Source organism: Metopolophium dirhodum, chromosome 7, assembly GCF_019925205.1.
Source record: "Metopolophium dirhodum isolate CAU chromosome 7, ASM1992520v1, whole genome shotgun sequence".
Taxonomy (NCBI): Eukaryota; Metazoa; Arthropoda; class Insecta; order Hemiptera; family Aphididae; genus Metopolophium; species Metopolophium dirhodum.
In genome coordinates, this window is record NC_083566.1 from 22,671,185 (window position 1) to 22,815,363 (window position 144,179).

Here is a 144,179-nt window from a genome sequence, read left to right on the forward strand (position 1 = left end):
TGTAAAAATGTATAAAAAAAATCAACAAGTGGCTCCATTTACAGCAAAAATTCTATAACTCAATGTAGGTAATAATATTATAATAATATAATAATCGTTGCCGAACGATAATTCAATAATTTAATACAACGACGTGCATTCACCGGGCATTTTATCAGTATATTTACCGTCGCTAGATCCACCCGAATTGTGTACGCCGACACCTTTGCCGGCCACTCTTCCTCCGACCGGCATTATCGATTTCCAGAGGATGACCGCTGGCGCGTAACTTTTGAAAATCCCTACTGCGACCTTCCCCAGCCGCCGCCGCCACCGCCGAATGATTAATCCGTTATCTGAGGAAGAAATAATAACAACAATAATTACGATCCCGAACGTTTCTAACATTAAAAAAATATATGATATTAAAATAATGCGTATTACAACGACGTGTAATTAATTATTTTGTATTATAAATAGTATAATATTATGCATATTCCGAGCACCGCCGAACCGCATAATGTTTCATAAACCGAAATTTGGCTGTGATAATAATATACCTATACACCTACCACATCCGACGTCTCAATATGGTATATGTTATAATATATATTAGGTGTATTATATTAGTAACACACCTCGCACGACCAGGGTCAGATTATTTTCCAATTTTACTATAATAGTAGTAAGGTCGTAGGAATGTTGTACAGTAATATTCAACTAACTTACTATTTGTCAGTTATATACTACGAAATATTTAAACTTGGCTTTGAGAATGTGTCGGTATTATAATGTTGTATACTTGTGTATTGACTATATGATTTTGTTGAATTTGTCTTATATAAGAAATAGTGATGACAATTATAATTTTATTTTATTTTTCCAGACTCTAAGAGAGCAAATAAGATATTTCAAGATGTGGTACAAAATGATGAATTACCGAATAAAACTGTATGTACTGAACAGGTTAGAAAAATGCAAAGAGAATATCAAAATGCAATTACTAAATAATAATAAATGCAAAAGGCTTCAACAATTAGAAACAAACAAATTAAATGTTTTATCGAAGAGGTACAACAATTTTCTTAAAATAACTTTTATTTATTAACTTACTAACTATCTGCGTGCTTAATAACATATTACTATATTAGTATTATTCAATGTTTTTTATATTGAAAAGAACTATTTATTGATAAATTATGGAAATTATATTATTTTAGTTAGCTCATTGGTTTGTGTTATACTTTACTTAAAAAAAAAAAAAAAACCATAAAACGCAAGAATAGTTAAACAATAGGCACTAAACAAAAAAAAAAACGATGCATTATTGTAAACTCAATTACACAGTTAGTTTTATTTTGTAATTCATCATTTTTTTTGTCTCTCATCTTGAAATATCTTATATTTTGCTCTCATAGAGTCTTTGGTGTTGAGCGTGGTGGTGCACTATCTGTACGATGTCGCGTGAAGTATTTCCATCACTGGTGATTCGTGTGTACAATCGAACAGAGAGCGCTTTTCACGCTGGAATTTAGTATTTTATTTATACTCACATCCATTATTATCACCGCTGAGAGTATTATAGGTAATACAATATTTTAATGATTTTTTTTCACATTTTACTAGGTATACTTAATCACTACAATTTGCAATAACGGCCTCAGTGGACGTCCCTCGGATGCTTGAATAATAAATGTATTAACGGAGATACATTTTTATGCCTATAATTTTTATAATTATTTCAACGTTAAGGTCTTCGAGATATAAATTGTTTTGAGAAGTTTAAAAATCTATAATTGATACCCATAATCACCAGTATTTAAATACTCATTTTGTAATAATTCATTTTTCACATTGACCTGCTGGGTATATTATTCGCGGTAGGTTTCCGAGTAAACATAATGTATATAGCATAATGTACACATAATGTTATCACACTGCAGCAACTATTTTTGTTTTAGTAAATCCATATACAAACTACAAAGTATAGTCTTAAATATTGAAAGTTTGCAGTACGGATTTGAGAAATCCCGAGTGACTGCTAAGTTGTGACCCTCCAACCATAATAGTTAATACATTTGCTAAAGGGAAAGCGAGAAAAAAATTGTTATAATTTGTTTATGTAATGCAATTTTATTGAATAAAACTAAATTAAATTTAGAAAAAGTTTTCGACATTATAACTATATGATAGCTTAATAAACTTATTACCCACTAAATCTATGTTAAAGTATTGTAATGCACATTTAAAATTGACCAAATTAGCCATTTCAGTTCTATTTGTTTTGTGTCAACACAACATCAGGCATCAGGATCATCAGACAATTAAAAATATAGATGATAATCTTTTGGAGTCTCCAAAAAAAAGTCATTCTATACTTCTTCACATACCTGAAATACTAAATAACGTGCGAGGTAGTCAATAAATGGATGATATAAAGAAGAGAGGGGGGCTGGGGGGGCTTAAAAATGAGTGCCCCTGGGCGCCAAAAAGCTTAACACGACCTTGTATATTTGTAATACATACCCGGTCGTTGATAGTATTATCTACTAATGCATTGTGTTGATACTAAAATTGTGGACATTTTGTGTTTGAGCGAAAACTGAAACTATATCTCAATATCTCACATATAATATCCAAACACGTCTATAAGTATATATATATATATTATAATATTATATATTATATATATATAATACTGTATCCACATGGCTTATACATCATTTACGTCACTAATTTTCCAACCTGGGAGTATATTATACATATTATATTAGCATACGTATTATACTACTATACAAACTACTGATGTATAATTAATTCCTTAAGGCTTAAACTGAGCTAATGGATTTCCGGGAAGGTGGCTTTTTGTCATGTACGTGAAATCGCATAAAACACCTTTGGCGTGTGGAGAATTTCAATTAACACTATTATTATATTATCATTTAAAAACACTACAGAAAGAAAAAATATCGTTCTACCAATATAGATTAGATGAAAAATTCAAATAATATTGTTATCCGCAATTATCTCGATCAACAATATTTATGAATTGATATAAAAAAAATGATTGCTGAAATCCAACACATTAATTAAAAACAATTTGCTATAAGACATTTACTTACTTCGGATTTGATGGATCTATAGTTAATATATTTTAATATATGATATTTCTATATAACCTTTAAAGTAGGTCGGTAAAAATTGTTACTTAAATTCATCATTGGTGACTTAAAATTATTTTTCCCATATTATTTTTTAATCTCATATTTGTTTGAAATTTAAATGTACGAGCACCTAAACTGTTCATTGTATACACTACAATACACATTATAAGGGGATGGAGTGGCCGTTCGAACTCGGCCACGGGTGGCATTTTTCTTCGGGCAGTCACGGTGTCCGGAGAGAGAGGCCGCCATCCCCCACCCGGGCATGGCAGATACCTACCGGTGCCCACTTAAACATTCTGCCAAAATTAACACATACGTGTTCAAAACCTACAGTACCCTCCCCCACCGTTCCACAGGCTAATGACCTCAGTTCTCAAAGCCTCAACCCCTAAAAAAAATACACATTATAATTATGGTGACCAGACGTACTCTTTTTCGTAGGACAGTACTCTTTTTTTGAAAATATTATGAGCTAATACAATAATACATGTTTATGATTATTATAATTTGGTTATTAATTTATATTTTGACCTAAAGCATTCTGATCAGTTGGTAACATAGTTAATTCAATTTGTCAGGTACTGTGATAGTGATTCATATAATTCATAGATTAACATATAATTAAAGTTTTGTGTTTATTTATTTAAATTATACACTTGGTATATTACCATTAAAAATTAATTTATACTTAAATTTTAAAGTATTTTCATCATAAAGACTAAATGAGTTGACATTATAATTTCTAATAATAGGCTTTTATAGTTGATAATAATAATAAAAAAAATAGAGTAATCAGATGAAAGAAAACAATTTTTATAGAAGGAGATGACCAATGGTCAATGGACTATGGTTTATGGGCTATGAAATGGGTAAAATGGGTAGAATAGTGAATAGACAAAGAAGGATCTAAGTTTTAATATGTACTTTTAAAAAAAATGTATACCTGGTCACCATAATTATAATACGATTATTTTTTAATTTATGAATTATGAAATGAGAAAATTATTTTTTAAATAATAGTTTATTTTGGCTGTTATAATAACACGATTTAATTTGTTCACAGTTACCGTTGAGTTTTTATTAATGTTTGAAAGTTATAAATATACATGCATTAGGTACAATATTAAATAGTTGCAGGGATGGGCAGTACTCCGATTAAATTAATTTAAAATAAATAATGTACATTTTGTAATTTGGAGACAGAAAAAATAAATAAAATAATTTCAGTAACTTATAATACATAAGATTAGAAAGCATTTTAAATTTTGATTATTTTTTGAAAAATGTAAATATTTTGCAGTTAGTATTTTTCTCAGAAGTTAAATGTATTTTGTATTTACAGTAGGTATCTAGGTGACTTATTTTGTATTATGTATTTTGTCCATCCCTGAATAGTTGAATTATTTTGTCCTTGAGACGAAATTTGTACGTATGTATTATACGCACATAATACCCAACTATTGAATAGGTCCATCTCGTCGTTAACCATCCCAAAGGAGTTCGATATTATAAATATTATGTACCCTACGTCGTTTGAGTTCAAGGCGATCCTGAGAATCGCATATAATATTATATACTTACTTAGAAATAAATCGTGTAAATCTATACGCACCCCGCGTGACCGCGTTTCAAGTAGCATAGTATATATTATAATGGAAGTTAATATAGAAATATTATCAATTCGCGGACTGCGGTGCATCTAATAATATATTTTATCAACCGTCGCCACCATGGCACCGAGAAAATGCCAAAAACACAAAATCACTTATATTCTCAAATGATCTATTTAGATTGAACGACCACTATTAAATTCACCCAGATGGTCAATATATAATGTACGTTATGTCATTAGGTAAACAGTATCACGTTCGCTAGTTCGGACGACGTCCTTTCGTATCGAGTGGCTACATAAATATTGAATGTTCTGCAAGTCTTAAACGTCTCAATAGCAGCCTGCTTAGCCTGGGTTTCGATTACGTAGATTATCCACGGTACCAATAAAATATATACAGAGGACCACGACAATAATTATTTGTAATGCTATATATTAGTGTGTCAGTGTGATTGCGGCATATGTACCAAGTTTGAGACTCCACTCACAATAGAGTAAACTTACCAGTGGCGTGTTCGACTTTTTTGAAAGGTGGGTTATGCGTCTTTGACTATTCTCAGACCACGTTGTATAGAGGTTAGCTACTTTCATTGCTTTTCATTGTTCTATCGTATATTATACCAAATGGTGATATGACACCCTCATACCCCCCCCCCCCCCCCCCCCCGTGAGCAAGCCCCTGGAAACTAACCATTGACATTGGCGGTATATTGCGGGAACTAGGCTATATGAAATAATATTATGTTAAAAAACGATTGTACTATACGGGTAGAGGTACCTGTATGTCCTATATATCATACACGAAATATACGTCTACTAACTGGTATTTCGACGATTCTGCTGCAAGTTGTTGTAGTTGTTAGTTTTTACAACCGTCTGATCTTTTTATCCGTTTGTTTATGAACGACATTTTTTCGTAGGTAGGTACAACTCATCGATCGTATAAATCGCGCGTAATACAGTGTGGGTTATTTACTAAACTTTTGAATATTCGATATGAATATATATACAAATATATACATAAATAATGTGTTGTGTACATAAAAACGATGGAACCGAGAAAATTTCAGAACACCCATTGAAAATATACTATCTCAGAGTAAATAATATATATAAAGTATAGGGACGTCCGGATAAGTCACGATTTTCAGAAGGATTTACGCGCACAACACGAAGATGATAAATGCATATATTATATATACGTATAGGTATCCACGTATCCAATTGAATTCGTTTCCTGAGGTGCACTGTAAAATGTAAATACTAAATAGTCGAGTACCTATATAGTACATAATATTATACTATAATTTATCGCCCAATTTTTCAACAAACCGACGGGAAAAATAATTTTCATCGCCTCGCATTTTGAGTAATGGCCGACAGGTATTGGGATTCCGCCGTGCGTAACGTTATGCGTATAAAATATATATAAAAAAATAATAAAATACGTTTTATGGTCAATGGTGCTGTAGAATATGCTGTATCGCGTCGTTGATCGGACCCCCTTTTAATATTATGCTGTTAGCGCGGAATGCGATATTTGTGAAAAATATGTAATATCCGCACGTGATATCATACGTATTGTCGTATTATTTATCCTCTCAATAATGCCCAATCTCCAGCCAGAACCGTTCTACCGCTAATGTTTGACTGCACATATTTTATAATTTAATCCCTTCGCCCAAGCTGCAATCGTAATCTAGTCGTGTAATGCACTGTTTGTAGCCTATACATACCCGTGGTATGGTGGTAGCAAATCTAGCGATTTAAATCAGATAAGCAGAAATTGATAGTCTATGATCACACACACTGGATCAACTAGGTTTTTTTCATGGTGTCAGTTACATATTATTGTGCCTTTGAATTGTGGTCGAAATTATTGTCCGTGCAAATAGTTTTCTATTTTTAAAAAAGAAAACCACTAAATTATACTAAATTTGCGAATGGTGTAAAAATGAATGAATTTCTGCTATGTTATAATATTATAAGTAATATTATTATGTATACTAAAATATATATTTATATATATAAATACATACATTACAGAAGGGATTATTAAATGTTAATACAACACAGAAAACCGATAAATGTATAATGTAACTTATTGTCAACGACGGGGTTCGGATATACATAATATATAGTAGTTACATAGGTAGGCGGTATATAACGTAATATTGATTTCTCGGTCTTGTTGTTTATCGCTTTCCACCGTTTTTTTTTTTGTCACTATTTAAGTTTTTGTTCGAAGCTCACACAAACTTTAACCCCTGTGGCCCTGTACAATGTCCACTTTTACAGTTAACCATTAAATAATCGCGCCGGAAATGTCTCCGCAGGTTCTCATCCTTACATTCATCGTGGTCCACCGGTTATCGGTGTCTGATCTAAATTGTATTTTCATTCGGACGACTTGCTTTTCTTCCATCCTGATCGTAGTTATATCATTAAAAAGGCATTGGATATTACTACTTACGTATTCTTCCAGATACCATTCTATCCATATTATCAACTACGTTCAGGAAAAGGTGGACATTTACGCGTGGTTTTTTTTATACATACAGAATGTCTCGTGAGGATATACCCATTACCCGTAGGAAGGACTAGCCGGTTTTTTACTGTTTTACCTAAAAAACTAAAAAAAAATATTAAAAACCGTGAGGTTAATGAAAATAAAATGTTGAAAAGTCAAAATTTTCAAAAAATTAAACTCTATAAAATGGCTATCTTAAATTGTTTCAAAAACAAACAATAAAAATTGCATTTCTAAAATTTTTTACCAATAAATGAAATTAAGACGTTAATGAAGTCCTTGTCTCTGTGAGTCTAATGAAAAACAGATTTATGATAAACATATTATCTCAGGAGATATCTTAATGAGTAAATCCTCTCGGGGCACCCTGTATATTACATATTACATACATAATATATAATATAGTATAATATAAGATAGATGCCGTCCGTCTAAGATTTCCTTTAACTAGGTACTTTTTTTCATTTTATCTGCACCGCTTTCTCGTATGGGTGATATTCGATATATTGAATATATTATGAACAAAGCAATATTTTAAAGATATCGTTTAATACATATAGCTATAATTTTACCGCGTGATATCAAAAACAAATTTTAAAAACCAATTTTTTAACACATAATATTTTGTATTAGTATTAACATTTTTTTAAACGATATAAGTACCTACCAAACTTAAAAATTGTTAGGTAACTAATAAAAATAATCTACGATATTAACTGTGTTCTCAGATACACACAGCACAATTTATTATTTTATTTTATTATTATTTATTACTAGGTAGGTATATTTTCCCAAAGTAATTTTAATGAGATGATAATAATTTTAGGAAGAAATATTGAACATTTGTAAAATTAACAGATGATGATAAAATATGATGACATGCCATGAGATGTGTGTGTGTGTGTTGTAAATCAGGACATCTGGTTATGACCGTAGCGATCTAGTCGCTATTATAATTCAACATAATATCTAACTTTGTAAAACTTATAGTTTAATTGTTTGTCAAAAACATAGTGTAACTTACAGCTTGAACAACTAAATTATTAAGTTACATGACGCAATCGTCGGTGAGTGTGTTCATCGTATTTGATAGACCGATCAAATACGTACATTTTCCATTTTATGTTTATTACGATCATCAACATACTATAATATATTATGTTTTATGTTTTATGACAGTTTAAATTGAATTTACTAGGACGCTATATTAAATTCTCAGAATGTCAAAATCACATCGTACAATACAATACTACCTATATCAAATTGATAATGATGAACGACGAAGATGCATGAGTGTACACCTATCTAACTTTAATATATTTTCTCAAAATGTATAATCATCGTATAGAACTAAAATGTGTACAGTGTTGATGATATTATAAATATTAGGTATGTAATTATTAATAACACAGTACCTATGTTGAATTGTAGACATATAGCATACCTATAGTATGGTTTGCGTAAGGTGGTTATATGTTCTCAGTAGACAAAATATTATTATGATTTGGTAATTTTGGCACTGATTTAAAATACAACGAATGTAAATACTAGTTTAAGTATTTTTATGCAATTAAATATTAAAATTTATACGCCAAATGCTGTAGTGCTGATGGTTGCTAAAAAACCTGTTACCTACTAACGTTAAATTTATTTTACAAAACACTGTAATTTGTGACTGTTAATTGTTATACATAAGTATAATAATACATACATAATATATGCAAAAGAAACAGTACATTTTTATGAATGATCAAGACTCGAGAGCAGTATTTTTGAACATTTTGATTCACCTCATTAGTTATTTGACTATAGGTAGCATAAGTAGGGCTTGTCGTAAAACTTTAATTTTGTGAGCGTTTCATGACCTATATTGGTCAGTATACGATCTGATACGAATATTTATTGCGTAATATAACCTATGGCGGTATTATATATTATAGTTTCTAGGTGAACTAATAAGAAGCACAAAAGAATCGCGGTTTGTTACCGTTTGAAAATTGAGATCATAAGTATATTGTAAAATTAATGATATCATTAAAGGCTTTTAAAGTATTTCGTTTGAACAATGACAATTTTAAATGATAATTATATATTAAGCCAACGCATCATGCTTTGATATTACAGTAACAAAATCTGATTCAAAAGAACATAGTATTTATTGATGCATTTTAACAATTAACTAAACAAATTAGTTGAACTAAAAATCAAAAATTACTTATAGAAGTAGGTGTTTAAAAATGTACAGTCTACGCAAAGTCGCAAAAGGTTATAGAATCTAAAACAAAATATCTACTATAAGATGAGAACACCCAGCAACATAATAGTTAATCAAATTTTATTTTATTTTTCAACAAATTATAATAATCAAATTGTATCATAATGTATTTACAATTGCAGGCCGAATACCTACTTAATTTTTGTAATTTAATATACATTAAGGGATTACAACGAAGAATTAAGTAGAAATAATAATTATTTTCCTTATTTTGTTTTCAAGCACTTAAATCGTGTATTTTATTATATTAAAATATTGTGTTATACTATTTGCCATCAACCGTTATACTGCTCATTTCTATACACCACCGTATACTTTGTATAATATAATTTAATATTAAAATTTACGACCCAGACAATACATTTTATTCGTTAAACTATTTTAACTTTTAGTAACATAAGCTATGCACCAATGGACCGTTACTCTATAGACATACTGCTTTTACAAACATTATTATGGTCGTTTACCATAAGATATGAAATTACTTTTGTCATCAGTTTTCTCCATTTAAATAATTGCATCTGAAATATAATTTTTAAATTTTATCTGTTAGTGGTTCGATATTGACCTTGTTCAATTTATTCAAATGTTCACAACATTATTTCACCTATCGTTTAAATCTGTATAATGCACACATAATATAGGCAATGGATACATTGTCAATACATTTTACATCTGTCATATTTTATGAGTAATATTCACGCTTAATTTTCAGTATTTTTTCTTTTTTTCTTTAGCACTCACGTTATATATTATACCATCGTGTTATATTATACTACCTACGCATGATTGATTATTTTATTTTACTGTGATACGTAGCCCGTCTGGGGACTGGTCCTTTCGTACTTATACCTATACGTAAACGGGGCACGTTTGTTTTCTTTAATAATTTTAATAAATTCAGTTTGAAGAGAAAAAAACCTTTTGTAAAATATATAAAATGTTCACACCCTGGGATCGAAAGGTATCCAATCTGCCGATCCTAACACATGCAGAGCGATTCGTTGCTACGCGTAGGTTTACAGTTTTCAACATGATAAACTATGACAATCCTCGATGCATCGGCACAACAATATATACTATAATAGGACGACTAGGCCATTACCAATAGCTGATAACGTACACATTTTATCGTCCCGATTTACATTGATTAGAAAAGTCCAATTTTGTAAAAGGAATATATTAATATAATAATAGTATTTTATCTTAAAAAAAGTTTTTTTTTTTTTTGATAAAAATTTAATGCTGTGACCATTTAATCACGGTTCTAAACTAAAATATCATAAATAAGCAAGTGTTTTAGTCTTAAGTATATGGGGTTTGATATAATATAAATTGGGAAATATCTCAGTTTGTCACTTTTGCATAATCAAATATTTTGTTGTACTTATATAAATATCAAATATTGCATTTTATTATAGTAGTAAAATGTTGTACACATTTGCGGGATACCAAACTTAAAATGCCTTTTATAATAAATAATAACTGACAGTTAACATTAAATATGATCAATTAGATTTCTTTTGAACGTGTAAGCGTTCAGAAAAACATCATGAGTCGTTGGCAGTCGTTCTAATATTGTGTAGTTAAAAATAAGTATTGCCATGAAAAAAAAGTAAGAAAATGTTAGGTAAATTACAATTTAAATTATTGCCGTCATACGTTTTTCAAATTATATGAGAAAATAAAAACAATGAAAAAAAATACAAAAATTAAGCAAAAAAACAAGTGTGATGAAAGCCAATCATAATATTATAAAATCCATGGTAATAATATCATTATGCTTAAGCTTAAGTATGAAAATTATAGTTTTCTCTGCGATAATATAAATATTGTCTTCGTCGAAAACTGCACTTTGCAGACATAGTGGCGGATCCAAGGCTTCATTTTTTTGTGGGGGGGGGGGGGGGGCAAAAGTACAAAAAGTACAAAAATTGGCTAAACATGGTAGGAAACTACTGCGATTGGGGGGGGGAACAATATCCGTTTTGCCCCCTCTGGAACGGCCACTGTGCAGACACGACGGCCAAGTAATATACAAGTATCTATGATTATACTACAAGAATAGTGAATACACAATATTTTATAGGTCATCGCATATCATTATTGAGATAAATTTATTGTAACAGTCTTCTATAGTTTTGATATCGTACGAACTGCATTCGTTATTTGCTTTTCTCGAACGAATAGCATAATATAGATATTATGGGGGTTGTTTAGATATTTTCTGACATTTTTCTCCGTTCTAGATTTTTGCGACATGCGCGTGTTTGTTTCTATAGACCGAAATGGAAAACGATAAAAAAAAATACGTTATTACGAGATGCTCATGTTTTTATTTTAACCGAACACATTGTTTTTATAACAACAGAGATTATTTTGTAAATGGAGTTTTTCCGTCAATAAATAAAAAATTAAAAAAAAAAAAAACCAACTCACACCTAATGGCCGAACGCGATGTTTGATAAAAATGTCAACGACAGTTTAATATTTTTCATAGTACAGAATATTATGATACATAATAAAATATTTAAATAATGTTAGATAAAAATATGTTTGTGCGATAATGGCCTATTTTGTTTTTGTTTCTTTACATTTGAAAGTGAAATCAAATTAGATTGTATTCTTGATTCATACACTATATCGAGTTGTGGTTGATATCAAAAAACGTCTTGATTTTGTCAAAAAGATCCACAGTTTTATTTTTTTCTGTTTTAAATTTCTTTTGTAAACTATTAGGTAATTTGAATGATTTAAAATGTACGTAAAAATGAAGCTGAAGTTTAAATGTCCTGAAACGTTTTATTTTATGCTGAAAAGTACATTTACCTGATATGTAGGTACCAATATTCCAAAAATTAGATATTTGTTATTTTATTTAAAGGCAAAAATCCGTTTTATACTTTTATAGAGTGGAATTCAATTTAATTTCAATATATAACTAATTGCACTATGAAACATTGTTTACCATATTTCCAGCTAAACGTGAATTTTCATCACTCGATTTCATTTTAAATAATTTGATTTCAGAATCGATTGGTAAAACGATTTTGAGCGGAAATGGCGCATGAGCATCATATTATCTAAGAATATTTTGTATAATTTATTTATATTAGGTAATCATTTTATTTTTCTACTATAGCATTATATTATGTTCCAATACTTTTTGCATATACTATATAATAATTGCTATCATATAAGTTATAATATCGTATATAGACCTATATTATTATTTATTTTTATCAAATTATAACTTGTAAATCGATACCCTACCTTAGAGCTTTGTGGTTAGGATCATGGAATAAATAACTTAAAATTGGTCTAAATAGGTTGAAAAGAATTTAGTAATATATTCGTTATGGTGAATATTATCAAGTCCCTACAGTATATGGTTCTTAAATTTCAACAAAATAACTAAAACCATTATTTTTCATTTAGATATCTAATTTTGTTAACATTTAAACTTGTGCATTTGATAAAAAATAATTTAAATAGTTGAGACTGTATTTTTTATATATTTTAATTGAAATATAAATAACATAAGAAGAAGACCTTGTATTCAATCATCAAGCATGTTACCAAAGAATACAATTATTAACATAACCGAAAAAAAAAGTCAAAATTGTTAAAAAAAAAAAAAACATTGAATATTTCAAGAAAAAAAAAAAATATCATATCTATTAAATGTTAAAATTAAATACATTTTGTAAACAATTCAGCTATTTTTGATTTACAAATCGATTTAGTCACAAACTTGCATTGCCTAAATTTTCCCGTTATCTGTATTTTATTTTTTATTGTTTTGAAAACTACTGCTCCAAAAGGTGATTGACACAAAAGGACACATCATCACTGTTAATCAATACATTCATCTTTATCTAAAATGAGTGTTTTACGGTTTTTTATTATATTTTTTTTTTTAATCAATGGCGTTCTTCTTATAACGATATGCCCTTGGAGATCAAAAATTATTTTGATTAAAATAACTCACACATACGTAGGTGCTTTGCGAAAAATTACCTTAATTGTTTTGTGGGACACAAATAATTTTTACAAGTTTTTTATTACAAGTTTTATTTTTAGGTATAGGTACAACTGAATGGGTTCTGTAGGAGAGGACTGACATAGTTTTGAAAATCGATTCGATCAAGTGAATACTTGTAATTGGCTACAAATGTAGCTTCATCAGGTCTATTTTACCATACTGTTCACCACTACAATGTTTATTATTGCTAGCTATGCAAAAAAACTCTAATCATCAATAGCTGCACCATCGCATATTGTTATTTCGAGGCAATACAACCTCTCCAGGGAAATACTCAAAGTGTTGACTTTTGCTTTTGAGAATGGATCGTTTGTCACATGGCATTTCCCGTCGGGACACTCGAAACGAATAATTACATTTTTATCGACTCGTCCAAAACAGGGACGGTTAACGATGTTTTTACGAGAGAACACAATGGCAGTTCTTCTCACTTTAATTGTCCAAAGGCTTTTGCACATCTGACCTAGATGTGGAACATACATAAGACCAGCGCGTTTGGGGGTGATTAATGGCTATATGTACATACGAAAGAAAAAACAACATTTGACATGTTTATATCGTCAAGTGCTTTTATAGAAATTGTGGGAAAAAAATAAATGCAGTATAAAATGTTGATATATACATTGGTTACACTCATAAATCCCATCGATCAATGAACTTATATATTCTACGCTTGAAAATACACATAATACCAATATTTTATAAAATATAGGTTTTTTATAATTTTAGATTCTGAGCGGATTTGAATTTTTTTTCTGACATTTTTTCTAGTTGAAAAAAAAAATTTTGAGGGTGAATTTCTGTAAAATATTACTCTAAGTGCATACTTTAGGGGGAAGGATGAAAGTAAAATTACCAGTATTTTTAAAAATAATTGGTTGAAACAAAAAAAATTAAGGGAAAATTGTAATTTTTTTAAGCAATTGATTTTGTTTTTTTTTTTTGGTACAACTAAATACTACATATTTTCACCAAATGCTTGTGTATTATATTATAATATTCTATGCATAGTAAAATGTTTAAAATATTTTGACTATATTTGAGCTATACCTACATAAACATTTTTATTTTCGATTTTTTTTTAGTTTTCTATAAATGTTGATGAAAAATGTTTCGCTAGGTAAGTACCTACGTCAAAAATACTATAACATATGATCCCTCATAAGTTTTTGTAATTTACGGGCTGCCATTGGGTGACTTCCCCCTCCTGTCAATCAAACCTCATCAAATTTACTTATTGTAATAACGTGTAAATTCAGATTGTAAATATAAATTTTTGTTCAATAATAAAAAAAAAAAACCTGCGTATTTAATTTTTTGTAATAACCATTTAACAACTACCTATGTTAAAATCAAAATTTGTCTTCGTGAAAACTTGTAAGTTATTTTATAGTTTAAAATGCATGTATTTATTAATTTTGTTAGCCGAGGCTTAACAATTTAATAGTAGGTAGTAATATAATACCTACATAAGTACATAAGTATAGTTCATACTGAAACCTAAATGATTTTAGTTATTTTATTGTAATTAAAAGTATTATTCATGGGTAGGTACTTGACACTTTTAACGTATATACTTAATATTATGTTTTATACACAAAATTACATTTCCATATGGAATTAATTCAACATTCCGTATTACAAGAAAAATAAATTACTATGGTCGCAATTTAAATCAAAATATAGTGCTGGGTGATGGCTATTTCTTCTCTCATGTTTTTCATGTTAATAACTCATATCACATATTCTTATTGTGCCCTACGGCACAGATTGTATATTTATTTGAAAAATTAAATTCAAAAAAAAACTATAGTACCTAGGTACCTCCCTTATAATATAATTATAATATTATAAATTATACTTAGTAATATTGAACGCGGACAGACAGCTTTCGACCAGAATCGTTTTTCGTATGCAACGATTTATTATTGAATTCGAATTTAACACATTTATTACAATGATTTACACAATGAACTATGAAGATACCTATATTACCTACTTCACAGCAGAGTGGTTCCTTACATTCCCTTTTTTTTATTTTACAAGTAGTTGTGTATTAATATTGTACACGAAATCGCTATTACGATTCAATAATCACTGTAATAAATTATTACCTACCGTATATCGTATACGAGCATATAATATTTTAAGTAGCTATATAATAGCATCCAAATTCTTATTTTTACAACAGTATATCTATATTTTGTATATTCATTGTATGTAATTATTTGTTTAGCTAAATCAATTTTATATTATTATTAGCCAATGCGTTATTATTATTATTTTTATTGTTATTAATTAAGATCAGCTACAATGGCCATTAGTTACAATTTACAATTACAATTTTTTTTTAAATTTTATTATACAGTTTGATTTTGTGTAAGAATGTAAGAATTTGTGTGGTGGTGTCTGCGTCTGGTCCGAGTGCTGCGTCTGTAATTATTATTGTCTGTTAGTATATTGCAATAGATGTTCGTCACAATACTTTCAGGACTGCCTAATTTTATTATATTATTAGTCACCGGAACAAATTTAACCGGAAACCTAAAATCTAATAAATTCATCTGGTCATAGGTTTATAAAATATAATATGAAGAATATGAAGAATAAATATCTCATGGAATTATTGAACTATTCCAAGTTAAGATAATAGATAAACGATGACAGGTAGGTAAAAATAAATTTCAATATAGATCTCTCAATGGACTCCGACTAAATACAAGTGTCAGAAATCACCCTTGTCCCTTAGAATAAATTGAAGATTGAATCATTTTTTTACTATAAAACTTGTAAGCATACACAAAAAACCACACACCATTGTAAAATCAATACATGAAGACGGACTCGGCTGCTTCGGTCACACCAGGAGCGGTGGACGACGACGACGACGGCTAGCTGTACCGGCGCGGGCAACGATACCGCCCCGACGGTACCACGACGATGGCAGAGTGCATGAAGACGACTCGCAAAGGCGGTGGTGGCGGAGACTGCAAAACACACAACGGGTGAGCGATACAGCTGAGCTAGGAACAAGGACGTCAGCATCGCCGGACTCGTGGAAACGGATAACGTTTCAGGGTACGGCGATGCGCGACCCCAGGACAGCCACCGGATGGTGACTCGGTCGAGTCAGGGCGAAAATCACGTGGAGAGAATCAGGACCTTTGCAGCGCAATCCGACGATCCTCTCCCATTTTTGCCCAGTGGCAATCGGTCGAGTCACGTCTCCGGTCGCCGACGGTTCCGTAGCACCAACAGCTGCCTTTGCTCGCTCAGTGTTTTAGGTCACCGTCGCCGCCGTCACGCATCAGTCGTCCTTCAGCACCTGCACATCGTCGATGCGCACAACATCGCGCACTAGCCGCTCGCCGTCAAATCGTCTCATCGCTCCCGTGGCCGTCGCTGTCGGGATTTCGCCCGCCGTCATGATATGGTCGTCACCCGCGAGCAAACGCAGTGGCGATTGCACTCGTCGTCCGCCTACGGGATGTGCCGCGATAACGTATAGAGGTGACCAGTAGCCTTATTATTGCTTTATGTAAGCACCTCGCCATCACGTACCACTCCTCCTGCTTATTGTGTCTTATCTGGTGTTTTTTTTTCCCCAATTAGGCCACTTTGAGCCATTTATTATATTTCAAAAATGATAAAAAATTATGAAATAAATGATAAAAATAATAAAATAAAAAAATGATAAAAATGTAAAAAAAAAATGGCCACTTTGAGCCATTTATATATTAAATATTGTTCAAAATTAGGCCACTTTGAGCCGTCAATCTATTTACTTTTTTGATTGTACTTAATATAATAAATGTATTCCAAAATTACATTTGTTGTTTGTTAATACACAATAAAATTGTCTTTACTAAAACAAAATATTGTTTCTTTTTTACGTATTAAAATGTATTTGTATGTTTATTTATTTCAACAGAATAATGGGCTCCACTGAACATGCCCCTGTGAAGGCCCATGCAAATTATTAACTACTTACTAACAATGTTTTTGTCACGCATCAAATATATTGATAAAATATTATAATAATGATAGGTATTTTTAGTCAGGTGAATGTATAATAATTAATATAAGACCGACTTTCAGCCTATAATATTACTAAGTAGGTATATTTTATGATATAATTGTGATTTATTTTAGTATTAGACGTTAGTATATATCTACTAAAGTAGGTTAAATTCATTTATGCTAAAAAATCACATTTAAAAAAGTTATTGTGTAGACTTATAAAATATAATAATATACTCTAAAAGTTTCATATACCCACAAATAATATTTTTAAATCACAACAAAATAACTAAAACGTTATTTTTGGTTTTAATACCTATGAAATTCACTAAAAGGATGAATAAACGATGTCGATGACGACAATCGTTACAACCAGGGGCGGATTTACCCATAGGCCACCAAGGCACGTGCCTAAGGCGCAATATTTTTTGGGGCGCATTTTTTTAGTTAATTTTACTTTTTAGTTTTTCATAATTATATTTACCTAAATTTATATTTTTTATTAATTTCTTTTTGTATACAACTTACATGAAACTGGAGAATGGCTCACGTAGTCACGTCACAGTAACGTTTTAATTTATATAAGCTATAATAATTAATAACCTTGCCGTTTGAGTCTAACCCTGCGACCGACATGTTACATTGAATAAAACCTATAGATTTTACATTAAGTATACTTGATATTGGTTACACAAAATCTAATTGTAATTGGTGAATACAAGTTATTTGTTCTTTATTATTTTATTCGTGTTTTCGCTTATAAATATATATGCATAGGTTTGTATTGTAATTTATATGAGAAATGCAAACTGCCTAATGGCAATTACGCAAGGAAAACTTCGAAGTAATAATAAATTCGTAATCAACGAAGTGTAAAAAACACAACTACAAACATAATGAACCTTCGTATGTGCGATAACTGCACAGTAAACAGTGTATTTGTAGGGACTTGACGAACTGCAAAAACAAAACGAGTAAACATAAACGAATTTAAAAGTAAAATTCGTTGTAATAGCAGTTATAGAGAAGCAAACCATAAATCGTGAAATCAACGAACCAAAAAAAAAAACACATTTGAATTTTAAACTATATATATGGGTAGATACGTTACACCCTAATGGACGTTAAAATATTATAGACTCATATAATATTATAAAACGTAAAATATTATGTATTATCAGATACTGGGATACATAACAAAACCATAAACACTGAAAATACAAATAATCAAATATAAGGCGACCGTCGACCAGGAAAATCTGAAAATTGGCACTAAAAACCTTTACATTTCATAATATTTGTAATAATAGAATTGAAAAAATGCCTTTAACTAAGTTGTATAAGGTAAAATCAATGTAGTTATGTATACACATATATATTATAATATATACTTTGTAATGTTTTCAATATTCTAAAATATTAGGGTTAAAGTCATTATTTTTTTTGTGGTTCAGATATTGTAAGTATAGTAGTTGTTTCAATATGAAAAACAAGGTATTGATTTTATCATCAATTAAAATCGCTACTGACATTACAAAAATTTTTGGTATTTTATACATTTTTATGGATAGTAATTACAAAAGAAGTTGATGATAATTAAAAAATAAAAAAGAAAGAAATGTCATTCTTATTGGTCGTGTTTTAAAAATTATTTCAGTTATAAAAATGTGAAGTATAATATAATTTTAAGGTTGTTATAAAAATAGAATTTAATAATAACACATATTATTATTATAAGGTATTATTATCATGAACGTACATAATGTTATTTATTTATTGCTAACTGTTTAGCTTTAAATATTATTGTAAGAGAAAATCGTAAGGTCAATAATAAACTAACTACAATGATAAAATATATTTTAATCCGCAATAATTTATTATAATTATTTTAGAATAGGTAGACCGTACACGTCTATGCATAAGTCCGTAAAATTCATCAAATATTTATAATTCTATACTATGATGTTTTTATAATAAAGTGTGCTGGGTCTATAATATACTTATCGAATTCCATTGATCAATAGTTACCATTTATGAATCCGACAAGTAGACGGTAATAATAAGAACATATTATAGAATCTCCAAAATAATGTAGTTTTCGCATAAACACCGCAACTTATTATATCCTCGTCGTTAATATACAGTGCTTGATATACCACTGACTCTATAACATTATGTATAATATAGTACATTGACATTCGGCACATAAAGCTCATTAATGTAACATTGGCATTTGGCTATACCTAGATACAGTACCTATGTATAGAGATATAAAGTGACTATAACATTTACACGATTAATAGTACTTTATCATAATATCACGCATTGACACCTATTATAATACCTCAACGTCGTCGAGATCGAAACATGAAATTGATGTACATTCAAAAGCACGGCACACGCATCCTAAATCAATTTACATCGCTTGTCAAATCGGGTTGACATCATAATATTATTATTATTATTATCATTACTTTGCTGCAGGTACACTCGACGCTCCTCCGCAGTTAGTTTCAGACGGTCGTGATTACAACTACCGTACTTAACGTCTTACAACATACAATAAAAAGCTGGAGGGCAATAATTTAAATTTCAAATGTCACGAAAGATATTATTATTCCTACTGAAATGGAAACACGAGCAATATTGTATTATAATAATAAATAGGTACTCAATATTCGTATACGGGCGGCGGTAATAGTACCTATATCATTTCTCAAGCTGCGGTTAATGTAAATACAGTTTACTATCAATTATTATCTTTATGTGTCTAGTCTCTACGTCGCGCGTCGTCGTAACCGAGATCATTGTTTTCATCTTTTATTTTTGCTTATAATGTCGTTTTTACTTGCACTTAATGTTCAGTTGATAAATTTATTATTCCATTTTCATTGCGGCAAGAACAATACAACAAATGAAATACCCCCAAATGTGTAGGTATGTTACAAGATTATTATTATTATTATTATTATTATTATTATATCTTTGACAAAGATGAAAATTCGATATTACCCATAGTATTTAGATAATTTGAAATGTATGGCAAGTGATAGGCTATTTGTATGAAACCCCATATTGTCTAGACGACTAGACTCGTAGACGTAATTATTATAATAGAATGGTATAAAAGTAATGTTTGCTATATTATGATAATAATGATAGTATAATAATATCAATATATTATTAGTTTGAAGATACCAATTGATTGACTCGAACATTCAATTTGCAGACTCCAATTTATACACATTTTCTTATCAGGCTCTATACTTTAAAGAAATGGAATTTCCAACTTGTATTAAAAATCATCAAATATTATAATATACATATTATAGTCGTTAAATTTATTTTAAACCAAAAATGGTGATAATTATTAATTATACCTAACTTAATTTTGTCATAGTTGTTACTAACAATATAGTTTAATATGTACTGTAATAATCTAATTAACAATGTTCGACATTAACCTTCATCTGTGATTTTATTGTTAAGCTCAAACGGTATGGATTTAAATTTTAAAGTCATACTTAAAAGCACATTGATTTAAAAACAATTTCTGTAAAATTGGAGAATAATTTCCGTTTTTATCAATGTGACTGAAATAAATAAGAGAGATTTCACTGACACAACTAGGATAAATAAAAAAGAAAAAACGTATAGTGAAAGTGGAAATACATACTATTAATATTAATCTATATTAGTTGTCTAGTTATTATGGATGTTAATTTAAACTATTCTAAGATCTGATACACTTATTATCCTCAATGCACACAAATGAATTGAACAATATTATAATAATGTGGTCGTTAAAAGTATTATTATCGTGCAATCGAAAGCGATATATTTAGCACGAGACTCATATGTTTTCTGTTGCATTCAGTGCATTATTTTATGATAAAATAAGTGAGTAATACATAAATTGAAACCACACCTGGGTATAATTTGAATGGGTTCGGAAAAACGTTTGCTGCATGAATGTATTTAATAATATATTTTTTATAACTCTACGTGGTGACATAATCAACATATTTTATGGTATTCTTCAAAGGTCCAATATTGTCGTGAATTTACGAGGAAGGTACAACTGTGAAAAACATACGTATAGAAAAATGTATTTCGTTCATACTTATATGGTTTACAACTCCTTTATGTAATCAGGTTTTCCGGGAAAACGCATATATCGAAATACTGCGATCGTCGGAGTTGACACGCCAGAAAGACGAGGCCGAGAAAAGAATTCACTCGAAAACTACTCTGCACGGTATTCCCATAGAAAACACGCGCCTCGGGCGGATGTTACGTCGTACGTATAAAACGTAATGGGTAATATTATGTATTTTGCCGCGCGAGAACAGATTTTCATCGATCTGGTAAAATAACGATTTCGACAAAATAAAACAGTCTTTCGCGAGTGTGGAAGCGTGTTCGGCGATCATCGCAACGACGTACAATAGTGCATATAATATATATATATATAATATTACATACACCCATTATAAACCCACATGGAAACTCCGAGTAAATGAGCCGTGTCACGCTGCGTACGTATTGCAGCGCACATACGTACGCGAGTATATATAAGTATGTAGTTTATATATAGTTATGGTATAGGTATGGTATATACCATATTGTTTTCCGACGGTTATTTATTTTTCCTTTCAGATTTCCCGTGCCGCGGGCGTTCGGACGTTTCACGAGATTATATCGCCGACAGCGGGGCGGACTGTGTATACACAGCCACACAAAAACCCCGCCAAAGGCCGCCTTTATTGCTGCGGTCCGTATATTGTTATACTTTATCGGTACCGCTTTGTTTTGGCCAAGGCACAGTTGTACGCGTATAATAATATAAGTGTAACGGTCGTACAAATCCGTTCCAATCAATTTGGCGGGCCCACGTCACTGCAGCGCGTACAGAAGGACTTCATAAAATAAAATGTCATTTGAGAATGGCGAGCCGAAAAAATCACGAGCCATACGTAAAAAGGATAATAATATAATATTATTATTGTTCTGCAGCCGTCGGGTGAACGGATTACTCGGGTGAGCGTATTAATATGCGCGGTCCTAGTTGTAAAGTGTACACAGATAATGAGAATAATACGGACGAAATATTATACGATGCTATATAATGCAGCTATATAGGCAAAATTTAAAAACTAAAACATTTTCGTCCAAGTATCGCCAGTGAATAATATAGGTACTCGCAGCTTGTGGTTGGTGTGATGCACGCGTTCATTCATTAATCACTACAGCTGAGTGCTGAATATCAGTCTATCGTAAAAATATCACGTGTTCATATAAATGTCAACATAATATATTATTATTATTATATATAGTGACGATGTTGTGAAAATTTGCACGTAAGGCACATATTATTATCTGTAAGTGATTAATAAATTTTCGTTTTCAATTTAAAAATAAATAAAACCATACAAATTAATTAACAATTTTTAATTTAAAATGTTCGCCTTATTACTATATATTATTATACAACTATATGAAATTCAACTTTCCTGTGGCCCACAAACGACAAACGTGTATAAATGCGCAAAAATAAGTACAAACAGTTGGTTATAAATGTTTACGAAAAAATACCTATTACACCGGTTGGATTACAATAAAGGTTATGCATTTGGGGTTGGACATTTATATAATCTGGCACTCTAGTGCGACTGCAGTGTAAATATCAATAAAGACTATACTATATGTTGTAGTTTACTTTAAAAATAACGTACAAGTTAAATTGTGCAGCAACCTTTTTTTTATGTAGGTATACTATAAGGTATAGGTACTGAATACTGATTTACAGCATATTACGGTATATGTATAACAGTGTAGCAGCTGATTCTGGCTGAATACAAAAAGCGTGCAGCCTTAAAATATGCGTCAAATTTTCCCAATAAATGATTATAATTTTACCACCTCCCTTCCCAAGAGTCACGAAAGTTTGACAAGTATGCAGAAAATAATAAGGATAAGATTTTATTTTTGTTTAGAGCTATTGTGAAGCAATTGAATCGATATTGTATCAAGTCTGAAACGTCTTCTCCGACAACCTATAGTGATATGATTACAATATTATAAATGAATGATATTGTGTATATTTTTCTGGGGAAAAACTGACGAATAATATGGTAGTTTAATATTTTGGTTCGCCCAATAGACGTTATGTTGGATCAAAATATATTATTTTCTGAAATATCAATACATTTTATGGGGACAAAAATGTACATAGGTACTATATTATTATAGTCATGGCAGGCTAAATGTAATCCGTAGAAACTAATTTAATATTCCTTTATGATGATGTTTCGTTTTCGTTTAAGCGTCTGAATCTGAAATATGTCGAAGTGAAGTTCTTGAAAACTTTGTATAGGTTACAGCAGCTAGTAAAGCGAATAATATATAACGTTTATATTATAATATAATATTGACGGGGAAAATATTATTTTTTACGTGTACTTTGTGACTTGGGTCGTACAAGAGATGTTATTTGTCATTAAATATTGTTGACGTCAACGGCAAAATATAAACGTATACAATTCTATAAAAAAATCAATAGCAATTATTGTAGTGGTTTTTTCTATAATGTAAGTATATTTTTCATCATCAAATGATGGATATAGTAAACCTATTTAATTTACTGTGATTCAGTATAAGATATTAAAATCAGAATATTATTCAGAACTATAATTTATATTGTTTATACTTTAAACTATTTATTTTTTAATAGATAACCATAAATATAGATATCTCTTTTTTGACAGCTTCAATCGCTCTTTTTTTGTTTCATCAAAACAAGGAAAAAACCTTTTGAATTAACAACATTTAATGGGATTTTAAATTGAATTCCTAAAAGAAAATTTCAACGTCAGTTTTGACGATAACGAACTTTTTGAGAGATGAAATATTATGATTTTTGAAATGAATAATACGTATAATAGTACCGTAATTGAATATTTCACTGTTATTCTGTACAAAGGGCTTTTAATTAAGTATATAATTCGTAAACAAAGTGAAGATAAATTCGTTAGAGTACAATTTCATTACAATAAAATGATTAATTGTGTTTACGAATACTTTGTTCTTGCAAATGCGAATGTTTAGTATTCGTTTTATATTATGATTATTATAACTGTATTCGTAGACAATGTGTTTTCATGAGTTTACAATTAATAAGTTAGTTATTACGGATAATAATGTCTTGTTTTTTAACTGTTTACCGTCTACCCGTGTTTAGGTACTAATGTAGGTGCTAGGGTTTGTTGATTTTATTCCTCCGATGGCCAAATAATTAATTCGACCAAAGTTGTTGAGCACACTGCAAAATATACTGTTCGGTATTCATATGATTATTTAGTGTTTACTGGGAAAAAATCATGATACGTGCGTACTAAAGCCGTTAATGTAGATCACGTAAAAATTAAAAATAAAACATTGTCAAAACCTTCAGTTTTGTTACTTGTTAGATCCTTTATTGAGGTCATGGACAGACCCATTTAATGTGATTTACGTTTCCCAAAAATGTATAGTTAACGTTGTCTTAGATTCCGAGCGGAAATTGATTATATATATAAAATGATGTGTGTGGCATATAAAATTGAAACCAAAACCGAAACTTTTTCAATAGGTTTCAAGCCCTGCATTTTTGAGAGAAAAAAATGAGAATTTTCAAGCAAAGCCGGATTTTACGAATTTCAATTTTTTTTTTTTTGTATTTCATAATAATTTTGTGCTATTTGAAGACATTTTAAATGTTTGACTGTTTTCCGATTTATCATTTATGATTGAGGCAATTTAGTTTGTTAGTAATAAAACGTTGACATTTAATATTAGGTTCATCATACAGTTATACTTACAGCAAATACAAATTATCAAAAATACGTAGTTAAATTTTTTTTATTTTGAATTGTTCACGAAATTTTACAAAATCATGAATTATTTTGGCATTAAAAATTCATAAAATGTTTAATTTTTATACCTAAGGCTTGAAAATATAGTTCAAGATTCTTCAAAATTTTTTTTTGAACTGCAATTAAAAATAAAAATTTAGCGTAAAGCCACATATTATATATTTTTTATGAATGATTAAAGTTAAAACGTTGACAACATTGGATTTTCAAACGTATAATAACGATTAATGTGTTTATTTAATATAATATTATTCATAAAAATAATTTGAAATTTGAAACAATACACTATTGCATAGTTTATACATTATATTATAATAATATTTTTTGTATACACAAATTTCAATTACACAATGTAATTTTGATGGTACAATTATCAATTTTGGTTCACTAGTTTATTATCACTACAGACGGTCCTCTAAAGTTTAGTAAATGTATTAATAGTTTTAATTAAAAATGATAACTAGTATACATTTAATTTGCTATAAAGCTAAACATTTTTGTTTAAAACTATTTTTTTATTCACCTACATCGTAACCAAAAATACCATATCAGAAATTCATTTTTGAGGATCATTGAATATGTCCTGACATGACATGACATGAGGATTAGAGTCGGACCAATAACAACAGTTTTGAAAATTCACTTTTGCAGAAAAGGAAAATTACTATTCATTGTCCCTAACACCGTGTGCTTTATTAAATATGCATTATCCCTTATTTTTTCCGAAATTTTCTCACATTATTCTTACCGTCCATCTTTGTCACCTTTCCGAACTGTTGGACAATATTCATTTATAATGAATTATATTTTTGATTATTTAATATACGGCGAACACTTTGCTCTGTAATTCCTAATTCATCTGATACGCGTGGTTTTTAAGAACTGCGTAGGATCATCGGAAACTTACACGCTTAACTTAACCATGGTTTGCGTCTTGAAATAGGTCAGTGATTCAACTGTTTTTTTTTTGTCGTTTTGTCAAATTTTTTTCGCGAAACTTATCAACAAGATGTTTGACGTATGATTATGAACATTATTTTCTACACTAGAAACAAATAGTAAATTAACTATAGGTAATATAATCATGATTATGTAAAGTTTTATTTACATTTTTTAGCATTTAAATAACTAAATGTGTATAATTTAATTTTTACCTAGATGATTTTTTTTTCGTATGGTTAGACCAATAAATATTATCTCAACATTCCCTTTAATTGAATGCATTCCATTATTAATTTATTTAAAAATAACCCACACAAAAAGTACTATTGAACGAAAATGCTGAACACTTATTAAAAGCACAGTTTAATTACAACTTTAAACCGATTTGTACAATTTTGGAAAGTAAAAACAAGTTAGATAACAATAGTCTTTTAACAATCATTATTTAAAATAATAATAATTATTTGCAAGATATTTACATGAATAGTCAATATCGATATATATAGGTACCTCAATTCGGTAGGTATCTTTAATCTGAGTTAATTACAGATTTTCAATAAATGTTATTATAATCGCAATCGTATACCATTACCACCTTGCCCATCTATTTAAGGATTTCAATTAAAGTTATTGTAAGTGATGTATCTGTGAAGAAAAAATATAAAGTAAACAATTAATCCGATTTAAGTGTATAAAAATTAAAAATATATGAAATCGAATTAAAAGAAAGCTATAAAAAAATTATAAAAAAAGTAGTAAATTAAATGTATACTAATTATTTTAATAGCAACTATTAATTAATTTACTAAACTTAAGAGAACCGTAGTTAATAAACCATCAAACCAAAATTATTGATAATTTGTCCATCAAAATGTTAAAAAAAAAATGATCTACTAAAATATATTATGAAATATATTAATATAATTTATGTTACCATTTAAGATAATAAGTTGGTTTTTTTGTTGGTACAAGTTAAAAGTGTTAAAATAAATTGTGATATAAAAATTGCCAGGTCAGAATAAAGAAATATGTCTTTTTAATTTTTTTGAAATTCCATAGTATTGATCCATATTCATTCAACAATCACGCGTACAACGACATAAGATACACTCTATAATTTATAGAATCAAATATCCTTAGAAATATCTGTTGACAGACTGTTCCCAATCATAGTCGTTTTTCACGTACCTATATAATGATTTATCATTGAATTCAAGTTTAAAAATCCATTACTGTAACCTACTTTATGACTAGGTACACTTTATACATATTATGCATCAGAACGACTTCCCTGGTTTTGAATAGGTATTAAACTAATATGAGGACACATATAAATGATTTAGTTTTTTTTACGAGTCTGTTGAATATCGTATTAACGAAATAATTAAAAAACAAAATGTACGTTGTAATTTTCACATTGAATGGATACACGCATTTACTTTAATTAAAAGCATCCGCAGTAGCTGCTGTGACGAGTGAGACCATTTTTATTTTCCAAAAAAAGAACAATTGTTTTCCTGTAATAATCAGGTTAGTAATAAGTTATTTCTAATAACCTTACACATTTCAATAAACATACAGTATTATTTCATTTTTAGTTTTTTTTTTTACTTAAGTTTTCACGATAGTAATATAGGTATTTGATAAAATATCTAATTTCTTACAAAAAAGAATACAATATGTCAATATCTATGGACTATATGACGGTATAACATAGGAAGAGTTACAATAACAACAAAATTAAGTACCTAGCCTAATATTGAAATGTTATCAAAAATTATATTTTAATAAAAATTATTTTTGGGTATATATTGTTTTCGTAAAAAAATGGTATACAAGGGTAATGGGTGTGTATTGCGTTATTCGTGACTAAAGAAATGAGGACCAAAGATTTTTTTATACACAATAGCTAGGTACGTACAACAATATAGTATAATAATATTGCATATTATTCGGGAAATCTGGAAACGAACGCATGATATTACGTTGTCTATGACATGTAAGTACCTACAACAGTCTATAACCATTTTTCGTATCATAGTGATGAACATGTCTTATCTTATAGAAACGTGTACACATTAACGCTAAAGCGATATGCCGAGGCACACGATGGACTTGCAACAGTTTAACACAATATAATGTAATGTTTTATAGTAAGTTGAATAACTTACTATAAAACATTAAAACTTCAAACGAGGCATAATAATATTAGTCGTCACACAACGCGCGGCACGTTGTCCCAGGAAATTTTTACGACGGCGACGGCGACAAATTTGAATAAAACTTTAAAACCGAAAACTATTCAATCTTTATTTTAGAATGTCTAAGAATAATGTTGCCTAGCCACATGAATATTTATGAACGACTGGAAATTGATGTAGGTATAGTCTTCGTTATCCTTATCGCCGTCGAATAGGTATTACAATGTTAAGGTATGCATATAGGTTAATACCTATCAATTATAATAGGTATACGCTAAACGAATACCGTCGTAGTCTCTCGTGACAATCTTGAGGTCACGTCCTGTATATAATATATACAGAGTCATTGTAATTTAGAGTATTTTAGAGACTTAGAGTATAGACTTAAAGTCACATTGTTACGCTTTATGTGAGTACGATGCTCCCTAATCACTCGAACTTGGATTTTAATACATATTTTTATCGTGACTTGATAAATAGGTACCTTTACTACTCACGATATATATATTATATATTTTTATAGTATATGGCTATACTTTATTTTATATATTTTGTTATATTTATTTAGATATTTGAATATTTCACAATAACTCCATTTCCACCCAAATGTTTGGATAATTTTGTTAATGTAGGTACCTATACCTATGTATATGTTGATGGCTGATAGGCCAAAAGTTGTATGTCCCAAACATTAAATTTTACAGGACAGCAGTTTTAAGATTTTAAATTATTCTACACCAAAACATTTGTGTTGTAGATTTTTGTTTTTCAGTGTTGCAACTGATTTATTTGTAAAATATTCTGTAGATTACATAAATTATTACTTTTAGGTTTCTTTTAAATTTAAATGGGACTTGTTATGAATGGCAATTGTAATATATTTTTACCGTGGACATATAAGGTTTTATTGGACATATTAAAAGTTGTTAATTTAATATAAACTCTAATTTATTTATTATATAAATAGTTGAAATGTACGTATGACTAATTTTTTTGATATAAAAATTCAATTCGCTTATATAATTGCAGTAAAAAAGTAAAAAATATAAAAAATATTGCAATTTTTTATTGAATGTAAAAATAATAAAGTAGTATTTTTCATCAAATTTTTAGTCAAATAAAACCCGTGTTTAATGATATTTTATGCTAATTGAAGATATCACATTATTTAGTGTAATAAAATGTGTATTTAAATAAGTGTATTTAAAATTAAAAACTTTTATTATTTAAAATAATACGTCCGGACATATTCATTTTTTATAAATAGATAAGCAAATTCAATATTATCTAAAACATTACACGTCCAAAATTGAATGTATTGTTTTTGACAAAAGTAACAAGTCCGGACTTGTTATATTTGTCCACTTGATATTTAGATCATGTTAAAATATTTATTGTATGTCTCATTAAATTAGGACTTGTTATATGTGTGCAATAAAAAAACCTATCTTGCACTAAAAACACAACAATTTTAAGCATTAATAAAACATGTTTTAATTATGATATTGACTTGTAATGTTTTACCGAATCAAAAAGATGACCCAGATATGGACTAATAAAACGATTTTGAGAAAAATTGGACTTACAACTTTTGGCCTCTTAGCCATCGATGTATTTGTAAACTTATTATTAGATAACAATTTATTACTTATTAGCTGGAGTATTGGAAGTATTATTTGTTTTTTGTGTAATTTATATGTCTGATAGAGATATCCAAAATGATAACATACTGTGACGAGCAGTAATGCGTATTTTGTAATTTGGTATGTCATAAACAGTAGGTATTATATTTTATTTATATGATATTGTCTCAACTCTTTATCTATTAAGTCTTAATCATCTCGAAAGTTTGAATTTTCATCTATAATACATATTTTATAGTTAAAAATAAATCAAATAACATATAATATTGTTTTGACCTTTTTATCACAATATAATATTTTATACCTAAGTCTATGTACCTCCTACATAACTTGAAGTGATAAATACATTTTTTGGTTCTATAATTAATACATTAAAATACGAGCCCTGTGACATGGTACTACAGATAGTGTTGTGTTGTAAAAGTTACACAGTATATGGCTGACTGTAGGTGACACACAAACACACACAAAGTGGAAAATAATATACAATAAAAGGATGAAATGAGGACTAGCGGTCGGTTAAGCGTTTCGTCGCGTCAAACCTTTTGTCATTAAAATATTATATCGCTCATGCGCGTGTTTGTGTGTATGTCTCGTACGACCTACGTATAAATGTACACTTAAACAATAATAACAATAAAGAAGAAACAAATACCTTCACAGAAGACCGTCTGGTATGCGTGTAAACATACTTAAGACGGTCGACTGAACATTATTTTGTGTACTGACTACTGGCGGCGGCGATGTTTTCGTAGAAGTGATTTTGAAGGAATAAAACGATCCCAGTGTCTCGAGTGCGTAGGTAACTTAAAAACAAAAGACTCGTAAACATGTTTTAAGTTCGAAATATTATTCCCTCTAATGACGTGATTTATATTTTAAGCTAAACCCGTTAAAAGTATATACCTCACGTCTATACCCTTTGTTCGTATGGTAGGTATAATAAATATCCGAAGGACGGTTTATAATTATTAATACTACTGAAAAGTACACGTGCTACTTGTTATGGCTGCTCGTCAAAGTGGAAATAAAATAATTAATGAATTCGGTGCACCCATATAGGCTCTATTTTATAATAATTATTATGTGTACAAATTACGATAGTTTTCCGATACTAAGCTTTATTTCCGAATTCAATATTGTAGGTCGTACGTGAAGTACATAATCATTGTAAATGGGATATTATCCTTCCACTATTCCAGTCTATACAGCAATTACTGAGGCGAACGCCAGATAAACCTATCCAAATTCAAATTTGCATATTGCAGCAGTAGCTGATATAATATATAATATTATATGAAGTCGATATGTAGTGTAGGTATTATAACGTTCCATATTTTAAGCTTGGCGGTCAATAATATTATTAATGTCTCTGCACATTGCGAACTGAATTAATTAATTGGGTCAAGGCATTCGAAGTAAAAATATATTCCAACAGCTAATATTATTGAGAATAATTTTTCAAGTTACCTAAAAACATTGTTGTTCGATATAGGTATGGTCTGATGCCAGCCTATAATTGTATAGATAGATTGCGTGATAATATAGTCTACAAAATATGTAGGTACGCGATAATACTGTATAGACGTGTCCACAATAACTATAATTTCGTGTACTTATTATTATACTTCCTATCCGTTAAATTGTCTTGTTCCATTTTTCCGGATGGCAAACTATGATGTTGTAGATGCGTGCCCATATAATTTTCAAACGCTCAGTTTGAATCAGACCTCGCCTGAACAAAATGTATGTGACCGAAGATAATCTGTATATTATAGATACCTATAATTTTATAATAATGATAATATCTTATTTATGCATACATAAATATGTCATCGAAACAACATCACTTCGTATCAAAGCCATAGCAAGGTTTATCAGCGCTTCTGGTCATTTAACATATTTCTGCTCTTGTAAAAAAATGTTTAACCTCTCCCCCCCCCACACATACAAACGCACGCATGAAAGATTTATAATTTAATTATTTTGTTTAATTTTTAAAAATGTAATAATAATAATATTGCACCCAATGGCCTAAGTTGCCACGGGTTAACTAATAATAAAATAATAATAATAATAATAATAATAATAATATTAATAGGAAAATAATTAAATACATTGATAAATACTAACATAAATTAACATAATTGTCAATAATTGTTTTTAATAAAATATAAGGTAAGTACCAACAAAGTTATGGATGTATTATATTTTCTATAAATCAACTAAATAAATACGATATTTGTTTATTTGTTTTGTTTTTTTTTAGAAATATTTGTATTCATGTTAGATATAATCATCTTGTTAACAACAATTAACTTCAGCTACTTTTGTTCAAAAAATTACTATTTTATTAAACTAAAATAAATTACAAATGACATACAAATTCATAAATATTTAAAATAATAAAACATTTGAAAAAAATAAACGAAAACAATTATTTGACCTTTGAAGTACATATATTTTACTTTAATTGAACTCTACTTTAAATTATTGATATTATTTCACTAACAAATATCATATAATAAAATAATAAATGCTTAAAATGTAATTTAAGAAATAAATTTACATTTAAATATCGTCGGTCTAAGTTGATAAGGTCGTAATTTAAATTTTTCGATTTTGGGATTATTTGTGATTAAAATGTAAAATTAAGGAAAAAAGTGTGTGTGTGTCAGTAACCACGATATAGAAGTGAATACAGAAATGTTTTAATTGATCAATAAAATTCAAAATTAACAAATTATATAAAATTTAATAAATACATATTTAAAATTTTAATGATGTATGGTAACAACGTTGCTACCGTGTGTACAGTATAATTACTGGCCCAACTTCTTGCCAGATCCACAGAAATACAGAATAGAATAATCCAATAATATTAGATATAGTCCAGTACTCCAGTGTCCAGTCTAGTCATCTATAGCATCAGACGAGACCATAAGGTGAAACCTATTTCCGAACCCTAACTGTGCTGGGGCACTAGTTTTCGTATCTGATTGGAATCCGTAGGCTTCTCTACTTTTCCTAACTGACTTAGTAGCCAGAGCACACTATTAATGATTCGTGTAGGTGTAGCAAGCATATTTCAAGTAACTATATTAATTATATTTACATTATTATATATGATTTTTTAAATTATGAAGCATACATTTTAGAGCGGTGTACCCCGCTACAATTTTCACCGTATTCCTGGCTACACTAAACAATATTTGAAAACAAATTTTACATTTTTTTTATATAAATCCAATCAATGTTAAATATTAGTTTAAGTATTCACTCTTGCAGTGTGTACTAGTGTATTGACACACATAGGTACATGCATTTTTTATTCACCCAAAAACAATTTTTTTCACAAAATGTTAATTAATGTTTGTATTTTGGTTTCGCTTATCATGGTTTGTTAGTTTGTTATGATACCACACTTTAATTATATGTGACCACTTTGATAACTAGTATGCTCTACGATCACACTTCAATACATGCAACGATTGTCAACGTAATTTAAAAATAAATAACGCGAGTATGATGCGGCCCAGTGGAAAAGTCGTATCTCCATATTATTATCGTAATAAATTATGGAGATACGATGTTTGTGAATTAGGGAATGACACCGACAAAATGTTCGAAACGCTTTTTTCCTCTCCTATAAAATTTACTGTTTTGAACTTCCGACCGTTACGACTTAGGCCGACGATATAATAAAATATTTTTTAGAAAATAAAATTTCCTCGACTGATTAAATTTATGTTAAAGTATTTACCGACTTGAAATATCATATCAGTGTCTATCCAGTTGTCCATATTACTCTACTGTTAAATACTTAAATATCTGATGAACACATTACTTTTGATTATTAAACAAGACCGTTTAAAATAACTAAGAAATTAAATGAAATAAAAACGATATATTTTGGTGTGAGGATTATTTAGACTAATATTATTTCTTTTTACTAACTCCAAATAAGATTTTAGTATTAATGATTTTGATTTTGATTTAATTTTTTTTTTTTTTGTGGTGCTTTTATAATATTATAACTATTTTGCGAATAATCTAAATAAAATGTATATTACCAATAATAACAATAGGTACCTATATTTTGTTCTGACTTTTTTTCTGATGGCTCTGCTTCGTATAATATAATAATTTGTCTCGTTCAGCAAACGAGTGAAAATTAATAATTTCTGAGAATTTTTTTAAATCTCTTTATAGCATGTCATTAATAATAAAGTTATCACTTCGAACGTATCGACAAATCAAAAGACGAAAATATATTATATCAATATCACTTCGAAAGTTTTTGATCAAATTATGACAGTGATGTACCGATATTATAACAACGTATTAAATACGAATTAAAAATAATAATAAAAAAAATGTAAAAAAAAACGAACAAAGAATAAATAAGTTTTACGAACAACAATGATGGAGGAGTGAGTTTGATCGTTTTCGATGAATCGAGGTGATTTACAAAAATTAATAATATTAATATTAGCGTTGTCGTTTGCCCGTCGTTTCTGCGCATTACATCGTATAAATTATACTGCAAATTACGATTACCATCGTTATGCACACAGAAACTGATGAATTTATATTCCTATCGTAAAAGAGTGCCTGCCATTGTTACTGTCATTTTGAAGATGTACCCACCCGCCTTGGTACCTACGCGTGAAAACGATAACGGAGCTATATATTTTTGAAGAAAGCCACTGCGTCAGCGACAAGACAATAACGTCCACGAGTTTAACATTAATTATTATGAAAAGTACAATCGTTGTAATAGCAACGCCTACCATAATAGTTTCCAACATTTAGAGACCGTAGCTTAACGTCTTGTTTCTATTATATGTGATCCGTTATTGAAGTAGTAAAGGAAAACTTGTAATGTGTATATTATAATGAAACATAACAATATTATAATGTATAATATTATTGTACATCGTACATGTTAGTTCGGATTAAAGTGCATAGTTGGATACGTTTCCATAAGATAATAATAATAATAATAATAATAATAATAATAATAATATTATATATTCTCGAGATTGTTATAATATAGACAATAGACAGATTAATATTAATCTCAGTGATTTATGTTAAAGCCAAATTCACTCAAAATAATACACGACTCAGATTTACTAATTGAAATATAAATAGGATTAGTGTTTAAATTTAATGTATCTTTCGGTTATAAAAAAAAAAAAAACATTCTTAAAATATAATTATTCAGTGTATTATAATTGCCAAAATAGCAACTAAAAATTATTTAATAAAGTATTTTCGAATGTTTTATTAATATTTTATTTGGTACATTAATTGTTCTTACTAACTTACTTAAATGTCAGTATTCTAGGAATTATTACTTGAAAAGTTGGAAAAATCTAGGAGTTTTGCCAAGCGTATAATATATTGATCAAGGGCCGATGTTCCACTTATGTATAATTTATTATATTTAAATTAGGTATGTACCTATAATTTACATTTTTTATTGTAATAATTTAAATTTAATTATGATGTGCGTTATAGACTTTGATTGGGATGATGTACTTATATTATATTATTATCTTCATTCATTTTTTACTAAACTAAGTATTTACCTCTATACTAATATTAAGAGAACATACAAAATAAGCAAAGTTAAAAAAAATTAGAAAAAATCACCCCAAATTGAAGCTTGGAATAAAAGTTTATTTCTTAATTTTTCATTAAAATAAAAAAATACACTCTGTATGGTTTTTAGCCAAATTTGACCACAGCAATAAGTATAATATTTCTTAGCTTACTGTCATATAGAATCGCAAGGTTATTTGTACAAAACCTAAGCATAAAATATATTATGACGTATCCATACAATTGTATCTATATTATAATAATAATAAGAACTTTGTGAATCTATGGGAATTTAGAGGCCAATAAATTTAAACTTGAACAAAGGCTGTTTTCGTTAATAAATCGTATCACGTCTAAAGCGCAAGTAATAATATTAATTTCATACAAACCGAGCCCAAACAAAGACAGAAAACAAATATAATTTATACCACAAAATATTCACAAAGAATTATTGAAACATTCATCGTCTACGCATTTATATTCAATAATTAATCTTCTCAAGGAATTTAAAAATAAATATAATTTTACTAGCCCTTTTAGTTATAGACAGTGTCTAACTGCCCAAGTCAAATTTGTAAACCAGCTTTACCTCAATTAATAATATTAATAATTAATAATTTACTAGTTTTTATATTTAATGATAATACTGAAAATCTATAACTATAATTATTTCCGCTATCATAATATATAGTAAACATTTTTCATAATTTAATATTGTCTGAAATTTATCGGAAATATTAATACGATATAATTGCAGATTAACTGGAACTGCTTAAATTTTTTTGATATTTATTATTTATTTTAGTTTTACTCATTCGTGTATACTTACTTTATAATACAATTATTTTGAAACCATAATTTATATTATTTTTTCATGTGCGCTGAACTCACACACGTCGAAAAAGCTGAATCTAGAATAACGTACATCCACCCAGCTATATATTTTGTACTTTCCACGAGTATAAAAACTATGAACAGTAAATAGGAATTTTATTTTTCATTCTCATTCAAGTCCAAATTATTTGTAGAAATTTGTATAACTTGCTTTGGACCAGAGCTGCAACTACTAGCTATTTACTTCAATGTATTCTTGTTATATTTACGCAAAGTCGTAAAAATATTCGTCGTTATCAAATATTCCCAGTTTTCTATCAGCTAGAAACCATATAAAATTAATCTATCACGTCCTAGTGGTGTCGTTCTATTTATTTTATTTGCCAAAATGATATTCAGTACCCAACTGATCACCAAGCAAGTACCGTCAAATCGGTCTAAACAAGAATGAATATTCAGTGTGTTATGATTTAATGTTGTACATAAGTGGATCTTAACCTTATTTTCCTAACACCACCCTTCAACGCTATGGTATTTTTTTACCTTACAGTTTAATAAAATAATATACGCGTGTGGAGGGAATTACAGCCACCAACGTCGTGGCACACACTTAGCAAACTTACTACACGTATGTAGTGTGCCACAAAACATTGGTTTGGCAATCACTGTTTATATCGCAACATTGTTTTTCTCATAAGACCCAAACAAAAGATACAAAAATCCATTAATATTAACAATTATTAATTTATTGACTTTTTTTCAACAGTACCTATATGATTATTATAATTATTATTGAATGTATCATTAGTATACGTTTATATTGGTTGCAACCCAAAATACCTATGGCCTATCTAACTCTTCCGAGATTATAATAATTGAGATTTTAGTAATTTATACTGAAATGGCACTTGAGATTCTCAGATAAAGTTCTTGGCGCATAACATTCGCATTATTTACATCGAATCAAGTGTTGAAATTAATCGACCACTTAATATTCTAAAATTGAAAAGTTCTTTTGTGTTTATTTAAGTGCTAATTTAATTTTCATTACTTTATTTAGAACGTATAATACTGTAGAATTTCTTGATAGTTAAATACTAACATAGTAACATTTTATTAAAAAGTTTATATTCCAGAGTCGGTTGTATGCCTATATAGTAGTCTATATACCTACCTACTCGGAAGTTGATGTAAACCATTTTATCTCACGTTTTGACCTAATTTGTAAATAGTTTTTACATTGCACTTTTTGGTTTTTATTGTGCTTTTGGTTGTTTTTTCAGACATAGTTTGTCTAGGTATAATAAACCTTTTTTTATATTTTTTTAGTCGGTAATAAAAATAATAAATTGGGATTGTAGTTTTTCTTACTATACATTGTATTAATTTTCCGGAAATATGTGGTACCTTGAAATTATTTTAATCATCAACACAATCGTCTTGGTAATTGTGTCCGATCCAATAATTCAAATGTTATTGTTCGATAACAACGATTTTACACTTATATAATAATAACAAAGAAGTAGGATAAAAAAATAAAATATGAATTATAACACATACATTTTTTTTAAGCCATAGATCAGTTAATCAAATTTCAAGTAGAAATAGATCATCAGATGAAAGAACATATTTTGTATTTTTATTTTATTCTCCTGGAAAAATAAAAAAATACTATGCATTTCATTTTTAAGATTTATAAATAGGATGTGACCTGGTGCGTTTTTTGTGAATTTAAATTAAGTACCTAATTATTTTTATACATTTAAAACAGTATGGTTTTTTTTTCATATTTTTTGTAAACAATTAGTTAGATACTTTCACTAAACTATACGTGTTTTAGAAATTATTGTAATTAACATGTATTTAGAAAGTAAGTTTAAGTGTTTTAGTCTCATTACAATATAAATAACATAGATAATGAATATGTGCAAAGCTGTGGTCATAAGGACATAGGCACATTTTTAAATTTTTACTATGTCTTAGTTATTATATAAATATAATATCGCATTGTCGTACATCAGTGTAATAACTCAAAATATATTATGGTTTTACAAACTAAAAAAAAATAATATATAAACGTGATTTCTCATTGTAAAAATTATGTTTTTGACTTTTATGCACTTTTGAAATATTTTACTAATTTTAAATACCTATTAATATGGAATATAATATCCAAATTGTAAGATTCGATGCAAATGTTATGAGCTTTTTATCACTGAGCGAAATCGTTTTTTTATGTTCCGAGTTACTATAGTACTAATATAATATAATATGTATATATCTAGTACCTATATTTTAATTTAATATTGATTTGTGTGATATATGACGTATTATACTAATACTGAAATTCCTAGGTTTAGTATATTTTCACTATTTTAACAAATCATCTCAAATACTTCTATATAAAACGTAATTAAGGGTAATGGATATTTAAAACAGTTTTGTCACTTGGATATAGCTAGTAAAGTAGATAGCTAAGTGTGGGTAAAATAAATGTTTGGGTGATTTAGCTGCCAGGATTATCTTCAAGCTTGTGATGGATTGTCTTTCTCAGTCGTCACTGCATTATATTATACAAGTACATTATTCTCACAATTACTAGTTACAACATATTTTGCTATTATTGTCATTTAATTTACTATAATAATAGTATAAAATATAACGAATTACAATAAATCGTAGTTATAATACATTTTAGTTCGTGTTTCTATAATTCTTCTATTTTACATGTTATTGTATGAAGTATATCATATACAATTTACATAAATATGAGATTAAACTACAAAATTACAAACAATTTAGATGTAATTATAATATCTAGTTTTTAATTAACTAAATATTAACTTAATACATTTTTTCATATTGTTATTTTACCGAGATTGAGAGTCAAGACATAATTTGTTATATTTGATGATAAAATTAAATCTATGAAGATATCTTGAAAATAAATGTGTATATTCCGGGGATTTACTGACGACTAACTTTGGGTCACCAAAATGAGTTATTTACAACGACAGCGATGGACCATAAACCATATTACTTATGACAAGTGAAGTACAATAATCATTTAACTTAGTTACACAGGGCAGTGCTAAATGTGTTTTGTTCAGTAGGGATAAAGTTTTTGTATTATTGTGTCTATCAAGGAGTTTTTGAGATCATTGGATTTACAGGAAGAGTAATAAGGACATAAAATGACATTTTTTTATTATTAAATTTACTACAATAATTGAATTTTATAACGAATACAGTTTTATAATAAAAAGGACATTACTCAAAGAATATTTTATTTATTTAGGAATGCATTGTAAATAATTAATGCTCTCCCTTCAATTGTATTTTCATCAGTGAAAAAATAAAATTAAGTGCGATTTACGTTTGGATAGAATAAATAAAATTGGAAAGTGGATACAGCTTAAAATATGTCATTTAATAATAAATATAATAATAACAACACGAATAAATTAAATAACATTACATTTTTCAAATATGTGTACATCATATAATTTATTATTATGGTATATTTAAATGTATTGAATTTATGGTTTATTAATTATTGTAATATACGTAGGTAGGTACCTTGACTATTATATATTTATATACTTCTGCTATTTATAATAATTATGAAGTGTTAGTAATTGTACAGTATAAAATATAGATATTCTAATAAACCATCCATTTAAGTATCAATGATATCTTTAACGAATCTTAAGATAATATATCGATTAATTAACAGGTTGTCTCATTTCCTCATGGTAATTACTAAGTTAAAGTACCGCAGAATAATGAATGTTTCAGTACTTCATCATGCATTATGAATTACCTATCCAGTGTAAATATACACTGGACTTACCGTAAGAGCAATATGATTAATTTATCGAAGGCTGAGAGTTGGTTAGTAAAATAATATTATGTCGGCCATATACTTCCGTTTTAGATACCTTCTATCTGCCTAATGGTTATGAAGTTTTGATTATACACCGAATCTTATTTTATACTTTGTAGTATGCAAATGACGTACACACTGTATCTTATTTCTTAATTATAGATATTGTAAAAGTAATATAATCGTTCGCTCTCATAAAGTATAATAATTTATACATTTAAAAACTAAAATATATTTTAAGATGGATTATTATAATTGATATTATATTAACGTTACCTACACATATTATAGGTATACGCTTTCTTGCAAGACATCTATTACGTGTTATTAGGTTTATTTTATTTTCTTTATGTGATTCGATGGACAACAAAATAATTCTATAGCGATATTAAGGGAATGGTGTAGGTAGGTGCTCTATTGATTTTCCGCTATAATAAAGGTGTACAATATAAAATGTGTATCTTCTTATGTAATGCTATATTGGCCATCTCTAGTGTTTTATTGCGTTGTACTTCTACCACGGTATAAAATATTTATTAATGCTTTTTATGTACACTTATTATATATTTTACTGTCACAATGGTCATAGCACTAAAATCAATGGATTAATTTTTCTTGTATTTTATTTCAAATGTATAAGGTATAACATTTTAAATGTATAAAATCACTGAAAAGTTTATTGTTGTTTGTAATATAAATACAGGTCGGTGTAGTGGAACATATTGTTACGGTAATGACTCTATACATTCAAAAGCTTTTATATCTTAATAATATTAAATCCAAATATTTAAGACGTAAGAATTGAATTAAAATGTTGAGTAACTATATTATATTAACATAATATTTTCTTTGTATTAGGGTGAATAATAATATGGAAAAATTATGCGGAAATTAATGAATTAAATTTTAACCAAACTTTCAAAAAATCGTATAATAAATTAATGTATTTACTGTTGCTTTCTCAAGATAACTGGTAATAGTTTTGAAGTTATGCCCGACTTTTAATCGATATATTGCAGCTGGTACCTATATTAAAAAAAATCTTTATTTAAAGATATTTTACTCTCTAAAAATATTATACATATAGTTACCAGGTACGCCGTATAAAAATAACACCGATTTAAATCCCTATAAATGACCTACTAACAATTCTCATAATATCATTACCATTATTGCCTTAACTCATATCAAATTTGGTCACAAACCACTCATTGAAATAATTCAGGTGGATATATTATAATATTATATATAAAAAATAGTTTTTAATTTTAATATTGATTCGACAATTTGTACGGTTGGTATTTTTGTTTTTGATTAATATTTTATAAGTATTATTTTTTTCCGTGATTAATACTTACCATTAATTACTTTTGTTGATTTTGTATAAATATATGAATGTTGAAGTCTACTGAAATATAGAAGGATCCACGAATGCAGGGTCACAGAGACACGAAACAAAAAAAAATAACAAATGAAATAAAAACACTTTTAACATACAATACGCATGAAACAATATTATAATTAATGGAACATTTTCATTTGAAATTTAATCCAAGTATTGATCAATTTTAGTTTTAAACCATAAGCATAATATTATTATTTATTTCGTTCTCAATTCCGATGTTTTAATTAATACAAATATTATAGTATTATATAAAATACATTATAGTATTTTATTTATGTAACTATATTTGATGATCGTCCATAGAAGACGATCGGACACCTATGCTTTTAATTCCTACGCGACTATGCTGAAAAAAAAAATAATAATTGTACTATTTTAGTAGTTTTAGATTATAATTAATAGGTAATTTAGGTACCACTGCAGTAAAATTATACAAGAATTATTTGGAAATTGAATTTTTAGATTCTGAGAGGTGGTAAGTAACCTGAAAAAAACAAAAAAAAAATTAGGGAAGAAAAGAGTTTTCACCAATTATATATATTAGCTTTTTCAAGACATGATATATAATTTTCAAAATGTTCGCCTTTTTTAATTAATTTTTTTTATACATGATAAAATGTTCATTTGATAATTGAATACAATAGAATATAAGTTGTTCTTACAGGAATTAATATTGAAAATACAGTCATACTTTTTTTATAAGTTTTTAAACTAAATTTGTCAAAAATCCGAAAATTTGTAAATTATTTTGTAGTTCAAAATGCATACTTTCTTTATTTTAATACCTTACAGTCTTAAAAAATTAACATACGATTCCTCATAAGTTTATAAAAATTAATCAAAAAGTGTAGTAAAAGCCATGTATAATTTTTTTTTGCGATTAGAAGTTTTTGATTTTGATAACATTTTCTGCAAAGCGTGAATATTCTAATGTAAAATAACGATTTATGATCAAACTATATTTTGTTATTTTGGTGTTATTAAAAAAAAATAATAATCATGGGAAAATAGAACATTTTTTATTATTCCTTAAATTATAATCTCCAATTCACTGAGATATCAAAGTGTTAAGAATAATTTGAATCTATTTGGACATTTTAAATGATTGAATTTTTTTTATAGATGTTGATAAAACAAAATATAAAAATCAAAAACCAAATTCTAGGCAAGCAAAAGATATCATACATATTATTAAGTTGTTCTTATAGTAATTTAAAAATATTGAAAATACACCCACACATTTTTTTTTATGAGAATTTTTTCAAATGTTGACAACATTTGTAAAAACCATGACAATTCCCAAATTATTTTGTAGATAAATATTTATAAAATGTAATGCAAGGTTCCTACAAAGTTAGGAATACTTATTACTTACAGAAACTTAAACATTTTAAAACTATGCATGCACATTTTTTGTTTAAAGACATTTTAAGTATTTTGGTTTGATTAAATAAATATTATTATACACTTTTTGTTTCAATACAATTTTTAGAATATTTAGAATCTAAATACATATTTATACCATGAACCTATTCACACCGTTCTTTGGCACGTTATATTTGATTTATATGTTACGTGATATCAAATTGCAATATTATATAAAAATAAGATTTTTGTCACGCATGCACCGAAAGTTTAGTTTTTGATGCCAGTTGAAGCGTTGGAAAATTACATTTTTCCATCCAGTGGGTAAGTGCTTTTTCTGCCCAGTGGATGGAAAAATAGCAATCACCCATTACGCAGTGGTCGGAAAATTCACTGTCCAAATCGGATTAATATATTATAATATGTATCAATACATTCTGTTTAATTCAACATTATCAAATACTAGCTGGTAGGTGTGTTACTTCGTAGTGCCGTGGTATACCTCAAATTAAAATATGTGTCTATACTATGTGTCTGTATATTATTTAGAACGGAAAAACAGTTAATCATGGATAATCGTAATATTGATAGAGGTGAGAAAAAAATTGTCGTGGCTCGTGTGGAAAGGCAATTTTTTGTTTTGAAAGAATTTTAGACCTCGCCTGTGGCAGATCGTGCCGTATAACATCACCCGCAGCTGAAATAGCTCACTTCGCAACCAATATTATATTAAATTAGCAATAATTTTATAATAATATATGCCATTGTTGTTGGAAAAAATTAGTTATACCTACTGTTTTAAGAGAAAGATAAAACAACTAATAACAATATAAATAGGTAATTGGTAAATATAATAAAATATATTCTTAAAATATGTGCTGACATATACAATATACAATATACAATAATGATTTATTATCGAATTCAAATTTTACTCCATAAATAGCAATGATATACTCAATGACGAGGCACCAACACTTTTTTGACCGTAATAATTACTAAATTATTTATAATAATTTTACTTTATCCAATTCAAAAATATATAATACAAATTGAATATCCCTTTTATCGAATAGGCTGTTCAGGTGGACTTGTGGATCGTGGCAGAGCAGCGACTATTACTGACCATCTGTTGCCGGAGCATCCAGTGATGATATGGGACGTGCTCTCACCCGTGGAAGGCCCAAGTGAGGTTCTGGTTCGATCGCTAATACATGACGAGCTAGCTGACGCGTTTACTGATAAGTGGCAAGCTTCATTGATCGGACGGCGGATTACGTGATGCGTAATCTCGGCAGAGGGTTCGTTAGCTTGGCACTAGGTGGTGCATTGGCCAATTCAAGACCGGCACTATAGAGCAGTTAAGTTGCAAATGCAGACCTGGGGATGTCCAGGAAAGGAATCTTCGTGGGCACCTGGCCGACGATCTGACCCAGAAAAGGAGTGATCTAGAAGAAGAACTGCGAGTAAGGATGGAGATCCACACGGTGATGGGGTTCATCCTGCTGGATGTCGAAGAGAGTGCAAGGGAGTGAAAAGCAGAATCACAAAATTAGAATATGAAACACTAAAACTATATCTATCTTATGTTACTGTATAATAGTATTTACTATTTTCATATTATTGATATTATTTAACTAATTGTATGAAATATTTAAATATTTATTATGGATTATTTATTAGAAATTGTTTTTTTTATTTTTGAAACTAAAAACAATTAATATTAGTAACTAATTTCCTACCTATGGTTGCATTTTTTTAATGTAATATTGTGTTTATTTTTATTTTTGGGATGTACGGTCGGAGTTTAGTATGTTTAGCTTCATAATCACTTCTTATACCAAAATGAACAAATAGTTTTAATGTTCTTAAAATATTGCCAAGACGTGAGTTCAATAACAATTTATATTGACGCGTTGTAATTATTTTAGTTATAGTGTATTTTAACGTAATTGTAGGTTTCTAAATTGTTTTGGTCATTAATTGCTTTTTCTTGTAGTGAGTAAGGGATCAATAAAGAAAAAAGAACGAATAAGAAATGTAAGAAGAATTTAACGGATAGTTGACATTACACCTAACATAATAAAGATAAACCATCGTGGCCCATTGGGTTTTATTTTCAGTCAGTTACGATGGGAATTGGCCGTAACACGTTTGGAACAAACTATTATAATATCGCAGCGCGTACGGAACAGTTATTTTACATAGCCACAATATTTTTCAATTATTTACCCCATGTGGTGGATAATTCAGGTTTAAAATGTAAGCTATCCGAGCGAGTGACCCTTATCAGCCCTTGTACGCTGTGAAAAACCGAAAAAACCGTCTTCTTCCCTTCAGTCTAATGTTTTCTAAAAACCCTGCCAGAAACAGTCATAAACCTACATAAATGGGGGGTACAACAACACTATTGCCAGTCCAAATTGGTTGCATTTAAGATAAAATGGAGCAAGCGCGGGACCGTTTAAATGCTAACGAGCATTTTGCATGTTACTGTCATTGCTTTAATTTTGTCCAGTAATATAATGATATAATAAAATAGAATTTGTAATAAAGGGATACAAGTAAAAACATGTCGCTACGAGTTAGTGATATTAAAACAATAATTTCTGGCTGTGCTTTATTGTCTCGCCATTTTGATGCAGACGAAACAATATAAGTATAATAGGAGTTAGGAGACGTTGAAAATGCTAATAATAAACTATATTATATGTACGGCCGTACAGATTTAACCTGTTCGGCGGTGAGTTCTTTGTAGCTCTTGGAATCTTAACGTTGAAAACTATGGATAGGACCTCTATGGGAAGTTTCTGACATTTTAGTGTCAAGTCGTATTAATTGTACATAGTATTATGCAGTAACTATAATATACATAATATTTATATGATATATAAATTTACATTGCTCCGAGGACAGTATATTTTTTAACCATGTGCCCATGTCATTCTATAAAATGCTTAGACTTTGATGATACTAACTAGGTATATAATAGCACAAATTGTATTACCTTATTATATTATATAGCATAACATAAACAGAGTTTAGTAAGTACATGATACATTAATAATTTATGTAAAATATGCTGTTATGTTAATAGTTTATAACAAATTATTTGCGTTATTCTGTGATATAACTACCTACTATTATATTTTGATTTTTTAGTGGGGTATACTATTTTTTTGTGATTAGATTTGTCTTAGTAAAAGTATCCAGACTCTAAGTTATAGTTTTGTGAGTTGTTAAAGATTCTAAAAACACGTATGAGCAGCATACATTTAATTTTAATTTATTAGGATAATATACCTAATAGTGACATTCAAAAAGTTATAATGGTATTTTCCAAACTGTTATTATTAGATTTTTAGATTTTAAGAGTGTCAATTATTTTTTCAAGGCATTTGATAAACTGGAAAAGACTAATGGATATAGTAATATAACATAATGTTGGGGTTCCAGGCGTTTTACCAGGTTAAAAATCAATTTTATATTATTGGAAATGGCCATTGTTGAGGTTAAGTTGGGTGGAAAATATAAAATATGGACTATGTCAGTATATATATATATAATATATAAATGAAAAATATAAACGATAGCTACTCGAAGATTTCTTACTGTGTGATTCTTACATTTCTTATACTAGAGAATGTGAATATGCATTGTTGCATCTGTTGTATGTATAGGTATTGTTAACGTTGTTTTAGTTTTATTGCATCATTTTGAAATTTGAATAGATTTATCACTATAATAAGAGATTGTATACGTCATAGTGAGTGAGAGATAAACGCTTTAAAATGTTGTCTATATTTATTAAAAAGTGACTGTATATTTAATGCTGTGCTATTTTTCTTGAAATATCAAAATGTTAATAGAATGACGAATTAATAAAAAATATTCATAAACACGTATTATATGAGTACGTAGTTCCAAAATGTGTAGTTACAATGTACATAATAACATGATTATGACTCTAATGAATTGGAAACGATGAATGTTAACAATTACTGATAATTTTGTATTCGTAACACAGGGGAAACTAGATAGTATTACTAAAAGCGGATATTACTCATTAAAATAGTTTTCTAGGAAGCTATTGTGTTATAATCGTAGATATTCTGTCATCCATTGTAGCATCAACGATCTCGGTGTTAACGCCTTGGGTTACTCTCAGATTTCAGTTTCTATGACCTAGAAGTAGTAGAGGTACAACTGGTATTAAGCTGCGTCCAAATCCATTGTTTCGTTTCATTGTTGTCAAGTCAATTATGACAATTTCAAATCGTTGAACTCGTTTTACGAATGTCATGGACGTTTTGACGACTGTATCAGCGGCGGGCCTAGATCTCATTGCTAAATATAATTACAATAATATGTGCCACGGTTAGGTTAGGTATATATAAAGTAATATATGCATATATCTGAGCACGTAAAGGCGATTCAACTTGAGTCTCGCCCAAACATTCGATAAATTTATTTCTGGTCGGTGAATCGGCACTCTCTTACATAGGTAGAGTAGGTACCTACTCAGGTACATCGAATATCGGTCATTGTTCCGTGCACATTAATATTTTAGAGATTACGGTGTTGTTTACGGGTACTCCTCTTTAACAAATTAAATGTATGATAAAATGTTAACTTTTCACCAAAGTCGAGTCCATATGGATCCATAGCTATATAGCAGGGAATGCGATTAAACTTTATCGGGCACTCAATTAACGCCCCGTTGTTAAAGTGAAATACCAAAATAGCGTTTAATAAAAATAAAGTACTGACACGTTTTTATAGTTCAAATAATATGTTTTTTTTAGTACATTGAAAAGTATGGCTGTAGATTTTTAATAACAATTTAAAACGGCATGGAGAGTTCATAGGCGCAATTTGGACAGTTTTACATTTATAAAATCAATACAGACCCGCATAATTTTTTTATAGGTAGATTTAAGAATGAATATATTTAAAAACTTAGGGAGGGCTTAAATAAAACTAGGGGGCTAAGCCCCCCTAGACCCCCCAAATTGCACCTATGGGAGGGTTTACCTAGTCGTAACACACTTTAAGTATTTGAGATTTGAATTAGATTTCAACCTTTATATGTACAGTTTTATTATAAACCAAATAACTATAAATATATGTATAGTAGACAAGTTTTGTATATAGTATACTTTACAATATATCCCGAATAAACATTATACAAACACGTGATATTTGTACTATTTGTTGACAATGTCTGAATAATGTTCGATTAGAATTTCGAAAGGTGCATTATTATTTAAGCATATAATATGCCATTACGGCGTTTTGTGGGTGCACTAAATAGGTACCTACTCTAAACAAGAACACAAAATGGTCTCACTGAGGTGTCGTAGAAATATCTTTCCGCGTACCGCTACTTTTTCATTAATCGCCATGAAACACTATGTAATTTGTTTAAAACGACCTCATCCTCATTCCAAACACGTTTCGGGTACTACCCTAAAACATCGTTATCGAGTTCTAAAATGTTGACGTTCCAAACTTCAAAACATGAACTTGTTTGTGCGCGTGTTTTAACTACATCCGACAAATAGCTCGATTGACCGACAACTAAAATAAAAGCGATACCGTAGCTCGTAATTCTATAGCGTACCTACTATTATTTACAGTTTTCATTAAATTTAATTAAAATTTGGGATCCTTAATTATTTACGTATAAGAGCTTCAGAATAATACCATTTTTGATTAAATAGTTAGGTCAGATTGAATTGTTCAAAAATCGAGTGGGTCGACGTATCATCTCTCATATAATGCGTGTGTGTAAAATATAATCATCGTGTTTGTTTAGTATCGTATTATATTCCTACACACAGGTAAATATTGCCACATAATATAATTAATATTCCGCTGCCTATAACTGTCGTTATACTTTAAACAATAGTTTAGTATACTATTATGCACTCATTGACGGTCATAATAATATGTATTAATTATCAGAATAATGGGTTTAAATTTATTTTATCGTGTTTTTATGATACTCTGTAGTCGTCAGTCGACGTTGCAGTTTTTGCATCTTCAAGTTCAAACCCGTTAATGTCAACAGTGTAAATATGAATAAATTTATCATAAAAATGTATTTTTATTAATACGTATAACGATTTAATTTATATTAATTCATACGGTTATATTGGTGTACTTAATACTTGGTATATGAAATATTTTGTAAATAAATACTTTTTTTCATATTTTATATAAATAAAAAAGAAGGGGACCCTATACAATCGTCAGTATACAAATGTCAGATGTTATTCAGGCCTTCTGCGTTATATTTGAAACGAAGCCATATATTAATATATTATTATTATTATGGTTCAATCACCGTCTTTATATTATTGTCATATAATATAAGGGCTATAATAATTATGTAAATAATTATAAATAATTACATAGGTAGAGCCCATATTATAATATTTTTCGTTGAACATGCCTATTTATTCGCATTAACTAGGTAACTAAAAGACTCATTTTTCTAAAAGTACTTAATATGTAAAACAGTTTTATTTGTTGTGAATGAAGAACATACATTTTTAATTTATAACTGGCATATTTTACGTATTTTCTCTGGGAAAATATAGTGTTGTAATAATAATTAATTATATAATAAACAATATTTGAATTTAATTATTCAGTTAACTGATATTATTACATTCAAAATATACAAATAAACTTTCTCCTTAAATAACAATTTATTATATTTATTATTTTGTTTTGGTTTTACGCTTATTTTATAAATAATTTTAAAAAAATTGTCTGCATATTTAGCACAGACGATATATCCAATGCATAGGAAAGTTTTAAACGACGATGTCATATTATATTATTTCAAAGTTTGGTAATTTAATAATAAAAAAAAAAAACAAAACGAAAATCTGTACTATATTAGTTATGACATTATGTTAATTGGAAATAAGAGTTAATATATTTCGGGAAGGTGTCCAAAACGTAAAAATATGCAGCGTTGAGCCAAAACCTTAAAAGTTAACTAGGCATTGTGAATATGAAACTCTTCGTCATAACCAAAAAAACTGTTTATAATAGATTAATAATTTTCAATTTTCAATGTATAACTATACAAATACATATACAATAATATCTAAATTCCCCGAAAAATGTAATTTGTTAATAATAGTATGTACATTATATCTATTTATTTCTGTGAAATGTAATAAAAATATATAATCCAATAAATTGAACAAATTAAAAATTGTTATACATTAATAATTCAATAGATATTGAGTATGTCGATAAAAAATAGTAATATAATATATAATTTTGAAAACAAATGTTAATATATATTTTTAAAATAATATCGTAAAGACAATTCAATTATTTAATTTTTACACAATTTTACGCAATATTCTTTTTACAATAATTATACACCTATATAATGTTTTATGTATTTTATTAAAATAAAGTTTTTTGTCACTCATTAAAATGTATCTATTTACCTGAAATCTGTTTTAATGAAATCTAGTGCCTACATACTAATATACTATATACGTAAATCATCTAAAACTAAAACTAAATTTAACACTAATCTTTTAAATAAATCTCAAGTTTAAAACTGTACTAAAAATATATTAAACATATAAAAAGTACCCACATTTTTATATACCTAATTGTCTAATTTTGATGCACTACAAATATACAATTGCATTATCAGCTTGGTAGTTGTACATTATAATATTAAATTTATCTGTGCAGTAATGCACAAGCGTGACCCGCTTAAATTGTTTGTGTCCCTTCGAAATATACGTTTCATAATTTAAAAATGTTGTTTAGTTTTAAATAATTGTTCAATAATTGAAATAGGAGGGGGTTAAGTATACATTAAACTAAGTTTTTACTGTTTTCGTATGTAAATAATATAATCCAGTTACGTTACAGCCTGCGCATGTACACCAGATCGATAATATTACCTATGGCTCGTAATCTTGTAATAATAATAAAAAAAAAATAATCTAATTTTTAAATTATATTAGGTCTGCTTGTATTTATGATCACGTGTGAAAATATTTTTACCTAAATTTGTAGAACTTATTTTTCCATGTCGATACCTACTCAAATTCTACAAAAGAATATTTCGTTAGATGGCCTATTTAAGTATCGATGAAGTAAAAACCGTGCAGAAAATTGTGTGGTGGACAATGTCATGAAACCGTTTTATCGATTGTAATGTGCAAATCCTACAGTTGCTTTGGTGTTGGTAAACGGCACAAGAATTCATCATAACAATAATAAATGTAAAATGAAGTCTAGGTATAGGTATACTATACTATACATTTAGTTATGTATAATATTTAGCATCATAACTAAATTCCAGAAATAATTACGTGCTTACCGCTTAGCACAATATATAGGTATAATAGAAAATATTCCATACATTTCGACTCAATATTTCGGACGTTGTATTATTATAATATTACTGTAGTACCTGTCGGTTATGTTTTTTTAATATAGTCAATACCAGCCGCATACTCGACTTTTTTTTCGCTTGGGCCACATACATAATATTTTTGTTACGTTACTCTCGCTATAAATTGCGTCCTGTTTTTAATTTTTCGTATAAATTCTAGTCCGTGTATATTTTATACATAATATGTAAATTTTGGCTGGGGTGTATTTTGTACAGGTATATGTAAATTGCGTCTAGGAATATTTTAGAAAAATCAATATTTCCACTTCAATTTTTCAGGGATAGACTAGCAATCTACTTGCATTAATATCGCAGTATGGTTAAAATATTTGTTTTTGCTGTTTATTGTTTATGATTAAAAAATATATTATTACAAATTAGTAAACAAGCTTAAGCTTTTGTATGATATAATTTATTCCCGCACAATAAGTCTAAACGAGTAGTTCTTTTTTGTTTGTAATTTTTACATTTTTTTCTTGTACCTACCTATATTAGGTATATGTTTCCATTTCCATCGTTAATTCTTATTTGTCTTTCAATTATTTTGCCGACTGGACATAAACAGAATATACCGTGACGCAATATTAACGTAAGCTTAAAAAATACCCTGACTGCAATAATTTAAGTAGAATTATATGACTGTGACTTTTTTTTTGAGGACGCAATTCACCTACTCCAACAACGTAATTAAGGTACTAAGTAAGGGGTGGGAGGATTAAAAAAAGAATAAAAATAAATGTATGATGTATTGTATAATTACAAATTAAAAATATATTTTTTTTTCGTGTTGCATTAAAACGTCTGGCAGGCCACAATGCCACATGTGGTCCAGGCCTCAGGTCGAGTACAAATGGTCTATACAATAATGGTCTTAAAAGATTAAAAAGATTGATGCACATAAACAAATTCAGTAGAACATAACAATATAGTACTTTGTTCAATGATTATTTGCGTGTGCGGCATGCCGGCACACGTCTGTTAATTTTCACCAAATATATTTTATATCATAATTTTCTATGTATGATAAAATGTTTAAAATATTTTAACTAGTTTTAATCCTTTTAATGCAATTTGAAATTTGAATTTTTTTTAGCGTTTTTTTTTATGAATGTCGTTAAAAATGTTTTTGCTGGGTCAAAAGACTTGAAAATGTAATACTAGGTTCATTATATATTTTTCATTTACCAATATACAAATAATAATAAATAACTAGTTACAATATTTTTTTAATGTCCAACTATTTGAAGTTCAAATGTTGACAAAATTTGCCAAAATCATGAAATAAATTTCTTTTGTAGTTATAACAACTATTATGAGAAACAACTCGAATTTTAATGATCTCGCTTTTATGAATATTTATTTTATTATTATATTTCACTGAATATATTAATTTGAATTAAACATTCAGTTTATTTGTCATAATATTATGAAGATAATTTTGTTTGATGACGTTTATTTAAAAAATAAAACTCAATTCAATTATTCGACGATTGATTTTATAAATATTTTATTTATCATTTAAAATTTAACTGGTATAATTTCATGAGATTATTTTGAGTATTTTCATTCTATGAAAACTTTTTATTTGGAAATTAAAATTCAAAAGTCATAAATTAATATATACAAAGTTATTTCATACATTTGGGATATGAACGTGTTAATCAATTTACTGTAAGAACTTTCGATGCTTTAGAACTATCCATAAAATTATCTTTTAACATATTATCTTATTTTTATTCTAAGTATTAGTCATTTATTGGCAACACAATTTCTATTCATAAATCATTATTCATAAATTGTAACTATAAGGCAAATTATTTTGTTTGTCTAATGGTTGCTTATATTTTTGAAGATATAAAAACTATTTTTAAGGATTTTATCAAATATTAGTAATAACGATAATACTAGAAACATTATATATGTATATTGTATATATAATGTATATATAATATAATATATTATATACCTAAATATTACATTGTACATTATAAGTTATTATTAAAAACAAATAATCTACGAGCTTAGTATAACTAATATTTGTACTTCTATATTTATTGGTTAAGCTATCTTCGTTACTTGTTAGTATTACAAAAGTAAATACAGAATAATATCTAATACTCTATTTAAACAAAATTATGTTATGTTTTAAAAAAAATTGTTATTAGGATTATCTAAAAAACAAAATAATCTTCTCTTTTTATGTTTTGATGTTTAAAATATGTATTAAGTAAAATGATTTAATTTTAGTTTGTAGACGAAATTTAAAGGTTTTTATAACTGTGAGTTATGCATGTTTCAAATTTTTAACACTTTAAAAACATTTTGTTTGTGGGATTTTATCTATAAACTTTAAATATTTTATTTGGAAAACTATTCGACTGAACCTTAACATGTATATTATTATGTAGATAATACATTAAAAGTTGAAAATAATTATCTTATATATTTACATAAAAAATACTGCAATCTAATTTCATTTTTTCTATTTTAGTTATACATTGTTAATAATATATAACACATTAATTAATATCTACTTATAATAATTAAGTTTTAAAAAAGTTGTAATAGCATAATATAAGTAGTATAATACATTTGTATGTGTTATTAAATTAATCATAAATTTAAAAAATAAAAATTGGTATGATTGATGAAAACTTACAATTAATATTAAATTAATATTTATATAATGTTCATATTTTATTTTGTCTATTCTATACAAATCGGAATTATTTGAAATATGTAAAAAGCAATACCTTATCTAATTGTGTTTAAAAAATATTACAATAATTGTTAATAAAAATTGTTTCTTAGAAAACGTCAAGGTACCTCTTTCAAATTAAACCATTAAACCATAACTTAAGCCAGTGCGTTCTTGTTTTAAGATATTCTTGAAGATTGATGAAATGTGGCCCATTTGTAACAATCACTATGTAAATGTTGCTTTATACTAAACGTTTTTAAAACCAATGTACCCACATACTTTAAAATTTAATTCTGTTGAAATTATCAATAAATTGTAATGAAATAAACTTAGACGCCCTTATCTCGAAAAAAAATCATTTCCCACTTTTTGCTTATTTTTTGTCGTTACATGACCTATTCTTTGAATTTTTTTTTTTTATCTAACACGACTTTTTAATCTTTGATATAGTATGAGAATGTATGATAATGAAGGAACTCAGTTTAAAATACAAACAAATATACAACAGACACTTTTTTGCAACTACTATTTATTTTATAATAATACTCATTTATAAATTGATACTATCTTTTATTTATTCATATAATATTAGAAATATAGGTACCTAAAAATAAATTATACCTGACTTATTTTATTTTATTTTATTTAATGATTTTTCTTTTTTGATATGTTTTTTAATATATAGGTATAGTATCTATCACCAAATTAATTATGATAAAAAATAACCAATTGTTTTTATTCACCTCGTGCAACGGATTATTGAAGATAAAATTATTGTTATTTATTTGTGATGTTATATTTGAATTAATTACATTTTTTATGACTTTTTTTTATAACGTCTTATTTAACAAATAAAATAAAATAGTTTTCAAGATAAGCAGATATTATGAACAATGGAAATATTATTAATGCTCGAAGGAGTAGATGTTTCTTTTTAGGTGAATTTTATTTTAGTTTTAATAGCTGTTGAAGTATGATAACAACTTTATGATTTATTTTTTATTTGTTTCACACTCCATATAATTTTAGATTCTGAGCGGAGCGATGAATGTATTGATTTTACAATGATGTGTGTTTTTAATTTTTTAATTTTAATTTTAATTTTTGTGTCTGTCACCATCGTTTGGGACAGTAAAACTGCTTCGATTTTCTTCAACAGTATCTTGTTAGATTGGTAAATAAATTCCCAATAGTTTTCAATAGCGCCGGGAAAAACAACATAACAATTTTAAAAAAGGAATTTTTACGCAAAATTGGTTTTTGAAAAAATTGATTTTGGGTTTTGGTGTAATTCTAAAACAAATAATTGTTGATACATGAAATTTTCACTGATTGTTTATATTAGCATTTTATATAAACGATAACATTTTCAAAAAATATTGTTTTGTTTTGAACGGTTTACGGACATTTTCTGTTTCCAATTTTTTTAGTTTTTTTTCTATGAATGTCAATAACATTTTATTTGTGAGGTAAAAAAGCTTAATACAAGGCTCCTGATATATTGTTACAATAGAAGTTGAAAAATATAAAAATACATGGTCAACATTTTTTTTATAAACATTTAAAGTTTAAATCTTGACAAAATACGATATATAATAATTATTTTGAGCTAAGAATTTATACTAGTACATGTACACTTCTGAATGGTATATGGTAAATGATAATCCGTTGTCCCTTCTCCTATATTTTTGATTACATTTTAGTATTAAACTTTACTTGAAAAACGTAGATTTCTTTGGGCATGGAAGAAAAACACATAAACATTAATTTAGTAATTCACAAAATATTCATTTGATAGAACAAGCTTAGAACTAAAATATGTTTATCATTTTGAAACCGATAGGTCAGAACGTGTTGATCAGGTTGTGAATTTGGGATTCATATACAGGCACCTGACTTCAAAATTATCCTTTGGGACCCATATTGATTACATAGCGGGGAAAGTCCTATGAATAGTTGGATTTGCAGGTGGCATGCTGGGTCAGTTATTTTTAGTAAATGTCGTTAAGCACTATGTTACTCGGTAGTTTGATAAATTGTAAAATATAGATCTGTAGTGTGGTCCTCAGATACAGCTCAGGATATATTACGAATTTAACGTGTACAGGACCGTATTCTTAAAATTATTGCTCGTTGTATGACAATAAACCACACACCACGTGACTATCAGCCCGTTTTAAATCCGCTCAGAACACCATTGCAACACTGGGGAGTTGTAGGGAAGATTCTGGTGCTAAATTATCAAATGTTATAGTTTCCGGGTCAATTGAAGCACCAAATTTATGAAATACTATCTAGATACGGTCTCCAAATACCGGTAGCGGATACAATAGAACTTGGATGCCATACCAAATACTTACGGTTCAAAACGAATTATCTAGAGAAAAATCCTCTATGGTAAGCACTAAGCAGGTTTCCATAATGAATTGCGATAATATTTATTTGTAAAATCGAATTTCCTTGTTAGAAATGTATTACGTAATTTTTGTATTTACGATGGAAAAAATTCAAATGGTGTTTATTCTTTAAAATAAAATATGAATAAATACATGTTTTATTTATAGAAAGATAATATATTATCCTAAGTTAATATCTTTTTTTTTATATTTTTGACAAATATTTAATTAATTAATAGAACTCGTGTAATAAATGTAAAAGATAAACAATTGTATTACCTAAACTGAGTTATTGTACCAGTATATTGTATAATTATTATTGTGAAAATAAAATCGTTTTAACTTCTTGCGTGAAATTAATAAGTATGAACAAATAATAACCAGTAATCATTAAACCATTAAATCATCTAACATGAATCAAAATGAACAAGATACTATGTAATTTACTGAGAGTTCTTAAATTTCATTGGCAAGTATTGTGGTAGAACGGCGCAAATACAACATGTATCTATTATAGGCATTTGTAGAGATATTATGTCCCTATGTTAATATAGAATTATGTTATTGTGTTCCTAAAATGTCTAAAGTGAACATAACTTTACAAACGTACTGAATTAAACTATATTAGATATAGTTTAGAACCCAAACTTAAAGCTTAGCTCACGAGTAATACCTTTGAAAAATCCTTAATGACACACCTATAATACTAACGGGCTAAAATATTTTCCTTTCCTACTCACTCAGGTAAAAAATAATATCTAAAAATCTTTTTCGGTCCATTTAAACGCACTGAACGAGTATTGACGTATCGGAATCTGTGGACCCAATCAATACAATTTCACACTTGGAATCCCTTAAATTGTATTAAAAGGATGTGTGTCGTAATATATCACGATGAATACATTACGTATGTCTAATGACTGATAGTGCGTTACACATACGCACATTTTACCAATGTCATTTTAGGGTTAGGTAAATTACGATGAATGGCTTTAGAATCTCTAAGCCTGCCTGGTTTATCTGACTTATTTTACAACTCTGTGGTCATTTATCATCAGTATGACCTTTCGTAAATTTAATATACGACCAACCCCGATCGAAATAAATTAGTAGAGTCATAATGGGACCATCAATACTAAAGAAAAAGTACAAAATATAATAGTTACAATGCTGATATGTATATTATGTTTATATAGGTTTACTAAAACGCAAGTTTCAATATTATACGTAATATATAAAAATATTAAAATATAAGATTTCCAAAGAAATGTTTCTGTAAGTTGTTACAACATTAAAGTTCTTTGCAAAGTTTCGTAGAAACATTTATTCGCATAAAATATGAATTTTAGTGATAATATTTTAAAAGAATAGTAGTACAAACTGTAGGAAACATATATTCCAAATAAAAATATTATGTTAATATTTTACTAATGTGATCCATTATTATTTATAATATTAGAATTTAGGATGACCATGGTATATAGTTTTTATAACGTATATTTATTCAAATTTTAAGTATTTATATATTTTTGTGAATCATATTGGGCTCACTTCCCGTAATTAAAATAATTAATTAAATAAGAAAAATAAAAACCAATAGTAATATATTGAGAGAATTTGTCTAAATTAATAATAAGAAAAAACAAACGTAGAATTATTCAATATTTGAAACCTCATAATATTATTATCTGATTTTATATTATTATATTATTTTTGTTACATAGGTTTTGAAGAATGAAGGATATTTGTTTTATTTTTTACTTTAAATTCTAAGTGGTGAGAAATTAAAAAATATTAATAAAAGCTATACATCCGATACAAAGTTTGTTGTTTGTAAGAGTTTTAAAATTGTTTTTCAGTAGTTATATTCATCATGATATGACCTTTAAATAATATATGAAGCAATGTGTTCAGATGATACTATATTAGCGATTTGTAATTCTTTTAACGATCCGCAAGAGTACGTAAAATGTGATATTAAACAAAAAATAAAAAATCGTTTATTTGTAGAATACACTTTAGTCATGATTTGTTAATAAGATTTGTATAACATTGAGACATAATTCCATTAAACGGGATTTATCATTTTTATTTATAAATCAAATTAAATAAAAATATTTAACTGTATTTAATTGAACGGTTTGGTAGCTCATATTATGTACCTACATCCGTGCATCACAATTAAGTGATTTGAATACAAATATAATATAAAAATAACCAATGTACCTATGATAGGTATACAAGACAGAAAAAAATTATAATTATTTACTATACACTCACGTATTTGTTTCATTCACTTCTTAAAATATTGCCACATGTAAGTGAATACTAGTACATTAATAATAATGTTGATACCTGCAATGTTTTGTTGAATTTATACTTGTATATACATAATATTAATTTGTAACGTTTTAATAATAATATTAAATCACCATAAACGTAATCATATCCAACCAATAAAAGTCTGGTTAATTGCTGGTGGATAGCACTTAAATAATTTTAAACGTATTGTAAGATTTATATAAGTATATAATATAGCGGAAACATTTAAGCAAATTCATTTTACACTGACCCGGACGGCGGTCAGCGGCTTATAAATTGAAATAGTCGTTCTGAGGGTACCTACATAGCTGCAGATATAATTTATGGCATAGGACCCAAATGCCAAAAGGTATTGTGGTTGTATAACATGCACAACTTACATGTTCGTTAAAAAAAATCACTGACAACACAATAAACCTCGTTGGATGGGTGTATGGAAATGTTCCTGAAAACAACGATAAGGTATATAAACGTTTTAAATTCTTAGAATTTAGAATAGGTAATAAAGTGTTAATTTAAATTAATTATTCGGATTATGATTATTCATTAACTGGTGTACTTATATGCCTAAACATATATATTTTTAGTAAAAATTGCCAAGTCTTAAGATAAATTACAATTTATTTCATAAATTTAATATGATGTATAAATAGTATCACTTAATGGATGTTTCAGAGTTTTCAGGCTGAAATTGTAGTAATTAATTTTATAAATAAATACAGTTTTAAACTACAATAGTATAATGTGTGACAAGGGTGGGAAATTGCCTTCCTGCACGAGTCACACATACTATTTTTTGTCACGCCTCTGCGTTCATTGATCGCGCCGATACGGCAAAGGTAATTCAGGCTAGGATCTATGCAACAACCACACTTTTATACGAAAACAATTTCATGAAACAAAAATGTTTACGCGTCATGCCTCATGCAAAGAGGTTATAATATGAATATAAGATATAACCAAAAGTTTATGTTTTATAAGGACCATAGTATAGATTTTAGTATCTGTTTGTGCAGAGGATACGCGTGATATCTGAGCTCAGTACTTTTGGAGATTTCCATTTTACCACCCGATACTTTTGGGGATTTCCATTTTACCACCCGGCACTTTTGTAGATTTCCATTTTACCGCCCGCTGGACGGAAAAAGGACGCTTTCTAACGCTTCAACCGCTATCGAAAACCAAACTTTCGGTGCAGGCGTGACATTAAAAAGAATTTTTAATATACTATTAACTCCTTAAGTTTAAAACTTGATTACAAAATTGATTTCTTATACACTTGTATTATTAGAATTTAGATAAAAAGTTTAGCGTGAGGCTACACGCATATTTTATGAACGATTAAATTTTGAATTTTAATGACATTGTGTATTCAAACGTATAATAACGATTTGTTTTCAAACAATTTTTGTTATTTTGTGATTGTTCAAAAAATTTTAAATGACATAATAACCTGTTAATTCAATATTATTTAAATTTTTATTTTCTGGATGACACGCAATGACATTTTTAAAATATATAGACTATATAATAACTATATAATAACTATATAATAACTGTTTTAAACTACCGCATTACCAATAGAAAAATAAACTACTAATAGCAATATTAAATGAACAATAAAAAATCATTACAGTGACCTACTCAATAAACGCCTACTATATATCAGAGTCTTCCCCGGTTTTTAATGTAAGATATTCAAATGAATTGCTTACTTTAACTTTAATATTATACGTTAATAGTGTAACAATAATATTACTTTTATTTTAATAGCATTAATTTCCATAGATAAAAATTATTGATGTCATTATAGTATAATTAATATCTGCATAATACAAACACAATAAACCCGTTAAAGCATACCTAACAATATGTAGAATAGTTTTTTTATTGTTTACAATATCCCGAAAACCCTAGACCATTTTCTTAATTTGTAATAAAAAAGCTTATTAGATATTTTAGTAGATATTAGATATTAGTAGATATTAGTAGATTTTAGTGGATATTAGATATTTTACTTTTCAGACGTTCTACAAGGGTATCACAATTAAAAATGGTCAAATATGTGTATCCTTTGTTTCCTGAACTTGACTTGTTGAATTACTCGTTCAAATATTGCTTTCAGCATATGCAGGTGATAAATGATAATAATGTTATCAAGTAAAATTTTCTGTGATTGTATACAACAAATTATATATTATAATATTATTTTGAAATTAAAAGTTAAAAAAATGTTTGTATTATTTGTATTGAGATATTATGTTCCGTATTAGATCTGTTATTTAAATTACATTTTATTCTGTTGTAAGTTGACAATGCATTATAATTATATATATTAAAGAATTCTTAAAATATTAGTTTTTTAGCTCTATTTTTGCTAAATAGACATTCAGTGGCGCCGAACTCATATATCATGTGAAGCAATCGCTTCACTTCTCAAATTTAGATGACTGGAATTTTGTGATGAATGGGTGGTGGGATACAATTTTAGATTTCACTTCACAAAAAATTTAAAGTTCGATGCCACTGCAGACATTCATTTTTATAAGGGTTGATGTTGATATAAAAATTCATTTTTATAAGGGCTAATGTTGATATAAAAATTCATTTTTATAATGGCCTATGTTGATACAAACATTCAAAAACTCACAATACGAATTTATAATAATATGGAATAAAGCTTCTAGATTTTTTTTTTTTAAATTCCAAAAAAAATTGTTATCACGTAATACTTACGACTGTACCAAACGGAAAATATTATGTTTAAATTTAAATTAAAAATAATGAATATTTTAGCAACGTTGTTAAAATATAATATCGGAAAGTGTTTATTTTAGTCTATTTTAGTATTCCAAATTCCAACATAATATCTGTATTAAATGTATGGTAAACATATTTAGTTAACAATTTTAAATATTGTCAATTTAATAAATTATGAAATCTGATCAGTCTAATTTAATCACGATTTAAAATATACAGATAAATTATATTTTAAATCTTAAATTTATTATAGCTATCATTCCATTTTGAGTTATAAACATACATTTATGTTGTACGAATTCTTCGATTGGTGTAATTCTAATTATCTACTGGCATAGAACTAAAATATCCTTGATTAACAAAAATAATATTAATAATATTTGTATGATTCATATTATGTATAGATACTAAAAATGTAAATCATAATTCAAATACCTGAAGGTTTGAGAGATACCTTTTTTTTATTAAAAATAGAAACATTTTACATTCGTATTTTTATTTACAATAGGTAAGCAAAATAATATGAATTGTAAAAAGAAAATAATAACAAATCTGAAGTCATGGTTAAGCGTGATAGAAAAAAGCGACTTGTAACAACATCTCATGGAATAGAAACCTTACATTATAATTTTAACTTTAATAATAATTATATGAGTATTATTCATAATAATATAATTTTACCCGTTCTAAATTATTCAACTGTCATTATAAATTGTTTTAGATTCTGAGTGAAACGATGAATGTATTGATTTTACAATGATGTGTGTTTTTTTTTTTATTTTTTTTTATTTTTTTATTTTTGTGTCTGTGTACACGATAAGTAGTCGAAATAATGCTTCGATTTTCGACTTCAGTATCTTGTTCGATGGGAAAGTGAATATCGTTGGTGCATTGGGGAGGTCAAAATTTTAATTTCCCAGTAGTTTTCAAAAGCGATGTGAAAAACAAAAGAAAAATTAAGGAAAAACGGGAATTTTTACGCAAAATCGATTTTTAACAAAATCGATTTTGGTTATTGGTGTAACTATAAAACAAATGACCGTAGATGCATGAAATTTTCACTGGTTGTTTATATTTGCATTTTCTATACACAATACAATTTTGAAAATAATTTGACTTTTTTTGAACTGTTTACGGACATTGTCAGTTTTCAGTTTTTTTAAATTTTTTTTCTATAAATATCAATAAAATTTTATTTGTTGGGTAAAAAAGCTTGAAAATTTAATAGAAAGCTCCTAGGTTATTGTTTCAAAGGCAGATAAAAAAAATTAAAAATCCTTAGTCACAGTTTTTTTTTATACACGTTTAAAGTTCAAATCTTGAAAAAATACGGAAAAATCACGAAAAATAGCAAATTATTTTGAGTTGAAATTCATAAAAATTTTTCTTTTTAAATCTAAGATTTGAAAATGTAATATAAGATTACTCATAAGTTTGTCTACCTTTATCAAAAAAAAAATGTCTAGAAGAAACTTAAATTAAATTTTTATGAGCGTCTGAAATTTATATTTTTACAACATTTGATATTTACTCGATTTCTCATGTAACAATTTTCCTATTTTATTGTAATTAAAAAACAAATGACTGTAGATACTTGAAAATTTCACTGAATGTTCATATTAGCATTTTCTATACACCATAAAATGTTGAAAATATTTTGACTCTTTTTGAGCTGTTTACGGACATTGTCAGTTTTCAATTTTTTTAGTTTTTTTTTTCTATAAATAACAATAAATTTTTATTTGTTGGGTAAAAAAGCGTGAAAATTTAATATAAGGCTCCTGATATATCGTTCTAATAGCAGTTGAAAAATATTAAAAATACATAGGCACAATTTTTTTTTATAAGCATTTAAAGTTAAAATTTTGACAACATTTATCAAATTTATAATTTATTAATTATTTTGTGGTTAAAAATGTATAAAATGTTTAACTTTTATGGCTAAGGATTTAAAATTTAAAACAAGGCTCCACGTAAATAGGTTATATATAAATTACTTTATTCACAATAATATCATCAAATATACTTGGTAATATCATAGGCTGACTGACCGTTTTCGCACAGAATCGTTTTTCTTATACAATGATATTATATCATTGAATTCAAATTTAACACCATCCATTACAGTGACCCACTTGTAACCTACTGTACAGCAGAGCGACATCCACTTAACCACCTTTTTTTTTTTATATTATACCTATAATACGTTTACCTATAGGTACCTAAACGGTACTGCTTAATACAATATACTTTTGAAGTACCTAAATCCAAATTACATTTTAATATTTCAGATTTTGAATAAATTTCATTACACTCTATAGTTTATATTATTCTAAATAAATTCTGAAGGAAGGTACACTTAAAATTTATCTTACAGATAGTTTCACTTTTTAAATATGATTGGGTTAGTGATATTTAACTTGTACAAAGTAAATAATAAAACAATTAGGTTTATTGGTAGTTATCAACATTTAGCACCAAAATAACTTAAAACATTTTTTGTAACATAATCAAACATTTTATTTAAATATCGTTTAGGTATGGTCTACTGTATATTACTGACTACAATACGTCAATACATCTTGAAAACAAGAAATTCGTAAAAACAAAATAATTTTAAAATGTATTTATTACATACAGTTTAAGATAACAAAAACTTAAAGTTTATCTTACTATTCAAATTAAACAGAGTCATTTTACAGTTACAATTTGAAATTGTCTGAAACAAAAAAAAAGCAAAACAAACATTTTAGAATTGTGTGTTATGGTTTCAAAAATATTACTGGGAATAGGATTACAATGTAATGTACTTAATGTCATTAAGTTTGTAAACGCTACAAAAAATATGCATCTCCTTAAGTATTCTAATTGTATCAGCCATAGATAGTGTACTATATTATCTATGTTATCAACACTTCTGTGTTGTTTTTCATATTGAATAGGAAAACCATTGAAAAAATTTAAAAAATAAATCAGGGAAGTAGTTCTGCTGTATATATCGGGTATACCTCGTCATTGATTGAGCACTGCAGAATAATATATGTTAAATTTGAAATCAATAATAAATCATTACATATAAAAATGATTCTGAGATGAACGGTCGGCCTATATTTATGTGCAGTAATGTATTCGTAATTTTTTCTAGGATATTAGCTCAGCTCATATAGTCATATATGGGGAGGAAGCTTGGCCCTAAAATTTACTACGAGTATATCATATAAACGTTTTTATTATAATATTATTTCATATAATACAGTGGCGGATACGAGGGGAGGGCGAAGTAGCGTTAAACCCCCCCCCCCTGGTCCGTGGTTTAACGTTTTTTTTTTTTTATTTGGCTAAACAAAAAGAAAATGTTATTTTTGAAAATTCGCCCCCTCCCCCCTTTGGTGACCTCTGGATCCGCTACTGTATAATACTACTCAGCGGCTAGTTGTAATTAACTTTAATTCAACTCCGACGTACCTACCTGTGATAGAGCGTTATAGTGTGAAGAAGGTCGGCGTATAAATAGTTTAAAATCAATCAAACTATGTTATAAATTATACTGTGTATATTAAATTATGATATAAGTAGAAAAAATATGAAATAAAATATGTATAAAAACATAACTTATGACTTTTTCAAATTGCTATAAGTACATGTTACGAGGAACATAATAATAATATTTTCAAACTTTTTGATCGTGTATAAAAATATGTATATGCCTTACGCTAATTTTTATTGTTTAAATTCTAGTAATCAAACGTATGATGAATCTTGTACTCAATTTTCATGCTCTTTAATCTATAAAAATGTACCATCATGCATTAACCGGAAAAATAAAAACAGAAAAAAAGATCTTAAGTATATTTAAAAGTATATGACTATGTATAGAAAATGCTAATATACATATTTGTTGAAAAACCAATTTTCATAAGCTATTCAATTTTGAATTACAACTAAATTGATTTGGTCAAAACCTGGGTTTGTGTAAAAATTCTCGTTTTCCTCTATTTTTTTTTGTTTTTCCCGATTATATTGAAAAGTACTGGTAATTTTTTTTTAGACCCTTCTATAGTACCGAATATTTGTTACTAGAAATCTCACTCATGGTTGAATATTGAATTATTTATACTTTTCAAAAAGGCGATGACAGGTATACAAAAAAAACTTGATATTTTATCCGTTGCATTGAAAAACAATAAATCATAGATATGTTTTTAGGGGACATTAAAGTAATCATTTAATAATTGACATTCGTCTATGACGCCTTTACATTGACGATAGGGTTTCTGGCATTCAGAATTTGAAGTTAAATTTACAAATGTCAACCAATTTTATTTATAAAGAATAAAGATGATTTCTAATATAACTATTATAGCATAATCATAAATTTGAATAAGCCAAATTTAATCATATGATTTTTTAAAAAAATGTATCAACTCGGTTGTTACGGTAACATAATTAAATCATGCATAGGTAACCAAGGGACCTATAACGCGAAATTAGCTACGTGAAATCGGCAGAAAAATAAAAGTTGTACCCAGCCTAAAAACATATTATCTTTGTTAAAAAAAACAAACATAATATCGTAAAATGAATACATTCATCATTTGAAATGCATACTAGGCACAACACCCCAATCAATCAATATTGAACTCTAGTCACTAAAATACTACTGCCCATAAAACTATAAAAATGTTCACATATCTACAAATTTTGAATTTTAAAAAAGGAACGTAAACAAAAAATTTAAAAATGTTATAGTTTGTTATACAAAATATTACTGATAGTATACAATTTGAATTAATTAATTGATAAAACGTATTATTGATCATATATTCTGTAAATTTTCCAATTATTCTAAAATCACTAGACAATTTGAAAAAACCAAAGACTTGTTTATGATAGTTAAAAATTTTAATATTTGAATTTGTATATGTATGAATGTATATTGTGTATAGTATAATGCATATTTTAAATTAATAACTCATAAACAATTTACTATTACTATTATTGTAACAAAAAATAAATTACATTTTTTAAAATGGGTTTCTTTATACATAATATGTCTCCTGTTTCTAAATTGAATAATAAAAAAAAAATGAATAAGGAAATCATTTTATCTTTGCTGTAGTCAACAGTATAAAATTATATATTTTTATATTTTCTGCAGCATTTTTCAAAAAACATCGTTATTTTTGTATTATATTATATTAAAATAAAAAAAAATTATAACAATATTGGCGAAGCAAGCAAACAATACTTTAAAAAATCCATATACTATGTTGACGTGAACAATTGAATTCAAGAATACCTAAAAAATTGTTGTATTTATATAATTATTTTTATTTTAGTTTTTTCTCTGTTTACCCACCAATTTATAATATAACAATAATATGTACATTGCACAAATTTGATACTTAATAGTACTGTATATTTTTCAGTAGTACGGTGTGTTTCAACTTATCAAGTATAAGTCGTTTATTGGCTATACATTTGTATACCTAATACTGATATGTGAAAAAACAATACTTATGAGTTTTCATACAAACAAAATAAATGTAATTTTTATAATATTTATACAATATTTTATAATATAAAAGCAATGATTAAAATATCAAAGCACGCTAATCTAATCTCGTATTATTATAACTGGAATTTTTCTTAATATATTTTCATATTCATCAAACCAAAATTCGAACCAGACGAGTACAATATTATAGTAATAACCTAAATGCAATATAAAAATATATTAAAATAAATGACAATAATTCTTCGTAGGTACACAGCAAAAATTAGTATAAAGTGTTTCGACTGGAATCGTGTACTTCTTTGTAAAAATGAATAAACATAACATTATTTTTTCTCAATGACTTTTAAACTATTATAAACGATTTAGCTGAAATAATATTACCTATATGACATTCGTATTTGTAGAAACCCAAATTTCACACAATAATAAATTATACCTAATATTATATGCCAAAAAATTGTCATAAATATTATTATTCGATGATATTAATTTACGAACTTAAGTGTTTTACACGAAACTTTTTTATAACAGCGCTACAGTCAGGCATGGTAATCGTGTGTATATAAATTTGTATGACCACTGTTGATTATCATAATCATATGTTAATTTAACAGTTACGTTGATTTTCAAAGGTTCAGTATCAGATTTGATAACACATAAGTACGCATTACACAGGCTTATACATCCGTCATCCAAACAATATAATATAGTATTATATTATGTATAGGAAGCAGAATAACGATCCGAAACAATCATATTATTATAATATAATTTTAACGAATAAATTTAGCATCGTAATAATATATGTATTAATATATGTATTATTATATGATCTATCGTAGCGTGAACGTGTAACAATATTATCGGCGAATAAAATGGCATAATTTACCTGAACGCAGCGTAACGATACGGACGGTTAGCTAGGCCGTGTGTACTTCGGAACGGACGAACTTCGGAGCGAAACCACCACCGGAGGAGTGCGTTTGGGGGATGCTGCGAGACGACTGTGGCCCACGAGTCCGCCGCCCACCCACAGAAGGGATCTCCAGTGGTAAAGGCACGCATGACCCGAAATACGCGCTGTATAACGACAACAACAACAAAAACAACAACAACAACAACAATAATAATATATTATCATCGCGTAAACGTTATATTTTATTATTGTGTTCCTGTACCGCGATATACGTGCGCATGCAATAATTTCTAAATTTTCACCGAGTTGACATATTAATATTATTATAATATAAGACGGGGTTGTTGGTTAGATTTCTCTTTGTTTACTCGTGCACGGCCGTTTTACGTTATTTATTTATTTGTCTTTACGATTTTGACCGGAAAAACGACGACTTAATTCCGTCACGGCGATTGACGGCCTCCGACCGCTTTTATCGCCGTCGCTGGTCGTTTGTCTGCGGCTTTCGTCTCCGTCCATTATCGCGATTATCCGCGTCCTCCACCCGAATGCGACGCGCGTGTATCGTGTACAATACCAAAGCTTATCATAAACGAAATAAATGTATACATATTTTTTGTATGTATACAATTTGAGGCGTGCTGCATGCGAAAAATCGATTCATATCAGCGTACTAAATCGTCCGGAAGTCGTGTATCATCGTTGAAGAGAAACATCACGATTTACCCTGAACCAACGCATCGGATATTCGGATCGTATTATTCAAGGGATGATAGAGCCGCGGTGAAAACCGTGGAATTTGCATCCACCCCATCAGTGGGAATCGGAAAATACATGTATATAATATAATTATGTATATTTGTTGACATGACCGTTTTTATTATGAATATTTTTTTGTCATATTTGTTTTTTTATTTGTACAATCTGTATAAAAATATAATTACAATAAGCACAATGGAGGGATAATACAATTATAGAGCATTGGTCATGGTTGGCTTGAAGAAGAAGCTTTTCATTAATAGCACTTCATAACAGGATGGAATTATTATGAATATAATATATTATATTGTATTATATGATATTTTAATATTCGATTTACTCGAAAATATTATTCGATAATCTGAAATCATATATATTATTACCCTGACCGTCGCTCAAAATAATTTATTAAATTCAATTTTTTTCAATTGTTAGTAAATCATAACCACGCGTTGTGGTAATCAAAATCAGGGACTATTTGGTTGATTATACATGATATAATATGGAGACTGATATAGATAAGATATTTGATTCTCTTTTAAACGTTATAAGAACAACTTTAATTACCCATGTTTATAAGTGATGATGTGACTATTAATTTATACATTTTTTTTTTTTGCTTTTACGGGCCATTTAGGTCTATTGCCGCAACAATCACTTGCCTCCATCCATCTCTATCTTGAGCTAGTTCTTTTCCGTCGTTTACTCCCAATCTCGATGCATCTTTTGTAATCATGTCTTTCCAACGCTGTCTGGGCCGTCCTCTTGGCCTTATTGTGTCCGACTTCCAGCCCGTGGCCAATCCTATAGAGCCTTCGGACTTCCACACATGTCCAGCCCATCCCAGTCTACTACTCTTTAATTTATACATTTGTACATTTATTATAAAAAATAAAGATCAATAATTTCCAATTTTACCTACTAATAATTTAATTCTATGATAATTTATTTATGGGCCCAGGTGCACTGAATTTGATTTGGAATTACAACCTGATTTAAATTTTTGTTTGAAAACAACCATGGTTAAAAAAAAACCATCCAAAATAAAATAATGTTACTTGGTGTAACTATTCATTTCTAATTAACGATTGTATATTTCTTGTTAGGATTTTTGGGTATTAAATAAAATCAGAAAAAAAACATTTTTAAGTAGATAGGTATTTACAATATTATTAAATTTTTCACAGACGTGAATATCTGAAATTTAAACTGAAATTATATGTATTATGCTATTATGGATACTTTACAGAAAATACAACAGTAAAATAATCATTACGCTATAAATAATGTATAAACTAATTTCTGATTTTATAGACTCACTAATGATTATATCAAATACCTATTAATTATATATTTATATCTAAAACTTTAGACCAACGGGTTGGACAACTGTTCGATGTATTTGACAAATACCATCCTATTATTTTCATTTTGGACCTTAACTGTTGTCAACGTATTAAGATTTTTAACTGAGTGTTAAATAATATGATTTTAGTCTTACATATCATACAAATAATTTAACTTAAAATTATATTAATCTATTATGATGTAATTTTTACTTTTTAAGAATTTAAAATCTCAACAGTTTCCTAAACAGGTGTGAAATATTATTCGAACTTTCCTATAAGAAATAACATATTATACAAACCATAGGTATATGATGGATAGTATTATAGTAAATACCTACTGCTAACTAATTAGTAGATTATACAATAGTTAATTGAAGAACTGCTAATATAGTATGTATTAAATTATTTTTATTCCAATGTGAATAAATTATTATTTTGTTTATTAATTATGATCTACCGTTATATATGAACCCATGCGAGCGTTATTTATTAATGAATGATAAAATACGGTTATTCCAAAAAACAGCATTTTATTTTAATTTTTAAATTCCACAGGCTCTGTTAAGTGTTATTTTTTGTGCCCAGTCCCATAGTTTTTGAAGCTTATTCAATTATTTTATAAATTATAAAATAGAGAATACCACATTTCACATCATCGTCTGACACATATTATATATGCAGTATTTTTATCAACAACTGTCGACCATCGGATATTAACAATGGAAATTCTACGTTTATTGCAGTAATATTTTATTGGCTGTATGTTATTATTGACAGATTTTAATGCTATATTATATATGCTTTAATTCTCATATTATAATATGATTGTTTATACCAATAAAGCAGGTGATAATTATATCGTCTAAAAAAAAAATAATCCAAATAATATTGACAAGTTTAAGCCTATAGACAACGAATAACTATATAATGTGCTTAAATAGGTATTAAATATATATAAAAAAAAATCACATAACACTCATAACTAATATCCTCCTTAAATATTAGATCATTCATTATTCTGTATTTATTATATTAATTCTATAGAGAGTATAACGTGAATCAATATAATACCAGTATAAGTTATCAAATAATCTAGTACAATGTATACAAAATAAATGATCTTTAAGTAAAATATAAATCATAGTGTAATACTGTAATGCATTATTTTTATATACCTATATTGTAGTAAATTATGTAAATATCATATAACATGACTTATAAGTTATAAACAATTACTTTTTATTTTAATTATACTTACAATTTAAATTATTATGGTAAGGACATTTATACAAATTTTTATTTTTATGCCATAATTATTATAATACGGTAATTGTATCAAAAAATAGGTTGATGTTTGCTATTTTAATATTTAATTATAAAACCTTTTCCATTAAAATATTATAATATTATCTTACTTCATAAAAGTTCAATTTTCTGAACGCCAACTATATCGGACTAACTATACCCATAATTTATTCATGTGATGCCTTATAAATACGACTGTATATTTTAAAGATTGTTTAACGATTTTTTAAGTGGTTTGTGCACAACTGACTGGTAAAGAAAAATTTTTTTTTGTATTATAAAAATATTAAATAAATAATTTTTATTTTTACATCTCAGTGTTAGATAACTATATAAAGTATAAAATACAAAAATGAAAATTAATGTCTTGATACCTATACAAAAAACTGCTCATCAGGCCGTATAACAATAAGTACCTATCTAGTAAATATTAACAGCAACTACGACTGGTCTATAAAACTATTATTGCTGTTTAATCGTATATGTTATACAAGTGGCGTGGTGAGCTTGGTATTTTTCAGAGGCTAATCTTATTTTTCATATAACCCACAGCACCGACAACGCAATAAAGGAATTCCTTGTCATACTATTGTAACTAAATGTCGCAGTTATTACTAAATTACTAAATTTAATACCAAATTATCAGCTATTAGCCATTATACCCACCCACCACCCCGAAGAAACTCAGATGCGGATGCCTCTCGATTACCCCCTTCGCCACGACACTGTGTTACACTGCAGTAGGTAAATATATACACTATAAACATAATAATATAATAAATTACAATTGTCATAAATTAATCATTATGTATTGAACTATATAATACTAATATAATATTATGCATTCATAAATCATATGATAATAGTATGTTAAAAAAATATATACTATTTTATATTTATTAGCATATTATTTTTTGAAGTTAGCTTGATGTAAAAATATGAAGAATCAATTTTCGTTCAACCTATATTATCATGAATTTCTATACTATGTTGTACACTTGTAGTTACCGTAATTTGTTTTAAATTAATTATGAGGTAAATTGTCTGTTAGTGTGATTTAATATAATTGTTTTATTAAATTAATGGGTTTTCATATATGAATAGTTTTCGGCGAAAGAGCTTTATATATTGTATACAGCTTTCATAGTGAATAGAATTATGCTTTGTAAAAGAATTGAATAGAACTTATGAGAACTTGTGGTTGTTTTGAACTTAATGAAACATTGAAGGAGATCAAATATACTTTTCTTATATTTTTAAATAACTTCCTGCTGGACGTTTTTATAAGGTTAAAATATAGTAAGTTTTATTTTCAGCGCCATAGCAGAATGTATAATTGTTTAATTATTTGAGAATATTAAATGAAAAGGTGAAATAATATAAGCAGGTGTATAATATTTATTGTTAATTTGATATATTATACTGGATGACATAATATTTATACTTATTAAAGTTATACGTTTAATAATATTACGTTTGCATAAAACGATTTTTAATTCTATTTGAGTGTCATTAATTTATTCTACTGATGGTGTATTAGCTACATAATTAATAATAAGCCATAAGGAAACTTAAATTTTTCTTAGTATCAATGTCACTCACAATTTTAGCACAAAAAAAAGCCACAGTATACAATAACACGTTATAGGCTATTATATTGTAGATATATATAGGTATAATAGAACGTGACCAAAATACCTAACCCCACTGGTGAAAATTAGATTTTCAAATATTAGTCAAGTACAATAATTTTATTTCCGTTTGATGTTATATTTATAGCATATAGATATTGGTTGTAAACAATGTGTTTAATGAGTTTCAAACTTTAATATTAGATTCCATACTACAATGAGTGGGGGTTATCGGTGATATGTGGCTGTTTGGGCAGGGGGGTTGGGCTGACGATATCGTGAAATCGATTTCAAACGATGTGCCACGCGTGGCTTAAATAACCATATGAAATAAAAATAAATATGAGCGCGACATGGTTCGAAACGGAAACCAGCACCACGAGTGTTGTAGGGAGGAACAGAAATATTTTGTCGACGGAACGCAGGTACACCGTGTACCTACCGTGGTAATGGTTTTATATCACAGCCGAAGCGAGTAAGTGACCATGTATTAATATGATCTACGTCACTCGAGAGCGGTTAACCACGATGTCTTCAGTATTAGTGGGTCTTAAAGGAAATCGGTGGTGGCCGGAGTTCTAACTTTCCACGTGCCATTCGATTCTTAACGATTCCTTGACCGAAGGTCAATGGTCCGGAGACTATTTTTAATGACACCTATTTAAAATGTCCACCAATAAATAGTTGAAGAAACGCTTAATGATGTGTGGAGTCTGTTTAAAATCACCATGTGTTCGAGTAGTACACACGATCTTCCTTGGTGGTATTTTTTTGCGTTTATAATATGTTTTGTAACAAATATTGAGACCTTTTTGGACATTTTTTTTTTTATTATTTTCGTTATTGTATCAAGTTGAACGAAAGAGCATTGTTTCTTGAGTAGGTACTCTGATCATATTTCTACTCATGATACAATTTTGAAATTTATATAAGTACGGGAGGGAAATATATAATAGCGCCGGCAACCTAACCGCATGTGCGTGAAAATTCTGAGTACGTCTCTTTTTTGTATGATTAAACCTTTTAAATAAATAAAATAATAAACACTTGAATATAATACTATTGTTATAATTTATTACTATTAATTAAGCGGTTGTTAAATATAAATATATGTGGTATAAAATACAAAAACTGGTACCACGAGAGTACGTACCGAGAACCTCGTGACCTGGTATGTATAGGCAAAGAGTGGCTTATCGTTAACTTGAGCAGCCATCGCCACGTTATCGTTTAAAATCGACGTTTAGTACGACTTAGTATGTTGTGTGCTTTTTTCAGGTTAACCTATATATTTGAAGATCATCGGGAGTTGTGGAAAAGCTTATATTGTATTTATCATAAGTTAAACATTGATACATTAAAATGAATATTTGACTAAAAACACTTTTAGATCACATAACAAAACATCGTTGAAAATTACCATTTTAATTATACAACAAACCAAACAACATGAAATTAGATTAAAATTAAATGTGTGCAAACAATAGGAATGTAGGATATTACTTGCACCAATAAATTTACATTAGACTATAAATGTCAATTGGGTTCTGGTTGGCTGTCTTGAAGTAATAGCGTTCAAGAAACGCGGGTCCCGCAATTCCTACGATACTTATATTATTATTAGTTTCATGTTTAAATAGTTTATTATATTATTTGGATAGTTGATTTAACCAACGATAATATTATAGAAAACAATAATTACTAGTGTCTAGTACATTGTATTCTCAGTTGTATTATGTGTACGGCATCAACTTACTTATAGAAGTCGATTTAAACTTTGAAGACTTGTGGCAAACAGTATATAACTAGAAATAAAACAGAAGCTCAATAGTGTACAAATACTAAATACTAATTACTATACTATAACAATTGGATTATTATTCACATACCGTCACACTACAATCCTAACCTAACGGATTATTGAGTAAGTATGACCACGTGTTATAATAAATCACCACGCAGTTCGAATTAGTCCAATATAAAGTAAATACAGCGTTGAGTTAACTGGTAAATAAATCAAACATCAAATGGTAAAAGTTAAATAAGTTAAACCTTGATTGGGCTTTCCATAGACAAAGAGCGGTACCTAAGTAATATTATTGAAAATAATTTTGTTACAAGTTTCATTGATATATTACATAGGCCATAAGGTGCAAACCTAATTTGTAGTGCCTATAATATAGGGATAATATATATGTATTTGTTTATGTTTTATTTAAATTATAAATGCTCAAGGGCATATAGTACAGAGGTAAATTAAATCAAAGAACTAAGTACGTAGATACAACTAATCAAATGTACAAATAAATATTAAGTAATACATATAGAATTAAAGGTCATTGATTATTTTTATTTCTTGATGAGTAACCTGGGTATAGAGAGTAAAAAAATCAAATATTTTATCTCCTGACCGGGCATGGCAGAAACCTACGGATGCCCAATTTAAATTCTTCAAAACCCAAAAAACACACGTGTTTATCAAAACCTACAGTACTTTCCCCCACAGTTTAAACAACCATCAAATGGCCTAAGTTACCGCGGGTTAATTTTAAAAAAAATAAAAAAAATATTCTGTTATAAGCAAAACATATTAATTAAATAAATTGAGTTTCATGGCATAAATATTGTTGCTGAACATTTTTTTCAAATATTTTATCGATCATAATAATATATAAATATATTTTGTTGTTTAAATGTTTGACAAATATTCGATCATGCACAAGTTTCCAAAGACACATTTCACAAAGAAAAAAGTATTATTCTAAAAATACATAATATAGTGAATACATAATTTCATAAAATTAGTACAACACTATCCTATTATATTACGTAAAGTCATTAAGTATTTTATTGTTAAGAAAATAAGTCACAGTTTGATTAACATGTACCTGCCTATGTGATTTTTGGTATGTATCTTCAAAGTATTAGACAATAGACATATAATATTATGGTAAAAATATGTTGTTAAATGTAAATATGATTGTTTAATTAATAACTTAACAACTTTGATTCAGTAGGTACATTATGGTAATTACTTTTTCTATAATTTCTTGGAACTTTTTATTAAAAATTATGAAACTTTTATAAGTGTAACTTATACTAAATTATACTCATGTAATATTACAATTTATAACTGAATCGTTACCACCAATATCGTATATTTTGTTCAACTTGTGATAATTTATTTACTTTAACTTACCATAAATCTAAATAATAAAACGAGTTACCACTTACCTTGACGAATTGTATTGATTATTTTTTTAAAGTTAAACTTCCTATCGTATTTTGCAATTATTATTTTGTTGTGGAGTTCAGTTTTTGTAAAATTTGATTTTATCACAACACAAGTACGTTAGGAAGTCTAAAATTAATTTGCCCGTATCAAAATGTAAAATATTAAAAATTATATACCTATTAAATAATATAATAATAATTCTATAGGTGCAGATAAAAATATTACCTGTAGTATTGAAACGTTTAAAAATGGAAGATTTTAATACACCTATTCTCGAAACACCCTTAAGCAATTGGTCTATTTAATGATTCTTTAAAGAAAAATAGGTGTTTATTTCCTATAATCTAAAATATAATATAGTGTCAAGAATGTTGAACAATTTTACCATTTTTCTTTTTATATAATATGTTAAAAAAAACTCACGCTATTATAAGACTATATTATCATCGTCTGGCTCAGAATTCAAAAGACGCAACAAAAACGATTTCCGTCCATCAAATATGATATAATAGTACCTATATATTTAGACGTATCGACAGTAGTATAATACACGTGCACATCATGCTAGCTGCAGTTGTATAAATATGCAAATTGCATGGTATTATGTTATCTCGCATCCACGTATTACAATATAGCTGTAGGTACCTACCTCAAAAGTTCGGAGCCATTACGACTGGCGTTTATTTTTCGATATTCCTATTCAACCCTTCGCATAATACCATCATTTATATATATATATATTATACTAGCATGGTAATTTGGTAGGTATTATAGTGCAATATACAGTGTGACGTTCGACTTTCCGTTATGGTTTTTATGTTCGCAGAATAATCTGATTTAGCCTATTTAAACCTACCCCCTCGCGTTTTCATCGGACGTCCCGTCCACCTGATAAAACAGTGTGCATAACGTAAATAGTATTTACGTTATGTACAAAATTACTAAATACGCGTTTGGTAAATTTCGTCTCTGTATTCAGTGACCGTCTTGTTAATTCGTACATTTTGACCATAACATTAGTGTTACTTCCTTACCCATAAGGATTGTATTAAGACTTTACCATATCTTGTATGATATTTTGTATAATATATTATGTATTTTTCAGTCATTATTTTTGTACGAATGCATTCAATATAGGTATTTATTACAACCTACACTATATTTATGTACATTGTACAAGTCTTGAGTATGTTATATTCTATACAACTACTACCATATATTTTATAATCCGGATGTAATTCACTTATAATACGCACGGTAATTATATTTTTCTAGTGGGTTTAATGCAGTATTCTATGTATTTGGTTAAAAGGTTTGGGCCGTGCAGCGCGACATCCGGATCTGCGCGTGCGTTTCGCACAGGTGGATAATAATAATAATAATAATAATAAAAACACTTTCCACCATAATATTATATTATGCATATTCCGTCCGATCGGCGATATAAGTCGCGACTACTACAAAATTTTTCACATACGTCATACCGCTGTACGGCAACATAATATGTGTGTATATGTATAAATACTTATACGATCCCAGACAAAAGACCACATAGCTATGCGTAAATTATAATATCAGAGCCGGAGATGGATGCTACATCGTTCACGGATGAAAGAAAAAAAAATTAAGGCGGGGTTGAAGACGCCCGCAGAATCTAGGTTCGAATCTGAATAAGCTGCGGCGGCGGTGGTGGTGGGTGAGACCGTGTGTGCTATAGTGTACTGCAGATGCGTGTACCTACCTCCTTCGTCAATGAAACGAACGGTTCGAAACATAAATGAAACGGAAGAAAAAAGAAAAATTATGGCCGGGAATGTATAATGCGTTCAAATTAACTGTAGGCAAAAATCACTGACTTACGTGTGTGTGTGTGTGTGTGTGTGTGTGTGTGTGTGTGTGTGTGTGTGTATTCATTGATTGTACATGTAGGTACACATAATATTGTATTATACGATACCACATATTGTCGACTCTCCCCCCGTGGTAGAAAGTGCGTCTGAGGCAATGTGTTGTATTATATTGTCGTCGCTACTTATACTATAACACTCTCACACACACACACATTATCGCCGGGTGTGAGCAACAGCGCGGGGGCAAAGGCGTGTGGAATTTTAACAAGGAGGACGGCGGCTTGATTATTTCGTTTTGTTTTGTTTTCGAAAACCGCGGGGCGAGGCGGTTGATAAAAACAGCAGTGGACGGCACTCACAGCCGTTAGTGTGTTACCGCGAGCTTTACCGTCCGGTCACCACAGGACATACACATGCCCATCACCAGAGTCAGGTCGTATCAGTAAATGGCTTCCGTCGCCTGCGTCCGAGTCGTACAGCAACAGCATCCGCATAAAGTCGAACCACTACCACGGTCATAGTTCGCTCCCTGTAAAATATCGCAAACGCTCCACCAAAACTTCTCGTCCGGGTTTCGTATTCCGACCGTAAACAATTGAAATCCAGTTTTCGTATTTCGTTTTATTTTGCTACCGGACATTTAATCTCAATCGCGGGACCGAAGAAAACTGTATCATCGAGTGCTATAGGCCAAGTGGCCAGTTGACGCCAATCGAGTTACGAAAAGCATCCTTTTCGAGGTGACTACTTTCAATCACATCGCAGTCAGGTAATTATAAACACGCAATACTACGATTTTTAAGATTTCGACTGAATGGCATCTGGACATCTGGTCAGATAAATATCCTGAAATTAATTGCGTAGGCCCATGACGAGTATTTTACGTAAATTATTGTTCATTTCAGTTGGTTGAAAGTAAATTTAAAAAAAAAAAAGAATTTTGTTACGATACGAGTTTGTCGTACTGCAATCACAGTGTTGTAGGTACCTAGTTTTACTACTTAGCTATTAATAATCAATTGATTTTACGTGGTAAACTATGTTTAACGTTAATAAAAGTGTCATTAAACATTAATGTTTGTGCTTTCCACATTTGGCCATATTATATATAAATGTACATAGGTTCATTGTTTATATTTACTGGAATAACTAATTTATTAGCATAAGTACTAAACTAATGGATTTGTGGTTTGGAATATCACGTGGACATTCAAGTTCCGGTTTTATAGTTTTAGCTAAGATACCAATTTAATTTCATATTATATATACCAATATTATATTTGTTATTTGTGTTATAGAAACTCTGTATTTAAATAATACACAGAATGATTCACCATACGAAAAATTCACCCTCCTTTTATCATTATTAACAATTCATTTATTCAAATTATAGTTTTCGGAATTTTTAAAATAGTAACTTATTAAACATAATATTCTCATATATAGGTACTTAAAAATTTTACACCATTTAAAGGTTTTTGAAAATAATATCCACCGTTTTTCCTGTATATTTATAAACGGATCATTTTTGAAAATGTTGATGCACCTGAATCAAAATTCAGATGAGTAACTTTTTCTTTATTAAATTGTATAATATATTAATAATAATCATTATCAATGGTTTTACATAAAAACAAAGTAATATTAACTATTTAGTATACCTACTTTAAGTTAATAATAAATTATTAATTTTAATTTCAATAATTTTCAAATTATCATAGCCTTTGAACATAATATTATTTATCCGTAGAACTTACATAAAGTTTAATAATTAAAAAATTACTTGTACGAATTTTGGTTTATATCATCAACATTTGAAAAAACAATGATCAGCATAACAATTTATAGATTAAACAAATGTGTGGAAAAAACCAAGGTATGTGTCACCCCTAACGTATGAAACTCCTTAAATAGCATAAAATATAGCAGTATTTGAAAATAATATGGTCTTTATGTTAATGAATACTTAAAATTCTATTAATCAGAATTTTACTAAATTCTCTCATTAAGGAAAAAATTAGAATGAGCTTGGTGATTCACCCAGTTTATATGTTAATTATTATACATTATGACAGTCTAGTATAGAACCTCAAAGTACTGTGTTTTTTACGTAGGCAATGGTATAAAATATTTATTGTTTATAAAATACATAATAATAAAAAACTAATAAGTTTTAAAAAATAAAAAAAAAATTAGTAAAAAAGTAATAATATAATGTAGATTTAACATTAACTCATTCAATAAAATAATATTTTAAATTATGAATGGTTTCTATATCTTCCTTTATTATTTTTTTGTACACAAAAAAAAATGTCAAAATATAAAAAAGTGAATTTTATTAATGATTTGTGGGAAATGGGTTTAATGAATTAATATTTTAATCTCATTACAAGTCTTAATTAAAATATTTTTATTTAATACAATATGTATTAACAATCAAAATAAATATTAAAACTATATGTACCTGTCGAATAATGAAAAATAGCGCAGTCACCTGTGTCTAATTTTACAGTTTTATTGTTATTTGTAATAGGGAAGATAATTTCATTTATGGTTGAGTTTTCTGTCTTTATGTATCATAAAAAAACATACTTTAAATATCACAACGTTTTCTTAATTTATAAATATATATATTTGGTTAAATTAAAAAAAGTTTTCAGTACCTTCCCGAATAACGAATAATTTTAAAATAAACAAATTAATAAAAAGTTATTTTTGTTAATTTTTCTATAAATTATTCCCATGAAACAAAAAAAAATTCTAACTGCATTGAGATATATTCATGATAACATTTTTAAGTTTTATTGAATTATACAATTTAATTATCAATGAATTGTTTATGTAATATTTATATTAAATATACCTGAAACGGTTAAAACCAAACAGCATTTACTATTGTAATATAATAATAAATTAAGAAGTTAAAAAAAGTTTTTCTCATAGTAGTCAACTAATTATTAGTATTATATATTTCAAGTATTATTGTTTAATATCAATTTACTATGTATCAGAAAACATGATTCTGTTAAAATATTTATCATAATTTTAAAATGTTAAAATATAAACATCTGCCTAAATATTTGGAAAAAAAAATATATTGGTATATTATAATATTGGTTTACACGGTTGCTTTGTTAAAATATAAATGGGTCAATATAATAGCGATTAGTATTAATTACAAATAAAAAAATACTCTAATTAAAATAATCTTTTTTTTTTCTGAAGGGCGGTTATAATTAATAATATTATTTATTCAAGCAATATAACGATCAATAATTTATCCCCCTTTTCGTAGTCTATAAGTTAAGCCGCAAAGAGCGTTTTATTCATCTTGACATTTATTCTGTTTATTTTATTTTTCCTTTAAACATGGTTATGTTGCCTAAATACGTCTACAACTGATGTAGAAAATACTTTGAGTAAACAACTTCTTTTTCACATATTTTACGTATATATAAAAAAAGTAATGTATAAATAATGTATAAATAACAAAGTATGAACAATCTTATAAAAAAAACACAAATTATATGATATTCTCAATTTTTATTTGAACAAATAATTTAATATTTTAAAAAAACATAAACTATATTTATTTGATATCTGTTTTTGATGCATTGAAAACATAAGTTTATTATTTTAAGTAACCAGATATTGCTGTAAAACGCATTTAAAACATTTAAAGATGACTGATTCTGACGTATTGACGTGCGCAATGAAAGTTTATAAGACATTCATATTCATATTTTGTTTTATCATGTAATGAAAAGCTATGTTCTCTTTTTTTGTTATCATAAAATATTTATTTACTTTTTTCATCATCATTATTCATTTTACAAATATTTTAGAATGTAAATATTTTTCCCCAACGTCTCAAGAAAAATTATGTTAGAATTGTATTTTGTTAAGATATATTTGTTTTACTAGTATTATTTATATTGAAACATGAGTAGTAAATTATCTCAATAGAGAGAAAAAAAGTAAAAAGTAGGAAGTAGCAAGTACATAAATATAGATTGGGCCACATTATACTTATAAGTTATTATAAGGAGTGTTAAAGTTGAGAAACCCACACAAGTATGTGAGATATTGACAATTAGTGCATCCCCAAAAATATTAGTATGCAGTTGCGCAAATACAATACTATAATATATACTTTACTTACAGAAAAATTCCCACTGTCTACTACCTATGTATTATTGTTTATTTTGTATCAAATAAAAGTTGTTACAATAAACATACAGCTTTTACGTGCTTTATGATACACGAGCTAGTATTAAATATATATTACTAATATGTATTAGTATAAACTATATAAATTGTGTTCTGCGTCGATTGTAGTCTGCCAGTATCCGTTGCAGCACATTGTTATGTTTTATTAGGTATACCTAGTGATGGACTTCTATCGGAAATCTGTATAATATTATCAAATTAATTTTGAATAAGTACCTTATTTTGTAGATATTATTATTAATAATATTATTTTGAGTACCTATACGTAATTCAGACAGCTTTCTAGTAAACGAGTTATAACCAGCCACACTTGGTTCAAATATTTTGTCTAAGCTCTAGTGGTTGCGTTTAGAATTTTAAATAATATTATTCTTTTTTTTAATCAACGATCGCTATTCGCCATTTCGCGACCGCCAATTACAACTGTTGCACACTTCGCGTATGTCAGTTGTACGTGTACGACTGTTTACGCTCATTGGACTGCATCACATTTCCGCAGTCTTCTATTATGGTTTAATACTACGACTACAGACTTATACTTATACTACTACTATACCGTTTATTATAATAATAACAATATATTCTAAAAGTGTGGACGTCGACTGTCGAGTACGGAGCACACTGCGGTGGCGAGCCCGAGACAATGCCGGAGACTTCTTCACCGGCGACGTTATTGTTCTATGCGCGTCCCAATATTTTAATATAATAACATAATTTATTATCATAATATTATGCGCCGCCGCACTACCGCGGAGAGATTTTCGCCGGTCGAACGGTCGCCGCGTGTATATAACATCAATGACAACAATGACAAATCAGCCTTTATTCATACAGCGGCTTCAATGGAGAAGAGCCGCGCGGGCTTCGGCGATGCTCGGCAGATTTCAAATTTGTTTTTGTTCTATTCATTCTTGTGATGACGAACGATCCGTTTAGTGAAAACAACAGAACACTTTTGGCCGAATGATGATATTGTGATCGGAACGTGCTCGCGTGTGTTCTACGTGCGTCCCGTCGTTTCGGGTTTACTCGTATAATATTATGTACAATCTTAATTTGCGTTCTTAACACACGTTGTGCGTTCAAATGATGGGTAGGTGGGTGGGTGGGTGGAGTGGACGTCTTTGAGATACCAGAAATAAACGCGCGTCGCAAATAATAATAAAACAATATTATAATATAATATGTCGATGGACATGCGAGAGGAAAATAGGTCTGATTATATTATTTAAAAGTTCTCTTGTTAGGTCATTCGGGTGAATCCGCATCGCCACTGTTTTAAATATTATACTGTAGTAATGTAGTATATAGTGTAGTCCACAGCCATTGTGACTTTGATCTTGCAGCTTATACTTTAAATTGTCCTGAACTAATATGGCGTAAAATAATTATAGGAGTTGGTTCTTTTATTCTATTAAATAATATCTTATTAAGACTTTTAATATATTATTCAATCATATTGATCTAACAACTGCAGTGTATCAAAACAATTTGTTTAGTTTTATTATTTAAGATAATCGTATCTGACTGACAATTGTTTAAAGTGTAATTATATTAATATTGTTAATGCATATAACAACATTGTTGTTACCTAACCTTATATTATACAAAACATTACAATAATATATTGTTTAATCTTGTCTGGCGGAGGAATATAGGAGTATTCTTTGTAAAACACTTCAGTATCAAAACACCACTAATTGATGTACTCGAAAACTATATACCTACCTAAGTAATATTATCTTCACTTTACGTAATACGTGTTTCTGAATTTCAGGATAAAAATATAAAAGCAAATTAGTTTAAAAAAGTTTAAAACTATGGAAAAGTATGGATATATGCACAAAAGTTATTTGTTACTCATATAGTTAACATGAGAAGTAGTTTCAAATTTGGTAAATCGCAACGATTTGAATCTAAGTACAATAATATTTACATACATGTATGATAATATATTATGTAGTATTTGTGAATAACAACTTTTATTCCTCTAGTCATCGATGTACTCGTAGAAATTTAACACTGATGGGGTGTTATTAATAGCTGTCCACCCGCACGCCGTTATAACGATATTATCAAATATTAAAACCTGTATAATATACACATTTTTTGGCCAGGAATTTCTGTCTCAAAAGCCAAAACCGACGTTTTAAGCCGGTAGTTATTTTGTTTATTTGTTTCTTATTCCATACCATATATTGTAAATATATGCTCCTTTACGGAAATTCAGATAATTTATTACGTACCTACGGCGGCGTATGTGCCCCTCGGCGATACGCTCGTGAAATGTTTGGCATGCTTAATAATATGCTATACCTTTATGTAGTAGACGATAGGTAAAATGTGTTGATTGGGTCGATACACGATGTAAATCGATTTAAAAAGTTCACGCTGGTTTCGGTGTGCTCTGTAGCGCAAGCTCGTCGGCGAATAGGCTTTTAAATTATTCTACATATAGGTAGCATCATATTATACCCACGTCTACTGGAACACGTACTATACGTTTGCCAAAACAACCGTCGTAACAAAGAACGCAACAAACCGTATAGTGACAGTTTTCCGTGTTATTTTGTTGAACCGCTCTGCAGTCGGATAGGTATAGGTACTATCGGCACAATTAAAATGGATATACAACAATAATATGTTTTATAGAAATAACAATAATAATATCAGTACGGTATACTAATGGTATGTTATATGGTATGCTATATGGTATAATCGTTGTTAGTCATACACCGATTGAACCCATTTCAAATCAACTTTCGCCTGTCTTTTACGATGATAATAATTATAATTTTTAAATTATATAGAACGAATTATAAAACGTTTAGACTTTATATTGTCCTTAATGTAAGACGCACGTGTATCGTTGCATAATACGATTACGGAAATGTCTGTGTCTTATTTTATTTTTTATCACAGTAGGTATGTATGTTAAATACAATTATAATATACAAGTATACAACAGAACAAATAACGAAATTCAAACTTTGGGTCGAATACAAACCCAAAATAAAACTCTCATTATTTACCAACTGAATGTATATGTTTTTAGTAGTAGGTATAATGACTGTATTATCTTATATCTAATCTTATGACTATATTATTTATTTACTTGATAAATTATTAACTAATCATTTTCGGTGGTATAAGTAAACGAACACGATCAAGTCGAAATATTTATTTTTCAAATTGTATACAATAAAAAAAGAGAATACAATTTATTTTAATAGTTTAAATATTTTTTTCTATGCAATTCAATTATACCGTTTCTTCGTTTTATCTGGTATATACACGACTCGTTATTTTTTACCCTCGGTCGTGTGGAAATGCAGAATGGAAAATAATAAAAATTCAAAATTGTTTTATTTTTGAGAAAACTTGATTATTTAAATAATATACAAAAGTACAATTCCCAAATATCATATTACTTTTAACTAAATAAAATAAATCCAAAGTAAGAAATTTAGAATTATTTACTCAAGCAGTATACATTTTTGATTTACTCTTGTTTGCATTTAGGTTCTATATCGTATATTCCTATACTACACGATAAGTAATAAAATACCTCATACACAGTGCTCTAAGCTACGGAAATCTTATCTATGAGGATAGAAAACCTTCTCTAGATAACAAATATCGTAACACGATTCCCCGACCACGTTGCTGGTACCTATAACATCTATATTAGATATTATATTATTAAAATTATGGTTTATATTTTAATAATACTACCTACTGCAACGTATTGGACTTACAATTTTGAATTTGCAGGACTGTGTCGATGATGATCCAAGTGGCGACAGTGTTTGCGGCGTTATTGGCGGCCGCCAGTTGCCAGCAGCTTCTGCAACAGCAGTTCAGCGTAGTCGATCCGAACTCCGGTCAAACAGGATCTGTGGGTTTTATGCCGATGAAAGACGACCGTCGCGCGTCTGAGACGATTCCCGAACGCCGGACATCCGAACCAGCTCCTGAATCGTCGTCACCGCAGAGCAGAGATTATTCGGGTGGTCCAGAATTTTATGGTTACAATAACTATCCAGCCAGTTACGGGCCACCGAGCTCCAGTTACGGGTCGTCAGGTACAATAAAACGGCTAAACTGAATACTCACAATATGATTAATGGATACCTACAAGGCTACATGCATTAAAGCTAAAAAAAAAAAAAACTATCGAGTCTGTAATAAATAAATACCAAAACCAATAAATTAAAATAATAAATCAAAAAAATTAAAATCACAGATAAGGGTAGTTTGTTCACTTGCTTAAAATAATAACGATTTATTATTTAGATGAGAAATAATAATCATTGACATTTTTGAAAAAATAGTAAATACATATTGGAATTCTAATCAAAACTTCAAAAGTAGGTATATTGTAATGTTAAACATTTTAATCATAAATTTCCAGACTTGAAAAATATTTTAGAACACGGTAAGTATTAAGTTTTAGTGCAGTGAAACGCGAATAAGTAGGTAGGTACATTGTACATTACGTTAGCAACCTGCTGCAGCAACCGCGCAGGCACGTCGTGTCAGTTGTCAGTACAAGGGATTTTCTTTTGATATTCGAGTATATTAATAACAAACCATGTAAAAATAAATAACAGAAACGACCGTTAATCGGGCTCATAATATAATAGTTAATCACTTATAGTAATATAATATAATATCAGGTACAATATAGATAAACCATACACCGAAGTGATGATAGCTTTTCTATTATGTAATAATTATAAAATATAGTATAAAAGTCGTGTGTGTTGGCTTGCGGTTATCTAATACTATTGTTCAACAGTTCAATGAATCTTAGCCTAACATATTTTTTTCAATCATAGAAAATATAATCCGCATAATATATTATACTGAGTGTATGAGTCCGTAATACATTATTTTAACTAAAATATTGGACTTATATTCTTATATGTTATGATTGTCTTAAAAGTGAAGATGAATTTAAAACAAATGCAGAATATAAATTACCCATCTACGATGAACTAACTAGAGATTTTGTGATTTTTTTATGAATACCCTATGAATTGTGTATTTATGAGTGGAAACACATAGGAACTAAACAATAACAATTTCGGGAAAATATAATACGATATTGTGTGAATAAATTAAAACAAGATAATTTAAATGTGAAAATTATATTTACGATCACTTACCACGATCATTTATATTACAATAGGTATACAACAGGTTAATATGAAGTCAAAATGATAACTGTAAACATACATTAAAAGAAAAATATATATGAGTGAAAATATAATATAATACACCAATGAATATATTAACACAATTGTGTATGTCCTAGAAATATAAACTCTCCCCTAATGACGGATGACAGTCACCATAAAAGATTATATTATATTGTTATTATTATTATTAGTATTTTGTTTCTTCTTAAAGAATGTTGTATTTCTGGGACGGACTAAGTACACAGAAATGCTGCAGAGGAGTAATTACAGTGGTATTGTAAAACAAAATAGGATGCGTCATCGAAAAAAATAACAAAACCTAACTAGAACAAACGAGATAAACACAAATGATTTTGTGTGTATTGTCTACATTTATGTAAATACAACTTTTTTGCCGTAAATCAAAGACTTTCACTGCGATCGATAACAAAAAAAAAAACATAAATTAATTAGTAGGTACATATACGATCCACACCGATTCACAGGAGGGAAAGTTTTAATTATTTGTTTTCATAGTGCTAAAAAATGTATTTTATTTCTTGGTTCGGATAAACAATAACTATTTAGAAGCCAAACAAGCTTCTATTCAATCCTATACATGTGTAACCAATGACTGAATCGGGTGACCTCGAGGAACAGCATGCTATATATAAAACGTATTAAATATTTGAAATACTACAGCTCGTAAAAAATCATCAAGTATAAAAATTGGGATATTGAGATTATTATCAAATCAATTTTATTACATTACAAATTCCGATATATTTAAAAAACATAGTATAATGTCCATAGAATTTCAATAGAGAAGACCGTAAGGCTATAGAACACTTTTCATGTATATTTTTTCAACCAACTTAATTCTGTTTTAAAAATGTTCAATTGCAGTGCCTATATCTTTTCATAACTATGGATAAAAGCTTCTAAAGTGTACTCAATAATCGTCTTGATGATAAACCAACTTAAGTGCAAAAATTAAAATTAAAAAAATTATTTGTGTCAAAGTACGGGGTTTGTTGACACAATCGTTAAAAATAAATAGTCCTTAAAATGTATAATATCATTAGAGACATAGATTAATCAGTTAAAAATAAAATATTTTTAATAAAAATGTTAGGTAATTTGAAACTATTCATGAATAATTACTGTTTTTAAAAACCAATGTAAAAATATGACATAATATTCCTATCTGGTAATAACTCTGAAAATAACTTGCATTAAATAACTATCGTTTCTTATGTAGGTACCATTTATTGTAACATTTGACGATTGATAGAACTAAAAATAATCTGTGAAACTAATCTTCACCCGTCATCCAAATTATATAATTATGATTTATGACAAATACTCGTATCAATTTGTCTCAAATTTGCTACATCAATAAGCTTAAAATTTTGATTTTTTTATTATTAATTTACTTATTTGAAAAAAAGTTGGGTTTTTAATTTCCACAATATTATTATATCATTTAGTTGTAGATTTGTCTTTATTTTGGTAACTTGTTATTTGATATACCTACAAGAAAATATGGTTTTTTTATTCACCGAAAAAATGATTTGAACGTTAAGGAATTTTATCACACTCAATTTTAGTTTAACGTGTGATAATGGATTATCATAATATGTTTGATGCATAGGCGCCAGGCGGTGTTGTATCGTGGCCAACAAAGGTTTTAAAACTCGAGTTTGATGTGTGTTAACTTATCTTTATAGCTGACTTGGCCCGGTTTCTCCTCATTTTAGATTCTGAAGGGATAAATGTATTGATTATACAATGATGCATTTTATAATTAAAAAAACATTCATAGGGACTTGACATTATTAAGTACCTATATACACTTATATTTTACTAAATGGGATACAATTTTCAAAATATTTAAACGGATTTTAACTATTGACTATTTATACCGTATCTCTTATATTAAAATAAATTACTATTATAGCAACATAATTTCTATGGTAATAATATAATATACACTTAATAATATGAGCTGACAGGCAGTCACCGTTTGGCCGTTTGGCAGTTTAGAATCCCTTTTCGTATGCAATGATTTATCACTGAATTCAAATTTAATACATCCATTACAGTGCCGAGTGATCTACTCAATGATAAGGTGCACTCGACTACTATACTGTACAACAATATTTTAATGGTACCTACCTACTTGCCGACAATTTTTTTATTCCAAAAAATGTATACTAATTGAATCAAATATTAATAACAACATAGAAATATGAGATTCAAACATAGATTTTAAAACGGTTTGTTGAACTTCACAAAACAATACATAATGCGCAATGCATTAATTATAATTTAATATGTCTTACATATTATTATTATGTATATTACTTATAATATTTCGATTCAAGAAATCACAAACATACTATTATTACCCAATTTTATAATATTTCTAATAGTTTAAATATTCCATAGATACATTATTAGGCTATAATTATTATTTATTAAAAAAAAAACAAACTTTAAATGTGAGACTATTAGTGTGAAAAATGACTACAATTTTAATCAATTTTAGAAATAACTTTTGAACCATCTGCGCCAGCTGACAATCCGTCGAGTGCTTATTCCAGTCCAGGTTACAGTCCATCATATTATCCTGGATATGGAGAAGATACGAAAAAAAGAAAACCCAGTTACGCAACACCCTACTATCCACGTATGTAAATTAACTTAAGCAAATTCAAATTTAAGTTATACATTTATGGTTGAAGTAATATATAATATGTATAGATAAAACTGAGAAACCTTCTGTGAAAGTTCAATATTTCTGATAAAATATGTAGGTAATGGGTAATGACTAATACCGAATAAGTAATACTCTTGTATCATATTATAAAATGGATCATTTTGATTTTTTATAAATCGTTTCAGCTTCAAGTATTTAAAGTTAGATAAAATAATGATTAGTGTTTTAAATCTATAATTTTCTCAAAGTATTCTACTTACAAATATGAAATTAAATAACATTTAATGACGATATTAAAGTCTTAAATGGATTATCCTTTAAGTCCATAAATCATTGTGCTTTGGGACGACAAAAAAAATTATGTGCATATACATTATATTGTATAATAATATTATAATATAATATATAAATATTTATAATTTTGTTATTATTATTATTTTTTTTTCTTTAACAAAAGGCATTTCAGTATTTGACACATTTTCTTTTTGTTAAAAATGGTGTTACTAACAAATAATTATTATGGGAAGCTCTGAAAATAATTTACTTTTTTGCTACAATATCTAATTTTATAAAAATAAAACCTACACGATTCTCGAATGCATTTTAAACTAGTAGAATAATAATATATTAGAAATCTGTTAAGTGTAATATAATCTTATAAATATTACAATTTCGGATTTTTATTTTGAAAAATAATAATATGACTTCATAAAATAAAACCAATAACTACAACTTTTGGTTATTTGCATATCTTTAACGTAGCTTATAGTACAATGATACGATATGACAAGACGTTTTATGCTTAAAATAAATCTGAATTTGAAATAAAAATCTTATTTATATAAAAAAATAAAATAATTATTTTTATTCATCTCAATTAATGTTGTAAGGTGATTGGATTTATGTTAAGCAGAATAAATAAAACATTTTTATGCAGTTAATATTGTATAAAAGCTTATATAGTTAAATGTATAACTTTCATGAATCTTGGCATGAGCTCCTTTTTATGCGTCGTTATTACAGTATAGTGGGTATAATTTATGTGAGATTTATTCAAAACAAATTAATTATAATATTCAACTATGAGGTTTATTTACCGAACTATGTAACAATATAAGCAGACACCAATGCGTTTGTTGTCTCAATCTTAAAAACGTACGATATGGTAATTTTTCGTTCACTAGTTTCAATAGTGCGCTGTTAGCTGTTAGTTTTAGTATTACAGTGAATTGACCTATTCTCAAAAATTTAGATAAGAACATTATCTGTGCTTAAGTGTCGGCAATTTTTTCGATATTTTAATTTTCGAGCAAGATATGGGTATGTGAAAAATCACAAATTAAAAATACTCATTTCTCGCTTGAAAATTAAAATATCGAATAAAAGCTTGAGCATAGATAATGTTCCTACCCAAAAGTTTGATAATAAGTAAATTCACTCTTATATCAAAACTAACAGCACTCTATTGAAACTAGTAAACAACAATTAGCTATGTTGTACGTGTGTAAGACGGAGACAACAAATACATGAGTAGGGTCCTCTTAAGGAAAATCTGAACCTAAATAGTATAATAATCTCAACTCTCTATGAAATCAACTAGGTACGGAAAACATATATTTATATAGAACGTACCATATAAGGGCATAATATGGTTGTAGTGTTTGTGTTTGTCTTTCGATGCTCCGTTTATTATAAATGTCTATAAAGTGTTCTCGATAATAATATGATCAAACATTTAGTAGGTAAACAGACTTAAATACAAAGTATACACCATGCTCAGTTTATTAGACAGTGTATATTATTAAGTTATTACAAAGTAGACTATAATATGCGTATATACGATTGATGATATTTATATATTTTTTACTTAAATGATCACTGCACTTCACTATGGTTTATAATATTTATGAACTCATTTGACATTTTACGATTATATTGCTAAACAACGCAGTGGAGCGCCGTCGATAGCCTTTAACGTGTAAAGGAACTGGAAAATAAAATATGAAAACCGTGAGAGAGAAATATGACTTTTCGTTTTACGTGGGTGTGCGGATGAAAAATACAATATTGCATGCATAAACGCTTATTATCGAGTAAACGTGAGCGCGAACACCGCACAGCCAATAAAGGTAGTTACCAGCAATTTGTAACGAATTTCAAAGGTGCGTGAAAAATGATATTTTTGTACGGCTGCATCGGAGTAGACGACGACGCACATAAACGGTGTACGCATAAAAATACTATTACACTATAATACATATTACAATATTATAATATAATAATAATATTATACATTTTGTAAGTACACGGTCGACTGATCGATTCAGACATTCACGATGATTTACCGTGACTTATGTGGGTGTGTGAGTGTGTGTGTGTTGATCGTGGTGCGTGAGTCGGTGGCTGGAACGGAGGGTAGTATATTAATATTATATTATATATAAAAAAAAAAATATATAAAAATATTATGGGTATACTATCGACGTCATCGCAGGAAAGAGAAATCTGTGGAGTCCCCGAGCACCGCGACCGTGCTCTATCAATTTAATTAACTCCCATTGTATAATATCATTATGTCTGTAACGCGTATAGTTTGGCCGGTCCAATTATAGCGTGCCCGCACGGGATCCAAACAACAATGTATAAATTATTATTATTATTATTACGTACCTACATATATAATATAATATATCCATTTGCGATAAAAACGAAAATGAAAAACAAAAGCAATAGTGATAATTCGATTAACCGTTGGTGGCAAGCTTAGCGTCACACGCACATACTCGGGCCATATACATACCTGTACGATATAATATAAGTTCGTATACTCGGCTGTCGTCTAATTTATGATGATGATAATAATAATATATTAATATTAGTACAATACACGTGCGCCAGTTATGATTTATATTATTATCTTAATACAACATTGGACGGACAGGCGGGAGAAATTTTATTCATACGCTTACAATAATGAAATTGATTAAACATTGTCTAACCGAAAACCGGAACACTGACAGACGCGCCGCGGCTGTCGACGCTTAATAACATATCGTTTAAGACAATAATACAATATTATAATATGATATTTTATTGTACGCATATATCGCATGTTCATATATTCAACGTCAGTTCATAGTATAATTATAATACATATTATTATTGCAGGTGAAGGCGCGTGCACGTTATCAGTTTATATTAAACAAATGTCAGAGACGTATAGGCGCATTGGCTGATGGGTTTTATTTTTTTATCTTAGATATTTTTTTTAAACCAAAGACAAAGGATGGTGAACGGTTTATATTATAATATAATAATATTATACAACGACTGCAGAGCGCCCGAACAATAATAGTTTTGTAAAGTCACTGCCCGAATTTAGGGGCGTAATCGCACCTGCCGATTAATTCCGTGGGCAAAAGTTCTGGTTCTTTCACTGACATTTCACTATTTAAACGTCGGTTACGTGCCGGATTTAACGTCACGCCACCTCAGTATCTATTGTCCTACAACGCGAATATATACCACACTGGAGTATAATAATATTATATAAATACCTTGCCTCCGGCCTCGCGAGCCTCGGAAGTTTCGAACTTATTTAAATGAATTCATCGTCAACGCTATAATTAAAGTGCATGTTACTTATATAGGTGAGTTTATTAGGTTCCCCATTTAGCTTATTTCATCGGCTCAATTCAAGATTCTCGTCCATTTGCTCGCGTCCCAAAATTGCACGGCCACTAATCCGACTTTGTATATTAATTGTAATTGAATTAAGTTTCACTTGGTTTCATCGTCATACGCATTTACCAGAAACTCAAAGCTGGCGCACCATAAATTAAAATAATTACAGTATCATATTATATATACCTACATATTCAAAGCAAAATTATACGAATCGTCTTAACATATAGGTAACTACAACCTACGTCATAACATAATATATTATATAATTTACCTGCCTATCTTAAAGTTGTACTCGGCCAATAATAATTATAGGAAATTATTACAGTTAACATTTTTTTTTATTAAATATATTGCGGACATAACACATTTTTGTGATATTTCTGATTCTTGATTTTATATATTATTTTGATTGGAAACGAATCGTCAAAAGTTTTTATTACACTTGATATGATAATAATTACATTGTTAGATATTTTATATAATTGTTATGTAAGTCTACACAACTAAATAAATAAAACACGCGGTGAGGTAGTTAACGACTATACTTTATTTGAACACTATGCTAATACAAAATACACGGATTTGTGGAGGCTCTGTTGGACTGACAACGACTGACTCGCCTTGGGGACGAGCGCGGTCGGGCGGGCCCGCTGTGGCTCAAAAGTGCCCATGCAGTGGAATGCCATTAACCTACGCCTGCCGTGCTCGTTCCTATGGTGGATACATGGTTACATATATATGTCAAAGAAATGTTTATATTACAAATACGTATATTACTAATGAAATGGGTTTGTAACATAATAAATGATTTTGACATTTTAGTGATTCTGTTACATGATAAATTATTATACTTTGAGTACATTAGTCACCACTCGAATACCTATATTGCATTATATTACTATAGTAAATTATTAAATTCGATCGAATAATTCACGTTTAGGTACTCTTAATAAAAACATGATTATAAAATATATTGAAATATAAAATCTGTAAAGGTTTTACTATTCCTAAAAAAAGTAAATAAAAATAAATATCAATGTTTATTTTAAATTAAAATCGTAATCTGATCAAAGAATACTATAGTTGGTAGTTGGAACATAAATAATAACAATCGACTTTCAAAAATCTTCTTGTATCAACACCGATCTGTATAATATAATAGTTAATAATTAAATTCACTATTTAACATATTTTTTTCTAGTTCAAAATAACAGCATGTATATTAAATGGGTACCTGGAAAATCTGACTAATTTCTTCAGTCGTAAATATAAAATATAGTTAAATATTATAATTCAAACATTTTCAAGTCAATTGATAAATCATTTTTTTAATTACTCGGTGTAGTTACAGCTATTAAAAAAATCGACTTATTAATTAAATTCTGGGTAAGATTAATTTAGTGAAAGTCTCCGTATTGTCTAAAATTATCTTATGGTTATGGCAAATTCAAAATTAATTTTTATTTATTAAATGAATAGTAATTATTCATCAAACCTTATAAACAAAATCCTAGTTTTACTTTAAACTTATATTAAATAGCTGATAGTCTTAGTTTTATAGGCATTTATTATGAACTACAACCAGCAGTGATATAGATTGACTTACTTTATTAAAGTTTTGGGTGGAGCTTTTAATGATGAATACAATATTGCAATGTGTGTTACTTAATATTTTCAATTCTACCTCCTGTTATGATTTAAAAAGCCAAATTTACTAAGAAAATTATAGATAGGTTAATAAGGTAGGATAGGTACCTAGGTAAATAAAAATCATTTGTAAATAGAATCAAAATCACCAACCATCAAATATCACAAAAGCGTATAGATATTAACGAGATGCTTCAGGGTGTGAGTTTTAAAACTGTTTTAACGACTTAACTTTATAATTAATAAATTCTTATATTACTTTCATTTTATTATTAATAAAATAAAATAATTCGATCCGATTGGTTTGCGTTTGTCAGCATTGTTATTTATCCATGAGGTGCACAAATAATAGCGATGAGCTGTAGGGATATACTATGTATTTTAATAAAATCTCTATAAAAAAATCTATAAATAGAAACAATTACAATAATGACCGTTTCCGTTAACCATTGCAGCCACGTCGGTGTCCTGTCCGTCGCCGTTCACCAATAACATACTGACCGACCTACTGAAGACGGGAAGCACAGCCAAGTTCGGCCTGGTCAAGTCTGTGGTGGCGGCCATAGCCACTCTGTTCCTGGCCAAGATACCCATACTGTTGGCCGTTAAGGCGCTCATGCTCAAGCTATTCGTCGTACCGCTGGCTGTGGTCGTCCTATCGCTGCCCGTTCTAATTCCCGCAGCCCTCCTGTTGCAGCCGCTATGGAAGCGGTGGAAGGAGTTTGTCGGCCTTGACACGTCATCCAAACAGCCACAAATGGTGATGATGATGCCAGCCACGGATTCCACAAAGCCCGCCAACGACACATCCGCGACGCCCGCGGCCACCAGGGCACTGGAGAACAACCTAGAGAGTGTGCTCAGCAACCTGCTCGAGTCCGAGAGGTGCATGGAACGGCTGGCTTGTCAGCTAGGAGTCAGGGACGCCAGATCCGAGTACAAGCAACAGGTGTCTTGGTAAGTTCGATAGTTGTGATGTGTACCTATGTGTATAATACATATATATATATATTTTAATGTTATTATATGAAATCCGGTAGCTTAGTTAGCTCGCCATCATAATACCGTATAGGCACATTACCATGGTTACCAAGGTTTGGATCCTTGGTATTATATTTATAGATTTTGATATTTTGGTTTGTACAAATACAAAATTTTGGATTTGGTACGATTTATACATGCACACCTAGATTTTAAAAATATAAAAAATATAATTATAAATAACACTTAAAATATTACTTAAAATTAAATATAGAAATACTATGATATTTAAAAAAATCAAAACATTTTTGTTCTTCTATAAGTAATCATGCGAAATATTATTTAACTATATTTTAATTGGTTTTAATAATAAATTCTATATTTCTTAGGATCAGTTATTTATAAAAAAACTGTTTGAGTTTTTAACTAAGATTAATTATTCCATAACAATAAATGACTGTAGTAAAAAATATTTTTTGAAAACTAAAAGCCACCCCTAACCCGTTAAAACCTAAAATACATTTATATAAATTATTTTAATTAAATGTCAACTCAAGTTATGCATATTTTAATACGTATAATATGGTAAGATTATAATATGTATTTACTATTCCGAGATTCTTATCAGGGTGTGTAATTATTTTAAATAGCCCACGACTACAACACTAAAACCAATGGACTATGGTTTATGTTTTAGGACCTTAATTACATTATTCTTCATAGTATAGGCTACAGAAGTAGATTGTGTGTAATATGTTTTGACCTTAATTACATGTTGTTTAGCTGTTTTTTGTATATACGGTACTTGGTAAAATATAATATTTAATTGTTAAATAGTAAAACGTACTCCGTTTGAATACGAAACAGGCAACACAAATAACTTACTTCTCTAGTGATATTTTTTTTCGTTTCCACTTTCTAAAATATTGTATTTACATTTAGAATTTTTCAATGTAAAATAATATTCAATTTCAGCACGATTTTTTTATCATATTTAATGCAAATACTGTTGAAAACGTATAAGCGATAATTTTTTTTTTTATTTCAACAAAACCATAGTATTATAAATGTACAACGCAATGTTTAAATATTTATGACAGTTTCTTTTTGATGTTTCAGATACATTATTTTAAATTATCAAAATAAAAAGGGTGATTTGAATGAAAACACAATAAAATAATAAATCACATATTATTTTAATAAATAGGAAAACTAAAATGCTCAGACTGCACCTAATCGTCTAAAAGTATTATAAATAATTATGTAATTGTCACAGCATTCTCTTGATGGCTGAAATATATTAGATTTCACAAAGGCTTATAGTCACTGAGTAGTGTAGTTCAAAAACGTAACGTATTAGCCATAGTATATTATTGAAATCGATCATGCGCACCTAAATTATATTACATTTAATATTAATTTATGCAATATTCATACGATGTTTAATATTATTTCTCAATGTGAACAAGGAATTGTTATTATTACATAAAGCAAATTTTTACTAAATAAATAAATTCAGAGATTTCAAAAATATAAAAAAAAATTTCAAAAATATAATTTCAAATAGTTATAGCGACGACGTACTATATTTCAATAAACCAATTTCAATATTATGTCAATTACTATATATCGTAATTAACTTTGTAAACTTTTGACAACTTAAAATTTAAAATTTAAAATTATTATAACGGCTAGTTACTATATGAATAATAATATTATTGTTATAAATAGATTATACACCGAACATTTGTGTTCGTTATCATCATTGATGCATGTATGCTTAAAATATAATATGTGATGCAATAATTAAGGATGGGTTATTAATATAATACTTTATTTAATTCGATTTGTAACAATTGACTCACTATTCGTTACCATATCAGCACTATCCATCGGTATGATTGTTTTGGAATAACTTATTTATTTAAATTTTTTTAATAAAAAAAATTAAATTATGAGCACACGGCGATTTATATATGCAATTTAGCTACACTACTGTCATGTCTCTATTTTTCGGCACCGCACACAAAATAATTATTTTCAGCCTATTTTTTTAATCTATTTCAATAATTACTACAATATTTGGTAAATCACTGTAACTTAATTAGGTACATATGAAGTTACCGATAATTTATGGACCCTTTGAAAATCCAAAATAATCTGTAGATATGGTTTTGTATAAAAAAAAAACAGATGAGTGTTGCGTCTTAACTCTACCACGGGGCCAATGCTAGTCTGGTAAAGTGTATATCGAGTGGTCATTTTTTCAGACTTGAACCCTCCATGTATATATTGGTTTGGGGTTAACTTCGTTTTGGCTGTTTAGGGTACACATCGTGGCTAGGTACACAGAGTTGAAAAAAAATGAAAATATATGAATAACTATAAATATTTAACACATATTATATACATTTTAAATATACTATATTTTTATTTTTAAGTTGACTGTTAGAGAATAAATTAGAAACTGATGATTAAAATTTAAATCATAAATTTAAATTTTCATAGTATATAACGTATACCTACTATCAATACTATTAAGTTTGTTTTGTGTTAAAAATATGTGTAAGTATATTATAAATACATGATGTGGTAGTGAAGTTTTGTAAATCAAAGAATGGCTTAGATGAAAGTGTTTTGATGATTTTATAATAAGAATAATAATATTACATTTGAATAGGAAACAATTTTTGGTTAGTTATTATTTAAAAATGTAGGTATTTGTAATATACAAACAGACACAGTTACACATATGACGGATACAAATTTTACGTTAAATTTCTTTTTAAACGTACGACGTATAAAAACCCTGTGGGAAATAAAGATAATAATATCTACTAAGAATACTAGGCAGTTTCACTCGAAACTAACTAAAATTGTAAAATTTAATCATTAAATTAGGTATTATGAACTACTTTTCGTTTGAATTTTGTGATTTATAACCGTGTATAATTAATGACGTTTTACTTTTTTTATTTTACTATATATTGATAACAACGATTTATTATATAGGTAAAATGTATCATTCCATCGAGTCGTATGTTTTATTTCCTTACTTTTTTTTTTTTTTTTACAAACAATATCAATCACCATCAGCACATTATAGACATATATTTATTCCTGTATACACCTGTATATAGAATCAAACCATTTCTAATTTAAAATTATAGTAACTATGGCGGCTGCATAGGAAATACTATACCATTCTGATAATTAAATAAATTCTACTGTCGGTAGAAAATCGTCTTTTATAATCGGAGGAAGAACCTCCCGACGAGTGCCACACAGCATGTTTTGTTGTCGAATGAGTTTTCACTTTTATAGTTATCCTATAACTTGCACTGTTTTGGATTCGTTGGTGACATTTTTACATTGTATTTTTTTTTTTTTTAATGAAGGTTTCGATGATTTTTGTTCCATATTTAAAATATTGACATTCAAATATAATATTGATATTGACCGGCTATATTAAATAATGCACAAGTAGTATAAAAAGTGTCAATAATGTTACCAAGTCGGCCACAGAAAAAAAAATTGTTTCAATGTGCATAGACGACACGACGTATGATTGTGTTAACATTTCATTAATTCGAAGCATTTGGAAACGCAATGAGAATAATAATATTAAATATTAAAAATGAATAATCACCGTGCAATGTAAATATTTACCACAATTGAACTACGTTCATATTTTAATCTTGTAATAATATGTACTTAAAGAAACAATTTATCCGTTAGAACCCATTGTGTGAGTATCGACATATTACTATGATATATTGTGAAAATTATAAACAAGAGAGATGGTTTGATTTTCATGAAATTACTTCAAAGTTTAATTTTATATATTATTTCTGTTAGAAAATAATAATATGAATCAATAATTATGTATGTAACATTATTTAGAATTAACTTCATATTTTAAATAACCTCTAATCTATTAAAAAAAATCCAATAGAAAATATCAAAGTTATTCAAACTTGAATCTCAAGCTTAAATAAATACGCGACGTATAAAATTGGACACTTTCAATCACGTCGAATAATAAAACAACGTGTCAAGATGAGAATATTTAAAGTGTATAATGTTTATTTGTTATAAGTATTTTCTTTAATGTATTTGATACAATAATTATAATACATTTTGGAGCTGCGTAAAAATGTCTTGATAAGAATAAATTAAATATTAGATAACTAAAAAAACAGAATAACATTCATATTATGAGAGTATGTGAATTATTCTGTATGATATCTACTATAGTAGCTTTGTCTTATTTTTCTTGAATAATAATTGTTAACTAATTAATTTTCTGATAGTTGTGTGAACATTAAAATCATTAAAATACATTTCATGTAATTGTTATCTATAATTGCTATTTGAATGTGTTATAACTTATATTATTGTAGCTTTAAAATATTTTTTTAATGAGATATTATTTGCATGGAATTTTCGCATTACCGACAGCTCCTAATATACCTACACTTCTACATATATAATATGTAGGTATTGTTTTAATTACAAATGAGTTTAATATAGTCACAAAAGAAACTGAATCATAAAGAAAAATCAAATAATATGATAATATATTCACTTGATATATTTTATTGAATATATATATTGGAAGAAGTTAATTAGGCTTAGGGTGAGGATAATTCAATCATAATAGAGTTGTAAAAGAGAAATATGTAATATCTTCATAATTTTAAAAGTGAATTTTAAGGACATAGTATAATATATTGTGTACACGATTGAAAGAGAAAAGTTATTATTTAATTATTTTTAAGCATGCTGAGTTGACAATATCCGAATGAATAGTAGATACTTTTTAAGGTATATGTATATAAACAAAGTGATTCAAACAAAGGATGTGTAGTGAATTATGGCTAATCTAGTAAATCTGCATGACAAGTGATGAGTTATTCTTGTGTATTTCTATGATCAATAACATTAGTGAAAGTCCACAAAATGGTTACAAATTTCTTTTTAAAATTTAAAAAGTACTTTCGAAATACCGTTCAAATGTACCTATTAACGGTAACTATAATTTATTTTGTTTTCAAACTAAATAATTTCTAAAAATGGTTTAACCATATAGGAGACGTAAAATAAAACTATGTTATAGTAAGTATTATAATATATTTGTTGAATATTTACTGACTAAAATCCTCTTAAATTTCTAATTTTTAAATCTTAAGACGCTTCTATTGGCTTACCCAATCTCGAATGAACTAAATTGCATTGTATTTGGTTTCTTTGTATGACACAAACATAATATGCCTAACAATTATTTTTTTTATAACTTGAACAAAAAGAAAAAAATTTTTAATATAGATTAATACTAATAGACTATATTATATTATATAAATCAATATATTTTAATAAATTTAATCTAATTAATATTTTTGTACACTATAAACCTATAATGTTTATAATAACTCAAATTGCATGATAATTAATTTGTATGATCATCTTGGGTTGTGACTGGTAGCTGGTGTTTAATTTAGTCAAAACTCTCATAATTTATATTCATCGATCACCACACATTATAATATTCTACCAATTAATATATTATACAGTGGTTCGGGGCAACAAATAATTTTGCCAACAAACCTCTAATGTGAATATAGATATTTATTTAATCGTGAAATGTATCTAATATCTAATGTCCGAATACTCGAACTACCAATCAATTACTGCAATAGTTCCAGCTAATTGGATTTTCTAGTTATCTGAAAGCCATTAATAGAGAAGTGCAATCCAGCAGAACCTTTTAAATAGCTTAATTCTATAGTTGAAACACAATGAGGTTGTGTGGTCTAGCTTCACTGTCTCAATGCTGACGAATCTTTTATATTTTTACCATCAATGTTTTCAATGTAATTGTATAACTGTAGACACATGCACCGTGATAACTTATTTAACAATAATAAAAACTAAATTAAGACTTAATAATATTATGATTGAAGTTATTTTATACAACTCGTTTAAATCAAAACTTCATGTTCCAAATAAATAAATACAACTTTTGATTCAATTGGTTAAAATTAAATGATTTGGAGGAAAATTAGTATCCTATAACATGAAATACCTAACATAAAAAAATAAATACGTTTATCTATTTGGTAAACTACGGATGTAAAGCACGAACACACACACACACACACACACACACATACTTAATGTTAAAAAACTTCAAACATTTGTTTATTTTTTTTCCTGTCCCCGAATACATTAAAGAAACCTAATTGTATATAACTGAATGAATTATGTTATGGTTAAAAATTATAACTGTTGATATGTGAAATAAATCAATAGGTATAATATATTATACGATATACCTTTATTTATTAGGTTTCATAGAAATGAGTTATAGTTATAACTTATAATATTTAACATTATTGCATTATGCATAGCTTATAGTATCTATTGTTATTCTAATATCCTGTATTGAATTTTTTAGACTATAGAACGTAGGTGGTAAGATAATATAATTATATATAAATTGTAAGGAATAAAAACAATAATAAGTTAATGAAATAAATAGAATAATAGTTAAAAGCCAAATAATATAAAAAACATATTAAATTTATGAGAAGAAAATACAATTGTGGCAAGTACCTATTAGCCAGATTGATCAGTGACACATAAAAGTATTGCCAAATTGGTACGTAGAGTATACGATGATAATATACATATGTTAGTTAATATTATAAAATCTAGTAAACACACAAACACATTTTTTTTTAAATTTTGTATTTGTAAGTACCTTTGAATGGCGGAGTTGGATGTTTCCCAAGCATTGTTCATAGTTTTATTATTAAAAGAAATGAAACTATAGAAGAGTCCAATATTTATTTTTTACTGGTGTTGAGTATATTTGCTGTTTTAATATGATTATTGTAAAAGCTTTCTTTGTACAAAAATAATGTCAAACCATTATAATATCTTCGTAACCAAAACGTATAAATTTTTAGATAATAATTTAATTATTATTTAAGTATGTGCCTACCTATTTGGTTTATATAATGACTTTCTTTACAGTAAAATAAATTTGAATTTTAAATTAGATTTCGAGCATGCAAAATATGTATAACCATATAATCTAAATATCAATGGGTTTTTTCAGTAAAATAGTTATAATATACAATATGATAGTACGGCTAACACTGATACAATTTGAATTTTTGAAAACGTAAATTAAATAAAACTCTACGGTTCTCCTTATATACTTCTTGAGTATTTTTGTTACTATGATAGCTGATTGGATATATTTTCACTTTTTAATAACTAAATAATTTTGGTCGAAATTGTATAAAAATGTATTGTTTTGAAAAATTTTAACTTCAAAATTTCGACATAATCGATAAAGTACATCAGTACATGACAGTAATTAATAGAATTATAGAATTAAAAAAAAAGAAATATAGCCTAGTCATAATAAAATAAACCCTAACCTGACGTTTTTTGACGTTTTAGTACATTCCAAATATTATGAATTAAGTATGAATATAATATGTGTAAGTGGCTTACTATAAGTGAAAGGCAAATTTACTGATAACGATAAACAAATATATAGGTCATGAAATATTACCTTACGTCAACTGTTTTGAAAAATATTGATGTGTTCACTATAATGTGTAGCTTGTTAGTTAAATATCATTTGGGGGTGTGATGTATACACATTTGAAGTGAGTAAGTATGGTAGAACTGTAGAAGACATTGAAATCAAAATTCAATAACGTACCTACTTAAAATGCAAAATAACTGATTTAATGTTCAGCTTTACTGGAGATATATTGTAATTACAGAAACATATTAGTATAGTTTGAAAATTAAATAAAAATAAATATTCTTGATGGATAATAAATTCTATAACATGGTATAAATCGCTCAAAACTTGGAAAATAACTCAAATAATAAAAGTTTTATAAGTAAGTTTAATGAAAAAAATGTACATTATAGATTTTCGAAAAAAAAAATTTTCTTTACAACCACACAGTTGTTAATTTTATTAAATTCATCAAATAAAGTTTTTTGTTTGAACGTTTTCATATAAAAAAAAACGAGTTTGAAATATTTGAGTAAAAAGTTCAAATAATTTGAATACAAACTATACTTACGTAAATGAATATTTTTAAAACCACTAACGAATAATACTTGGAAGTATGTATATTAGGAAGTTTTTATTTTTTTACAAATAATATTATAATGCCGACAAGATAACTACTGCAATACGAAACAGTGAAGAATAATAATGCAACATAAAACAACGGGATAGAGAATGAAATATGGAACTAGATAACAAGATAATATAATAACAGGATAAATGTTAAATACAACTATCAACAGCTTAAAATTGCACAATAAAAGACGTTGCATTTTGAAACAAAGCACTGAAGAAATTAATCTAAAGATAAAATTGAACAACAATGGTTAAAAGTATATAACCACTTAATGTGTTATTTTGAAAAACGCCACCAGCGTTATGGGTTGTTGTAAACAATGAGTAAAAAAATGTATGCATTTCGTATACCTTTGATTTAAAAGTGAATTATAAACATTTAAAACAAATTTAAATAACTTCAACAATATAATTATTCGTATAATTATTAATGAATATCCCTGGTCAAAAGTTTCCAACCCTCATTAGATAGTGCTTTTTTGTTTATAAATTATAATATAATAATATGATTATTGTTTAATACAAGTGTAATTAAACATCTATAATATTATGTTAAATACAATTAATCATAATATTATGTAAATCAAATGTTACAAAATGAAACATTTAAATAATCTATGTGGGCGATATCTATATTAATGTTTAACAAAACTAGTCAACTCGCTAAAATTGTTTTTTTTTTTTTGTAATAATATCTTGTGGTGAACTTTTAAGTTAAAACAACCAGCTCAATTTTAATTTATTTATCAGACTTGAATATTATAACACTATGTGGGCAGCACGTGCGAGAATCCACTTTAATACATATTTTGGTCTTTCCACAGGGTGTTGAAGTTCTTGCAGACGCTTCGCGTGGTCCAGAACAACGAACCAATCAGAGACAAACTGAAGCAATACCGCGAGGCTTACAATTACGGTACCGAGACGGGACTTGGTACGGGCGAAGATGAAAACCTCGTGAATTCCGTCTGCTCAGAGGTCCGTTATCCCTGTCGAAGTACTCAAAAATCATTGCAGAGAAGCACGAGGGCGCTAGTGAACTTTGCCGGGTTCTGATCGTCACGTCAGATTCGTCTCACGTCTATAGTACCTAACTGTTGTACATAATGCTATTACAATGTGTCTATACAGCCGTGATAGATCTATACTCGACGAGAACCACGTGCACGGAAATAATATTCATTCACGTCCGAAGAGGAACAGACGTCACATTGTGACCTCGCAAGTCGACTCTCAAATCATTTTGTTTGTACGATCAGAGCGATATGATTTGTTCTTTTTTTCTAATTTATTTTATATCCATTAAATTTAAAATTAATTAGCGCGTTATCGCTTAGGTATTATAATAACATATTGATTTAATGATGCTATATTTAATCATAAAGTTTGAGAAATTGTATTACAATATGAAATTATGTTCAATACTATAGTCTATAATATAGGTATATCTTCATAATATTATTATAAATGAAAATTATAAATTACATAAATATAAATTTTTGTTAATAATATTATATTATATTTTATTTTGAATCCATTTTGTCCTCCCTATTAATAATATGGAGGACATATTATATATTATATTATATTATATACATATTATATATTTTTACACAATTTTAACAAATCGTACCAAACGATTTATGATAACCATTATTATTTTTTTCTTACGATGATGGAAAAACTCGGGTGACCATAAAGAGTCTTTCCGGCCACTAGAAAGTGGCGTACGACTGATTAGGTTGAGGTGACAAATGGAGAGAAAACCCCAAAAAAGACAATTCCTCACCCACAGTTTCCGATGTGAATTTATCTTTTAAAACGCATTCTCCTACATTTTGACAATAATCTAGTGTAGTGGGCCCAATGTGCCATTATTCTTACACCAATAATTACTTGATTGAATTGTCGCGGTTTTTCTGTTCGATGCGTTCATGATGGATTATAATCTGTCTCTCTTCCACACTCCCAATTTACTATCCGAGATAGTGACGGTTATAACCACGTGTTCTAAATAATAATAACTTGGTAGACTCTAAATCGTTTATATTAAATAATGGATTGTATTATGAATATTAAAAAGTGTACAAATAAACAAGTTTCCCATTTATATTATAATATTAATATGTTGTATTATACTTATAACTATTAGATCATTTATCGGCTATTTTTAAATGAATAAATAAATCGGAATACACTACATAATATAATTTATCAGAGCACTTTAGTTTGTATCTTAATAAATAGTTAGGTACAATATAAATCATTGAAAACAAAGTTTCATCTACCTAATATAGGTATTGACTATTGGTACATATTTAACAAAAATGTGCGAATGGTATGTAATAGACATGTACCTAAATATAATATTCCATGAATTGGACATCAAAATAAACGCTTGATTGATATAAGCTTGGTTATACGAATATTATATCCATTTCAACACGATTTTATAAGAAACACTTAATGCTTGCTTCTATTTCTTAGTGGTTTTTCTCAAGAATTGATAAATAATGGAAATTTCAGAAAATTAATTTTAAATTTACAATATTCACTTTCAATTTTCTACACATTGTTTTAATTCATTATTTTTGAATTGAAAGTCAGTTTTAAATGTAAAATGTATATAATAAAATTAAAATATAGAAATAATGAAATTTATGAATGAAAAAAAAAACGTAATTTAATGCACATAATATAAGCATATTGATCCAAATATATTAGGTAATATTAACAACTTTTCAATTAAATTATGATTTCAAGTGTGAGTTTCATTTAAATTTGGTTTTTATATATAATTCTTTGAAAATATGTTATTTTCCATAATTATTTAATTAATTTAATATATAAATGAATGTAATAATAATTGTATCAAAAGTTCAATTTCTAAAGATAAACCTTAGACAATATAAAATAATACTTTTAAAGCTATTTAGATATTATTAAATTTAAAGATTGTATAAATATTAAAAATATTGGGAGTTGTTTTTAAAATAAAAACATCATAAACCTACCTAGATTAATTATAATATTATTATTAATTCAAGATATTATGTGTATATTTTATATTAAAAATAATATTTGATTTATAGCATAATATGATATTTGTTTAAAAAAACTATTAAATTTATCCACCTAATCAAAAAAAAAATTATAAATAAAACCATTACTGTGAAAACAATATATTCTGTTTTTCCTTGATTTAAAAATGTAATAATAATAGGTATTATATTGATTAATGGTTGTACAATGTACATAAAGAAAATAAATTGTATTTTATAAACATATTATTTACAATTATTCTTACAATATATTTTCAAAATATTTACAAAAATATTATTTTTTTGTTCAACGAATAACTTTAAAAAAACCATCATCTATAAACACTTAAATGTCCACATTATTTCAATAAAACACCACATTCCGCTGCGAGACTGTATGCATATTTATGATTCCATAACTTCTCTAAAACAAATATGGTTCTGAATATAACTAATAATAATAATAATGATATCTCTATGCATAATATACGTATGAATAAAAATATTTGGGCTGCAACCAAGAGCGGATAGACCAATATTGGGATCAGGAATATTTCCGATGGGACGGTCCTTGTGTGGGCCGCATTATAATTATTATAAGATGACAAAAAAAAAGTTTTTATAAAATTCACATAGAAATATAATTACAATGGTTTGAGATCATAAGTGAATACATTTAAATTAATAAATATTTCAAATGTGTTGGTAGAAAGAAAAATCATATTAAAATGATAATAATATTATAAAATCATAGCCTAAATACTATAATAGCTAAAGCCAACAGGTAATTAATGATTGTGATTTGTGGATAAAATTGTGTTATTAATTATTATACAGTAAAGACTATAGACAATATAGAATATAGATATATTAAAATAGAAATATAATAAAATGTATTTCCATAAAAGGTTTGGAAAATGTAATTAACTTTTAACTGTACTATACAAAATGTTAATAAAATTATTTATTTTGGCTACAAAATTGAAAATATTTAAGGATATTTTCTGTAAATATTGAAAATTGTATTATGTTCAAACTTCAAGTTCAAGTTTGGAATAGCTTACTCTTATCTGACCAACTCAAGACTATTAGAGTTACTGGAGGATATAAATGTTATATTTGCCGTTCAAGGGCCATGTTGATTTATTTTCCCGGGCCAAAAAAAATTGCAAATCCACCCCTGTAATAACTATTATAATATATAATATTATGTGAAAACCTGTACAACTAGCCTGAAAAATTATATAGCTCTACACAGAATCTAACACAGTGTACAGGTTCAAAATATTTACCAAATTGTAATATTGCTTTTCTCAAGCAAAAACCGAATTTATTTGTATAAGAAAAATGTAATGTCTTTATAGATCATCGTAATATAAGTGTTTTCTCTCAACGTTTGATATTATTTTTATTCCATAATTATAACGGTTTTAAACACGTACACGTGTCATAGTTATATTACGTTCAATTTAATTTCCTTTCAATATACGCTGTTAACGAGCACTGGTGCGGTTCAATTATTTCGTCTTCACTCTCGTTTATACACAGACTGTTTGCAAAAAGTCTTCCTTTTACATATATGGTTAAACAATTTAATTCAATTACAATGAAAGAAAAATCGTTGTAAATATTTCGTATTGTTCTAGATTCTAGCCAATTAAGTCGTCGCTCCTCCCCCATGGACACTATTGTCTTTGGTTTTCGTCATTGAAGAAAATCGACATTAGCAATGCCACTGAACTTGATCAGTCGCAGTTCGTTGTCAACGAGTGATGTGCTTAGCTAAGACGCATTTTAGCATAGGAGCTTAGAGTTTTGCATTTTTTCGGTTGCTCAAATTTCAAAGAACTTACCTGATTATATTGTTTATAACTCATACATATTTTTTAGTATTTATATTTTTAGCCAACACAATTATTCAACAATGGATGGATAGATGCATAACTGTAGACTCATATATGTAAGCACGTTAGTTCCTATACTATATCCTTTTAGCGTTATGTCAATATTTTTTTAGTACCAAATTTATATTAATACTCATATTACTTTTATAATCTGTTTTACATTTTAAATTATAAGGCAATAATATAATAATAACAGTAATACAATTTTTCATACATTTACAGGCGTTTGACGTAAACATAATTACACCACTCATATTGTTTGGAGGGTATTGAAAACCATTTATTTAAAAAAATGAGTTTTAAGATTCTAACAGTTATGGCTGTTGCACTGACGTTAGTCGATGACTCTGTATTTATAACAACCACTCAGCTCAATGCATCGACCAACGCTCCTCTTCTGCTGCACGAAAATCGGACTTCAAAAGAAATGCAAGATAAATCTAAATTGGTTCATGATTTGAGTGTAGAACTCAAGACAACAGGTCGTAAGTCAACTACTGACGATTACAATACATTTTCGTCTTTGACGTCCGATGTTTTTGTGGAGACCCCGTCATCAGTTTCTAATACTAAATCGTACCCTTCGCTGACTACCAGCACGCCGGCATTCGTTACTCGTGGCAGATATATCAGAAATCCGTTCTACTTCAGCAAGGAAGATCAAGAAGTCGAATTCGAAGAAGATCAACACGCAGATGTGTTGTTAAATGGTGCATTTCCGAAATGGAATAGGTATGAAAATATAAGTATTAAATAAATAACACCAACTTTCTGAATTTCAGGTTACACGGAATTAAATAATTTGGTAGATACCTTCAAATATTGTAACTAAACTGATTTTTGAGTATATTTCGTTGATGAAAATTGCCATTGTTTTTCTAATAGTTAAAAGTACCTAGTTTAATTAGTTCTATATTTTAAGGACTTCCGTAAAAAATTATATCATTATTTCGAAATAAAATATAAAATACTTGAATATGAATTCTAGAATATCGCTGTTAAAATCTGTTACCTATATCATATTATATTATTATTATTATTATGTTCGTTAATTTATTATTAATATTTTCTATAGTAAAAAAGCATACATTTAGGTACATATTATATACAAGTGTGTTAATATATATTAGATGAGTACCTACGTATATAATATACAGCTATACAGTATAGGTTTACTCAACAAGCATTTCTTTCTTTGATAATACCTCCATAATATATTTAAATTCTGATATTTGTAATTTTAGATTCTGAGCGGATCGAGGAATGTAATGATTTTTTAATGATGTTTATTTCTTTTTTATTCGGTAAACACTTTTTCTCCCTTTAAACTTGCTCAAAAGTATCAAGAATAGCATCTTTTCCGAAAGGTAATATTCTTCAGCTGGTACTTTAAGGACGTCATTTTTCGATTTTCGAAACGCTAATGGAAATAAAAGCGGTTAAAGGAGAAAAAACGTACGATTTCACAATTTTATAATATTAAATAATTATGGACGACGTTTTCTACCAGAAATATTGCTTCAAATGAAAAATGACGAGATATTTTTTGTCGTGTTTTGGATTTTGTTTCTTAAGGTTGAGGTTTAAAGTTTGGAAAATGTTAGCCATTTTTGAGCTATTTATAGACATTTTAATTTTGGGAGTTTTTTTGTTGTAATTCGGTTAAAAACATTTTTAAAAACTTGAAATTTGGGTTGTTTACTTATATTATCCATACCTAGACATAGTAAAATTTGAGCGACTTATGAGCTTTTTATTTTATTTTATATTTTTTTTCATTTTTATTATATTTCTTAATAATAAATTATAATTATAATTATATAAATTACCTATTTATATAAATCGTTCTTAAGCTGTTCTTAAGACGTTTTGTTTATCACCGTAGAAACGAATAAAATTAAATAAAAAAGATTCTCTCGTTCGCTCAGAATCGTTTTTTATCGAATGCAATCATTGCATTCAAATCGAATATAGTAAAATTACACTATCCTGTCTGAGGCCCGAAAACATCTACCACCGAAATGCGCAGACCTACTTTTTTAAGTATATACTAAAGCAGTGGTTCTCAACGTATTTTCATTCACGTACCCCTTTACCACTCACCACTATTTCACGTACCCTAAATATCAATTTTGAATATAAATAATATAACGATATAATTTTATCGCATTAATAACATTAAATCGCAGACTCTACATTGTAATCAGTACACAATTATTAAATATTTCGTTAATAGCAAACTATTTCAGTTACATTACATTTCACTTTTTCTTCCATTACTCAATTTTTTTTCGCGTACTCCTTGATATCATGCCACGTACCCCAGGTTGAGAACCGATGTACTAAAGGATCATATTTAAATACTAAGCTGTTCTTATATAATTTAAGGAGTGCTCTGTAACTATACCCAATTATTATTTTTAAATAGGAATCACCCTATTTTCTTTAAATTGTTAATACAATTATTTTTTTGAAAATATTGATTTTTTTAAATAGAATTTAGAGTGATAAGTTTCTGATTTATTTGACTTTGTATATTAAGGGTAGTTATAGATGATAGATAATGTATTTTGAAGATATGGGGATATTGAAAATTATTGTATTTTATCTACCTATATAATTAGTATAATGTTTATACCTAATTATATATTATATGAGTATAATTAAATAGGTACTATAAAAATAATTAATAAAACATATTGTGAACACTAACTAATACAGCTATATATCATGCATATTAATATATTATACATGACGTGTAATTTGTAAAATAATATAATATATTATGGATAAAGTATTTAAAAATAATAAGTTTGATAAGAAGATCAACAATAATAATAATAATTGCTGTTGTCTTGTCAGCAGGTATAATACTAATCACAGACAGTTGAATAAGTACGGTTCGACGCCCATTGAAACAGACATCACGGTCGACGAAGACGGATCGACAGGTTACGGAAGCGCGTTCGAATTTGGCGGCGGAGGTGGTAACGTAGGGGCATCTAGTTACGAGTCCGGAAACTACCGAAATCCAAACAACGGATGGTCAGGCGGAGATAGCATGATGGAGTGGTACGGCGAACAAATACCACAGTCATCGCGCCCTGTTCCCATAATCGCCGAAATCCGCCATCCTAGCAAACACAAAATGTCGATCGACGTGACCAAAATCGGTCTGTTTGCGTTGGTGAAGATCGCGATGGCCAAGTTGAAAGCGCTGGGCTTCATCAAGGCCATGTTGTTCATGTTGTTCAAACTCAAACTCCTCATACTCGTGCTGGCCATCAAGGCCCTGATGTTTATGAAAATTGTGAAAATGACCCTGTTCCTTCCAGCTCTCTTGTCCATATTTACGTGGCCAATGATCCTATCGCGTCTATGGAACCTGCACAACATAGGCAACCAGCCGGTTTTAGTACCGAATAACTTTGGCAACATGAGCCCATCAAACAATCCACCTGTAGGTCCAAATGGACCTGAGGGAGGCGATGATGATGATGGTAAGAGGATGAGGAAACGTCTAGACAATTTCCAATTAATAGAAACTGGAATGGCTAGCTTCAGACAAATCATGCGATCCGAAAAGTGCGTGGAGAGGGTCTCTTGCCGTATGGCTGGTGCAAAAAAACCAAGTTTGACACTAATTTGGATGAATTGGTAAGTTATTCATTCTGGCATTATATTATCATTGATAATTGGAGTACAAGTATGTAATTATTATTATAAATTACGATTTACTAGAGTGACCAGTGACTATGTAAAAATAAAACACAACATACAATTCATTTGGATTTAACCACAACAAAATTAAGTATTTTATCGTATTATTTGTGTTTTGCAGGGCTTTATCACCTATATCGAACTATTTACCAAGCAAGAAAATAAGATCCTTTGTTTCAACATTTACAGAAGTAACCAATTTTCGTTTAGATAATTTGTACACTAGACTGTTGCCAAGTAACTGGACGGAATGGTGCAATGAACATTATTCATGTGATGAAACTAAAAAAAAGTATAAGATCTAGGTATTAAAGTAAAAATCCTTTTTTTTATTATTTATTATTTATTATTTAATATTTATTTTGTATCCATTCAAACAGTAGCAATGTTAAGATACATTTAAAAACACTTAATATTTTATATTATATTGTATTCAAAATGTTTATATTACTGACGGTGAATAAATAAATTGAATTTAATCATTTATTAATATTATTTTATTTAAAAAGACATAAAACACCCATATATGTGTTGTTTCTGTCTTACAAACGCACAACATAACAAAATATTATACGTTTAGAATAATCCATATTTTAATTCAGTTACATTATTGTTAAAATGTAAGCTAAAAATATTATCGAGGACCCCACATGGGATTTTTATGTTTAAATTTTAAAAATGCACATAGGTAACTTGATTCAAAATCAAAACATAAAAACCTGCAGGAGTCTAGACATTTAGAATACTCATAATTTTAACTTTGTAATGGATCAATTCACTCTAATATTTATAGTATATTATAACAAAGTTGTATAGATTATTTGAATTTTGTTATGCGTTAGTAAGACAGAAACAAAGCATGCCAGTATGATGTCCTCTTAACATAAAACTAGAAAATACAATTATACATAATATATAAATAAGTGAATTAATCCATTTTTTTTTTAGCTGTAGTTATTTATATTATGTTATTTATTTAATTTCAACTCATACGTATCAGTATTATATTAGTAGGTATAGGTACTCAAGTAATCAGGTGATTATAGTCAGTTTAGCAGATATTAAGTAAGAATTACTGAATACAGTGTAAGATTTATTTAAGAAACAAAATATATTTTATATTATTATAAACATAAATAAATATACCTGTTATATAATGTTGTATTGAAACAAGTTTTACACCAAACATTTGTTACTTTTATTTTTATGAATTCTTTAAAAATCAGTATAATATTTTTAAAATAAATAAGCTTTATTTAACATATTATATACAATATACATGTATAATTAATCATACATGTTTGCATGACAATAAAATTTACTGAAGTTAATTTGATTATATTATTACAACATTGTTGTTTATGTTTGAACTGAGGTTTTTACACATAAAACCTAAGACCTTTGTTGAGACTAGCTGATTTTTTTCATACAATAATTACACATCTTAATCGAATTAAAAATATTCGAAAGATCTAGAATCTAGACTATAATATTTTGTAGCATTGTAGATTTTCGATGTGAAAAAATTTATTTTTGTTAATTTACAATACAATTTGGATTACCTATATTAACCACCTGCTATATTAACATGGGGAACTTATTACCTTGTTAGTTTGTTTTTAAGTGATTACATTTTAAGTAAGTGGTAATGGATGATGTTAAATTTGAATTCAATGATATTATATCATTGTATAAGAAAAACGATTCTGAACGAAGACGGTCAGTCAGCTTCTGATATATTGATATTACTAAGTATATTTGATGATATTATTGTGAATAAAGTAATTTATATTATAACCTATTTATGTGGAACATTGTTTTAAATTTTCAATAATAAGCTATAAAAGTTGAACATTTTACAAATTTTTAATTTGGTAAATTTTGTTGAAATTCCAACCATAAATCTTATAAAAAAATTGTGCCCATGTATTTTAATATTTTTCAACTGCTATTTAAGCTATATGTCAGGAGCCTTGTATTAATTTTTCACGCTTTTTACCTAACAAATAACATTTTATTGACAATTATAGAAAATTAAACCAAAAAATTTGAAAACTGACAATGCCCGTAAACAACTCAAAAAGAGTCAAAATATTTTCATGTATCTACAGTTATTCGTTTTTGAATTACAACAAAATAACAAAATCGCTACAAGAGAAATTGAGTGAATATCCAATCTTGTAAAAATATGAATTTCAAACGCTCATTAAAATTTAATTTGATTTGCTTGTAGACATTTTTTTTTTTTTGATAAAGGTAGACAATCTTATGAGGAATCTTGTATTACATTTTCAAATCTCAGATTTAAAAAGAAAATTTTTTATGAATTCTCAACTCAAAATAATTAGATAATATTCGTGATTTTTACGTATTTTGTCAATATTTGAACTTTGAATGCTTATAAAATAAAACTATGACTAAGGATTTTTAATATTTTTCAAATGTCATTGTAACAATATAGTAGGAGCCTTGCATTACATTTTCAAGCATTTTTATCCAACTAATATAGTTTTATTGACATTCATAGAATAATAAATAATAAAATTTGAAAATTTTATAGTGTATAGAAAATACTAATATAAACATTCAGTCAAAATGTCATGTATGTACGGTCATTTGTTTTAAAGTTACACCAAAAACCAAAATCGATTTTGCGTAAAAATTCCCGTCTTTCTTTAATTTTTCTGTTGTTTTTCACGGCGCTTTTAAAAATTACTTGGAATTTTAAAGTTTGACTTCCTCAATGCACCAACAATAGTCACTTTCCTATTGAACAAGATACTGAAGTTGAAAATCGAATTATTATTTCGACTACTTATCGTGTACACAGACACAAAAATAAAAAAACATACATCATTATAAAACCAATACATTCATCGCTCCGCTCAGAATCAAACATTTTTTTACGAAATATACAAAATATAGATTAGTTCATAAACATTTAGGTATATACATATCCAATATGCAAAATAAAGATCTGAAAAAACGTAGTTAAACGTGGTTGTCATTTGAAAAAACAGATGTTTGTATCACCAAAGAACACCCCTTAAATGGTACAAAAATTAAAAAATATTCAAATGTATGGTCTATAAGTATACTTAACTATTTGAAAATTCCAAAAATCAGATTTTGAATAGCTATATTATAAAGTAAAATGAGGGTGAGCATGGTCGTCGAATCTCCCTGTTTATAATAATTAATAAACACACAACATTTTTGAACCATTTTAAAATTAAGTGAATCGTGATATTTTTGGAAATGCAACTTCAATGAATACATATAATACTGAAATAATGTTTAAGTACCTACCTAACTGTTATGGCTTTTAAGGATAATTACATCAATATCAAATTAATAATTTATTTAACAGAATAATATAATTCACGTTTATAATACTTGAGTTTTATCTTACGTTACATAATACTATTAAAATTATCCCTAGCTATATTTTATTTAGAACTCTTTAACAGTGTAACATTTATTCCTATAAACTTGGTGATGTTCCAACTAAAAGTAAAATTATGATTATTAGTTATTATTATGATCATAAATATAACTATATACCTAAGTATGATATTATTTGTTAATGATAGCTAATTTCAGTTTCACAATAAATTAGTATGACGTACACCTAGCTACTTTTGGATTAGTCAATATTATGCATAGGTATTTATCTATTATTAGCAATTATTTGTCTACTTTTAATGTTGTCATTAATTATTTGAAAAACGATCGATTATGCGCAATAACGTTATTGGTAATCGGTAATTGGGAGGTACATCCGCAAACGTGTCGTGACAACTGTTCAAAATTATACCTCATTAGCGTGACATTTTCCAAAAACTCGAATGTCTATCATATTGTCCGGTAGTCGGTACGTTTGGCGATCCACCTCTTAAATGATATTTGGATTTCCGGTTTACTCGTCTGTAACTAGGTCCTCCGACACATAAATCTACAATTCCGTGTAGTTGTTATGACGTCAAGACTAAAGTAAAAAAAAAAAAAAAACGTCAACAGTGATAAATACGGGATTGAATCGTTTCCATTATCTTGTGTGGTCTTGAACAAAATGTGTGACGTTACTTCGTATTCCTGTAATGTCGGTCTACATTATAATGGAAGGCTCCAGTTTTAAGACTCGTAACAACGCGGTCGCGGTTAACTAAGTTTCGGTATAGTAATGTATTACGACCTTACCTGCGTAAGTCACCCTTTATAATATCATGTAGGTGGGTGTGTACGATATTTTCTTTAAAAACTGTGTGCTGATGTAATATGGATATTACATATAAAATTGGCTTTACGATCATGTGTTTTATTTTATTACTTATAAACATGCATGTGTATTGCCTGTAAGTTATTAGAATAGTAAATATTTAGTAAATTTTATACTATGAATTACTGATTATGTTTTGTTAATGTAAATATTATTTTTAATCTCATTCAAGACAACGTGTTAAAAATAAACATTGAAAAATATAATATAAAGGTATTATGCTAACATTTTTAGTAATATTGTAAGCCATTACGATAATGTTTATTTTACAAACAATTTTTTTTCTTATTTTAAGATAGGTAGAACAGATTAATATTATACTCTAACCCCCCAGACATCCAGTTGATATTTATCAGTATATTATTTACTCATATCTTGAAAATAGGCATGGAGCTAAACATTCACTAATAATAGTATAATTACAATTTACTATTAGTTTACTAATTATATGATAATAGCGTATGGGTCAGAAATAATTTATTACCAACTTTATGGATACGCATAATATTCCAATAATTTTATTAGTAGTTAGTTTTAACTAGTTTCAGTAATTAATTATTTAACACAAAGTTTAAACTTCATAAAACTAACGAATTATTTTAGATTTTAACTATCTAAAGTTGTATTATGTATCTCTTAGTTGCTCAATTTATTGCATAGATTTAACACATGTCCAAGAAAATAAATTTAAATTTAGGTTCATTAATAATTAATAGCTTAAAGTAATAAGTAAAACTTAGAAAATCTTATATTATGCTATACAAATTGTAACACCCAAGTCTAAGCAAATTAATAAAAAAATTGCTCGTAGCCACACGTACCTATTATAATTTTATTTCAAACTAAAAAAAGGATTAATACATAATTAGCGTATTCATAAAGCGATTTTGACCGTAACTTGTTTTCACAGATTTATAGAAATACATTGGTAAAATAATTTATTACCATTAGGTAAGCAGTGATCACTCAAATATTATCTCTAAAATCACGTATGTATTCAAACCGCAAACCCTATTCAGCTACATACAAATCATTCTTACTATCCTCAAAAAATGTTTGAATATGCAAGTGTCAAATCAATAGCTTTTAGAATTTTCCCAGAATCTATAAAAGATAAATAATAAACATAAAAAACTTAGGTAATAGTAGTGTACATAATGTCATGGTTTTAAAGTACAAAGTGGCTTATAACTTATAAGTCATAATTCATGGTAACTGTTTTTGTGTAAATAATAAATAACATAAATAATATAGGTACCTAAATAGAGCCACATAGGTATTATCTGACTTATACTAAGTATAGTAAGTTAGTATCGTAATTGCTCAGTCATCATATTTTATTTAATACACTATTATAATTCACTAAAAGTTTGGAATAATAAAATTATATGAAAATAAAAATAAAAATTTGTTTTAGGATATTATGACAGAAAAATGTATATACCTATAGTACATATATGTACATATTTATATAAGTATCTAAACAGGATAAAGTACTTTGTATTCCTCGCTTATATGGTAAAATACCTATAATAATATTAAAAAAAATATCGATATATTTAATAGATATCTGTACCTACTTTAATACTATTTTCAGTATTAAACGAATGTTTTTTATAATTGTATTGACAAGGGATGCACACATGCATCCAAAAATGTATTATTTTTAAAAATATCACATTTTTGACCTCAAACTTTTATTTTTATGTAAAATTAATTAAATATACAAACACAATTCGTACAGCAATTTTACAAAAATGATCTGTTATTCATAGGATTGTCGTGATGAATTTATAAAATAAGTTAGTTATTAATATTCTTCTAAATATATTCAACGGTTTTATGAACATATTATAATTGTAGACAAGATACGTGTTTGGTTACAAAATACTAGGGCATCATCTTTCGTTTTCTCATCAGTGTTTGATAGTCAGGTAACACTATATATATATTTCTTATACTATTACTTCCTTACCACCAATTTATTAACCTCGGAAGACCTTCCATCTCTTCCTCCCGTTGGGAGGTAATTGTATTATGGTGGCAGATACAGAAGTAGATTATTTTTTGAATTGACATCAACGACTATTTCAACCGCAGTAGTTGATTTGTGTTACACACACGACCACCACGTCCGCTCCGTGAGAAAAAAATCATAAGCAATTAAATAATTTAAATGATATTTAATATTATAAAATTTTGATCAAGACGTCCATTTCTTTGATATTTTTTTTGTGTTTTAATTTTTTTTTGTAAGTAATATTATAAAGTGGATTTTATGGCATTCAAGAATATCTTCAATTAATTCTAGAATATACAAAATCAAACTATAATGGTGAGTTCACTCAAGCTAAATAATTCTTAATATTTTTCGTAAGGTAAATATTTTGAGTTATTAACCAGCGTTAAATCATTTATACGACAAATAAATAAATATTTAACTCACATTATAATACAATATTACCTAGATGGTTATTGAAATAACAATGATGTACAAAAAATTAATTTTTCAATAATTTTAGAATACTCAATTTTAGAACACTGTATGATTTTATACCTATTTGGTTAAAAAATATCGAAATTAAAAAAAATCCATTAAAACTTAAAACATAAAATAAGAATACATACATGTCCCAACATGTTCATGTATATTCTGAAGGATTATTATTCCAGAAATATTAGATTGCGTAATTAGTAAATCCTTGTAAATTGTATTGATTTATCATTGTGTATGGCCATGTCGAATAGAATTTAAACAATTTTAAATCCAATGTGATAAGTTTCTTACATTTTTTACACGATTCTATAGTATACAAATTTCAAATATTTACAATTATAATAAGTCCCTTTTGATTACAAATTTAAAATATATTCATGTTTTTGATCTCTAAAACCAATTTGTTTGTATTGCCAGTTTCTCATTTTATTCTTTCAAACAGTTTTATTTTATAAAAGTAGCTCCTTGTCCTGATACTGTGGTGTGTATTGGCATAAACTTATAAATATAATTTTATATTTTATACTATAATGAATACATTTTAAATTTAACTCAATACAATCTATTTGGTACGAAAATGTATATTCGTACTTGCAAATCATAACTTTTGTACTAATTCAAACGTGATTCAAAATAACTTAATTTAATTACAACTACTAACCTAACCATTGAATACTAATACAATTTGTATCAACATAAATTATAATGATAGATCACTTTGTAAATTATGTATTTATGTCCAATGTACATATAGTGCCGTTTAGATTAATAATTAAGTACACATCGAAAAAACACATACAATCAGTGTTAGGTGATTTTTATAATACATTTAATTGTAGGTACCCTTAGCGTTTTTACTATATATTTTTAGCTCGTATTAAATAACAGCGTGGTTGTAAAAATCATTGAGATAAAATAAAAACATTTAGTTGAATTTATTTAATAGCAACGCCAACGAGTTCGGCCTTTTTATACCTACTAAATAAGGGATAACGAAATCACTAGGTAACAGTATCCAAGCAAACACTGATATATCTAAAAAAATACTTAATAAATAAAAACTTTAAAAACAAACACTTACAAAATGGGTAATGGTGCATTACTGTACTGAAATTTTATTTGAAGTCTTTACGTATACGTTTATTGTGGAGAGCTAAGGAAATGTACGTAATAAAGTAAAAGCAGAGTTCTGTCAATATAATATATTAAGGACTAAAGCACTACTTACCAGTTAGACTTGAGTGAAAATGTTTTTGTTAGTGTTGTTTTTTTTCCGAACACACATGAATCACCCTCGTTGTTTACTATTATATATATCTATAACAGTATTGACTATCGTGGCAAGTACCATAAAACCGAGTGTTATAATGAAATGTTTTAAAATACCTACCGATACACCAATAATAATTATTATATAACATTAAAAGATGTATTATGTATAATATACATTTACTTGCCTATCTAAATTTAAACTTGAACATAAATGTACTAGTTCTAATATGCCTATCTGAACGCAATGAGTTATAATGAGTAAATTTTTTAATGGTTGTATATATAAGACATATTTTAAACGAATCAACATGTAGTGAACAAATGTTAGTATTATTGCTATTATTCTTAAAAATAATATGTTGGTGTTTTAAATTATAAATATAAATAATACACTCTATCAGAATTATGGAAATCATAAAACTTTTGATTACCTATGAGTAAAATCTAAGCTAAATATTATAAAAACTAAATCTTATGATGAATACGTAGTACCTATACATGCAATATTAGCCTAACGGTTGTCGGTTAAATTAATTAAGTCCCATTATTCAAAATGTTCGTTATTAGTTTCCGTAAGACCATATTAATTTAGCTAGATGTGTTTATAAAAAACGAATTTATAAAATCAAGGACTTGTTTTTTTATAGTACAAATAATATTACATTACATTGTTTTAAATAATTGTGATATAAATGTTATTCAAACTAAACGTATATTCATGTCTCTAATATTAAATTTTATTAAAATATTATATTCTTATAAAAACATAATATCAACGTAAGGTAGGTATTAATCATTTAGAATGAGCTCTAATGATTTAAAATATACTGTAATGTTTTAAACGTTGATAGCTATTAGCTATATTAAATTGAATGCTAATTTATTATTGAAGTTACAAATATTTCTGTACTATTAGTAATTACATGCTTAGTGATCTTACTTATTAGTTATTGGTCATACGTTTATAACTTATAATATTAGATATAGGTTATGGTATTAAAAAAAAAAAAAATATTATTATTCGATATTTAATTTGTCACTATTAATATTAATATGTCAATTTTTTTAAGATGAACAAGATCAACCAATGGTGATTATTTTTAATGAATTTTTTCCTTTGAACAGTATTTTATAGAGTTGATAACAATAAAAAAGTATACATTGGTACTTACAAAACTCGCAAAAAATCAATATTTTTATTGTTTCTTTAGAGTTTAGATCTATTCTGATCATTTCTGCAAAAAGTCTAAAAAAAAAACATCGTTATAGTCAATATATAGTTTCGAACGATTCCGACCCTCGTGTATGACCGAGTTTTACAAATACAGATAAGCATCATTACAAAAAAAAAAAATATATAGGTATATCGAATGATTGTTATTTTTATTTTCCTTATATAATGTGAAAGTGCCTATTGTTGTTGGACGGTCATGTTCCGGAAAATTTTATATTTTTTTTCTCCCTAATCATGATGCTTGTACAATACGCTATGCGCTAACCAATGATATTATTTATTTCTTATACCCACAGAAAAATAGTGACAAAAATATATACATCCCATTAATTTATATATTTTTTATTAAAAATATATTTTTGGGTGATAAAGTTTAACATTTTCACTGTTCAACGGTATTGAACGCTGGACTGTAGTCTATTCTGGATAGAAAACGGGAAGGTAAGTAATAATATAAATCTTTAATATCATTATTATAAATATTATGTAGGTAGGTACTGTATTTAAAAGTTGTAATAATTCAATATTAGTTTGTAATTTGTATCTATAAAAAGTTAAATATAAATTCAGATCGTATAGGTTAATAATTAAAAATATCTATTCATATTAGTTTCAGAACAAAACAATCAACTATATATTATATTATATAAACCAGTGGCGTATTTACGGTCCGGACCCCATTATTGGCTCCATAAATACCTATCTAAGCATCTAATATATATATATAAATATATTCTTAAGCGGAGCCCCCCCACTTAAATTTGTTTGGATAATTAACTGGATCCCCTCCATAAAAAATTCCTAAATACGCCACTGATAGGTATATGCACAAGAAAAAATAAATATTTCAATACTCTTCATCAAATATAATAATAAAAAAATAACTTTATAAACTAATATACATTATGGACAAATATAATAATAATAAAAATTGTACGCAAGTACAATAAATTATAGATAATAACCCTTATGTTTTTTAGTTTTTCTCAATTATTTCCGTATTAAATTATAAATATAATAAACGTACATTATAAACATACAAAAATTAACACAATATTTATAATTGAAATTGTATATTATTATGGAACATACTAGAAGTCCCTATTTTGATAGTCAATAATACAAATAAAACCATATTATTAAAATTAACATTTTTGTTCTTTTGACTGAATAAGTTCCATATAATAATTAAAAAAAATTAACATACGATAATTATATAACGTTTAATATTATATTATATAATATAAGTAACGATTTGGATATGATATAATATAGGGGTCACCAACTAATTTTAACGGGGGTCCATTTTGAAACTTACCAGACTTCCCACATACCAAAACACATTTAAATACCCAATGACTGTTTTCACACATTAACAACAATCATACTAAATCGTAATAATAAACGTACTTTGGAAATTCTTAGATATCGTTTTTAAGACATATGATAAATTGATAACGCAGCGGCGCGAGCGTCCAACGTGAGGTACTGTATAATATTGTACTAACGTACCTATCAGACAACTTTTCAGAATCATTTTTTGCTCCTATGGGCTATGTAACGCTCGGCGAAGGAGACACGTATATAATATATATGTATACCATACTCACAATATCGGAAAATATTTGTATTCGTCATTTTATTATAAATATGTAATGTAAAAAATATAATATACATTTCATAATTACGCAGCTACTATAGGGTCCGTAAAAAATGTGTCTGTGGTCCGAATATGGACCGAGGTCCGCCAGTTATGGTGACCCCCCCGATATAATAGGTACAAGTGTACAACACTGATTATGGGCAATGATACATTTTCCCGATGGTAAATTCTTCTGGGTCTACTTCTGCAGTACTTCAGTGAAGGGTATAATATTATGTAAGCTCTCCTGAGTCTGCAATAACATCGTTTCTATATTATAATTGTATCATTAAATAGAATATAATATGAACATAGGTACACAATTCAAAATAGTCAAGTACCTATATAATTTATAGTCAGCCGACCTGGGTTCGATCCTCGGTCATGGGTGGTATTTTTCTTCGGACAAGTCACGGTGTCCGGAGAACAAGTACCACCATCCCCCACCCGGGCATAGCAGATACCCACGGGTGCCCAAATCAAAAATTCTGCCAAAACTAACACATACGTGTTCCTCCCCCTACCGCCATAAAAACCTACAAAACAAAAATAGCCAATGGCCTTAGTTGCCGGGCTCAAGACCAATTTAAAAAAAAAAAAATTAAAAAAATTAAATATAAATCAATTTCTTTAGCTGTGGGCTATAATTATATCCGATATACTAATAGTTAAAATGTAATATGCATTTTCAACATTTTTACGATAATATGAATATACTAATTTAAATAAGTTAAGTGTATAATATTACATAAATTATAGAAAATAATAAAAAAAATAATAATTTCTTCAAGTAAACATAATATTGACCTGGGAGAGTTTACACAATAAATTCCTTCATGGAAAACATAATGTTGACCCAAGTAAGTTCAATAATTTTAAAAATTTGAAGAGTTTACCACGGCTCACTGATCTCATGGCTCAGGTCTTAGACTAAGGATGACTACGGATTCAGTAATGGTTATTTCAACAACCGCCTGTATTGTTAAGCTATTCGAGACCAGAAAGTACAAAATTATTTGAAATTGTGATTATTCAATCGAGGCGTAGGTGGTAAGCACACATATGCTAATTTTTTTTTTTAAATTAAAATATAATTACAATCTCTACACATTTGGTACAATCAATAATTTTGATTAAAGATAATAATATAGATAGCGAGACTATCGGATATTGGGAGGGAACTCTGTAATGCCACCAGAAATGTTATTTTCTTACAGTAAATATATTATTGTCATAACTTAGGTATATTATATTATCTTATATTCTATAAGAAGAATTTCCTACTTTTCGCTATACTTAATTGTTTTCACTGTTAACACATTTCGCCATTTTCATTTTTGCTGTTTATTTTTCGCGATCTCAACTGGCACCACTTGCTTCACTTAATAATTATGAATAAAATCATGAAATCCCGTAATCCATTTTTGGAAAAGTGCATTTTAGCTGTTATTTTATCAGCAGCATGGTTATTAGAAAATAAACGTTCCTAGGACCGTGTGTCGACGCCGTAAAACATAATCATACGGCGGAACATGTTAAAAATTCGTTAATATCATTCGGTGATTAATTATTAAACGGTTATATTTTATATTGTTGTGTACACGCGATAACAATGGTCGGACGAATTTCGAACTCTACGGACTGTGTCAGCAGTGCTCATGAAATCGCGTCAAAAACCTCCGTTGCAGTATTATTGTACATCCTATATAGGTATATCATAAGACGACATTTGGTTGCAATAATATAATATTATTATTATTGTTACTATTAATAATGATTCGGCTGTACTGCAGCCTTATAATTTACGTCGAATAATAACTGTTGAAAAGTGCAACAGGTTTCACTTTCCGCGCGACGGACGCGCCTCACCTATATATTACTATATATGTATACTGTATATATCTCATTTATACTTATACTTACCTACCTATCTGTATATTGTGAAACATGTGTTGTTTTTGTTCGGAGATCGGTGGAATCGAATATTAACGGTGTAGCACAAACATAATAATAATATAATGTTATTTTTGATGATCTCATGAATAGTTCTCATTCCAAAGAGTGTTGTTGTTCCGCAGGCTTGAAACCGAACGGAGGAGAAGACGAGGACCGACCCGTGCTGGCAACCATGAACGTCGTGAAGATATTGGCGATCGTCGTTGTGACTTCCGTCGTGACGCTCCTGTGCATCCGTTCCGGTCAAGCGATGTCCAAGACCCCTGGAACCGTTTACAACAAGACCGGCGACAAATCGGATCCCCGGGACCGAGGGAAACTTTCGTCGGTGACCGTGACTTCCAACACCATCACGCCGAAAGCGGCAGACGGCCCGGTTGACGGACAGCAGGAAGTTCGGACAATCGTCCACGTCGTAACCCCGGAACCGAACCGAGAACAGAAATTGAAGAACGAAAACCAAACAACCACTACTATTACTGCTGAACCCTTACAGCTGGCCACCAGCAGGTCTATAACCACCGGGTCAATCGGCGAAAATCACATCAGGTTACTCGGACCTTTGGTGTCCGGCAGGAGAGCGTCACCAATAGTAGTCCGGGGAAAGTTGATAGGACAAATACCGCACCCGTCCAACCATCGAGGCAGTAATGGCGTTTCCGTCGTGGACGACGACGATGACGATAACGAGGCCGATATTATCGTCGACGCCGATGTGTATCACTTGAACAATAGGTACGAAATTTACTCCGAGTGTTACTTTTGTATAACTCAAGGCTGGCAAGTCAATGATTTTTTTTAACTCACTGAAGTTAAGGTAGTATACACCAATAATAAAAAGTTACAAGTTAAAAGTTAATTTAACTATAGGTTAACTCAATTAAGTTAAAAGTTAATACACTCTTTTTCTATGAAAAAAGTTAATTTGTTTATACACCGCTAGCGTACTTAATTTTTTTCCAGCCCAAAACTAAATTGTAGACTATATTATACTATATAGTGTTTATACTTTATACAGTATTTTCCTTATAAGTTAAATTTGAATGATATACATTTTTAACTTTAAACAATTCACGGCAAATATTTTTTTACATGAAAACGAATAGACTGAAATAGTGAAGTATAATAAAATGAATAACAAAATAAATTAACTAAACTTACTTCTTGAAATTAAAAACTAATTCGTTAATTTTACGTTAATTAAAAAAGAAATTTAGTAAATTACCAGTTAAGTTAATAAAAAGCCAAAAGTAACTAGTTAAGTTAAAAAGTTAAAATAAAATAAGTTAAAATAAAATTAACTTTTTAACTTAACTTTAACTTTTTAACTCGTTAATGCCCAGTTTTGGACTATAATAACTTGTAATGTGCCCATAAATAGGCGCCAAAATACTAAAACGCCCATTCATCACATCTTTTTCACATATTATTATAAGATTTTTTTTTTGTTAATAGAATAGGTACAACATTTTAATGGATGGTCCCTAACAAAAGTTATTGATTTTAGTTATAATCTTATTTTTAAATTTTTGAACACGATTAATCATAAATAGTATTTATTGTGTTAAATTTATTGAGTTTATATTACATACTTTTATAATTAATCTATTCCAATTAAAAATGATGAATACAAAACCCACTTTTTTACTCCCATCTTAAGAGAAACGATTTATTTTATAAAATATAATAATAGTAGGTATGCTATTATACTATGAGAAATATCGATATAATAAATTGCACGCAACACCCGTAAGTATATAATCATAAATATACCGAATTAAAGTATCCCCAGCATTCACATAATAGTAGCTACATAAATATATTAAAGTCTACCCTTGGAAGGACGTGTTAAACCATCATCCTCACTGCCGCTGGGGAAGCTTAAACACACCCTGCAGATCACTAGCGTTTGTCCGATTCCAAAGAAAAATGCATAATAGACAGCGATGGCTCGGGGGGGGGGGGGCTGGTCCGAATGGCATTGTTTTCCAGAATGATAATATTATATCCTGTTCTGTTAGGGCAGGGATACATTAGAATTACGATTTCGTTTAATCACGTTAGGTAATACGAAATTGGTTCCCTGGTCAAATAAAGACTTTATTATGTACACATTTGTTCCCGATAAAAATCGCCTATCATTAAAATATAAACAACTGTTCGAATTGGTTCCCATATTATGTACAAACAGTATTCTTATGATATTTTATTAGGTTTTACAACGCCTGGGAAAGTTTATAAATATAATATTATATATCTAATAGATTACTGAAAACGAAAAGTGTATATTGGTAAAAATATTGAAAATTGATTGAATGCCAAATTTTGAACTTACAAGTTACATTTCGTCAAAAATATGTTGTAAATGCATGTCACATTATTTTTTTAAAAATATATTTTATTATAATCAACCGACTTATTATGATACCATATTATTGGTATTATTATTAGAATTGACACATACGTAGATACCTATATAGCATGTATTATTATGTATAAAAATTGACTATGGCAACACTCTTAACCGTATATAATACAATATGGCCATATTGGTATTCCAGACAGTCCTAACTCTGTGAAAAAATGGCAAAGACATTTTTAGTTGAATATATTATTTTCATAGTAATTTGAAAAGTTAATTGAACGTAGTTGTATCATCATTATTGAAACTCTTTGGAACCAATTCGATAATTACGTAATAATCGTCCATCACGTTAATGCTACACACGCCTTATTATTACAGACAAATGGGCCACAGCGATTACTCGGCCGTCGACACGGACATATCAGTGGCCGAAGAAGACGGCTCGACCGGCTACCACGATTCGTACGACGTGGGCTACAACAACAGGCCGATCGGTAACCCCAACGACGGGACCGGATGGAGCCCGGCCGGCCAGCCGGGAGGTTACGGTGCGGGCGTGGTGCCGACCATGGGCCGGCCGCCGTACGGCATGGCGGCGCCGTATCCGTATCCAGCCGGCCAGATAGTGGCGCCCGGTTACAAGCATCACGTGACGTACAACAGCAACATGCCGCCGGCGTACGCGAACAGCCACCGCCCCGCTGGACAGTACAACATGCAAAGCAACTTGCACCAACAGGTGCAGATGATGTACGACAAAGTTGACTGGCACAAGGTCGGCATACTGGCGCTGGTCAAGCTCGGCCTGGCCAAGCTCAAGGCGTTCGGGTTTCTCAAGATCCTGTTCCTGCTGGTGTTCAAGCTCAAGATGTTCCTGATCGCAATGTTTTTCAAGTTCCTGTTGATCGCCAAGCTGATGAAGCTGTTCAAGTTGCTCATGTTACCGCTCGTCCTGATAACGCTACTGCCGTTAATCATGTCGCTGTTCTCGGCCCCGATGCTCGTTGGCGGGATCCTGTCCATCCCGAGACGCATAATCGAATTTCTAACAGAACCGATGTACGTACCAGCGGCGGCCACCGCGGCCACCAAACTATACACGGATCCCACCGCGCTTCCAGGCACGGTGGTCGGAAAAAACGGAGGTCTGCTGCCGTCGCTAAATAAACCCGAAGACTCGCCGGTGCACGATAAGCGCCGGTTGGAGATGTTGGAGCTCTTCGACCCAGCCCTGACCGTATTCCAGAAGGTGTTGGACTCGGAAAAGTGCGTGGAAAGAATAGCATGTCGGATGGCAGTTGTGGAAAAGACCGGCATACTTCCAGTTTGGATTAATTGGTAATGAGTTTATTAATATTATGACACTATGTATTGGTTTTATGGTTATTTTTTATGACATGAATATGTATTTTTTGGCCTGGAGTCCATCTCAAACTATTTGCAAGATGTTTTTTTGGGACACTAATTCTCGTTATCATTGGTTACTATCACCTACCTGAACCCCTAAATAATAATATACATAATATTAGTGTTGGCCAACGATATAATTTTCAATATCGATATCGTATTTTTTCCCCCGATATCGATATCGAAGCATATTAAAAATTTAAAACATTAAAAGTACAGAATGCATATTATATTATGAGTGTAAATTAATTATTAAATATAATTATTTCTATTACCATATCATTTTGGAGCCCTGCATTTATAGATAATTGTATAGAGTGAGCGGTACATCTAACTAAATATGTTTGATCCATGGAATTTATAGCTTTGACCATATTCGCAGCATTATCACATACAACAGCACTAACTTTATTTTCAATGTTCCAAAATTTAAGAATAGATTTTAAATTGTTGACGATATTTATTGAAGTATGGGACTCAGGAACTTCTACTGTTTCTAAAATGCGTGTACGTAAACACCACTTTTCTAAATAATGACAAGTTACACCTAAATAACTATAATTTGCCAGTGACGTCCAAAAATCAATTGTTATACAAACATGTGAAATATTTTTTAAGAAACATTTTTTTTAAATTTAGTTTTATACTGTTTACTCAGTTTAGTGTTTAATCACACCGATATTGCGATATTTTCGATAATTATTTTTAGATATCGATATCAAAATAATTGAAAAATACCCACGATATCGATATCGTATCGAATTATCGATATCGTTGGCCAACACTACATAATATACCTATTGAAATAATTGAAATAATTTCCTGGAAATTCAAACAATGTGTTTAATATCCATTGTCTTACCCAACGGGAACATTTATGTTTTCTGAATATTATAAGTTAACCCTAATTATAACTATACCTATCCAATCATCTGGAAACTTGTGTTTTGAACAAAATAAATGCTACAAAATGGTTTGGAGTCTTAGGTTTACACTTTTTTTTCTTAATGCATTACCCATGGGTAATTTTTCTATGTTCTAAATATTGTTTCTGCCATTTCCTGTATGGAAATAACGCCACAAATAAACTAAAATATTCAAGCGTGTAATATGGCTCTGCCTAGGATCTAGTAGCTAGTAAGGTGTCCTTTCCTCCCCCGTTATATGTTTAGACACAATTGGTAAAAAATATTTACAATATTATCTTACCTTACCACCCACCCCTCCTCACCAAAAATTAAATAATTAATTCAAGTTACGCTACTGGCCATAAAATACTACTATACCTACTACCCCTCATAAAATTATCAGGTCTGGCAACTGTATACTATTCAGTGACTTTTTTTTTAAACATTATTGTTTATTACCATATAAGTTCATATTATTATAGTAATTTTTTAGTGACAATAAAATTTTTCTTTTATTCTACGTGTGATTTAACTATCTCGTTGATATAAAATCCATTTTGCTCGGGTTACAATGAATTTCAAATTTTTGAATACAAAACATGATAATATAAGATTATAATATTATTTTATATAATAATAATATTATACCTAATACTATTATTGCTAATTATTTATTATTATTTTTATATTTTATTGCACAATTGACTTACACTTTTTTTTTTTAGGATGCTTTATCGAGTATCAAAGGTTATTCCAAATGATAAACTACAATCTTATCTCAAAGCGTATTCCGATGTAAATAATGTGATTTACAACAAGTCGGATAATCCTGAAAATTGGGCAACATGGTGCTCAGATCGATACGACTGCAATATTACTAACACTACTAATACGGCAACAAATGTGATAGATGCAGTAAAATAATTACAATAATAATTCATCATCATTAGTATTTGGTGTATTCTTCTCGTTTGGTTTATTCAACAGTTTGTTAAAATATGTAAATTCTAAGAGTAGATTTTAAACAATGATGTCTTGTACATATTTTAATTTAACACAAAACATTTTCCCACGAAAAACGTTTATTCCTATTAGATTTAATTTGTAATTATATTGTAGAGTTATGTACTTAAATTATAATATATATGCTCATAATAGTACACAATGGTGTTATTATGTACTCAATAAACGCTTAATTAATGTACATTGGAATTGCTGTTATCTTGATTTACAAAAATCCAAACCAAATTACGTTTTATATATTTATAATCAGTTATAAAAAAGGTATATTTTAGTATGTTTATGAATGGTACATACATTTTTAAGAAACATTAAAATAATATCACAATTTAATAGTATTTATATTTTATAACGTTATTAATTTATAAGTAAAAATATTATAAATTCTGAGCGGAGAGTTGAATGTACTTGATTTTTACAATGTTTTTAAAAAAACATTTTTTTTTTTTTTTTTTTTTTATTATTATCATCTTTTGGAGGAGTAAAATTGATTTGATTTTCAACTTTGAGGGTGGTTTTTGGTAGAAAATTGGATCTAATTGGTGTTTTGGGATAGGTAATTGTTTAGCATTGAATTCAAGTTTAACATACAAGGCAAAGAAAGGTGTGTTCGTGATATAGGTATGTAATTTTTTGATATTATACTTTCAGAGTTTGTAACAAACGTTATGTATACCTATTATAACGTAAAATGTTACCCAAGGTAATACCTATCGGTTGACTAGAACCTACTAAATAGCAGAGCGATTACCTACTTTTTTTTACAACTTTTCTGTCATTTTTATTTTATTTTATGTATTGTAGGTATACATATAGGTATTGTTGTAGCATCCATTACTTTTGCTATATAACTGTTATTCGAGGAAATACCTTTAAGATTTTGGCAAAAAAAGTAAAGTTGTTATTGCACAAATGCTGTATCATCCATCTCCATTAAAAATTTGGTTTCATTTACACAAAGTGACTGTATAGTAGCCCTAGGATTATTTCTTCTTTCTTTTACGTTAAAAAGATTTGGGGTAAAAGTATAATGATCATGCAACAACTAAAAGTTCTTTGACGAAGGAATTACTTCAATGATAGTCATGGAATTTTTAGTAACATTAAAATATAATATTTCCTTGTTATAAAACATATAAATTTACACCTATCCACATTTTTCATTCAAAGCTAAATCTAGAAAAATCGTATTACATTAATTATCGTGGTGGTTGGATCTGGAAAAAAAATAAACTTGTTGGTTTGATTTTGATATTTCAACCAGTGATATTAGTTAAGAACATAAACGATTATAAAGTACTTATTAATCTTAATAACCATAGCTAAAAAAAAAAAAATCGTGTAAAAATAACGATAAAAGAAAAAGTTGTCTGCGCTAACTATATAGGATAGGTTATATTTTATACAATTATACATATTTAATTATATTCTAAAATTAATTTTATATTAATTAAATTGTCTTTTAGAAGATATCTATGATGTGAATACTCATCATTAAATAATTGTATACCTATAAGTATTATTATTTTGTACATTTGTGTAAATAATGCCATTTACTATGATAATATGGTATTACTAAAAATTAAATTAATAATTTATGTTATCAAACATGTAATGGAAAACAAATTTGGTACCTACTGAAAAAAAAACAATAACATTTTCATAGTAAAAAAAAAAGTGATAAATAAACGTATGTTACAAGACACCGTAGATATAAAATATTGATCAATTCAAAAATTGGTTATTTACCATAATATAATCAAAATCTTATAGTCAAAATGTAATATTATCATGTTTGATTATGTATTATATGAGTGTATTCACTATGAATTAAGCATGACGTATAATATTATTATAAGCCACATCACATTTTACTTAAATTTACCGTAGTATATTATAGCGACATCTACCGAATGAATTGTGTAAATTAAATTACAACAAAAAACAACACGACGTCGTAACAGATTTTTATTCACACTCAATATTTCTATGATAATAATATATTAAAAAGCATATAAAATAAAAATAAGAAAAAAGTAAAACATAGGAAGGTATGTTTAATACTGGGTGATTTACCAAGCATGTTTACCTATATTTTACCCTTTAATAAGGAATTAATTCAAATTCTGATTTTTGCCATAACATTTTAAAAAACTGTGACAATAAAAAATGTTGATTATTTTTTTATTAAGAAATCAGATTTTTTTCTGAACTATTTATGTATTAAAATCTAAATTTAAGCTAGTAGTTTTTGAGTCATTGATCATTATGTGTTAAGAATAATAGTTTGTGATAATTGATTTGGATTATATGAGAGCTGATGATAATATGAAAACTATTATGTATTAAAAATTTGTAATTTGAAAAACTGGCTGCACATAATTATAAGTTATATAGGTTTTACTAGATTTAATATTATACCTATAATACCTACCTCTGTATTTTATACTTTATGTTTTAATATTCTAAACTGTTATTAAGAACTATAAATTAGGACTTAAAAAATAGTAATTAGTAAGATAATTTTAATCAGATAAATAAAAACTGCTACTTGTTTCAATTTTAATTAAGTTATGTAGTAAAATGATCTAAAAAATCAAGTTCTTAAAAATGTACAATAAAAAAGAGTCAATCCCGTACGAAAAGAGTTTGTATTATCATAGGAAACTATTTAAGTAGTGTAAAAAACCAATTATATTATTTAAAAATATATTCTGTAATATACTTAAAATTTCTAAAAATAATTAATTAATTAATAAGTAAACTATTAAAGAATAATAGGGGGGGATGATCATGCTCGGTGTATCACCCAATTCAACCTGTATATTATGTATAATATATGTAGAAGATAAAATTAATGTATTTGTGTACAACATATTAAATAGGTATACTATATAGTTAGATCTTAGGTATACATTAAAATATAATAATATTTTGATTTATTCTTCTAAATGCAAAGACACAACAATATCTTTGTCATAGTATGGAAACGTTTATTCGCGTGAATATTAATAGTTATTCAAATGAAAATGACTAATGTTGAGTAATAAGTAATAAATTATAAACGTAGAATTAGTTCGTACTTACTTCGATTTCAGTATTTTTAGTTTTGTAAAATGTATTTTTATTTAAATTTGAAACTAATAATATTATAATATTTATAATATATTATCTACTAACAGTAGATATAACGGTCCATAGCTTTTGTTTGTTGTGAGTACATTATGCCGTTACAAATAATTTATTGGATATTAATAATACAATTGTCTATAATATAATATTGAATCATATTTTGTAACGCTACAAAATTACAGTTTGTTAGTTATGGCTAAAACAATATTTGGGTGGGAAATTATTTAAGGTAGGTGCAAACATTTATATCAATAAATAAAACAGTAATAGTTAGCCGTAGGTACTAGGTACAATAATCCAAATAAGCAATATACGTCTTATATTATTTCATTCTGTCAAGTGAAATGGTTTATATGTAATTTTAATGTTTGTATCAACTCGTATGACATCAAGTAACACAATGGCAAAACCTGGATAAAATACTAATAAACAATTATGTGAGTAAAAATGTTTAATTAATAATTGATTTATAAGAAGCATATTTTTATACAGTTTTAATAATTCCGATGCACCACATTATAGTTTATACACACAATACAGAATACAACACAATCTAAGATTTTAAAATACATTTATTAGTTATGGAATTTATAACAACTATAAATGCACATAACAATCACTTATTTTAAACTACTCAAATATTTAAAATGTCGTTTTAAAAACAAAGAAGTTACCATAACTTTATGTGGTTTAATAATTTTCAATATAATGTTACTGTGTATCTGATAAGCAGTATTGTTTAATTGCAGGTTCCTACTTTGCACTACTAACAGGACCGAAAATCGACCACGATCCGCAGGTGTCAAATGCATCGTGATGATATTGACGATCATTATCGTTACTATCATGGCGGTCACGTTCCTGTGCACACATTATACGTCCGGTCGGTCAGTGGCAGAGAATCCGGAATCGACGCTTACTCATCGTCACACGGCTCACTCCGGAAATGACAGAAACGGCCTTTCTGAAAAATCGACTGCAACCGTCATCAATCTAGACGTGTCGGATACGTCTGCTGGTCGTGACCAACGACGAATTGCACCGACCGAGTTCGTGTCGGACTCAACAAGCGACCAACGAGTGACAAACTTCCGTTCGGCCAAACAGCCCTGGACCGGTGAATTCGGGAACCGAGTTTGGTCGTCGGTAAGACGGGGTAGGTTGAATGACAAAACAAATCCTTACCCGGCCGATCGCGATCGAGAACACGTATCCGAAGAGTCGTGGCACATCAACAGGTTAATATTATTACATTTATATATTGCAAGTAATGGTAATTACATATGATTTTCCGTTACGACGCAGTGTTTGATATTGTACATTGTAAACTTTTGTTTAAATTGTTCGTTGAATTTTTCAACAGTCGATCAAATCGCCACAATCACCAGAACACGAAGTCTGACGAATGGGCTGGCCGTCACGTTACAAATGACATGCCTTATAGTTTGCACCACAATGATGCATTCAAACATACTGATACTGATCTGAATAGCGGGATCGGGTTAAGACCACATTATTCAATTGATAATGAGGCTTACTATGGATCAATCGCAGAGAACCCATCGACTATGCATTACCGACCATTCCTGAGACCACCTTCAATTTATCCAGTCCTGGGTCCTCAAACAAAGATATCAATATCAAAAAAGGAAAAGTTCGATTGGCATACTATCGGCTTATTGACACTCATTAAAGCCGGATTGATCAAACTGAATTTATTTGGAATCCTAAAGATCTTGTTCTTACTTCTGTTCAAGTTGAAATTATTTCTGATAGCAATATTCGTCAAATTTCTTTTGCTTTTAAAATCGTCGAAGCTCTTTAAAACCCTGTTTTTACCACTGTTAATATTACCATTATTTCTAATACTTATGACCCTTATTTTGCCAATTATTATGAGTGCAATGTATTTGCTTCCGGGACAATCACTCAATATGATGTCTCCAGCTCCTACATCATCATTATCAAATCTACTGAGTAGTTTACTATCAAATCTTCCAGGTATACCAGCTCGACCAGGTTTGACAAGGAGTTTTACGAGTGGTAAATTTCTAAATACTCCGAAAAATATACTAGATGGTCGATATAGTACTTTTAGATTTAATGATTTAAGTTTTCATAATAAGCATGATTCAGAGCCTTTAATCGATACTGCCTTGAATATATTTAAAAAGTTTTTAGATTCAGAAAAATGCGTGGATAGAATAGCATGTCAAATGGCTGCAGTTGGAAAGGCAGGTATAATGCCCAAGTGGATTAATAGGTAAGGCCCTAACACAGATTAATAAATTTACCAGCCATGTTACTTAAAGATTTAATTATAACATACCTACACCTTATATAGAAAACAATTTTTTTTGTAAGTACCTACTTCAGTAAAAATATAAAAACCATCGGGTTTTTTTTAGATTTATTGTGGCTGATCTTCAATCAAATAATTGCAATCAAATATACTCGGTTATATTCTTAAATAAAACATATAAAAGAATTACTTATATAATTTAGCAAAATATAAAAAAAAAAAATATTGTTTAAAAAATTAAAAATGTAATATGCACGCTAATAACCATTGCCGTTGAAACATTTTGTTTAAAAAATAAAATAAAATATATTATGTACTTAATTGAATTACATTAATCATCAGCTAAACATAATATATATAATATGTATATTTTAGGTTACTGAATAGTATATTATCAATGTTTATTGCTATCAAAAAAGGAAAAACATCTGTTACGCCGTATGATGATGTGAATAGTGACATTCCTATACATTTCTCGGCACCTGATAGTTAGACCACATGGTGCATGGAACGTTATGACTGCAATAGAACAATAATATCGAATACGACAGAAACAGCGCTATAATAAATTAAATATATTAAATAGTGTATTATTTTGATTGATTAATACAATGGCTTGCATTTATTGTACAACTTAGGGGAACTAGAGTAATATTATTATAACATGTTTATGCTGTAATTATAAATATTTGTACATTGTAAATCGATGTTTTAAATTTGAATGTGAAATTATAGTTGCTTATATAATATAATATGAATAACAATATATAATATTAATATACCATAATATATAATATATTATTACGTATGTATTTACTGTTCACATACATAAACTTGAAGGCTGAAAAGTTCATAGAAATATTGTTTGATTTATAAAATAACAATATTTTAACTAATTTTATAAAATTATTCTTACAATTTGAAAACAATTGTAAAAAGTAGGACAGCGCATTTCGGTGGTGGATGTTTGTCCATCGTCCCTTCGGGCCTCGGACAGGATAGTGTAATTTTACTGTATTCGATTTGAATGCAATGAATGCTTCGATAAAAAACGATTCTGAGCGGACGAGGGAATCTTTTTTATTTAATTTTATTCGTTTCTTTGGTGATAAACAAAGCGTTTTAAGAACAGCTTAAGAACGATTTATATAAATAGGTAATTTATATAATTATAATTAGGAAATATCATAAAAATGAAAACAAAATATAAAAGAAAAGAAAAAGCTCATAAGTCGCTCAAATGTTTTGAAAATTGTCCATGTCTAATTATGGATAATATAAGTAAACAACCCAAATTTCAAGTTTTTACGAATGTTTTTAACCGAATTACAACAAATAACTCCCAAAATTAAAATTTTCCTAACTTTAAACCTTAAGGAACAAAATCCAAAATACGACAAAAAATATCTCTTGTCATTTTTCATTCGAAACAATATTTCAGGTAGAAAACGTCGTCCGTAATTATTTAATATTATAAAATCGTGAAATCGTACGTGCTTTTTCCTTTAACCACTTTTATTTCGAGTAGGGTTTCGAAAATCGAAAAATAACCTCTTCAAAGTACCAGCTCAAGAACATTGCCTTTCAGAAAAGATGCTATACTTGATACTTTTGAGCAAGTTGAAAGGGAGAAAAAGTATTTAAAGAATAAAAAAGAAATAAACATCATTATAAAACCATTACATTCCTCGATCCGCTCAGAATCTAAAATAGAAACTAAAACATTCTTCACTTCATTGAGAATCTAAAAAATAAACCAAAATAAAATAATATATCAACATTCTGAATACCCACATTAAAACCGGTCAATTTTTAACGAGTTATATGGATTGACGTTAGTGAGCTATTATAGTATACGTGTGTAGATCCAGGCATAGCATAATTTAATGGAGTTTAATTAAAATTGACCGTAAATACCAATATTCCAAAAGTTATATTCGTTATTAATTAACATAATATAATGTGTCAGTAGTTATATACTTAGTAGTATTCATCATTTGAACATAATTAATTAAGATTTGTGTTTTCTGTTTTGCTAAATGTATAGGTACTGAAATTGCACTCAGAAAATATTATACAGTTTAATTTTTTATGATTTCATCCCATTGATTTACTATCTTATTGTTTCCTTAAAGTTAATGACGAATTTCTTAATTTCGAACATAACATAGGTAATCAATTTAAAAATATTTTCTTTAATTTAACAATAAAAATGTATCATACATTTTTAACGAATCCATTGATTCTACCATTCATTTTAATAATACTAATAATAGTATAGTAATGTTTAATAATGTCTTAGAAACTATTAGAAATATCATATTTCGGACGTATAATTCTAACCATAAATTAACAAAAATTGTATTTAAATTGTCAAAAAAAACTATACAAAATCACACAATATTATATTAAATACATTGCATTAAATTTTCACATCAATGCTATTTTTTTTATAATCAATATTAATGGATATCCACGGTGGAAATTATTAGTCAACCAACAATTTTCATCGATTTCAGTAAAATAAACTTTAGTATAGGTATATATTTTATACTAGTAGTTTTGGCTGTATATTGTTATTTTAATTAGTTACTACTATTGATCTTATAATAGTATATTATCACTTACACGTACATAATAATAAAACAATATATGCCTATAATATAGGTACCTATAATTATATATTTTAATATATATAATATATAGATTTTAATATATTTGAATACTGTATATGAATGGAACTATCGCAGAACTGTACTATGACAAGAAAAATAATAACCCTACTTAAATTGTATTATTATTACCTATATAATATCATGTATGTACAATATAATTACATAAGTTATATTTATATATTATAGTTAAACACCCAAACTGGATTTTTTTCATACATGTATGTTTGAAGGGTATCTATCCTTCTTTAAAAAACAAAATCAATCGGACATAATATAATATGTATATTGTATATTTATGTTGTAAAATCGTTAATGCGTGGGCTGAGAACTAAAAAGTGTTTATTAACAATAGTGTTAAAACCAAAAAGTTTTATTTAAAAGATAAAAAAAAATAGTGATAACCAAAAAGTACTATCTCATATTAATTGTATCAACCATACAATAATAATAATATGATAGCACAATATGATTATTGATTAACTATTGTACATTTATCTATTATCAACCAAACAAAGTTTTCTATAAACAATTTGTAAGTTATAAATTAGATTAGATAGGCAGAATACATTTTAGAGAAAGAGAGGGTGGGTGGTTATGAAAATCAAAACCAAATAACTTTAATGTTTAATTGTTTAAATAAATAATTATTCATAAGCTTACATAATCTGAGAACAATTTGCGGATGGGGGGAGGTGGTTGTTGAATCAATAACTTTCTCACAGGTACAGACGGTACAGTATTGTAAATATGTATCTATTTAAGCGAAGAGCCAATGCCATAATATTATTTATTATTTTGAGGTTGGTGATGACGTCTTAGTAAATACATTTATTTAATTCAGAACGAAAAAGTTTTGATTAAGTGAAAAAAAAATATATTGACCACCAAATAAAGGTTCTATCTGAAGAATTTTTTTAAATTTATAGGCTATGATTAAAAAAAACCAATTGCTAGTATTAACACAAAACAACTTTGTACATTTTTAGATATGCCAATCATTAAAAAGATTACAAAGACAGTTTCAATTTGAAAATTGTTTAAAATGGTTCTCCTGAACAATTTTATATTTTAAGATAACACCTTTTGGTTCTAATTCCACGTATTTATTATGACGTGCCTGGCAGTTTTTCCCTTTCAAAAATAAATTACAATTTAAAAATTATTAATATCAAAGATTAATAATAACTACGATGGAAATCCGTTTCAGCATATTAGGTATTCAAAATATTTGTTTAATACAAAGTCAAATAAATGTGGTAAATCGTACCAACAACTAAGAGTTATTTCAATGTAATAAGACTCTGTACATTATAATAGATGGACCATCTATCACCCGGAATTTCACGGCGACAAATTAATCCGAGAAAAGCAATACACGGTGGGTAGTAATAATAAGTAACCTTTTTTTCTTAAGTGAACTAATCGCAAGCAAAAATAAACAAATATATTTTGGTTATGAATTTAATGTTAATAGCGGGTAAGCCACCCTAAAATAATTTATTCAAACCTTCTTTTAATCGTAAAAATCGGTCGAGTATATTTTGATTCTATATAAGTCTCAATAATAATAGTCCTAGACATATATGTGGCCTATATATGGATTAAAAAACGTAGCCAGAAACCTTCGCCAAGTCTCAAGCAGTGGCGCCGAAGTCCAAAATTTTACCTATGACATTAGACACCTTCATATAAAATGTTGACACCCACCTTTTTCTTATAATTATTACCTTACCATACACTAAGTATAGTTTTTATGTTTCATAAAATAACTATAGAATGACAAAGGTGACCCACTATCTACTAAAATCACCTATGACAATTATCATAGGTAAATATATACTTTGTCACCACTAGTCTCGAGGAATCTAACGGTATAACTTTTATTGAAAATACCCCAGTAGTTTTTGAGTCTATAGGGGATAGAAAAAAAAATAAACATTGCTTTTTATATATTAGATTTGAAAACCGTATTAAATTAAAATAATAAACTGTCATTTCCTATTGTGATAAGCTGTAAATATAATGACTTCGAACCATTTATTGATTATACACATATTGTAACATTGGTTTCGGTAAAACATCATTATTCATTAGTTATGGTAGGTACTAATAATATTATTTTAGGGTGTTGATTTTTAAAAATACAGAAATGTGTTTAATACAGTAACACAACAGTCACACAATACACTACCTAAATAAATGTTATATTTTTTTTTGCCATTTATTTGATGTTATGTGAGAAGAAAATACAACAATTTTCATTTTAATTTTAAGAGTAATTTATCAACCTTCAGCAATATATTTGAACTGAACACTATAAGCTGGCAGACTATAAAAAAATATACACTACAAACAAATAGAGTCATTTGATTGATGAACTTATTTATCAATATCTAATGTGAGTATTGTTTGTGTTATTTTACTATTTGTGATCGTGATGTATATATTTAAACTTTAAGTAATAATAAATTGATTGCATATTATATACAATGACTAAAATATGAAGAATTTTATCAATTATTTGTAAACATACACTTGGAGATACTTTACTGCTGTATGACGGACAATGGTGCACCATAAAAATATCCCAAGTTAAAAATATTTCCGTTAAAAACATCCCCCTTAATATTATTCCTATTTCTTCATAATATAATCCCATTGATTATATATTATTTTGTACTAGAAATCAGAGAGTAAAAATGTTTTCAGTGTAGGCACTTTAAGTTATAGTTTTATTAGGTATCAAATTATTATTATACAAACATTTCCTTAAAATCTAATTTTTAATTAGGTATGGATTAATATATACCTACATTTCAAACTGTGTATTTTGAATTAGAAAATATAAACATTAATTTGTTATAATACCTATACTATCGGTAGTTATTTGTATTTAAAACTACAGGGTTACCGATCAGGTATGTTTAAAAGTTTTTCTTAGGTTGAATGCTTCCGAACAATATATTATTTTGAATTATAATGATCGGAGAACTCGCGCTTTGTTGTATATAAATATAAAATAGTATAGGTATTAGGTAACGCGAGTACCTTATAAATATTAACTATAGAAAATCAATACATTTTATGTATCACTTAAAATGGTGATGATAAACACAAAAAATTAAACATAAGAAAAACAGAACATTGTAAAACCTAAACAATAAGCATTCGTCTCCGCTCAGAATCTTAAATAATAATAAATATAAAAATGTACCTGCATTATAAATTGTATTGATAGGAATATCGATAAAAATAATATTTAATATATATATTTCTATTAGTAATATTGTGGTTTGTATAAACGTTTCATTATTATACGAAAACCAATTTTTTCAGGGCCGAGAACGATCTACGACGAACTGTCGCTAAGATGATAATTATTGTTATGTTAATTGTCTGCGTGATTGTTGCCGTGACGATCCTTTGCGTCATTCGGTCTCCGAAAAATCATTCACCCGCTGAAGACCTACGGCTTTTGACGGTCAACAGTGGATCCCCATCCATGGGCGACACAATCCATGAAGGTCGTTTCAAAGTTAGACGGTCGAAAGTTTCCGGTACCACATGGACACCGGCGATCG

At 28.2% G+C, this 144,179-nt stretch overlaps 4 protein-coding genes and 1 long non-coding RNA gene across 8 annotated transcripts; 4 read left to right on the plus strand and 1 right to left on the minus strand.

Moving 5' to 3' along the window:
* Positions 1-254: 254 nt before the first annotated feature.
* Positions 255-68,566, minus strand: LOC132949395 (uncharacterized). The gene is made up of 3 exons (XR_009665104.1): positions 68,460-68,566; positions 59,673-59,737; positions 255-335 (listed from the first exon to the last, which is right to left on the minus strand). It is a non-coding gene; the product is annotated as an uncharacterized LOC132949395 (long non-coding RNA).
* Positions 68,567-78,929: 10,363 nt separating this feature from the next.
* Positions 78,930-106,758, plus strand: LOC132949374 (uncharacterized). 2 transcript variants are annotated; one of them, XM_061020232.1, is made up of 5 exons: positions 78,939-79,384; positions 86,620-86,930; positions 90,580-90,720; positions 96,540-97,041; positions 106,069-106,758. In XM_061020232.1, the coding sequence occupies exons 2-5, from the start codon at positions 86,630-86,632 to the stop codon at positions 106,298-106,300; spliced, it is 1,176 nt and encodes a 391-aa protein (XP_060876215.1). In that variant the 5' UTR covers positions 78,939-79,384; positions 86,620-86,629; the 3' UTR covers positions 106,301-106,758. The 2 variants fall into 2 exon arrangements, with proteins under 2 accessions (XP_060876216.1, XP_060876215.1); XM_061020233.1 differs by lacking the exon at positions 90,580-90,720 and having other exon boundaries at positions 78,930-79,384.
* A 3,307-nt stretch (positions 106,759-110,065) lies between these two features.
* LOC132949661 (uncharacterized) lies at positions 110,066-114,355 on the plus strand. Of its 2 annotated transcripts, none has more exons than XM_061020649.1 (4): positions 110,066-110,245; positions 110,412-110,921; positions 113,052-113,846; positions 114,031-114,355. In XM_061020649.1, exons 2-4 carry the CDS (start codon positions 110,482-110,484, stop codon positions 114,212-114,214), a joined length of 1,419 nt encoding a protein of 472 aa, XP_060876632.1. In that variant the 5' UTR covers positions 110,066-110,245; positions 110,412-110,481; the 3' UTR covers positions 114,215-114,355. The 2 variants fall into 2 exon arrangements, with proteins under 2 accessions (XP_060876632.1, XP_060876633.1); XM_061020650.1 differs by having other exon boundaries at positions 113,055-113,846.
* A 6,112-nt stretch (positions 114,356-120,467) lies between these two features.
* On the plus strand, positions 120,468-132,655 carry LOC132949463 (uncharacterized). Of its 2 annotated transcripts, XM_061020373.1 has the most exons (4): positions 120,468-120,523; positions 126,912-127,524; positions 129,533-130,492; positions 132,195-132,655. In XM_061020373.1, exons 2-4 carry the CDS (start codon positions 126,962-126,964, stop codon positions 132,391-132,393), a joined length of 1,722 nt encoding a protein of 573 aa, XP_060876356.1. In that variant the 5' UTR covers positions 120,468-120,523; positions 126,912-126,961; the 3' UTR covers positions 132,394-132,655. The 2 variants fall into 2 exon arrangements, with proteins under 2 accessions (XP_060876356.1, XP_060876354.1); XM_061020371.1 differs by lacking the exon at positions 120,468-120,523 and having other exon boundaries at positions 126,872-127,524.
* Positions 132,656-135,987: 3,332 nt separating this feature from the next.
* LOC132949768 (uncharacterized) lies at positions 135,988-138,544 on the plus strand. The gene is made up of 4 exons (XM_061020836.1): positions 135,988-136,058; positions 136,371-136,859; positions 136,985-137,884; positions 138,299-138,544. Coding segments are annotated over exons 1-4 (1,509 nt in total). The 5' UTR covers positions 135,988-136,056; the 3' UTR covers positions 138,417-138,544.
* The last annotated feature ends 5,635 nt before the right edge of the window (positions 138,545-144,179 follow it).

Coding starts and splice junctions, on each gene's coding strand:
- LOC132949374 (XM_061020232.1), top strand. CDS start 86,630: ATGATGATCCAAGTGGCGACAGTGTTTGCGGCGTTATTGGCGGCCGCC. Junction 90,721..96,539: donor CGCAACACCCTACTATCCAC/GTATGTAAATTA, acceptor TAACCATTGCAG/CCACGTCGGTGTCCTGTCCG. Junction 97,042..106,068: donor TACAAGCAACAGGTGTCTTG/GTAAGTTCGATA, acceptor GTCTTTCCACAG/GGTGTTGAAGTTCTTGCAGA.
- LOC132949661 (XM_061020649.1), top strand. CDS start 110,482: ATGAGTTTTAAGATTCTAACAGTTATGGCTGTTGCACTGACGTTAGTC. Junction 110,922..113,051: donor GCATTTCCGAAATGGAATAG/GTATGAAAATAT, acceptor TTGTCTTGTCAG/CAGGTATAATACTAATCACA. Junction 113,847..114,030: donor ACACTAATTTGGATGAATTG/GTAAGTTATTCA, acceptor TGTGTTTTGCAG/GGCTTTATCACCTATATCGA.
- LOC132949463 (XM_061020371.1), top strand. CDS start 126,872: ATGAATAGTTCTCATTCCAAAGAGTGTTGTTGTTCCGCAGGCTTGAAA. Junction 127,525..129,532: donor GTGTATCACTTGAACAATAG/GTACGAAATTTA, acceptor TTATTATTACAG/ACAAATGGGCCACAGCGATT. Junction 130,493..132,194: donor CTTCCAGTTTGGATTAATTG/GTAATGAGTTTA, acceptor TTTTTTTTTTAG/GATGCTTTATCGAGTATCAA.
- LOC132949768 (XM_061020836.1), top strand. Junction 136,860..136,984: donor GAGTCGTGGCACATCAACAG/GTTAATATTATT, acceptor ATTTTTCAACAG/TCGATCAAATCGCCACAATC. Junction 137,885..138,298: donor ATGCCCAAGTGGATTAATAG/GTAAGGCCCTAA, acceptor TGTATATTTTAG/GTTACTGAATAGTATATTAT.